This window comes from Panicum virgatum, chromosome 6K (assembly GCF_016808335.1).
Source record: "Panicum virgatum strain AP13 chromosome 6K, P.virgatum_v5, whole genome shotgun sequence".
In the NCBI taxonomy this organism is placed as follows: Eukaryota; Viridiplantae; Streptophyta; class Magnoliopsida; order Poales; family Poaceae; genus Panicum; species Panicum virgatum.
This window is the reverse complement of record NC_053141.1, coordinates 44351194-44487947: the sequence shown is the minus strand read 5'-3', so window position 1 is coordinate 44487947 and position 136754 is coordinate 44351194. Positions and strand designations below refer to the sequence as shown.

Genomic DNA, 136754 nt, shown 5'->3' with positions numbered 1-136754 from the left:
TTTTGGGCAAAATGCCCTTCTTTTTCCTCCCTCCCGTGGAAAGCAGAGGAAGGGGCGGGGGGCGTATGGCGGTGCCGATTCCCGGCGCCCTGGGGTACGGCGGCGAGCGGGGCTAGGGGGAAAACAATGAGGGGAGCGAGGGCATTCTATTGCCCCTCTCACCTTGGGCTGGGATGGAGCGAGGAGGCACACCCACGGGGGCCTGCGGCGGCGGGCGGAGGCTTGCGTGGCGGCGGCGCTGCAGGCTAGGGGAGGAGGCGAGCGGTGGTGGGCGAGTTCGTAGTGGCCGAGGGCTGCGCGAGGAGCCTATTTATAGGAAGGGTAAGGTGGTGGAAGAGGGAGGCGCGGTGGTGGCCGGCTGGCGAGCTCGGCGAGGCGCCTTTAATGGCGTGGGGGCAGCTCCGGCTGCTTGCGAGCGTCACGGAGTGGCGTGAGCGTCGGCGCGCAGGGATGGTCAATGGAGCGTAGCTGGAGGACGGTTCGGGCAGGGCGAGCGGCGCTGTGTTGAACGACGGGCGGCGCGGCGAGCATCCGGGCACATGGAGCGTGTGGGGGCGGCCGGGAGCAGGGGCGTGCGCGTGCGCGTGACCAGGGAGCAGGAGGAAAGAAGAAAGGAGAAGGAAAGGAGGAGGGAGAAAAGAAAAGAAGAAAAAGAAAAAGGGAAAAAAGAGAAGAAAAAGAAGAGAGAGAGGAAAAAGAGAGAGAGTGGCGGTCGGCGAGATTCATGGCGACGGTCGGGAGCATGCGACGGCTTCGGCTGAACGCGACGCACGCGGAACGAGGAGAATAGAGAGATGAGACGGTGACTGGTGCGGGTGTCGGGACGGCGGATCGCCGGGGAGGATTTTGGGAGATTAGGAGCTCGGACGGGAAGGGGGTTTAGAATAATTGAGCTCAACGATGAAAATTATTTTGAAAATTATTTTTAGCGCGTGATTTATCTTGGTGAATTTTTTTGGGATGTTACAATCTGCCATGGACAAGCCAGCCAAAGAAAGGGCGAGAGGAAGAAAAATTGAGAATGAGATCGGGCGGAGCCCCGCTGCCGCCTTTCTTGCGGCCATGTGGGCTTCCGGCAGCCACTCGGGCGGCGGCGAGACGGGGAGCAAGCATGGGAGGTGGCGGCAGCGCTCGGGAGGGGGTTCCACCCGTGCCGCCCTTGGGGAGCGACGCATATATCGTTTCGATACACGGCCTATTGTGCGCTTGTTTGAAGAAGTGTCATTTGTAGTAATGCCCTGAGTGATCTACGGCGGACAGTACCCTGAGTAACTTGTACGCCTCTTACTAATTAAGTACTAGCTGGACGTGCATCACTTTTTGCAGCTTGTTAGGCTAATCACAATCGTTATTAGTATCATGTACTATGTCAATTAATTAGATGCCACTTACGATTTTTTTATGCAGATGCAGCAAAGAGTTAAATATGTCATGTCATGAATCTGGGTTTGTGTTTGCTGTGCTACTATAAACTACCTATCTGTAACATTAATCTATATGGATGCTATCCGACCTATTCAAGCACGTAGCATGGTTAAAGTACTCTTGTTATCGCACCGATTCTATGCCATTTGCAGAGTCTCCTTGATCTTCTATTCGAAACCTCTGGCAAGTGGCAACTGAATCCATCGATCATGCATGGTACCCTTGACTTTGGTTTGGTCCTTGATCTGCTAATTTGCAAGGCAACTTCATAAGCCTCTTTTTGTATTATGTTTCCATAATTCCATATCTGGGAATTGTTAACTTGCTTTGTGGCAGGAATTTCTTGATAACCAGCGTAGTAGGTGAAAAGGTTATCTGAATTCAGAATGGAGGCTATATTGTTTTTCAGAGAATCCCCCCCTCCCCACTCTTCGCTGCCGGCTTTTGGGCACAACAAAAACGAAAACATTATTCGTCTTATTAAATTATTGTTACTTTGGTTTGGAGAGGGAGCAAAACCTGATGATAGGCAAACTGATGATAGCTCTAAGCTCCTGCGTCTGCTTACCACAAACTACCATTCGAATTTGCCTAGAGATTTTTCAGCAGCCAGTGCCTGCGCGCTCCCACCACACCAAGGCGGATTCAAGTTGCAGACTAGTACCTGGGCCTCCATTTCGGCCCGTCTACTCAAGGCCCACATTGGATGCCGCCCAGCGGCGGCTTTTTTATTTTTATATTTTTTAAAAACATTTTTTTACAAAAATATATTTTCGGTTTCACATTTTACAGTTTTATACCCCTACCGCCCGGCGGGGGTGGTAGAGACCTACATGTAAATAAATATAATTTTTTTGTGTGGAGGCCCCTGGCGGGAGCCTGCCGGGCGGCAGGCACCTGCCGGGCGGCAGGCACCTGCCGCCCGGTGGAGGGGCGGCAGGCAGCCCGGTAGGGGGCGGCAGGCTCCCCCCCCAAATATAGAAGCTGAGTCCCTTTCCTCGCACCCTCATTTTCTGTCCACGAGATCCAGAGAGGGGAGAGGGAGAGAGGAGGGGTGAGGGAGGTAATTCCACCGGTGAAGCCCTGTCGGATTTTGAATCCGAACCGCAGGTAACCAATATTTCTCAACTATTATAGACTTGTTTCTAAAATAATTATGAATTAGAATAGATTTAGTTTTTGGATAGTGAAATATAAAATAGTAAACTTAGAATGACAGTACATTATTGCTATTGCAGCATAAGGCAATGGCTGCCTCCAATTCTGTTGGATTTTTATGGACCGAAGAAAAATCTAGTATAATTCTTGAGATCATGACACATCTTGTAATCAGTAAGAAGTTGGATCCATTAGCGGATGGTACGATAGAGATGGTGTTGTCCAAATTAGTAGAGTTTAAAGATTTCACATTGTTTCGAGGTATTACAACGCAAGATGTAAAGAGACACCTGCTAGAACGCCATAAGATGTATATGAGGGTATGTAAACTAGCTAATCATCCTAATGTTATTGGTTTCGTACAAAGTACTTCTACGATATGGATGCGGTTAGAGGTGTATGAGATGCACATTAAGGTAACTATCATTCGGATCTAATATCTATAGTCATTTGTAATCCATATTCCGTAAATTTCAAAATTATTGTGTAATTATATGCAAGGATTACCCCGAGGACACAGAGGTGATTAACAAATCAATACCAATTTTTCATAAATTGGTATGTATGTTCGGTGGACTCATGCCGCAAACAAGATGAAGGAGGCGTGGAAGATCTTCGGGTGATAGTACTTGGCCTCCGCAATCACATAGAACCGGAGGTTCGTCAAGTCAAACTGCACCACCTCCAGCACCAAGTTCTGTTAACTAGGATGACGACCTAGATGACTTCATGCCCCCAAACCATGGCCTCCAAGACCTGATGTTCCTCCCCTGTACATGAAAGTAGAACCATAAAAGAGAGAAAGGGAAAGTCAAGAGGTTCATCAAGTCAAGCTGCACCCCCTCCAGCACCAAGTTCTGTTAACTGGGATGACGACCTAGATGACTTCATGCCCCCCGAACTATGGCCTCCAAGAAATGACATGATGTGTATCATATGGTGTTATGGTGTTGATCGATCTAGATTGTGAAGTAAATTATGACGGGGCGGCAGGCCTCCTCTACCTTTAATTGCAATACTTATATGTTTGCTATGTTTGATTGCAATGATTATATTTTTTTGGAACCATGAACCTCGTGTGGCTCCATGACTCGGTCAAGTAGAGCTGGCGTTCAGTATTGTTTGATTTGTTTAATTGGTGCTTGTGCTAAAGGTAGCCACAAACCATGTGTCCAAGCATTTGGGGCTGACCAATTTGATACAATGAACGAAATTTAAATTGAACGTTAAACAAGATAACACATAAGATATTACATTGAAGGTTTCACTCATTACAACCAAATTCTTCACACAAGCTTCAAACATACGAGGTATGTTGTCATATGATGCTTCATAAGAATCAAATCTCATATCAAATATTTTTTGTTTAGCCCGCCAAACCTTTGCATAGCTGATCACATACTGGAAATTCTGTTCAATGTCCCTAATTATCAATGCATGCTCGTAATCCATTTTGTCAAGAATCACCCATACATCTTCTTAGCCACGAAAGTTGATGTGATATTACGATGATGTCCCACAACACCTGTCAATCTACAAATATGTGGTGTAACAATTGAACATTCCAAGTGTGTCTTGAACTTTCCCTTGTAGGCATGCACTCACCATGTACAGTCTCTATCTGCACACCTCACCTCGTATTCTTTGCTGCTAGACTTCGGTACTCTGAATTCCTTCATCAGAGATACAGCCCAGAGCTTCACAGCATCATTCACATCCTCAATGGTACGATACTTTGCCCCTTGTACAACCTCATTCACTCTGTATTCAAACTCCGAACTCCTAATATCTTGTACCACTAGATTCCCAAAACCCTCTTCACGCCATTCACCTAGCACTAGGAAGCGCTCATCGTCCTCATCGTCCGATGAGTCCCCACATTGCTTCATTATTCGCGCATCCTGGTCTTCTTTCTCCATGTCCTCCACAATTCCAGGTATCTGCTCGCCTTCATCTGCTAAACCTTGTGGTTCTGGTTCTGGAGCTTGCAAGTTGTCTTCTTCTTTATACTCTTCCATCTCTTCATTCCAGTCAGATGTGTGTGTTGAACCTTCACCTAAATCACCGGCCTTCTGGTGAATCTGAATTACCATTGCGAGAGGCCACCCACATTCAAGAGCTGCGTGCATGTAATGTTGCCATTCTTCCGTACTACTTATATGCGTCAACTCCCAGAAATCCCCATTAATTTCCCAGGAAGTCAAGGTATGAACCGTAATCAAATGAGTCTTTGGATTCACATTGAACTTCTTGTGAAGACATTTCTGTATGGACTCAAAACTCCTCTCTAGGGTTTTATCTAGACTGCACTGTCTTCTTTCCAATGCTGATAGATTTACTCCATAGGAATCATGAGTAATTCCATAGAAGTCACCGTAATGAACTTGAAACGCCACCTTGCTCGACATATCTGGCCATCCAAAGACTTTATTTTAATTAATCCAGAAACATGGTATGGCTTCAATTATAGCCACTAATCCGAACCCTAAGTGCTTGCAATAATAAAAAATACTAATCATAGAATTAAAACATACAAAAAAATTTCAATGAAAAAGTTGAGAAATATTGGTTATCTGCGGTTCGTATCCAAAATCCGGCAGGGCTTCGCCGGTGGAATTACCTCCCTCACCCCTCCTCTCCCCCTCTCTGGATTTCGTGGGCAGAAAATGAGAGTGCGAGGGAAGGGGCTCAGCTTTTATATTTAGGGGGGAGCCTGCCGCCCCCCTGAAGGGCGGGCAGGCGGGCTGCCTGCCGCCCCTCCACCGGGAGTGCATCCGCGCCGAAAAAAATACTGTAGCGACGGGAGTATAGTCCCAGACTGTAAGTTGAGAGAGGGATGAGCCAGCTTAAATACCAGGCCCAGGGTAGTTGAATAACTCCGGTTGCAACTTTTTGCGCGAAGCGAGGACGAAAGCACAAGAGAGTTATTTAGCAGGTGTGATTTACTCAACGTGCAGAGTAGATCTTAGCCGTTACCCGGGTCGGGTCGTTACAGTGGTATCAGAGCCGACTCTCGCGGTTTCACGCCACATACGGGCATAAGTACGCGGGCATGAGCACGGGCGCGTGGTCGCAGATGCCACCGGCATGTGGGCGGGCACGTGTGGGCACAGATGCGCGGGCATCGGGATGCGCCGGCACTGGACGCACGGACGTGGCACAGGGACCGTTGGCACTGGACGCACGGACGTGGTACATGGGACCGTTAGCACTAGACGTATGGGACGTGGCCAAGACAGGAGATCCTGGTGGTATTTAAGTTGGTTCGATGATTCGACGGCGTCGAATCCTAAAGGGTGGGTGATTGTAACAGAACGGGCCAGATGGGCCGGGGCGAATCCCCGGTACTGTAGCTCGGCTACTGTAGCGCCGAAAAAATACTGTAGCGACAGGAGTATAGTCCCAGACTGGAAGTTGAGAGAGGGACAAGCCAGCTTAAATACCAGGCCCAGGGTAGTTGAATAACTCCGGTTGCAACTTTTTGCGCGAAGCGATGACGAAAGCGCAAGAGAGTTATTTAGCAGGTGTGATTTACTCAACGTGCAGAGTAGATCTTAGCCGTTACCCGAGTCGGGTCGTTACAGATCTCCTTCAGCATGTCTTCACTCATGCAGTATTGACAAGGTTCAGTAAGCAGAACCCTCAGTCTCCCAATCACTCTTGACAAAAGCTGGGCCACATCATGCATCCAACCCTCAAAACCAATCAGTGCCGTAAGACAGAAATGCAGTCAACATCTTCAAATCCAACTCTTCTCTTTTCTTTTTCTTTTTTTATGTAAATAGTTCCTTCGCCAAATTCAACATGCAAATCAACTTTCACCTGTATATTGAATGGATATGCAACTAACTATGGCTTTCAATTTAGCCATATTATAATTTCCTTTTTACACCTAGAAAAACATATAATGGCCAAGGATGCTTATTAGGTTCCTCTTGATACAAAGATACGCAGCTCTCCCGCGTGTTCGAGAAAAAAAAAGGATGCTTATTAGGAGACCATTTCGACATCCAGAATGACAAGCAAAAGAACGGAAGAAATAATTCAAACTAATTATACACTACTAGTAGGCCTTTTGGCACGGAGAAAATATGAAAAGGCACAACAAATTTGTCCAAAAAGGACAAACTTGGCCACGCTACATGTAAAAGAAACAGATTACCTGTGTTCCCCTCCACAGTAGATATAATCCTCCTTGTAAGTTCTGACAGAGTTACCTTCATCAATTCATTCCAAATAAAAGCTGCTGCTCCTAGCCAGCGTCTGCTTTATTTGTTGATTGTTCAGCGACAGTTTGAGCTCCTATACGATTTTTTCATGGCAATGTGTTTCACATGCCTTAAAGAGCAACATGAAGTGGTAATGCAGTTTGAGTTCAGATGTTGGCCGGGAGAGAGAGAGGGAGAGAGACTAGAGAGGAAAAATGAAAATGCCATGCCTGTACGGCTGTACCTGGTGATGGGCCACATGTCGCGCCCGCGCTTTTCTGGGCTGCTCTCCCCCGGCCCGACGAATGATGGGCCACAGCACGTGCGACGGAGCACACACACACTCGGAGTCGGAGCTTGCTTACGTCACTAGGCCGCGGCGGACGGCGGCCAACGTCTCCCTCTTCAGAACCAAAACCGCGAGCGCGAAACGTGCCCTAGGCGAGAACGCCGAGGCGGCGATCGGCGGCGGGGGCGGGCGGAGGCAGAGGCTTGCCGCGCGGATTTCCGGGGGACTTCACGAGGAGCCATCAGCTCACCCAGGCGACGGCCGGCTAAGGGAGACGGCACGGCAGGCTGGCTGGAGCAACCTCCGAGCCCTAACCATCTCCGCACCACCACCACCACCACCTCTTTTGGGATTATGAGTATGCTCTTGTGCTTTTCTTCCGGCATTTTCTTAGGATTAGGGTTTTCTTAGCTTGTGAATCCTTTTAGATGGATGTTTGCTTTGCTTGCAAATCGGTGTTCATTCGTGGAAAATCGTTCTAGGTGCAATTAGCGTTCCAAGATGCTGGGCCCTGGTTTTCTCGAGTTCAAACTTGACTATTCGGAAAAGAAGAACCTCCCCATCGGGCAATACGTCAGCTCCGAGAGCTTCCGTGCCGGGGGGCACCTCTGGAAGATTATATGCTACCCGCGCGGGGACACAAGCGAGTACAAATTGTACAATGGCCGGTTCGTTTCGATCCTTGTCAAGCTCGTCTCCAGATCTGAAAATGTCAAGGCAATCTTTGATGGGTTCCTGCTAAACAGAGATGGCACGCCATCTTGGAACGTAGCAAAGAGGATTCTTCATGCTTTCCAGCCGGAAGGCGTATTGGGGTCGTCTTGGCTTGTTAAGGGAAGCGATCTTCAGTACTACATGACTGATGGTTTGGCCAGATTTATCTGCGGGGTCATCGTTGTTGCAGAGGATCCCACGCCCATATCCATGCCGCCGCCACCCGACATAGGGATCCACCTCGGCCGCTTGCTGGATTGCGCCATTGGTTCAGATGTCTCGTTCATTGTGGATGGCGAGCAGTTCCCTGCTCACCGTGCGGTGCTCGCTGCCCGCTCACCGGTCTTCGCAGCAGAGCTATTCGGCTCAATGGCAGACGCCACAATGCCGTCTATCACGGTGCAAGACATCGAGCCTGCAGCATTCAAAGCTATGCTTCGGTTCATGTACACCGATTCCTTTCCTGCAGACAGTGAGCTCGGAGACTCTCCCATTGATATGCTGCAGCATCTACTTGCAGCGGCTGACCGGTTTGCTCTGGACCGGCTGAAGCTCATTTTGTTCTCTGAAATTATTGGAAAGTATCTCGGTGGACACAGTTGGATCTATTCTAGTTTGCGCCGAGACATACAACTGTCCAGAGCTAAAGAGCAAGTGCCTGGATTTCTTTGCTGTGGGGAAAAATTTCAACGAGGCGGCATTCACAGATGGTTTTGTGATTTTGCTACAGAAATTTCCATCCCTTGCTGCTGAGCTGAGGAAGAGGGTTGTGATATAACATGCAAAAAGTAAACATCAACCTTTAGAGTTCAAGTGTGCGACCATAGATTTAGTGTGGTGTCCCTTTCAAGCATGCTGGAGCTGGACTAGTAGTTGTTAGATTTTGAAGTACTTAATTGGTGATGAACAGAGCACCTGTTCTTGCAGTGCCTGATGAAGTTGCTGCCAAGTGCATCTGTCACACAACTCATGTAAATATAGAGAGGTTTGAGGTTATGTTATATTAGTATTCTAAGCGTCTTTAGTTATGGTGTAACATAATCTAACTTTTATCCTTTGGGCATGGATATATCCAGTCCTGAAGTAGGGTGTCCGTGAAGGTAGCTTTCAAGTTTACCTTTTTGCAGTAATGATATTTTTTGAACTATATGCCGGATAAAACTTCTCTTATTAGTTATTACCATGGATATAATTAGTGGCACCTAGATGTAGATAAAACTTCTTACCCATGGAAATCTGCTTATTCTTTGTGCTATGCTGCTCTCCATGTGCCTCTTGGATCCACACATTGTGGATTAATTTCCACACATGGTGGAAATTAACTTTAAAATAAAGAGCAGAATAATCTATACGGGGTTCTGGCAACCGTGCACAGTTTTTCCCCATTTGTTCTAAACGAATGTAGGCGAGCAGATTGGGTAGCCATCGTGTAATAAAGCTTCAGTAACTTTCTTGATACCATACAACCATGAGACTTGTATAATTAGATATATTTATCTCATCAAACATGTTGGCGTGTTGGGAATGGTAGGATGCAAAGGGTGCATGAATTAGCTAATTATGAAATTTACTTCAGAGATGTTCCTGGTTACGGCTTTTTCTGTCCTGATGAAATCAACTCGTGGAACTTTTCTTCGATGGTCTTTGATTCGTGCACATTAGAAAGTACAGATCCATGTCAACAATGTGTATTTCCGTTGCAGCTCTGTAGTTAGAATCAGCAGTGCAAGATGTGCCATGCTAGAACAGGAGAGCAGTGTGTTTTGAAATTATGGTGAACTCGTGATGGCTACCTGACGAACTTCATTCCTGCCAATTTAACTGAAAGAGCAGCTTGTGATTTGCTCTTCGATCCATACGTCATGATGTAGCTGTGCATTGAGTTTAGGACTTGTGCGATGCGATATCCAAGCATCCTCTGTTCTCCACTGTGGAAATGAAAGCTCGTGCGAACAGAGGACTGCTCGTTTCTTTTCAGCAGTTCGGAAGTCAGTCAGAACTTTTCATTTAAAAAAAAAAGAAGTCAGTCAGAACAAGCGAAATTTGGCTCAGATATGTCTGCATTTTGCTTATTGGCATACCATAGTACCGTATCGTCTAGAATTTCTAGACTTACACATTGAATTTTACTTCTTGATTCACTCGAGAACAGAAATTTCAAATTGCTAAATCCTAGGACTTCGTGTGTGTGTGTGTGTTTCTGAGAAGTTTTTATCTGTAGCTGAAAGAATATCATTATCCTTTATGGGCCACAAGCTACCCAGGCCCACGAGTGAGGCGGGTTGGATCTATCCTCGGTAGGCCGTGGTGGCCGTGGCCCGGCACCAAATCTCTATCTCTAAAACAACATTCCGGTGTCATTCCCCAGCCTCTCATCGCGCCACGTCACCCGAAAAAAATCGGCCGTCCGATCGGGCCATCGAACGGCCACCATGCGCCGCCGCGCCTCCTGCCGGCCGCCATGCGCCGGCCGCCGCCGCGGCGCCGCGCGCAGCCCTCGCCCGTGCCTAGAGAGAGCGGCGAGGGACGGAGGGAGGGGAGGGCCGTAGGGCAGCACGGCGCCGCGCGCAGCCCTCGCCTTGGCGCCGCCGCGCCTCCGCCTCTGAATACGGTCGGCTACCCCCCGTCGCGGCTCCGCCTCCACGCCCGCACCTCGCCTCGACGCCGCCAGGCCGCGCCTCCGCCTCCACGCCAGGGAGCTCGATCCGCACAGGGCCCCTGCTCCTCCGCCGCCGCAAGGCCCCGCGCTGGATCGAGCTCGAGCATGAACGCGCTCTGTTGGGCCGGATTGGAGGCGACGACGACGTGGAGGAGGCCGGATATGCTGGACGGCGCGGAGGAGGTCGGATGTGCAGAGGCCATGGCCGAGGGCGCGGAGTGCCACGACCACCTCCGCCTCCGGCCTCGCGGCTCCGCATCCCAGCGCGGGCAGCCCCGCCACGACCCCGACCCTCCGCCTCCACCTCCGAGCTGAAGAAGAAGAGAGAGAGAGAAGCCAAGCAAACAGGGAGGACTGGAGGGAAACGGCAAGTCACCCGTCGCCCCCGTCCCCCCACCTCGGCCCCCGCCTCCCATGCTCTCTACCCTCGCCGCCGCCGGAGCTGTCCGCCGGAAGCCCGGCGAGCAGCGAGGAGGGCGGCGGCGGGGCCATCAGATCGACCCCTCCCTCCTCCAATTCCTTTCCTCCTTCCCCTCCTCTCTCCTTGTTTCTGCACCGTGAGCACGGCCGGCGGCGAGATCCACGTCGGAGTTCACCGGATCCGCTCGGATGGCGACCGGATCTGCGTACTCCCGATGTTTCCCGGCCGTTCCCGCTCGTCGGCTTCCTCTGCCGCGGTCGGCGCGACTGCGGCGGTCTGGGTGCGGCCACGGCGCCTGTTGCGGCCGGGGCGCCGGCGGGACGCGGCTTCGGCGGCCTGGGCGTGACAATGGCGACTGCTGCGGCCTGGCCGCGGGTGGGGCGTGGCGGCGGCGCCTACTGCGGCCTGGCCGCGGGCCTGGCCCCCCTCCCTCTCTCGGTGGTTGGTCCGCCCATGGCGGCGGCGGCGGCGGCTGCCCTCCGCGCATTGCGGTCGGATCCACCTCGCGGGCGGTGATCCGCGCCCTCGATGGCTAGATCCGCGCCCTCAACGGCCGGAGCTGCTCTCCCAGTGCCTCGGCGCGGTGGGATGCGGTGTCAGCGGCAGCATGGGCGCGGAGGGTCGCGACAGCGGCGGTCTAGGCGCGGCCGCGGCACCTGCTGCGGTCGGGGTGCCGGCGGGACGCGGCTTCGGCGGCCTGGGCGCGGCGGCGACCTGTCGGCGGCGTCGGCAGCGTCCCCCGCGACTACGGGCACCTGGGCTGTGGCGGCTGCGGCCGGGGCGGCCGGTGGGGTGCGGCTTCGGAGGCTACCTTTCACCGGCCTCGCGAAACTGGATCCTCACTGTGACGCCTCCGGTTGCCGACCGCGGCAGCCGGATCCGGCGTCCCCTTCACCGGATCGGGCTTCCCCCGGGCCGGATCTGGGCTCCCTCGACGGATTTGTCCGAGGGGACGACCCTCCACTCGCTGGGCTCCTCCCTCGTCGGGTTTGCGGCGGCCGGCGGTGCCCCCCTGCCGGGCGCGGCCCTCCCTCGCTGGGGCTCGCGGCTACCGGTGGCGGCCGTCGCCTGCCCCTCGCTGTGTGACGGCCGTCGGCTCTAGGTTGGAAAGGGGTGGTGGCGAAAGCCTTTGATCCGCTTGCGGACCGATGACGACGACGCCCTCGGGCACCGTTTACCTTCTTGAAGGCGTTATCTTTCCGCCCTTTTCCTCCCTCTCCAGCTTGCCTTCCAGGTGAAAACCTAGACCATGTTGGTTGGACGACGACGACGCTTGTGGCGTCGTTTTCTTCCTGGAGGCGTTGTCTTGGAAGCTTTGCTGGTGGCGGTCATCTGCTCTCCTCGGAGAGTTTCTTCTTCTGCGCCTGCCTTCACTTCATTTCATCTGCATCGTTCGGGTCGCACTTGGTCGTCGGATTCTCTTCGCAGGCGGATGCTTTGCCGCCGTTCCGGTCTGGCGGATGCTTTGCCGCCGTCGTCACGTTGGTTTAAGTTTGCTTCGGGCGGATGCTTTGCCGTCGTGGTTGGTTGATAGGGTGGATGCTTTGCCACCTTTGTTAGGTCGTAGACCTTGGCACCCTGGACGTTGTGGTTTTTGCTTGCAGGTTAGAGGAGTGGGTCGTGCCTTTTGTTTTCTCTGTGTTGTTTTGCTGCTGTTCGTGTTGTCGTTGTGTTTCTTGGTTTGTGTGTACGTTTTTTCAGTGTTTTTTTTTTATTTTTAGTTCTTTGTGCTCTTGTGCTGGTCAAGCTCTGTTTGGTCATATCAAAATTTATGTCTGTAATTACTTTTTTTTAATGAAAAATATGCTCAGTCATGGTCGCGAAAGAGAGACCGATCGAGAGAGACGGGGAGACAGTGAGAGACAGAGGAGAGAGAGACAGAGAGACGAGAGACAGACCGAGAGGGAAAGGATAAGGATCGAGGGTTTTTTTTGGCCTGTCCTCTCATAATTGCAGTCGCGACTGGAAACCTCTAGAAATTAAGCAGCAGCCTTCGCTGACGCAAATACATTTTATTTCCTATGTGACCACTTGTATTTTCACAGTACTATCTATCTTGTCTCCATGTGAAGCCTACATATTTAAATTTTCACGACAACTCTTAAATTTGATACTTAGTAGATAATTAGTATTTCCAATCGTTCAAATACATACATTGACAAGTTATTCACTGGCTAACCCAATCTGGAGCGGTGAACCTTTGATAATTGCTCAAGAATCCCAGGTTAAAGAATTTGTCAAACTCGTTATGCTTTACAGTTGACCTGACTGTAGAGAGAACCTTTGATAGTTGGCGCAGGAGTCCCGTCGCCGCCTGCTGCTCGCCGCCGCGCCCCTCCACCACCGGCCTCGTGCGCCGCCAGGAGAGCGCAGGGGAGTGGGGAGCGCCCCCACGAGTCGGCCGCCGCCGCGCGCCACCTGGGCGGGCCGCTGCCGCCCGGGTGCCGCGAGCCCTCGCCCGCCACCGGCCCGAGCTCCTGCCGCCTGGTTCCGGCCAGGGTTAACCGAACCGTCGGTAACCGGTCCGGTTTGACCGGTTCCGGTTCGGTCCGGTATGAAACCGGTCAAAATTCAAAATTTAAATTTGAATTCAAAAAAATGAAAAAATCCCAAAAAATTCCTAAAAATATTTCAAGGTGCAAAGAATCTAATGGTGTCAAATTTTCTCAAAAATTCATTCATTTAGTATGGTTTGCGGAATTTATAAGTTAAATAAAAAAGCGTGCATATGAAAGTATACAAATACAATGTAAAAGTAGTATAAAAAGGGTTGGAGGGTTCATTTAGACTAAAATATGTTATACAAATATTTATTTAGTATACTTTGTGGGCATTTGAATTTAAACCAAAAAAAGAAAAAAAAATTGAATTTGACCGGTTACCAGTCAAACCGGCCGGTTACCATCTAACCGACCGGTATACCGGTCGGAACCGGTTGAACGTGGAAGTTTGAATTCAAATTTGAATTCCACCTATTCCGACCGGTAACCGGCCAAACCGGACCGGTATACCGGAACCGGAGGCCGGCGGTTACCGGTCACCGGTCGGGATTAAAAACCCTAGTTCCGGCTCGCTGGCGCCGGATCCGACCGCCACAGGAGAGAGATGGAGGAGAGGAGTCCGCCGACAGAGAGAGAATAGAGAGCTGCTGCTGCCTGGAACGAGATCCGCTGCAGTTGAGTGCCCTGCAGTGGTGTCCCTGACACGTGGGCCCCACACATGCAGGCCCACCTGTCAGTGGCCCAACTGCAGGCTGCCGAACTGCAGCGGATCCCTTTCCCTGCTGCCTCGTGGCCTTTTGTCCACGACAGAGAGGGAGTGAGTGAGAGACGTGAGACAGAGAGAGAAAGGTGAATTAATGCTGCACACACCGACAGAGACAGAAAATGGGAGAGGTGCCGTGTGCATGCATGTGTGTTTGCTGTGTCCACCGAGAGAGAACTGATACTCTGCTTGTTGGCTTGCTTAGGAAATGGATTAGCACAAGGTTCGCGGTGCAAGGAAGCACAAGAAAGCACAAGTCCGGCTGAGGTGCACTTCTTTATCCTTGCTTGGTTTGGTAGCCCGTGTTAACTAGCCTGTGCCTTGCTTGGTTTGGTAGCCCGTGTTAACTAGCCTGTGCCTCTGATGGTGCACTGACTCAATATCCACGAATCATGGACTTGGCAGATAGTGCTCGGCGTAGGAGTCCCGCCGTCGCCTGCTGCTCGCCGCCACGCCCCTCCGCCGCCCGCCTCGTGCGCCGCCGGCCGTTCTCAGCTCCACCGCCAGGATGGCGTAGGGGAGTGGGGACTGGGGAGTGCCGGGAGGGAGAAGAATCGAGCCGTGGGGGGAGAGAGAAAATGGGAGGGAGGGAGGAGGATGTCGGTGGGGGTAGCGAGTAAAAAAAACAGATCCGATATCCGATGGCCAAAAAAGTGATTAGCCTACGACACACGTTTAAAAATCTCATGCATGTATAGAATAAAAACACAAATCTTATATGTTAATGCTATACAGTTGTTTCACTACATAAGTTATTCAACCTACTAACAGTAATTACAGCAATAACCTGCGGCAAAAAAAAGATAACAAATTGACCAATTAGTCTCACATACATTACAATCTTAAAAAATATATTTTATCAATCTAATTATATTATTCTTCTCTGTATCAAATAAAATTTCATATAATACAAATAAAAGATAAAATCAGGCCACGCGCAGAAGGCTGCGCGGCCTTCCTAGTGGAGGAACGAGCCGCAGGCGACGAGCGGCGGCGAGCCGGCGGCGCCGGTGCGAAGAGGCGACGAACGGCGGCCGGTGGTGAGGGCGAGCAGGAGGAGTCTTTGGTGCGCTCAGCGGAGGCACGGGGCGAAGAGGCTCCTCCGCTCACCGCCGCCTCCACCGCCATTCCGGTAATGTGAGTAACCCCGTGCGCGCTTCTTCAGCTTCCTTGAGATTCGCGGTCGTTCTAGCTCGCGAATCGGGGTGTAAAGTTTACATCAATCGTAGCAGGAAGCAGTTGGAGGCCAAGATGTCGGGCGCTGGTTTTCTCGAGTTGAAGCTTCACTATGCAGATCCGAAGACGATAGATCTCGTCGTCGGGGATGCCGTCAGCTCGGAGGTTATCTCCGCCGGGGGCTACCTCTGGAAGATTAACTGCTACCCGCGTGGATACCGGGAGGAGGACAGGGGCCAGTACGTCTCTATGTACCTCGAGCTCATCAGCGATTCCATAGCCGTCAAGACCATCTGTCAAGTTTTTCTGCAGGGGAGGGGTGGTGAACCATCCTTCTCCCATGAAAAGAAGCTAGTGAAGGTTTACTCTGACTCTGAAGACTCCAACTGCTGGGGTTGGAATCAGTTCCTGAAGCGAAGCGTTCTGGAGTCAACCTACCTCTCCAACGGATGGGTCACGTTTCTGTGTAGTATCATAGTTCTTGGTGATGAAACCATTATCGTGCCACCTTCCAACATAGGGAGTGATCTGAGCCTCCTGCTTGACAGAAAAGTCGGTACCGATGTTTCGTTCATCGTTAAAGGGGAGACAATCCAGGCTCACCGTGCTATTCTCGCTGCTCGCTCACAAGTGTTTCAAGCCGAGCTCTTTGGTTCCATGGCAGATTCCAAATCGGCGTCCATCACGCTGCAAGACATTGAGCCTGCAACCTTTAAAGCTATGCTTGGGTTCATGTACACAGATGAGTTGCCTGAAGATGATGAGTTTGGGGACGCGTTCATTGAGATCATGCAGCATCTGCTTGCTGCGGCTGATCGATATGCAATTGATCGACTGAAGTTTATCTGTGCTCGTAAGCTGTGGGATAACATCTCTGAAGATACATTTGCTCAAATTTTAGTTTGCGCTGAGACTTACAACTGCCCAGTGTTGAAGAGCAGGTGTTTTGACTACTTTGCAACGGACAACAACCTGAAAAATATAATTTTCACGGATGGTTTCCTGTGGCTGTTACAGGAATTTCGACCGCTTGCTGCTGAGCTGAAGGCGAGGGTTGGGATGTAACATCCTTAAAGAATCATGTAGTGGCGTTGAACCATAGTGTCAGTGTGTAATATTGGAAAGCTGGCGAGTGTTATCTAGTAGCCGTATTATGCTCGACTGTGGCTTAAGCTTCCAAGATGTTGACTTCTGCCATTATTATAGACTGACTAATGCAGCCTTAGGTTCCTCAATGCTGTAGGATATATATTAAGTATGTTAGAATATCAACTGCTTATGGTATCAAATTTCTGCATCTTTACACTCCATATAACCTTCTGTAGTTTCGTTACTTTATTCTTTCAATGAAACCTGAAGCCGAACAGTACTTCATCTGAAAATAAGGTTCCTTGGTCTGAATTCTGAAAAGATTCTTCAGACTCAAACTCTAAGGACCTTGTTTGTTTCAGCATCTCTGAATGGGTGAAATTCGGCTGTGGTACGTTTGCTGTGCTCATTGGCAAAATTTGCTAGCTACTTGTGGTAATATAATCGTGGGTCCGTAATGTGTTTCTTGGGAAAAAGGATGCAGATGAAGCTTTGCTTGCTTAAGGAAACAGCCTATTCCTAATTCCTTTCTTCTGCTTTATGTGCCTCTTCCTTTCATACATCGTGATGCATGTGATTTCTAGTAGAAGAGGCCTCTGTGTATTACTTTTTTTACGCCTCCATATGAATGTACTTTTTGGGTGAACAAAATTACATCAAGACTAATAAAGAGGACATGTTTTCCTTATTCTAAAAAAGGAAAAGGGAAGTTCCTTCGTATCAAGGGCTATGGGTTTTTTTACTGCGACCCGCGCAATGTCAGCCTTACTACATGGCTGTTTGTCAGGCCTCCGGCTCCTCCAAAAACAGCTCCAGCTCCAGCTTCTCTGTTGGAGTGGCTTTTTTGGTGGAGCTGAAGCCATTTTGGAAAACGTTTGGCAAAACAGCTTCACCTGTTGAATTGATGTCGCAAAATATCAAAATTACCCTTATATATGTTCTTTTTACTTTTTTTCTTCTTTTTTCCTTCTTATTTTTTCTCTCCTCTCCTCCTTATCCATTCCCGCGAGCTCCCCCCGCCCGACCCGTCTCCTCCTCGCCGCCCTCTCCGCCGCGCCGGCCGCCTCGGGCCCCGCCGGCGCGAGCTCCCTCCGCCGCCGCCCCTCTCCACCGCGCCGCTCTTCTCCACGCCGCCGGCCGCCTCGAGCCCCGTCGCCGCGAGCTCCTTCCGCCGGCGCCGCATCTCCCGGGCCTCCTCCCTCCGCCGCCGCCGCGCCTCTCCCGGGCCTCCTCCCTCCTCCGCCGCCGCCGGGCCTCTTCCTCCCCGCGGTCCGCAGCCGGGCCTCCTCCTCCTCCGCCGCCACCGGGCCTCTTCCTCCCCGCGGTCCGCAGCCGGGCCTCCTCCTCCTCCCCACGGTCCGCCGGCGGCCGGCCACCTGCTCCTCGCGCTGCCCCTGCGACCGCCGCCGGCAGGCCACCCGGGGGCAGGGCTGGGAAACAGAGGAGCCGCGCGGAGCGCGATGCTGAGTTTACAGTTGCCCGTAAGTTTCCTTCCTCCCGGTCGATTTTTTCCATCGCAGCACATGGTGGGCCCCACTGTGCTAACATATCTTCTCTCCCCTGCAGCGCATATCCCACTCCGTGATCCCCCCTCCTTCTCACCCGCTCCCTTCCTCCTCTCTCTCATTTTCTCTTTCTCCTTCTGGATCCAGGGGAGGCGAGCGCTCACTGCTGGGGAGCGCTGCACCCCCAGGCGAGCGGCGCGGCGGCGGCGGCGGCGCCAGGGAGCGAGCGGCGCGGCGAGCTCCGCGCCCCAGGGTGAGCGGTGCAGCGGCGGTGGCCCGACGGCGGCGCTGGGGAGGCGGCGGGGAAGCACGGCGGGGCGGGGCGGGTCGGCGGCGGCGGTTAGGCGCGGCGTGGCGGCTCCGGCGGCGGGGAGGCGGCGGGGCGGGCCGGCGGCGGCGGGGAGGCGCGGCGTGGCGGCTCCGGCGGCGGGGAGGTGGCGGGGCGGGCCGGCTGCAGCGGGGAGGCGCGGCGCGGCGGCTCCCGTGGCGGGGAGGTGGCGGGGCGGGCCGGCAGCGGCGGGGAGGCGCCCAGATCCACTTTTTTTTCTTTGCATACAATTTTTTTTGATGTACATTTTTTTGTTTCTTCCATTTGATAAATTTCTCTCTGTCAAAAATTTTCTCGTAAAATTTTTTCTCACCAATTTGTTTCTTGAAATTTTTTCTACCCATCAAAATTTCACTTGAAAAATTATTTGACTCATAAAAAAATGTCTGAATTTATTTTTCTCAGAAAACGACAAAAAAATTTCTAAAAACAAAAAAAAAGCTGTCGGAAAATCGACCGTACGGGAGCCTCCCATACGGTTGACCGTAAATTAGCGGTGCCCCGCGCGGAGCCACATTTTTGTGGATCCGTCTCCCCCAAAGCGCTCCAGAGAGCGCGTTTTTCGGGGCTGTAGAGCCGGAGCTGCCAGTGACGCCCCCGTTTGGCAGGGCTCCGGCCGGAGCCGGTTTCGGAGCTGCCCATGGAGCCCTGGCAAACGGGGCTCATAGTCCAGGTCCACGAGATGAGTGATATCACCCCACTAGGCCGTGGCGGCCTAAAACCGACCAGTGGGCAGCGGCGAGTCCGGCGACTGCGCGAGTAGGCGGGCGCCGGGCGGTGCGTGGCGGCAGGCGGGGGGCGGAAGCTTGTCGCGGTGGCGCGGCTTGCGGCAGAGTTCCAGAGGAGCCATCAGTTCGCTGCGGCGCCGGCCTGGCTCCGACAACGGAGGCCGGAATGTGAGTATCCTCGTGCGCTGTTCTTCAGTTAAATCGTTGTTCAAGTTCGCCCAAATCGTAAATTATGGACACGATCATTGCTCGAAATTAAAACTCCCAAGAGAAAGAAATCCTAACTCAACTCAATGCACATCCAATGCTTATGGTGGAACGAATATAGCTTTTGGATGATAGGATTTTTACTCTCGACTTGTCAAGAACTTGATCAACCTTATGTTTGTAGGGGTTTTATTATTTTTATGAAATTAAAGTCCTCCAAATCATGCCTTACTCGCAAGCGTAATCAAAACCAAGTGCTAGATCAAAGCTCAAGTGTGGGTATTAACATGGACGAATAATTTACTAAGCTCCACAAATAAGAATTAATTTTCATGACAACGCTCGTGAACAATTGCTTTAAAGAAAATAAAGTAAAACTGAATGCATAAATAAAATTGCACGACCCAACAAAAAACAAAGACTCTTTTTATTTTATTTTTATGACTCAACACTAATTTAAGACTCACTCTCACATATGCGAAAAATAAACCACACAACGCTAGACTATGACTCTCACACATGCGGAATTAAAGACACGTACACGACGAACTTTCGACTAAACAAAGACTAACAAAATTCAATCTACGAGCCGTCACACCTTTCCCCCATGCTTAGATTATGCGGCGTCCTCGTCGCAATGATATAAAAGACGAGTGTGACGCTCGTCGGTGTTCTCAACGGCACCTAGGGCAATTGCATCTAGGGCGCCCTCCTCCTTGCTTTTGTAGATCTCCGACCATCCCGAATAACTTCCTTATGTTGCGGACAAGGAAGTTGTAGTCTCTCTCAACCAAGCTCTCGATGTCGTCCATCCTTCGATCCATTGCCACGAGTTGATCGTGACACCTATCAATGGTGGCGCAGAGATCCGCGATTTCATTGCGTCACTTGAAACAGCACCCGGAGTGATGCCCGCTGCGGTTGGGGCTGTCGTCCTCAGGCTCGTCGTCGTCCTTCTTCTTCTTCTTGCCGCTGTCACCTTCGGAGGGGTCGTCTTCCTCCCTTCTCTCCTCTTCGGCCCACCCCGGCCAATCATCATCGTAGTCACGACCGGTGGCGCCCCATGAACTAGGGCTCATGTAGCTCTCCCAGTTGTTGTCCCCCGCATAATCCTTCGGCTCCGGGGTGTGCTCGACGTAGTTTTTCCTTTTAACTCCGAGAAGGCGCAAGGAACGTCAAGGTGCGGGTGGCTTTTTGTCTTGTCGCTTCTCGCCTTCGTCTTCGTCGCTGCTGATGACGATGACCACCCTTTGGGCTTGAGCTAACTTCTCATTGCACCATGGAAGGCCCTTCCCTCCGACGCTCATCCGTGCTTGGGTATTGAATTTCTTTGGAGGGGCCTTCGCTTCACATCGCTTTGCTTCGACAAGAAGAGGTGTCGCACCAGTTGCCAAGATGGGGCTAGGCGTCTTTGCCGTGGGGGTGTCGGGCGCCATGCCCCTCTCCTTGATCTCCATTGCTGCAATCATGGCTTTTGCGCTCGCTGGAACGGCCATTGTCGACGTCTCTCACAAGGTGGTGGTGTAGATTGAAAAGTATGAGAGAATAGATCTAACCCGCGCCTCTATTTAAGTCCCGAAAAGACTTGGAGGAGAAGTCCAATATCTCTTCGATTTTGGCATGCGAAATCTATAAGGCACAAGTTTAAAATTTCCTTATCTCGTACCTATCAAAAATCGAGACCGAATCGCACACGAGGAGCCTCAGGCCGGCCAGCCTAGGGGTATTGGGCTGGCTGGCCCAGGGAATTTTTCGGCCCCCTGGGCTCCAAATTTTTCTGAGGTGCCCACCAACAAATTATGAGCCTATGTTTTACTCGAAGTTTGTTCAAAATAAAAATAAAACTATGAAAATAAAATCTAAAAGAGAATATTTACAAACTTACCTTGCTTAACGTCGTTAGGCTTGACGTTCCAGTTCCTCCTCCATGGTGTATATGTTGATGTAATGAAGGGGCACGACGTCGGGCTCCAAGAATACCTTTAGTCGCTGTCCGTTCACCACATATTGGTCACCTTTCACATCCATGATTGTCACCGCTCCCGTGGGTGAAACCGAGTGTATGACGTATGGTCCATCCCATTTGCTTTGTAATTTTCCTTTGCCAAAAAGTTTGAATCTTGAATTGTAGAGTAGGACCTTGTCTCCTTCTTTGAATTCCTTGTTTTGTAATCGCTTGTCGTACCACCTCTTCATCCTTTCTTTGTAAATTGGAGCACTATTGTACGCTTTCAATCTTAACTCCTCCAATTCGCTTATTTGGATTCTCCTTTTAATTCCAGCGGCTTCCGCATCAAAGTTCATTTCCTTCATCGCCCAATACGCCTTATGTTCTAGCTCAACCGGCAAGTGGCATGTTTTTCCATAAACAAATTGATAAGGAGTCATACCAATCAGGGTTTTGTGTGCCGTACGATATGCCCATGGTGCATCATCTAGTCTCTTCGACCAATCTTTTCCTCCTTTTACCACGGTCTTCTTTAAAATGTCCTTCAATTGCTTGTTCGAAGTTTCCGCTTGTCCGTTTGTTTGGGGGTGATAAGTCGTGGACACTCTATGTTCAATTTCCAATTTCTTCAAGCATTTACCAAAGTCTTTGCCCGTGAACTGTGTTCCACCGTCGCTTATCAAGATTCTCGGGGCGCCATATCGAGGGAAGATTACCGATTTAATCATGTGCGTGGACTCCTCCGTTGATGCCTTCCGACATGGCATAGCTTCAACCCACTTTGAAATATAGTCCACCATCACCAATATATGCTCAAATCCATGTGAGTTCACAAATGGTCCCATAAAATCGATTCCCCAGACATCAAATAGATCTATTTGCAAGTTGCAGTTCAATGGCATGGCATTCCTTTGCGAGATATTCCCCGTCCTTTGGCATTCCGGACAAGTCGAAACAAATCTTTCCGCGTCTTCATGCATCTCGGGCCAATAGAATCCACTAGCCCATACCTTAACTTGAGTTCTAAAGTGCCCATAATGTCCTCCATATCCCGACGAGTGACACTTTCTTAAAACTTCTTCACGTTCCTCCCTCGGTATGCATCTTCTTAGGACTCCATCTTCTCCATATCTATATAAGTATGGTGGATCCCAATAGTATTTTCTTCTTTCTGCGATCACTCTTTTCTTTGCATTCTTGTCCAAGTGATCCAAGGGCATCCCTTTCATTGCCCTTATTATTTCATTCATCCAACTATCTTTGTCGAGAATTCTATATAGGTGATCATCTCTCATTTGATCCTCGATAGGTTCTTTTCCAACATCTCCATAGTTCATCCTTGATAGGTGGTCGGCCACAACGTTCTCAGCCCCTTTCTTGTACCTTATCTCCACATTGAATTCTTGTAGCAATAGGATCCATCGAATCAAGCGTGGTTTAGCATCTTTCTTGGACAAGAGATACTTGATTGTCGCATGGTCGGTATAAGCTATCACCTTTGAATTTACTATGTATGATCTGAATTTTTCGAAGGCGAATACCACGGCAAGCAATTCTTTCTTCGTTGTTGCCTAATTAAATTGGGCTTCATTGAGAGTCTTGCTTGCGTAGTAGATAGCATTTACCTTCCCCTCTTTTCTTTGTCCAAGAACGGCTCCTACGGCGTAGTCGCTTGCATCACACATGATTTCAAAAGGTAGATTCCAATCCGGAGGTTGCATGATATGAGAACTTATGAGGGATTGCTTGAGTGTTCGAAATGCGTGAAGACAATCACTATCGAAGATGTATTCCACATCTTTTTGGAGAAGTTGTGTCAATGGCTTGGTGATTTTTGAAAAATCCTTTATGAACCTCCTATAGAATCCAGCATGATCGAGGAAGCTCCTCAAAGATTTGATATCCGTAGGTGGTGGCAATTTTTCCACGGTTTCTATCTTTGCTTTGCCCACCTCTATCCCTCTCTCGGAGATAACATGACCGAGGACAATTCCTTCTTTCACCATGAAATGACACTTCTCCCAATTGAGCACAAGATCAACCTCTCCACATCTTTTAAGAACTTTTTCCAAATTTGCCAAGCAATTATCAAAGCTAGTACCATGCACCGAGAAATCATTCATGAATACCTCCATAATCTCTTCTATGAAATATGAAAATATAGCCATCGTGCACCTTTGGAAAGAAGCGGGTGCATTTCACATTCCAAAAGGCATCCTCCGATATGTAAAAGTTCCATACGGGCAAGTAAATGTGGTCTTATGTTGATCATCTGGATGAATAGGTATTTGGAAGAATCCCGAGTATCCATCAAGGTAACAAAAGTGTGAATGCTTTGCCAACCTTTCTAGCATCTCGTCAATGAATGGTAGTGGAAAATGATCCTTTCTCGTTGTCTTATTCAATTTTCTATAATCGATGCACATCCTCCATCCCGTGATGGTTCTTTGCGGTATCAATTGCTCCTTCTCATTTTTCACAACCGTGAGTCCTCCTTTCTTTGGAATACAATGAACGGGGCTTACCCATTCACTATGTGGCACGGGGTATATTATTCCGGCATTCAACAATTTGATAACATCCTTCTTCACCACATCACGCATAGCATGGCTCAACCTTCTTTGATGCTCTACGACCGGCTTATATTGCTCCTCGAGTTGTATACGATGTGTGCAAAAAGCGGGGCTAATACCTTTCAAGTCGTTAATCAAGTAGTCGATCACCTTTTTGTGCTTCTTCAATAAATTCAGCAACTTCTCCGTCTCTTCCCGGCTCAATTCGTCGCTAATAATCACCGGAAAAGTCTTGCCATCTCCCAAAAATTCATATTTCAATCCCTTGGGGAGTGGCTTCATCTCAACATCGGGCGCACCATCCTCTTCTTGATCTAACTCTCCAATGTCTTCAAATTTTTCTTCCTCCAAATTCCCGTGTTGCGGCTTCAACTCTTCCATTGTTTCCACTAGTTCTCCGTCTTGATCATCTTGAGCGTCTCCATTCTCCAAAGTGCGTTGGAGAGGATCCCTAAAAGAATCAATGGAACAAATGCTCTCTACCTCTTCGTTATCAAGAGGTAGAGGTGAAGCAAAAGACGGTTTCGAATGAAATTCGAATGTGCGCTTTTCTCCATCTAGATCAAAAGTGACAATCATTTTCCAACATATAGAACAACATTTACTAATTTGAGAAAGGGTTTTCCAAGGATTATGCCCTCATGCTCATCACCACTAGCATTAATCACAAAAAAGTCGGTAGGAATTTTTTTACCCGCTATAGCAACATTTAGATTTCTAAGCACTCCTAGCGGTTTGATTAATCTACCATCTCTCATGATCAATTTAATGATTGTAGCATATAGGTTTGGTGTTTCGTTACAAAGCTCAACATAAACCTTGGAACTCATCACAGTAACATGGGCGCCAACGTCACATCGAACATTGCAACATTTTGTTCCGTCTATCATGCAATCAACACGAGGTGTGGGTGATGGATTACCTTCGCCTTGATCGCTTCCAATCGCATATACTTGGGCTATGTGCACGTAGGGTGATGATTTCGATTTTACTCCCATGATCCTTTTGACCTCCAGCACTTCGTCCAAGTCAATCTCTTCCTCTTTTTCTTCAAAAAGTTTCCGAATAATATCACCGGCCGATTCCTTGCCAAATGTATATCCCGTGTGATTATCCGGCGGGAAGTTTTCCACTATCACCTTCGCCATTCCTCGCTGATTTGGATGCGGTCTTGCTTTGTCGAACAATCTTCCGAAGTCAATTGGTATCCAATCCATTTACTCGAATTCCCTTAGCGATTTGGCGGTGCCCATGGTTCTTCCTTTCTTTTCCGGGTTGTCTTTCATTGCACTCCGGATCGATGCTTCTTCATCGTGGTTTGTCTCTATGACTTTCCCATGCTTCCGTTGTTCTTCCCTCACTTCCGATGTCTCTTTTCTGAAAATTCCAGCAAGCACCCGCAGTTGAGATTCTTCCTCGGAGCTTGCCGAACATCGTTTTTCCCAATCTCTTCGCATGGCCGCACCCTTGCTGATTTTTTGTAGGAGTTGGGCGGCTTCCGTGAGTGTTTTCTCCATGAGATCTCCTCCTGCACACATTTGAACAAACTGCATGCACTCGGGGGTTAGGGAAAAGTAAAAGGTATGCAAGAGTACTTCACCGGAAAATCCGAGCTTTGGTCCATGTTCGATCAATCCATTGAATCTATCCCATGCTTGATCTATCCCTTCTTCTTCTCCTTGCGCGAAGTTGATCACTTGCTTCCGAATATGTTGAACCTTGCTTAACGGAAAGAACCGCTCGCAAAATTTCTTCATCAAGTCATCCCAATTTCCTTTTACCTCGAAGGATACAAGTGCAAACCATCTTCTCGCTTCTTCCGCAAGTGAGTATGGGAAAAGATTCCATCTAAAGCAAGTGAGTATGGGAAAAGATTCCATCTAAACCAAGCTAGCGGAACTCCGTCTTGTTGTACCGTGTTGCATAGCATTGTGAACCACTTGATATGTCTATATGGGTTGTCTGTCTCATCTCCTCTAAAGGGGTTTGCCGCCGCCATCTTGATGATTTGAGGCTTGATCTCGTACTCGGTGGCTTGCAACACCGAATCTGATTTTTGCATGTCGAAGTCCTCCGATCGCGGGCTTGCATAATCCCTTAGTGATTTTTCACCTTCCTCCACGTGTTGAATGAGATGGGCCATCTAGACAATCAAAACAAAAACAAGAAAACAAAAATTTTCTAGGGAAAAGGTTAAGTGTTAGTAACCAACAAAATTAATACAAAGTTAAACGTAGCAAAATCGTTTGTTCCTCGGCAACGGCGCCAGAAAAGCTTGTTGACGCTCCTTAGAGCGCCAATTTACGTACCGCAAGGGCACGGATCGTGTAGCTTTTCCCTTAGAGTATTCCCCTAAGGTTTATCAATCCACGGAACAAGTGTATTACTATGCTTAACTAAGCACTAATGATGTTGGTAAAAGATCTATATTGAGTGATTGAGTGTGTAATAGATCTAATCTAATCCAATCAAGACTAGTGAGCAATGATAGGTTTGTGCACAAGATATGAAGAGCATTTATCCATAGGGTCTAGGATCACTAGAGATGTAATCGCCAAGCAATGAAGAACGAATCTAATGTACCAAAGGTGTGTTCCAAGATCAAAACCTTTCCCTCCCGCATACTGTCACTACACGAGGATAATCGGTAACGAATCAACAAGAACACGATAGTTGATGTAATCTAAGTAAACCATGCAAGAGCAAAGCAAACTTAAAGCCAAGTCACGAACTATTAGGCATCAAAACATCATCAACAAGAATCGTGATAGATCAATCTCATAAAGGATTCGGCAATTACAACTCAAGATCTCCTTACAACCCCATGAACAGACGAGGACTTCACCCCATGAAGCTAAGCGAAGCGTAGTCGATCATGGTGACGAAATCTCCGGCAAGGGATGGATCCCTTGCTGTCCTCCAACTTGCAGCGGTGCCGAGGGACGATGAGGCCTCCAGCGTCGCCTTTCTCTTGTGTCTAACTCAAATGGATCTCTGAAACTCGTCTCTGGATGCTCTCTTTCGAATCTCTCTGCGATTTTTCGATTCTCTGTCCCCCCTCCCTTTGACGGCAGCTTCGGGGTATATATAGGCAGTTCTGGTCGGTGGTTTTGGTAAAACACATATTAGGGTTGACGCATACTTCGTGCTGAAGAAAATTGAGGCCGATTGGGCCCCGGAATGGGCTAGGCCGGCCGGCTCAAAGGGGCCCCAGGCCGGCCGGCCTGGGCCCTTTCTGGCCCCTTTCGGTCCCATCTTTCGCGTGCGGCCTCTTCTCCTTATTTATCATCTTAGCCCAGTTGTGAACATGCGTCAAAACATCTCCGAAAATGTCCAATTTCCTGCCAAAACACAACATGCTCCAAAATCTAGGACAAAATAAAAAATGGTCAAGTTCGGGTGCCATGTGGCGGGTTAGTACATGAATCATCCTGAAGAAATTACCAAAACCTCTCCTAATTGTATAATAAAATGGGTACTTAAGGAGCGCAAACAGTCGTCAAGCCCAGAGCCTCGCACAACGCCCCGCCATCGCCGCCGGCCGCACGCGCACGCTCTGCTCCCAGCCGCCCCACGCGCTCCGCGTGCCCGGAAAGCTCGCTGCGCCGCTCGCCCCTGCACAGCACCGCCTCCTCGCTGCCTGACCTGTCCCGTCACACTGTGGCCGCCTCGCTGCCCGCGCCACCGCTCCACGACGCCGTGCTAAGCTCCAAAACGCCATCAATGGCCGCCGGGATGCCCGCCGGCCGACCGGCCATCGTGCCCCCTCCTCCACCGCCTTTCCTCACCTATAAGTAGGCCCTCCGTGATGCCCCCGAGCTCCGCAAGCCGCTCAGCCATCACACGCCCCCTCCCCGGCCCTGCATCGCTGCCGCCGCTAGCGCCTCTGCCCGGCCCTGCTTTCCGTGGCCAGCCCGCCCTTCCACATCCCCGCTCGAGCCAAGGACCGAGGTAGGCGCCCTGGCCCTCCCTCTTCCTTTTCCCCCACAGGCGCTCACCCCTGGCCGCACCTGCCACGCCACCCACGGCCACCGCCTGCCCGCCACGGCCATGGCCGTCGCGCCCCTCCCTGCGGGCCCCCTCCTTTGAAATTGAGGAGGGGAATCGAATCCCGGCATCGCCCTGCCCCTTTCCCCCCTATCCCTGGCCGCCGCCATGCCCCAGGGTCGCGTGCCCATGGCCGCCGGCGCCCCATGGCCCCTCCTCTGTTTTGCCCCGTCGGGAGGTAGAAGAAGGAGGGGCAAAATTGCCCAAAGGCCCCTCCCCTTCCCACAAATCTTTAAAGAGCCCCTCCCCCTTTATGTTTTTCTTTCAAATGAACCCCCCATGTTCTCCCTAATTAAGAATTAGTCCCTCGGCCATATAGAAATAATTATGAATAGATCCTTACCCTTTCCGAGAGTAACCCTGATATTTCCAAATATTATCAAGTCCTTTCCTTTCAAAAACTATTTACAAATAGGCCCTTGGATCCTTGTTTAGACCCTAAACACCCCGTTAACTTATCATTTCATGCGCCTAACATCCTCCGTTTGCCCCGAAACTTTACCACACCATTCCTGACATAATTTCGGCCGTTCCATTATAAAACCGCCCAAAAACATTACTCCTGTCTCCATATCTTAATTATTTCCGATTCGAGCTCAACGATAAAATCTTTATGTCTTTTTCTTGATTGTGTGCTTGCTTGTGTGCGTCATAAATCACGGTGTGAACGAGGGAGAATCCGTCGACGAGCAGTACCGTGAGCAAGTGTGCGACCCCGAACCCGAAGGACAGTACCTCGATCAGGACTTCCCGGAAGGCTTTGAGAACGGCAAGTTCAATCTCATCCTTTGATGCATATTTTGTCCCAGTTTTATAAACACAACCTATTGGCATGTTTTACAAAAATGCATATGTTTTGACTGCTGAAAACATGGTTGGATAGCCACCCCTTGATTTGTTATAACCATTCCTTGACCACCTAGATTAATGTCTGAATATGATTTATTCTGTTTGGATGTTAACCGCTGCTAGAGCGCTTAGGACCTCGAACACGATACAACTTGTTTTATATAAAAGGAAAATGTGTGAGTGTGTGGGAAGGGAAAATGTGAAATTTTCGAAAGATGAATTTAGACGGGATGGATGGCACTTCTGTGTGAATTGCTGAATGGTGTGCTCGTACCTGTGTGGTTGAGCAAGGGTGGGAGATATCCATCTTGTCACAACTAAGGACCAAGTTGATGTGTCATCTTGCCTAGCTCAACTATCATGCAAACCACTCGACCGTTGGATGGGCAACGGCTTAGCATAAACCCCACTAGTTAGTCTGATAGCCATCAAGAGAGCTGAGAGCAACGGATGACTAAGGAAAAGGGATAAGCTCTGTGTGACTTATGCCCCGGTTAAAGCTCGGAGATAGGTTAATGGCCCCTTGGTGGATCCCATGGTGGCTAGTCAGGTCTAGCTAAGGTGGGTAATAGCTTTGTTGGGATCTGCACCAACACTAAAGTGATCGTGTTGTGGTACCCCGCTTGTGGGTAAAATTGCACACCTCTGCAGAGTTAAAATCTATTTGAATAGCCATGCCCACGGTACTGGGCGAGTTATGGTTTGGTCACACAACTAGTGTTTCTTCTGGGAATGGATGGGTTGGCGTGAGTTGTTTTGGAAAAGTGTCCGGCAGTTGTGCCGTGTGCTACAGTGGATGAGGAGTCCGGTAGCAATTTAAAACTCGAATCCTGTGTGGATCAACCCTACGTATTACTCAGTGCAAGATACTGGATTTTGGAAAATCCCTTTCTTTCAAATAAACCCCTGCATAAAAATTAGCTTTCCGCAAATTAAACCCTAGCCTTATCCTTGATTTACCCTGTGCATTATATTCTGTTTATACCCCCTCCGTGGGTGTGGTTGGACTTGCTGAGTACGTTTGTACTCACCCTTACTTAATTTTTACAGAGGAAGATCCAGACTTCGTTCCCAAAGACGTTGAGTAGGGGTTCCGTCCTGCACCCAACCTTGCCTGTGGATAGGGTCACCCGCAGGAGCTCCGTATGGCGCAAGACTCTGATGACCTCTTCGTAGTTAATATTGTTGTGTGGGTTTTAGTTGTTGTCCTCGCGATAGTGGCGCTTCACTGCCCATTACCGCGTAGAGTTGTACGGTGATGTACCATCTGATGTAATAAATGTGTTATCAGCCTCCTGGGACTGATATTTGTATCACATTTAAGTCTTCTCTTATGAGGGGACACTTCAGGTGCACTGTGCATGAACTTGCTTCGGCTTCAACGATGCACATGTGCGAGGCTGTCTTATATTGGTGATCTTTCACAGGCCAGTGCCCCTAACAATACGTGCCCAAACACCCCAAAGGTATCTCTGCTTGCAGAGCACATCGTAGCGTAGACTCTTGTCCGAATGAACCACATTAAATGGTCGGTGGTGACGCACTGCAAAGTCAGCCAAGAAAAACTGCAACTCTGGAAGGGAATTGAACTTCATGCCCTTGCGAATCTCTGGACTGTCACTATCAATTACACACTCACTTTCAAAAATAGTTGAGTCACAAATGGCTCTATCGATCCTGCTAAGGTCCTTAGCATTTGATACCGCAGGGACTTCAACGTGGGCTAACTTCAGCATGCACAACTCTTCAGCGGTATAACTAAATCGTTGATCATCATTATTAACAGCCGTACCCATTGACCCATCCCTAGACTCATCATGTCCACCTCTTTCCTCATCAATTGTGTTGGCTCCATCGCCGGCATCATTTTCCTACTATACTTGCGCCTCAACACCATTACCCTCCCGTTCTTCTTCCCCGGTGTCTTCATCATCGTCGTCTTGATCACTACTATCGCATTCACTATCCTCCGAACCTAAAGAAATATCATCATCATCTGCAGCATCCGTGTCTTCTTTTGCCTCGAATGTATCTGGCCCCAAATGATCGGAAGTGACTGTCATATCGTAATCCGAAGCACAAGTGGGATTTGGGACATCTTCTACAAAGGTTGACTCTTGAGTCATATTGTCAATACGAAATGGAATTTCATCTACTCTCACAACTGGTTCTTCTAATCTTGTTCTACGAGTTATTTCAACAACCACCTCCAAACAAACCACATTTGCACGAGCTACTATATCCTTGTACTTTCTATAATGCATCTTCGATTCCAATGTCAACAAAACATAATGTGCTCTAGCTTTAGCACAATCAAATCTGCCCCTCAGAGATATTTCATCAATTCCACAAGAATGTTTTGAAATCACCCGGTCTACCAAATCCTTTAACAACGGAGGACTATCAAACAGTTCGACATCCTCTGTCATATTCTCAAACTCTCCATTTTCCGTAACAGTACCACCGTGAAAAACCTGAACTAATTCGTCCATCTACAACAAAAACAAATCTTTGTACCTTCATCACTTATACAAAGTAATCAACTACACAAAGATTTTTTCGTGGTGCCTATTATCCATGAGTGAAACCCATATTAACATCCCCACTAGTCAATCCTAGAAATCATATTAATCGATGCATGCACATACTACCTCACGTCCAAATCGACAGCAGAGTACCATCTACGTATCATCTAAAGCCCTAATCATGAGAAAATTATCAACTACAACATTATTTCTTAAATCAAGAACCTAACCCTAATCACCAAGAATCACCAAAAATTACCAATGTACATGGTTAAAGAAGGAGAAAATAGAGGCAATACCTTCGAGGCCCCCCCCCCCCCCCGCCCAAAACGCCGGATTTGGGGGGATCTGGGGGGCCGGCGGCGAGCGGCTAGGCGGCGCTGGCTTCGGGGGTCTGAGGGAAAGAGTGGAGGAGAGGGGGAGAAGGGGGCCGGCGCGGGCCCAAGTAAATGGGCTTGTCGCGCCAGCCAGCCTCGCGCATCAGGCTCTTGTCGTGCCACTGCATGTGGCGCGACAGGTAAGCCACATCAGCGCCACCATGGCGCACCTCGCCACCGTGGCCCTCTTGTCGCGCCACCGCATGCGGCGCGACAGAGGCTAATTGTCGCGCCGTTGCGCGTGGCGCGACTAAACAGGCTATGGGGGTGAAAATAAAATTCCATACGGGTTAAAATTAAAATATTATTAAAAAAAGTAAAAAAAATCGAGCTGAGCTGAGCACACGGGTATAATGTCCGCGCCGTGCCCCAAGGGGCAAGGGGGGCACAGGGTCGTGCGCCGCGCGCGGGCAGCGTCAAAGCCCAGAGCAGGCGACACGCCGCGACACCCCCCGTGCATCGTCCAACGGCCCGTGACGACGGCGAGGGAGTGAGGGACCTGGCGGCCAGTGGGTCGTGCGCGCGGGCGGCGCCGATCGGTCCGGAGCCAGCACGGCGGAGGAAGACGACGGACGGGCGCCGAGCCGTTCGTCTACGTTGGCGCCAACTCGTGCCGGCGTCGTGACGCGCGCGGGTCAGCTGGTGACCCTATGGGGTCTGTCTGCCGTGGCGGTTCGTGCAGACATTTTGTTTTGCTGCAGGCTGCAGGGAGAGGATCCGATCAGGTGGGTTTAGGAAGCTTGTTCCGACGGCAGCGCCGGTCGCGTCAGACTGTCAGAGAAGGTAACAGAGCCCGTGCAGATTGTCTCCTACTGTCGGTGGATCCGATCCACCCAAAGAAAGAAAGCACTGCAGATCACTGATCCCCGGACGCCGTAACTACTGGCCTCCCACGATCGATCGAATTCTGATCGCCGTGGGGGCGAGATACGCAGTAACGGCCGGCGGCCCGTAATCCTTTCTCGCCGCCGTAACATTCAACAGGGATCCCGTGACCGTAGTAACATCTCCTCTGCTGTACTGCTGATGCCGGTCCATCTCCTACCGTTCCGGCCTCGACCATAGATCAAGATGGCCCGCTCTGCTCTGCTGCTCTTCCCTCGTTGCTGTAAACCTGCACCAGGTACCTTGCTTTGCATGGAGCTCCACTGCTCCAGTACCAACCAGATCAACCAACTCAATTAATCCCCCCCCCCCTCCCCCCTCCCTTTTTAAGCATCCAATGTCACCTTTGATCTCTCTCTCTCTCTCTCTCTCTCTCTCTCTCTCTCTCTCTCTCTCCTCTCTCTCTCTCTCTCTCTCTCTCTCTCTCTCTCTCTCTCTCTCTCTCTATGCGTAATGATGATGGGTCTCTCCCCTGAATTAAACGCGTATTTGTACGTATGCCGCGCGTATAGGATGATCTTTTTCATGGACCGTGTAGGCGTGTACACGCATAGGGCCGCTTCTGTTTCTGGCTCTGCTTTCTGGACCCTGGGGCGCGCGGCGCTTGGCCTTTCTTGCCACTCCGAACTAAGCACGGACGTGTACGGTGTGCCCCCCGGTATCTTTCGCCGTACGGGTTTGCTCGCCAGCTGCTTCCTTCCTATGAGCATCCTATGCAGCCGGCCTCCTACTCTTGTGATCTTGTCGAGCGCTACCTGTACGGCCCAGATCCATGCGGCTGCATCCGTGTTTGGCATGGCCGGGGTTGGGAGCTTGGCCGTCTGCTGATCGAAGCTTGGACAGAATAGATGATCCAGGCAAGGCTTGTGCTAACTGCTAACTGTTTTACCCGCCACACGGAGCTATAGTAGTAGCCCATTGGCGGCTTAAGCGGTTAAGCTTGCTCGATGCTTTGCGTGGATTTCGAGGCGAGCACCTTTTCCTCATGCATCGCAGAAGGTATCCATCTTTTATTCTTGTTTTCTCAGGCCTTCTCCAACAAGGGGCGATGTCGCCGGCTGAAGTAATTTTTTATTTGATCAACAGTGTGAAAAGGTTCTCGCTACCGATGAAGTTAGGTACCACGAGGTCGCGAGTTCGAATTCCAGGTGTGACGAATTTCTACCCGTGGTAAAAAAATCCTCTCGCTATGCTCACCGCAAGGCTTGGCCCTCTCGGGCATGGGCCAGGGTTCAGAGGTTTTTCCGCGGCTGGGAGAAGCCGTATTGCTTCCTCTTAATAAAAAATGGTGGGGTCCTTCCCCGGCCGCGTTTTTTTACCGATGAAGTTATCGTCTATCTCATAGACCTTTCTCTCTCACACACGCTTCACGATGCTCTGCCGTGCCAGTATCTCTTCCCTCTCTCCTCCACGTACACCAGCGACATCGCCACCCCTTTGGAGGAGGCCTCAGAAGCAGAGATGGATGGGGATTTGCACTACTAAGGCCGTGTTTAGTTTCCATTTTTGAAATTTTGAAAGGAAATATTTTCATATTTGAAGTACTAAACATAAATTAATTACAAAACTAATTACAGAACTCGTCTGTAAACTACGAGACAAATCTAATGAGTCTAATTAATCTATCACTAGAGCATACTCCCTCCTTCCCTGTTTATAAGGCATACACGTATATCAAGATTCAAACCTTGTCATCTTTGACCAATAATTTGACTATTAAATTTTTATTTTTATAATGCAAATTTCATATGATTGGATTCATAATCAAATATATTTTACAATGATTATAAGTTTATAATCAAAAGTGATATAATATATGATAAATAAATGGTCAAAGTGTTGTTTAGAAGACCGTGTCATGTTCCACCATGCCTTATAAACGGGGAAGGAGGGAGTATTACTGTAGCTTTACTGTAGCAATTTAGTATCTAATCACGCCTAATTAGATTCGCCTCGCGATTTACATTCTGTTTGTGTAATGCGATTTTTTCCGACTACATTTAATACACCATACAAGCGATTTATAAAAATTTTAGAATTTTAAAGTTTGGAACTAAACACACCCTAAATTTGCCTGCTCTGCCTCTGGTCCACATGATGATGATGCCGCAGCATACGCGCCCCAGCAGCTTTGGAGGGACAGAAACAATATCAAACACCGGGTGGTGGGGGAATGGATGGGTGATGGATGGATCGTCGGAGGAGAAGCATCACCTCGCCGTGTGCCTTTCCAGCTGCAGGCTTTTGGCTCAGCTTCTTTCGCCTCACTGCCGGCACACACTACAGAGTGTGGGAGAGGTAGATCATCCTAGAAGGGAGTGACCTGATGGCATTGGATCCCATGCAGCAGTGTTCTGTGTGCCCCAGCCTATCCATCAAAAGGCTTGGGGTGGTCAAAAGGCTAAAAAGAGATGGGGATGGCAAGGGCAGAGGGAACATGGCCTTCGCTTGAGAATCAAGATTTGGACTTGTGCCACTCTCAGCTGCCTGTCTGCCTGGCCTGACAGACTAACTGGGGCCAGGCCATCCACTCACTCTCACAGTCTCACTGGCCCTCATCAGTGTTGCTTCAGTTGCAAGATGTGAGGAAAGAAAGCTGTTTGCTGAAAGCATGCCTGATGGAGCGAGGACGCGGTAGAGGCAGCTGCTTTGTCCTTTGAGGGTGTAAAACACATTTCTTTCACAGAAAAGAAATAGTGATCCTCTCTCTCTCTCACGGTCTTCCATCTTTCTTTTTTGTTACAATGCATTGGTAACAAGCAGGGGTAATTCAACTAACAACGTGCCAGCATGCATTGTGCTTTAGCTGCTAGTACTGCTACTACTTGCTAGTAGAGTGATGTGGCGGCCTCACTTTCCAACCAAACTGTACTGCATGGCTCAAAAGCACCATCACAGATTCACAGTCCTAGAACAGTGATGCTCAAAAGCATGCCTGCAGGAGGACGACGCGGTACGGTAGAGGCAGCTGCTTTGGCCTTTGGGGGTGTAAAACACATTTCTTTCACAGAAAAGAAATAGTAAATCCTCTTTCTCACGGCCTTCCATCTTTCTTTTTTAATGCATTGGTAATAAGCAGGGGGGTAATTCAACTAGTAACAATGTAGCAGTATGTATTGTGCTTTTGCTACTACTAGTACTGCAGGCTATAGAGTGATGTGACGGCCTCACTTTCCAACCAAACTGTCCTGGAACAAAAGGACCATCACACAGTCGGTCAGTCTTCAAGAAAGAAAGAGAGTATCTACCACAGTCCCGGAACAGTGATGCCCTCTCTCCGCTGTGTTTTGTTTTTCTATATGCAAAGAAATGCAGCTATAAAACAGAGGTGGGTGGGTCCCTTTGAGCAGCGGCCAAGTTGCTGCTGTTACAGAGACACCCCGGCCGGATGCATGTTCCTTTCCTTCTCGATCTGCCAATGCCATGCATGCATGATGATCAGTCCATATGCAGGCAACTCGCCCCTGATCCTGATGCGGATCTCATCCATCTACTCATGTCAGCTCGTTGCGCCCTGACAAAGGCAGATGCAGGAATGCAGGATCCGATGGCCGCCTCCCTCCCTCCCTCATCTGGATCTCTGTTCTGTTGCCACTTTGCATCCAGCTTGAATATAGAACGTAAAAAGAAAAGCATGAACCTGCAGTAACCAAATTCCACCATCTACCACTTTGTTCAAAAGAAAAGAAATCACCTGGCACTCACTCACACTAAACGAATTTCCAGTGAAATTCTGCGCGGGAACACGCGCACGCCGCGTTCGCCCTCGGGGCGAACATTTATCGCCGAATTCATAAAATCGTTGCCAGTACTTCTAGTACACTTGAGCAAGCAATTCATGTTGTCCTAGCGGTATTTCACGGCGTATCTGGATCTTCCGGCAATGAAAATGGCCATAGGATATTCCGGGCCGGCGCGACGAAGAATGGACACGACGAAGAATGGACGCGCGTCGCGTGTACACAAACACAAGATCTTGTAGTAGAGTAGCATGCATTGCTACGTCGCACACATGGCTTCCGTACATCTATCTACATACTACCTTTGTTGCCGGACGCAGTCAGGGGACTAGGGGGGGGACGTGCAAAGATACCTTGTCCGGCCACTAGCAATGTGCCCGGCCTGTCTTGCAAGGGAAGCTGGCTGGAAGGGAGATCAGGAGTGGCTGGTAGTGGTTGGGTAAAGTGGCCGCAGCTGGATCTACACTATTTCTCTCTCACAAACCTCCGGCACTAACTTCCAGCCACCAGGCAGGTAACAGTATTTTTCTCTCACACCACTCCAGCTCCAGCCTGCCGAACACGGTAAGTGTCAGCCTGAGTTTTTTTTTCTTCTTTTGGTTTGCTGAGATTTTTTATTGGGGAAGGAATCATCTGGATGGGGGGGTGTTGATCCCTTTGTTATTACAATATGTAATGCTGATGCATTGGATGCAAAAGCAAGGATAAAGGTTAAAGGTATGTACCCACAGTCCACCTCAGCTCAGCTACTCTCTCTCTCACACGCACACACAGATCCCAGATTGATTAGATTAGGTTACTGCTATTCTCTTTACCCCAAAGAAACTACAAGTAGAAAAGAAAGAATTAGTGGCAGCTGGTTAATTCTCAGGTGCGTGGAATGCAAAGCCAGATCGATCCGGAAAAATTAACAAATAAAGATGTGACTCCAACATGTGCAAGCTAAGGCAGGGAATAAACAGATGGATCTACCACCAAGTGCAAATTCAGATCCAGAAGCAACATAGTACTAGTATACACAAGTGTGCTACACACACACACACACACACACACACACACACACACCACTTTAGCCTTTAGTATATACTACGTGTATGTGCTAAAGTGTGTCGGTGGTGGTGACGTGCAAACAATGCAATGCACCGCACCTCTTTTTTTTTTCCTTCCCTCTGGCTGGATTCTTTACCATAACCTGTATTACAAGTGCTCCACCTGCTGCTGACCTGGCCGGTTAGAGCGGTTGATGAGGCAGTTATTGGAGTAGTAACAGTCGCGAGTACCCTGGCATTTCTGGCATGGCGACACGCCACGCCGCTGTCTTTACGCCGGGGCCGACACCGACAGGCCCGGCTACGGCGAGCTGGTAACGTGCGCTCGCTGCTGCCCCCTGTCCGGGACGGACGGACGGGCACGGACGCCATGCCAACGAGCGCGGCAGGCAGCAGGGGGTGATCACTGATCAGATCGCCCCCTGTCAGACGGCAGCACGGCGCACGCGTAGAGAATGTGAGGGACGCGACAGCGGCGAGCGCAGCCGAAGCCGAAGCATCGTGGTCTGGTGAAAAATTTCGTCTCCGGAATTTCTGGCCTCGCCTCGCCAGGGTACCGCACGCCTTGACGCCTTGTCGTTTTTACTGTCCGAGCTCACCCACTACACCTTGCAGCAGCGGCAGCCGTGGTGCGATCAGGATCAACGGAAGGAGCGGTTAAAACTTTTTTTTACTGCTGCTGGCCGTGGTAACGTTGCGCGTCCGTGCATGGGCGGGGGTGAAAGGTCAGTGCGGCATTATCTCGTGGCCAAGGATCCGAGGTTGCTGCAATACTTGCCCGGGTTGACTCGGGAGCCCTGACATTGATCGCCTCCTTTTCATGGCGGCCAGTGGAGCGGAGAGGCCGAGCCAATCAGCCAACCGGATCGTCCCGGACATGCCCCGGCTGCTGGTTCGTTAATACTCGTAGTAGGAGGTTAGTAGCTAGGGCAGGTTGTTAAGGAAGGTTGGTGAAAAAGGTACGGTTGTTTTATTATTTATTAATTTTATTTTATCTTACTTTGAGGAGGAGTTCTCTTCTCATGTTCTGCTCACCTACTCTTGAATCTTGGAGTATTTTTTTTCAGCTCCTGCGCGTTGCAGGATCTTAATGCTGATTTGGCAACGCTTTTGCCAAACCGAAAGGGAGTGCAAGAAAACCAAGAGCCTCTACTAAAAAAGAAAATCGGATGGCGAATGCGTTTACAAAAAAAAAATTATACTTTTTTTAGTGCGAGCTGCATAGGAAAGATGCAGGGCTCGGCCTTCTTCACTTCGTCCCGCCTATGCCGCCCGTCATGTCGCCAAATTTAGCGCCTCAAGAATTCAGCGGCATGTGTGCTAGAGCACACGCAGGCAGTCTCATGATTGCACGAGCCAGGAGCCGAGGAGCGCGTCCATGGCCGTCCCCTTTTGCGCCTCTCGCGCCCGTCGCCAACCTCTCACGGCCGCTACGCGTGTCCCTCCGTCGCGCAACCACCGCACATGCCCGCTGCCCCTACAGGAATCTAGCCACCCCCTGCCCATCTCATCCCTTGGCCACAACACAACAGCGCCGCACCGCCACCACCCCGCTCGGCTCTACACACAAGGCAACAAGATGCTCTCCCCCTCTCATGATGGCTTTCCTAAAACAACCAGAGGCCCCTCTAACTGTAGACGCAACAGCCCATGTGAAGGCGAGGGGAGGAAGAAAAGAAAAGAAAGTTTCTTTTCTGCAGCTCCTTCCCCTTGTTCCTCTCCCTCCCCCACTTGACCAGGGAGAGCGAACCAGTCACACTCACCCTGCCTGCACAACACAACCTTCCACTCCAACAAACCCAACCTCCCTCCCACCGCTCGCCCAATCACCATGGGGCTGTTTGGTGTCCTGCACGGGGGTTGAGCCAGGCCCACCGCATGCAAATCCATCAGTTTGGTTGGCTGCTCCACTCTCCGAGCCAAGCTGTGCGCGTGCAGAAGAGCCCTCGCGGCCAGGCTCCAGCGAAACGCCGGAATCTACCGTATCCAGGGAGCCAGGCTCGCACCGTGCAGGATTAGCATTGGTAATGATGTCATTAGTATATAATTAGTGAATATTAATGATTTTAAAATAAATTAAGACTATATGAGGTAAATTAACTTTTATTATGACATAATATTAGCAATAATTAACATTTTAGTATTTATTTGTACACATTCTTGTGACATGGTTTACGCTCATTCGGGCAACCAAACAATGTCTCTTCCGAACCAGTCTACCTACATACAGAGAACCAAACAAAAGAGCATGCATCTGCTCAGCCTGGCTCGTGTGAGCCAGGCCAATGGATACAGACCAGGCTAGATACGTGCAAGCAACCAAACAGGCCCCATATGGATGGATCCACCCAGGCTTCTCCTCATCTCACCCCTGCCCTGACATCGAGCAGTGACCTGAAGAGCAAACTCTTGTTACAAAATTGCAACTTGGGGCTTCTTAGTTTCTTTTTTTTTTACCGTGCCGGCAAGCAGCAGGAGGAATGTGCCATGATCAGCAGGCATGTAGCCATGTAGGTAGCACAGGAAATTTACAGAGATAAATAAGGACCTGGCCTGGCCAGGCCAGGCCTGGAGAGGGGAGGTGAAACGTGAAGGGGAAAATAGAACATGCCATTGGCCACCATTGGCAAGGCAGGCATGCATGCTGCTCTCATGAATGGAAGATTCTCTCCCCTGCAGCAGCCTGTTTATCTCTTCTCACCAGTGCCGGGACAAAAGAGCAGAAAAGTACACCCACAGCCTGCCCACGTTTCTTCGCCTTCCTTCCACCTCACTCCACGCCTCCATCCATGATCCATGGATCCATCCGCAACAAGCTCAACCAACCAACTACTCTGAAGATCCGGCAGAATGGCTTCTCTGCACATCCGGGTCACGGAACTTGGCCTGCCAGATCGAATTCAGTTAGAACTGGAAAGATCCTTGCTTGCCTCGTCATGTGCAGAACAACAGAATGGCTTCTCCCATCTAGTACTGTCAGCCGCGAGCCCACAATTCTTGTTGAGCTTTCGTTCATGATACCGGGCCTTTTCCCCTGCAATCGACACAAGAACCAAGGCCATACTAAAGCAACACAAGTACACAGCAACAGAGCTGAGACCCATGATCTCTTTTTGAAGCAAAAGCTCGCAATTTTGATAAGGTTTGAGCTATATTTTGATAAATAATGAACAGATATCTGGGAATTCTCTTACAAACTCTCCACTTTCCCATTCATGATCCCTATAAATATCCCAACTCTACAGTTTCTACTCCACACAACCCCCATAAGAAAAAAACAGAGGAAAAAATAATAAACCAAAGCATTATTTGTACGAGAGCTTTGTACCATGCCATGGCCGTGCAAACCAAGAACAGAAGAAGAAGAGGGCGAGGAGAAAAGCCAGCCACGGCGTGCAAGAACTCCAAGGACCCACGGGTACCATCCGACGACCGCGGCACCGTCGAGCCCGTAATTGGCGACCCAATTGAGCTGCGGCGGAGCGGATCGCCGGTCCCCCGGCATGGCAGCCGGCCGGGCGTCACCCCGCCCGGATACGCTTCTTGGGCGGCAGGGCCCGGAACACGGTGGTGAGGTCGCGCGCGACGGGGAAGAAGGCCCGGCGCGCCGACGGCGCCGCGGACGACGGGAACTTGCGCATGGCGGCGGGCGGCGTAGCCGGCGGCGCCCACGAGGGCTTCCGCGGCGCCGGCGGGCACTCGGCCGGCGCCCGCAGCCTGCTCCCCTCCGACGTCGGCGTCGTGGGCTCCGCCGCCGCCTGATCCTGTCCTCCCGACGCTGGCGAGGCCGCCGAGTCCGCGCCCGGCGCCCGCGGCCTGCTCCCCTCCGGCGTCGGCGTCGTGGGCTCCGCCGCCGCCTGATCCTGGCCTCCCGCCGCGGGCGAGGGCGCCGCCTCCGCGCCCGGCGCCGGCAGCCTGGTCGCCTCCGACGTCGGCGTCGAGGGCTCCAGCGCCTGGTCTTGGTCCCCCGCCGCCCCCACCAGCCGCGGCGCGGGAAAGGCGACCGACTCGGCGTCCGGCGCCGGCACCGTGGACGACGAGGCCGCCGAAGAGCAGGCGGGCTGTGCCGGCGCCTGCGACGCCGCGGTCCTGATCGGCGGCAGCGCCGGGAGGACGTCCCCCGCGGCCGTGGAGCTCATCCGTCCGGCGCGCGTAATTCCGGCCGTCGTGGGGGAGCACGGGCCGCCGGCGCAGGCGTTGGGCGCGAGGGAGGAGGGAGGAGGTGAAACGAGGGAGGGGAGAAGGAAGCCAGGCGGAAGCGCCAGGCCGCCGAGGCTGTTAAATAGTCCGCCGTCTAGAGAGAGATACTGTAAACCGCTTTGATCGACTTGCGTGGGCCCCGCTTTATTACTCCCATCGCCAAGGCCTCGCAGTAATGCACGATGGAAAAAATAAAATAAAAGTAACGGAACCCGTCCAACAGTAACCCTGGATTTAATGCATCCAATCCCAAAAATATCATGGAATCTGTAATCTGTTCATTGTTCCTCAAAAGTAATGTTTTTTAGCAGAGGAGAATTAACAGCCATTGTTAGCGTGATTTATAACTCGCCTTTTAAGTTGTTTTCCCCTGAGGTAAAATTGCCATGTCTCAACAGACTTTTTTTTTAATAATTATTGAAAGAACCAACCAACGTGTGTGGATGTGGATACGGGATCTCGCAACCTTCTCGTGCAATGCAAGCCGGGGCAGCGCGCGGCGCGAACGACGCCAACCCTCACGCATGCGGGGTGGGTGCGGCGCGCGCGCACGAACAGCGACGCGGCGCGGCGCCCCCTCGCACGCCCCGCGCGTGCCGGCGGCTGTAGCGAACGGGCCGGGCAGTCCCAGCCCCCGCCCCGCGTGAGAGCAACACGAAGGCATGGTAGGCAGGCAGGCGGGCAATGATCGTGTGAGCGGAGGTGTCGTCGCCGGCACAAAAGGGGCGGCGAGGACGAGGAGGGAGGCCGCGGAAGGAAAGCGCCGCGCGCCGGTAGACTGGCTTGGACGTAGCCGCGCGCGGCCGTCGTGGTGATCTGGCGCCGCCGGCCGCGGAACGCGCACAGCTCAGCCGGTTGGTTGGTTGCCGCGGGCCCCCGCCACCGCTTGTCGGGCAGGTAGGGCCCTGTTTGGTTTATGTGCAGTACTACTAGCACACATTTCCCGAGAAAAGAATCTTCAATGCATGGAGTACTAAACAAAGTTTATTTGCAAAACCTTTTCACGGATGGGTGTAACTTTTCACGACGAATCTAATGATAGTAATTAATCGATGATTGGCTACAGTGATGCTACAGTAACCATCCTCGAATCGTACGGTCAAAGGCCTCATTAGGTTCGTCTCGCGAAGTAGAACACGGCTGTGGAGTTAGTTTTGTAAATTACCTTTATTTAGCACCCTTAATTATTGATCAAAATTTTTATACTATTTGTGCTAACCTAAACCAAACAGGGCCTAGAGTAGCTTGGGCGTCGGTAAAGCAGAGCAGCCGACAGAAAAAGAAGCACCGGTGCAATGCAGTGCCCGGTGCAATGCCAGCAGCAGCACACGAGAGCCTCGAGCTGAGGTGACCTCGCACTCGTGCAGCCAGAGGGCCCGGCCCCCCCGCCCCCCGGCCTGATCCGGACGGTGCAGTGCCGCCGTGCAGGCACCAGATGGGTGGATTTCTTTTCGAGCTCACCCGCTGTGCTCTTCCGAGGAAAACGACGGCGGGGCTGGTTGAGAAGGGATCGAGAATGCCCTCCAATTGTAGGGGAATTGCGAGGACTGCCACTGGCTTGGATGAGAAGGTGGAGGGAGATCATCGCGATCAGCTCAAGAAGGGGGCCGCAGGTGGGCCAGATCTCGGTTCCCCACCCCGGGCCAGGGCCGGCCCACCTGTGGGCCGAGTTAGTTGGCAGCAACAAAAAAGGCTGATGATGATGGGGCCCGCTGGCCCCCGCCCGGATGGGTTTGTTAATTCAAGCAATTTTTCCCCTCCAAGGAAGGAAAAAGAATTCGCCCTACCGGCTTCTCTATTGACTATTGCGGTACCATTTAATAGTCGCCGTTACTCTCGACACCGCACACTTTTTTCATTTATGTTTCAAAATTAATCCTATTTATTGAAATTTATAAATTACACACAGACATGAAAATATGGTTGCACAACTGGCCGCTGTTCGTAGCACATCACTGGCCTCTGTCGGTCGGGATTAATCCGCCAAAAAAATAAAAGTTTGTTAGTTGCTTCATACTCTATCGAAGGAAAAATCTTTTAATTATTACTTAGCACCCGCCAGTTGATGTCTTTCCTCTCTTTTTTTTCTTCTTCTTCTTCTTGATGAGGAGCCACGCCGTGCAACTAGCTTGACATTATGGAAGGCCACTGCACTATTAGCTGTCTTTCCTTACGATTGCTTGCCTTCAGTTTTCTACACGATTCTCAGTTTGGAAAACCGACTTATGTGATGGACTTTTATTTTATTTTATTGGAAACCCAATCTGGATCGGCGCTCTTTTGGTGCAAAATAAAGGCCCCTATACATAGTTGTACGTGCTGCGTGCGCTGCAACAATGATAGGCCTTTTTTGGGTTTGTTTGTGTCCTATAATAATAAAGCCCTCACATATATGTAACATATACATAGTAGTACTAACACGCATGCAGGGGCGGAGGTAGAGAGAAATTGAGGGGGGTGCGGCACTTCATAGGATTAGAAAATATGCTTGATTTTCAAGCAAATATGATCAAATACGGATCCTATGTCCACTTTTGCAAAACATGCTCGCTTATGTATATTGGTCCTGTCCGGATCCAAGTGCTAAACTTTAGCTGGTTCATCCAAACAGAAGTGTTAAGAATCTAATAATGCGGTGAGCTAAGATTTGAAAACTTTAGCATGTGTACGAATGCTAATATGTATTAAAAAAAGTTTAACACGTAACTTTAGATCATCCGAACAGACATATAGTCATATATGACTAATGATAACAGGGACCGTCAGAACTTCGAAACTAGCTAGGCGCGCGGCGCGATATGTTATTGGATTGGACACTCGGTCACGCCGCAAGGGGGTCCCAGGCCACGTGCATGTGCGGATTATAGATTGGTGTCGTTGTCATGGCTGATGCATATGGTCGTGGCCGGACGCTTCTTGATTTGTCTTTCGATGCAAGCAAAGGCAGCAAAGACTAGCAGCGGTGGAGGAGGATCCAATGCTCGCTCGCGGCGCGTAAGCTAGCTGCATGATGCATGCTTTCTTCTTTTACAAAATCTGAATGGATTAGGTGGACCAAACGAAAGCTTAATTAATCACTAGAGCGCTACCTTTTTCTTCTTGCTTTTCTTCTGTCTTGTTTTTATTTTTTTTAGCTAGGCACGTTGTGACGATCGATGGGATGTGCACTAGACGCAGATCGAAAAAGGACTTGGAGCGCGTATTCATTCTGCACATCTACAGTAGCTAGCGATCGTCAGGGCAACAAGTGAAAGCTACACGCCCGCTGTACACGACGGCAGGCACGCGTACGTGGATCTCGCACCATTATATTATCTGTACGTACGTGTGGGTGCGGTCGGAGGGAGCAGGCCACAGCTAGCTTCCGATCGATCGGTCTCGTTCAATTCCTACCCACCGGCCGGCCGTTTGAGATGGCAAACCAATGCCGTGTACCACGCGCGCAGCACCGGATCGGATCGGAACCAATGCTGCGCACATGCATGCGTGCTGCTGCCTGCAGCCTGCTGTGCAGGTACATCCATGGCTTAGTAGCTAGTACTCCTTTGTAGACGATTGATGCGTGCGTGCGTGCGTGGCATAGGCACGGGCATGCATGCTGTACAGGCACAGCCATGCTTGCATCGTCTTTCCATTGTGCACACCATGCATGGGCACAGCCTTTGGATCGGACCACCCAGGCAAATAAACCTGGGGAAAAGGCGAAGCATGGGAATCGGGAGATGGACGTTGTGCGTACACGGTACACCGCGCGCTTTCCAGCAGATCACAGCACGTACGAATGGGGGCCGCTGCTGGCTTGCTGGGCCTGGGGGGGGGGGACCTTGCTCCTTGAGCAATTGTTCCGTTTCGGTGCGACGACAGCGCGGGCCGCGGCCCACGGTTGAAGTGCGCGGGCTTCCTAACTGAGCGGGGGCCCGGTTGCTCAAAAAAAAAAAACTGAGCGGGGGCCCGTCACAAGGGAGATAGATGATACATCCGGCCTGCTTAAACTTGGGTTCCAACGTGGGCGGCCCACACTAACCGAGACGACGACGAGAAGAGAGCATTCCGGTTGCCATTCGGCTCGGGCGTCCCTTTTACTTTCTAGCGGCAGCACATGGCAGTCGCAGCCACCTCGCCGCCAAATCCAGTCTGACCAGGCGAGCCACATCCTTCCTCGTTGCCGGCCGGCCAGCGGTGAGCAGCCACGTCAAACAAACCTCGAAAGCTAAGGGAAACAGTGGCTGGCTGTCGTGCCGCTGCTGCTGCCCCGGCGGCGACCGGCGGCTGAATCATTGAGCTGGGCCTTGCTAGCTAGCTACCTGATCCCCGCGTGTCTCGTCTCGTGTCACTGGATCGATCGATCACCCTCTCGATCTGTCTCCCTCACCCTCTCGATCGCTGGTCGCATGTAGGCCTAGGAATCTCATGCATGCCCCCTGATCTTCCAGGCAAAATCCAGCTCGCTCTCTCCCTCCACGCCAGTCTCCTCCTCGCCGCGTGTGCGGTGCCCGCCGCCCGCCCAACCAACCAAATTCTTCCGTTCCGGGCAACCCTTCGCTCCCGCCAAACAACCAAACACAAATTCTTCGGGTGCTCTAGTGTAAAAGGAGCAGGGAGTAAATTAGACACTCTTAAAACCTTAACATATGGTTCCAACTAATTTACACAAAATGTAAACTAAAACAAGCTATCAAGATGTGCAACTACGGTTCACCTTAGTGTGAAACCTTCATCCCAAAAGAGTTTTGCAACATATAGCCGAACCTACCAAGATACTACTCTATGAAAGTAAAGGCACACAAGTTGCAATATGAAATGCGGAAGTTAAAGGAAAGGAATGAGAGAAAGCGAACTCTCGACACGATGATATATCCCGTGGTTCGGTTTGCCACAAAAGCGCCCCTACGTCTACGTTGTTGAAGCACTCACGAAGAGTATCGCTTCTCGGCAATTAAGTCTCTTCCGTGAACACAATCACGGTCACCTTAATCCCGATCTTCACTAAAGGAGATTGCCCACGAAGGAGGGGTCTCCGTCCCCCGCACAATGTTGTCGACGCCGCTCCACACCAAGCCGGAGGGTCGTTGACTTGCCGGCGAGCCACCAATTGCTCCAAGGGGCCGGCGCACCGTAATACAAGTGTGGTTCACTCTAGAACCAGCCACAAAGATCTCAACCTTGCTTATTCACTCACTCAAGAGCTAATCTAGCACTCACACTTTACAAAGCTAGTGCTAAAACCTAAGTATATGATCAATGAGCTCTTGTATGGCTTGGAGGTGTTCTTGGGTGTGTATGAGATGTCTTTGGGTTCCAGCAAACTTCAAATGGCCGGAACAGTTCATATATATAGGCCTCCAAGTCGAACTAGCCATTTGTAGCCGTTAGCAGCTTTCTGCGTAGGCATCGGAACATCTGGTGCATAATGCATCGATTCTTCCGGTCACTCTGCGCTCTGAACTAGTCGTTGGCTTCTTTGACACGGCCGCAGCACCTTCAGGGACCATCGGTTGATCCGATGCTTAGGTGTCGATTCTTCCGGTCACACTTGATCTGCAGAGAGCCGTTGCTCTTGCTGACGTCATTGCACCGACGCCTTGCTCTGACGCACCACCGGTTCAACCGGTGCTGAAGGCTTGACTGCTGCACGCTTGACAATGTCTCTGGAATATAGTACGTTGAATGCACCGACGCTTCTCTTGACATCATCAGTTCAACCGGTGCTTCATTCTTTCTTCACTTGATCTTCAGATGCGCTCAGTCTTGCACCAAAGCGAGGCCATCGGTTCTTCCGACAACCATCGGATGCACCGATGCTGTAGGCATCGGTTCTTCCGGTGCTACTGATTTCAGTAGACCTCGTCCAATTCAGCGTTTCTTTGAGTTCTTTCTTCGTGTTTTGCTTTGCATGACCTTTTTACTTCATCCCTGGGATCTAGAAATATTCACTTAACAAAACCATTAGTCCCATTGATTGTGTTGTCATACGATCACCAAAATCACTCGAAATGGCATAAATAGTGTAAAATCACTCGAAATGACATAAATGGTGTATGTAAGTTACACCAAACCCTCAAAGGAGACCAACCGCAGTCAAGAAGGCCACCGTACCTTTCGTTCGTGGATCAGTTCAATCGAGAGGCCGAGCGAGAATATCCGGCCGGCCGGCCGGCGAGATCCCCTGCATCTGCTCGACGGCGACGGCGACCCACCCACCCGGGCGCGCGGCATGTGACAGCAAGGGGACAAACGGCACCAGTTCCCCCTCCCGTCTGGCCACGATTCTTCTTCATTCAGGCAGCTCCGATCCGTTTTAGGGGGCACGGTCTTCTTTTCTTTCTCTGGTGGGCAAGATTGGTGGCGCAGGATTCATTCTTCTCCCTGCCGATGCCGATTGCCTGCTCGTGCTCTCGGCATCTTTGACCATCCAACACATGCACGAGTCCTACGGATTTTCTAGGGTTGCAATATTTTGGGCCAAAAGTCGGGGGCAAAAAAGGTCGACCGTCAGTGACTGATCTCGGCACGTCCGCTCAGCCCCAGCCGCACGTTCGGTTCAACTCCGACGGGATACTTCTTGCTGCATTGTTCCGACCGACTAGGTGTTGTTGCAGTGTCACAACGTGCCGTGCCGTGCCGCTTGAAGAATATCCGGATCTTAATTCCTCAGGCAAGAAGATAGGCATTTATTATTTTAGGCTGTGTTTAGATGATGAAAAAGTTTGGATTTTGGTACTGCAACACGTTTTGTTGTTATTTAACAATTAATATCTAATCATGAACTAATTAGTCTCAAAAGATCCGTCTCATCTAAATTGGTTACACTGTCTAATTAGTTATTTTTTGAAGTGCATTTAATGTTCCATGTATGTGTTTGAAGATTTGATGTGATGGGTATTATAGAAACTTTTTTTTGACTGTTTTGACAAAAGAGGCCCTTAGGCAGTGCCGACGAATCGAACAAGCAAAGCATATATGTAGTGCCCATCTGTAGCAGGTTTGCTTAGCAAGACAAAGCCAGAGCGGCTGGTAGTTACAAGGATGGACCAACTGTTACAAAAAAGATAGACAAGACTGCAACGGTTAACAGCGACTAGCCGCTGGCCCTGCGTTTGTTTTTGTTGGCTGCGTGCAGCATACTTGCACCGAACCGAAGGCCATTTTTTTTTAAGGGGAACCGAAGGCCAATTACAAGGCAGGATCGCCCAAGATCTCACATGGGGCCGTCCATCTAGATGGCTGTGTTGGGGATAAGTGGGGGACAAATTAAGCAAAACCATGGGGCGCATGCATTCATGCATCTAATGTGGCGGAGCTTGAACACTAAATTAGGAGGCCAGACATAGTAATTAGCTGCTAATCTGATGAACAGTGCCAAAATTACTATTTACCTAGTGTAAAATTTGCAAAGCCAGGGGGCCATGGCCCCCTTTGCCCACAACTAAGCTTCGCCTATTCCATGGGCTATTTTTTTTTTTGAAAACACCCAGGAGTACTGGGGAATCATGTAAGAACTCAATTTAGGTACCCGTGTGGACCGCACGCTCACACACGGATGGGCTACCGAAAAGTCCGAAAACGCGCCACCGAACACCTCACACACATACACGCGCGCGCACACACACTCACACAGGCGCTCAATCCCCTCAAGGAAAAATCCCCGTGCGACACCCGAAACTCGAGCCAGACAGATCTCGAGCTCGGGCGGGCGGCGCTCCACCGAGCGTGCCTACCACGGAGCCACAGGCTCGTTCGCTATTCCATGGGCCATTACCTTGCTCCCAAAACAGCTGCATGCTTCTCCACAAAACCTCAAGCTCTGAAAAGATAAATACCACGCTGGCCACCTACTGGTAGACAAGATAGAAAAAGGTTAGTTGCACAACACAGGCTGCAGCTCTGAGTGTTGCACGCACTCGAGAAGCAGCTGGGATCTGAATTATGGGGGCCAAAAGTAATCGCCTCTGGAGGTCGACCGCATTCACTGCAACAACCACAGGATTGGCGATGATTGGCGATCGGATAACAATTCGTCGGTTGTGTTGTGTCCTTTTCTGTGCACAAGTAGTGTGCTGCGTTGGCACCACTCTCTCTCTCACTCCCTGTTGAAGCAACAGACACCACGCACGAACATGCAAACACATTCCTTGCCCACAGCACATATCTGTGACAATTATGTTTGTTTTTGTTTGCCTTGGCTAGGCGATGAAGAATTTTGAAACACAACTCGCACGCTATAACTTTTGAATATGGATTGTGAAGGTCCAGACGAAGGCGATGGCTCTGTTTGCGGGACCTACAGTGGTTTTTTAGCTTACTAGACTATGGCCTAATGGCTTCTTCACAGCTCAACTTGACCCTTTAATCTTTTAGTTCAAAATTGTATGAAATTAGAGTCTGGTCCTTTTAAAGTTCGGCCTTTAAATTATTTAGGCCAAATTTGACGGACTTTGCACCCCTAACTATGCCACAACAGCACACATGCAGCATGCTAGGTTTGAATCTGCGCGCGAAAATTTTGCAAAAACTAGTGGGGAGTGGAATTATTTGTAGTAGTGAAAGATAGTAAAAGCTAAGGAAGAAGAAGATGAAAAAAAAAGATGCAGAGTACTCCTTTGTTTGTTTCCATTTCCTAACAAGCATCATTATCGACACCCAACTATCGAAGATCATCGACGCCTTTGTTAATTGTGGTTGTTCGCGAATCATGATCCATCATCGATCTATCCGTGACCAGAACCTAGCTAGCCCCACAGGGAAAATTAAAGGGATTCCTTTCTCTCGACAGCTCCACTACGGGGCTCAGCATCGACGATGATGATAGATTACTCAAACACGAGATGCCTAGAATATCTCTTGGGCCAATACAGCCAGGTTAAGTTTACGACCACGCTTAACTTTGCTTTGCCCATCTCGTAGTAGCGTTTGACTTTTTATAATGCGCCGCACCATGCCCACGTAGCGTACCGACCTCGTCCATCCGTCGAGGGGGCGGAGCCAGGAACAACTTAAGCTTTTTTTTGTTATTATACAGTATAACTTAGATACTCATAAGACACCCACACTTAGCTCTATAAACATAAGTACGGAAATCCTATTTTTATGAGAATCTTTAAAGACTGAGCCGGTAAATCATTGAGATTGACGAAGTCACCAAAGACATCTTGTTGTCGACGGGAACGTTACCTACCACTAAAAGCACAAAACCGTTAAATTCTGAAATCTTCACTCCCACGAGGAGTCGAATCTAGGACCTAAGGTGATCCAAGTTCTGGACTTAAAATCACGAATTTATTGCTTAGCTTTATCTTTTATCTGATTTACCACCCTAGCTCCGCCACTCACGATCTTGCCCTGCAATCAGGACTAAAGAGTCATCATTTAGTCTGGGTTGGTGTTACCAATGCAACCGAAACGTAGTAGAGATGAAAACGGACGGAAACAGCCGAAAAAATCCCTCAATCATTTCTGTTTCAGTATTTTATTCCGGGAAACGAGAGCAGGAGCGGAATGGCTGGGAAACGGGAGTGGAAAAGGGATATGCAGGTTGTGGAAACGGGCGGGACCGGAACAGAAATACATTATTATTTAATCACCATTCAACTTGCATGAATATAACACTATACACTCCTTTTCACAAGCTATTCTTTTAAAAATATAATCAATGTTTCACGTTCCCTGTGATTAAACCGCGAAGTGCACCGATGGATGTTGAGGAACAAGAGAGAATATATGGTGTGCCTATTTTTCTAAATTTTATAAATACAGGATCATCCCAGCTAAAAACGGGATCCCGCAAATACGAGCAGGATACACCCCTTCCCAGTTCCCACTTTCCGTTCCATTTCCGTAAATACGGAAATGGACGGAATAAATATAGAAATACGAATGTGATAGGGCGGAATTTTTCCATTTGTTTTCATCCTCAACCAGAACTAAAGAACAACTAAAGGTTTGGGCTCTTTAGTCCTGGTTAGAGCCGCCAACCCGAATTAAATATAGACTTTTAGTTTTGGTTGGTGGCTCCAACCGGGACTAAAGATAGACTTTTAGTTTCAGTTGGTGGCTTCGATCCAACCGAAACTAAAGATCCCTTCCGTCCCTAGCCGTTAGACTCGGGACTAATCTAGCAATAGTCCCGGTTTCAACTATGCTCGGGATAAATGTGAAGGATCAAAATCTATTTTTGTAGTAGTAGATGTTAGCAAAATTGTTGATGACCCTTTCTAAGCGCCGGTTTGTATTATATTTGATGAACAAAATTTCGCACTGATACCTTTTTGATGTAACAGCGTCATTACGTTATTTGAGTACTACATTCTACATAAGCATATTGCACTGTCCATGCCTAATAACTTGTAAATTGTCGGCCACTTTACTTTGTCCTAATAAGTTAAATCCCTCTGATTTGATTGGGTTTATAGTAGACAAAATACCAACGCCTACAATATAAATTAGTCCACTGCAAATGCACAACTATCTCATTTTCCAAAATATTCAGAAACATGCACCGATATTAATTTGATTACAGGTAAAAATAAGAATTCTCTTCCAGATACTGTCTCGCTCGACGGGATTCTCTTCCAGATCTCTCCGTACGTGCCAAAAGCATTAGGCGCGGCGCCCCACCTACTCGCTGCAGCATTTTACCAGCTACGATATGCAAAAGGGCTACGTCAATTTTGATTGGGAGAGCTTAATTAATTATTAGACGACCAAGACCTAAGCACTCTCGCAGAGATAATAATAATTAATAATGGCAAGCACCAGCTCGATCTGGTCAAACATAGGCAACACATACATGGTGCATGGAGATGCGAGGATTAGGCGCTCATCGATCGGCCCTTATCGCTAACGATCCATGTCGATCCATCGATTAGATCTCCTAGTCATGGCTACAGTAGTCATACTATAAAATTGCAGTTTTCTGGAAACCACGCACCGTGCCGGGTAATTGGCTGGGCTGGGTGTTTCTTAATAATCTGGCTGCTAGTTGGTGTACTGCTTAGTATTTGTTTATTGGTATGTAGATAGCTCTGCCAAAGTTTACTTTGAACTTTGATTAGATTTCTGTTAGGGCGGGCGGAGGTTTACTTTGAGTCTCATCACGCAGAGTCAGGCTTTATCACGTCAGGCTCATTGGCACGCGTGTGTTAAGGTGGCAGCTTGATTGCGCCGAAACATGTGGCGTGACTCTTCAGGAAGTCGCGCCACGGGACTAGGAGCAATTAAAAAGGCTAGTTCCTGAAATTTTAGATATGGACAGAATATTATTAAAATATTAAATTAAAAAGAATTAAAATAAAAAAATTCCGCAGAGACCATTGGAGAAGAAAGGAAACGAGCTAGCCAAACGGGTCTTTGAATCCTTTTTCCTCCTCGGTCGGAGTATAAAACTTGATCCGCGTCGTTCTCCGTTACCGGTAGTACCGCGTTTACCATTTGTCCGTACAAAGCCACGTGCTCTCTGTTCACAAGTTGCAGTGCATACGAGGTGCTATTTGGTGTACTTTTTTGAAAAGCTCTATTTGGTGTACCCCATGAAAAGAAAATAGGCTTACAGTTTGTTTGTTTTTTTGCACTAGGCCAACGTATCAATGGTTCGGAACTTCAGATGGCTCCGTGTATCATTGACCCGTGCGCTATCATGAAATCACACACATTGACATTATTATTTACAAGAAAAGAGGACGAATTTATCAAGTACCAGAACTCTTTATATTTGTTCTACAAATATAGCATAAATCTCATCCTGAAATGGAAGGAGGAGCCACCACACCTGCCGAGACAAAAACCGGAAACCACCTTGCCTCTTGTAGTAGCCAGCGATACCGGGGATCACCGCCGTGGCTGAAGCCGCCGCTCATCCCCCGCCGGCGGAGCAAACGACGGCGATGGATGGAAGCCGCGGAATCCAAGCGGCGCCGGCCGCGTCCGGAAACCTACTCCCGCCGGCGCCGTCGCTGTCTCCTCCCTCCCTCGTCAGGACGCACGCCGCCGCACACGTCTTCCCGTCCGGGGTCGCCACAGCCACCAACACAGCGGACCAGCCACGTCACGCGTGGTGTACGCGCACCACGTACAGATACAGCGCGGCCCGTATTGTACACCGTATTCCTACGCGTCGTACGCGGGCGGGTGGGCCACACCATATACTACCATATACGGAGCATGTGCCACAAGTAGAAAACTTTCGAATTAAATGCTGGATCGGGCTCCACCTGGCGGACAGGTCCATCCCGGCTTTCCCCTGGACCGAGCCCACGGGGCCGTGCCGGGCCGGGCCGGCTCGCCCCGCCCGCCACCGGGGCGCGGGGCCCGCGCGGCAGCGGCGGCGGGGCCGACAGGGACGCGCCACCTCATCCCCCACCGCACGCGGCCGCGCCACCGCCTGGACCTGGTGCACTGCACCTCGCCGCCGCTCTCTCTCTCTCTCATCCGGCGAGTATACAATTCACCTCGGTGGTCAGGTCCAGCTCCTTATCCTGTCCCCTTTCCCTTCCCTCCCCATCTCTCTCTCGCTCGCTCGCGCACCGAGATTTCTTGTCCTGTGCGACCAGCCTGGTTCCGCGCGGCGTCGCTTCCTCCTGCCGCCGATCGATCCGGGGGCGCCGGAGCCCAAGATTCGCCGGAGCCTTGGCGGGCGGGCTGGGTGGCTGGTTGGTTGGTTGATTGATTGATTATTGTGTTGGTTGGTTGCGGTTATGTCCACGGCGGTGGCGGCGGGGATCCCGCCGGCGCACGGCGGCTTCCGGGGGTCGGAGAAGGGGAAGCCGGATCCGGAGGACGCGGACAGCCGGAGGAGGAGGAATACTAATGGATTCTTTGCGGAGGATGAGGATGAAGATGAGGAGGAGGAGCAGGGGGTTGGTGAGGCGGCGGTGAGGAGGGAGGAAGAAGAGGAGGAGGAGGTGGCGCTGTCGGAGAGCTCGTCGATCGGGGCGGCGTCATTGGACAGCTCGTCCATCGGGGAGAACTCGGCGTCGGACAAGGAGGACGACGGGGACGAGGAGGTGGAGAGCAAGGTGGAGGGGCTCGGCATGATGGGCCTCGGCACGCTCGAGTCCTTGGAGGATGCCCTGCCCATCAAGTAAGCTGCTAATCCCCTTCCTCTTTCGTCTTGATCTACTCCGTGATTGTTCTGTTCCCTTCAGTAGTAGAGAAAGCTAGAAATGGCTCCTGCTGCAGCTGCTGCCGGATAAAATCGATTTTTTTAAAATAATCTATTTTTGAGCGGTTAGTGTTCTTCTGGTGGAATTATCAAGGTTTAGATCCCAGTAATGATATAGCGTCAGCCTGAAAAAAGGTGTTTTTCCCCATCCTAGGTTGTACCATCCGTGGTCAAACTTAGCATCTTGTTGCTATGTTCATACTGATAAAGCTTATGGATTTGGTGTGTCAGCTACAAATCCAATACTCCTTTTGTATTAGTAAGCAATGCATCGATCGACCGAATTCGTTTTGCTCGAGCTCTGAACTGACCAGACTGAATCTGCGTGTGAACCCGCAGGCGCGGCCTCTCCAACTTCTACGCGGGCAAGTCCAAGTCGTTCACGAGCCTGGCGGAGGCCGCTGCGACGGCGGCGGCCAAGGAGATCGCCAAGCCGGAGAACCCGTTCAACAAGCGCCGCCGCGTGCTGGCGGCGTGGAACCGGCGGCGCGCGTCCTGCAGCGCGCTGGCCACGGCGTACCTCCCGCCGCTCCTCGCCCCCGACCACGCCGTCGTGGAGGAGGACGACGAGGAGGGCGCGGACGACGACGACGACGAGGGTCAGCAGCCGGGCGGCGGCTCCGGCACCGGGCTCAGGAGCAGGAGGCCGCCGACGTTCCCGTCCCCGCGGCTGAGCGTGCACACCACCGGCGGCCAGATGGGGAGGAACCCGCACGCGAGCTCGTTCAGGTCCCCGAGGTCCTTCTCCATGACCGACCTCCAGAAGGCGGGCAACAACTAGCAGCTAAGATTGGAGCAGCTTCTTCTTCCTCCTCTCTTGATCTTTAGGCGTGAGAGATGTTACTGCTACTGGTGCCACTGCCACTACTACTATATAATCAAGATATATATAAGAAGAAACTCATTCCTTGTGCTAGTTGCCAGTCCGGCAGTTGAATGCCGATGAGTCCTCGTTGCTGATCGAATCTCGCATGAACATTAATCTGAACCAGTACCAAGATTCTGTAGAACAAGCGGCATGATGTGTGCTTGCTTGTCGTTAGGAGTGAGCAATCATGCTTGCTGAGAAAAAAGAGAATATTTCAAGGGATGATGGCGATGAGTGATTTGTTCCTCTCCTGTAGCAGAGCAGCTGATGATGCTGTTGGTGGTGTGTGTGGGTTGTGTGGCCTTGTAGGAGCAGACAGAAACGGTTGGTGAAGAGTCCTATAGGCCTAATCTGATGATCTGATGTGGTCTGATCAGCCATCCGTCTTAGTAGCACCATCCATCCAGTTGTTGGGAGGGGAAAAACTTCTTTTTGGTTCCCTTTACACCATAATTTAGCTAATCAGATGAACTTAAACAAATGAAATGCACGAGGCAGCGACAAATCCAAGCATGGAGCACAAGAAAAGGGTTCTTTTCTCAGGAGGTAGCTTTCGCTCGAAAAGGAGGCCCAAGCTGCCAAGCATACACAGGTACGTAGTACCAATCAAACAAGCAAGCTTCATAAATGGAACATGGAAGGTAGCTTCATTTCCACAAAAACAGAAGGTAGAAAAAGGAAAGAAAAGCAAGCAAACGGATCTACCTCGCAACAGCGAGTCGCCACGTAAAGGAGTTGCTTTTTCCCCCCACACAATGCGTGAGCGAAGGAAAGCCGAGAGGATGGATCGATCCCCCAGATCGCGGCCGCCGGCCTCGCTTTCGTTTCCCGCGGCGTCGGCGCCGTCCCCGGAAGAGCGCCGGCGGCGGCGGCGAGGTGTCGCGCGAGCGCCTCCGTTTGTTTAATTGGAGGGATTAGTACGATAATGCCGGTGTTGTTTGAGGTTTCCAAGGGGCGGGCTCGGCGATGCTGCTGGGACCGTGATGGAGGAGGCATGGAGCATCCTATATTCCTATGACTGTACGCCAAACTGTTTCTTTTTTTTGCTAATGGCGAGCGCTAATCTGGTGGGTTTGGTGTGTGGGCAAGTGTGTGTGGAACTGTGGATTAGATAAGAAATTTCTGTACAAAAGTACGTGGTGTGCATTTATTAGGGAGAGAGATGGGGATAAGGTGTGGGCCAGGAGAGAGAGTGAGAGGAAAGCAGGACTTTATAATCTTATCTGTTTCGCTAAAATTATTCGGCATCTGTACGGCAGCGAGCTAAGTGAGGGGTCGGTCGCTCCGGACTCGCAGCCTGGCTCGGAGGCCCACCTGCCAAGCTATCTTTCCAGCCACGGCAAGGCAAAAATGGGGAAAATATGCAAGCAAGATGGGATTAGGCCAACTTTAAAGGACAGTTTTATTTTGTTGTTTCTAAAAGTACCATATCAATAAAACATAAATGGAATATAGAAGAAACTCACTTCGCAATGGATTGTTTCATATTTGTTATTTTATATACTCTATCATATTTATTTCTAAAATTCATCGAAACTCGGTAACCGTGCATACATGATTTCAATTTCATCTAGATGAAATTTATTTTCATCTCTTTTCTCATTAATCTGCTACATCAGTTTAAAATGGTAACATAATATGGCATTGTTTAGTTTCTTCAAAATTCCAAAACTTTACAAGATTCCCCATCACATCAAATGTTTCAACGCATGCATGAAGTATTAAATATAGCTAAATAAAATAATTAATGACACAGTTTGTCTATAATTTGCGAGACAAATCTTTTGAGCCTAATTATCCCATGATGGAATAATAATTATCAAATACAAACAAAAGTGCTACAGTATTTTACACCCAAAAGTTTACACATCTAAACAGGGCCTATATGTCTATGAAATTCTTAAAAAAATCTCCACTGAAAATGGTCGTAGTAAAAAAAAAGAAGATTCTTGTTTCTTGTATTTGCATGTTTGTGACGCATTTCTGATCCGTCCATGCAATTTTCGAGTGAAGAAAAAAGCTCAACGAAATTTCTGACCCGAGGCCCAACCAAGCTTTCAGGCCCATAAACGGAGAGTCGTTTCGGTTTTCGAAGAGTTGCTGTTGAGCTAATGAGCTTTCCCATTTGAGGCCCCTCCTGAATTGGCAGCACGCATAACCGTTGAGCTTGGGGCAGGCTAGTTAGCGCGCGCGCCCTAGGAAGAGAAGTAACAAACGCTTTCCGACAGCTCAAATGCTTTCCATTTTGGGAATCCGTATCCATTCTCTTTCGGGTTTTGTGATCACATGCGTCCAACAGCGGGCCGAACAAGCGAGCCTCCTGGCGAGTGATTTCCGACAGCGGGTCTGCAGGTATGTTTCCTCTCTTGGAAAATGTTTTTTTCTTCTTAATTTTATTTTTTTGGAAACTTATAATTTCTAAGTATAATTTTTATGCATAACTTTTTACACAGGCCTTCTGAGAGATAAATTTGCATCACAATTTTTACGATGTGTATAACTTTTATGTATAATTCTTTCTTAACAACCTTTTAAAAATATTTTTTAGCACAACTTTTACGATTTATATAATTTTACTCCATAGTTTTTTTCAAAATAATTTTGGAGGATAACTTTTTAGCACAACTTGTATGATGTTATTTTTATTGGAAGATTTCTCATACAATCTTTCTACGCACAAATTTATCACACAACTTTTAAGTACAAATTTTTAGTATATTTTTTAGTATAATTTTCATATAAAAGTTGTCAAGAGAACTTCAATACATAATAGAACGTACAAAGGAAAAAATCTGGAAACTTCAATACATAAAAAGAAGTAAAAATTTATTGAAATACAAAATTATATATAAAACTTTTTTCTATTAAAATATTGGATATATAACTCATGCAGAATAAAGCAAAACTTATCAAAGAAAGAAAAACTTGTATATATAACTTTTCCTATATATAAGTTACATATATAAATATATGTATAACTTATGAAAAAATTAAGAGTTATAAACGAAAAGATAAGTTATACATATAACCTATATATATATAACGTCTTCGATGAATTCAGGAAAAAAAGAAAAAGAAAAATGATGAAAGATAAGACAGGAAAATGGAAATTAGAAATAAAAAGGGGAGGGGAGAAACGTTTGAAAAGAAAATCCGAATCAAGATCGATTGCTGGAATGGCTGCTAGCGGTCGACCGCTGAATTGGATTCGCGTAGCTAATCCGCGCGCACGCCAGCAGGCCTCCCGACGCGCGATCTCCGGCAGCCCGCTAGGCCGCTACCTTCTTTTTTTTGGAAAGTTTTTTTTCCACCGCAACTTTCTATATTTAGACAGTGATAACTTGTAAATATAATTTTATACATAACTTTTTGCATATAACTTTTGAGAGGATAAATTCTCATCATAATTTTTACGCTACATATAACTTTCATTTATAACTCTTTCCTAACAACTTTTTAACGAATAACTTTTTGGTACAACTTTTACGATACATAAGATTTGGATGCATATATTTTTAAAAAAACTTATAGTGATAAATTTTTAATACAATTCTATGGAGGTATTATCAAGAAGACTTATCGCGAAATCTTTTACATACAAGTTTAGTATACAACTTCTAAGCACATCCTCTGATATATTTTTTTTAGTTCAATTTTCATAAAATAATTGTCAAGAGAACTTCTCTAGAGAAAAACATAATAGAAGGTAAAGGAAAAACGTGAAAAGTAACAAAAATGATAACAGTTGCCTCTACGGAATGTAAAGGAAAGAGAAAAAAAAGGAGAAACCAAAATACCTGGGACGTTGTGCGGGTGGGTCGTGGGCGCGGACCGGCAGACAGCTGCATCTTTGGCTGTAACGTCGGCACTCGGCACGTCGCGCGCCAGCAAGCGCGCTAGCGCGCGATCGCTGTACTGGATTCTCGGTTGAGCTTCCCATTCCCAGCAGCGACGACCCGGCTGGCGGCGAGCATATATAGCCGCGAGATCGCCCGTATCTCCTCCAAATCTTCGCGTAGATTCGCGGAAATCTTAGCAACACCTCATGGCGAGATCTTTGCGATCTGCGCAAGATTCTCATGTCCTCCTCTGCCGGCGGCAATATGGAAGAAGTAGTGGAGCAGCAGCAGCAGCTAGACTGTGGCGGCGGCGGTGGCGGGAGCAGCAACCCGCGGAGGGTGCGCCGCGTGCAAGTACCTACGGCGGCGGTGTGCCTCCGACTGCGTGCTCGCGCCCTACTTCGCGGCGACGCAGCCCCGGCGGTACGCCGACGTGCACGCCGTCTTCGGCACCAGCAACGTCACCAGGCGGCTCCAGGTAGTTATCACTAGCTAGCTGCTAGTTGATGATATCATCGTGTGCAACGAAGTTTTTAGTTCGTGCAGAGCTCTCAAGAGAGCTTAATTAGCGGGATGTTTTTGCTGATGATGTGTGTGGGGGCGCCATTTCTGCGTGCTGCTCTGATGTGCTTGTGGTGCAGGGACTGCCGGTGCAGGAGCGGCGGCGGGCGGCGAACACGATGGCGACGGAGGTGGGGTGGCCGATGCAGGACCTGGTGTACGGCTGCACGGGGGTCATCGACCGCCTGCAGCAGAAGATCCGCGCAGTGCAGCACGAGCTCGCCACGACATGAGCGCAGCTCGTCGTGCACGCGCGCCCCACGCCGCTGGTGCAAGGAACGCAGCTGATGATGATGATGATGCCGTCTCTTCCTCCTCCTCCTCCTCCGCCTTTGCTTGTACCAGCTGCTGCAGCGGCGGTGCGCGCCGCCGCTCATGGTGCCGCCGTGCACGACGATGACGACGCGCCATTGATGGACCCCGACGAGTTCCTCGTCCTCGACGGCCGGCTCTGATGTGAGGATGATCGATCAGGAGTGCGCTAGCTTGTAGGAGTAGCTTCCTTCGATCGGGTCGTAGTTTTTTTTTTTCTAATCGAACTGAAATACGTGACAGTAATTTGTCTGGAGGTGCATACAGCCATGCATGTCCATGTATGGCATGGCACTGAATTTGAATGGCTTGACATATCAGAGTCAAGCATTCTATGCACTATGCAGGGATCAAAATTTAAAAGTGGTCGTTGACGGTTTCTACTTGATCAGGTAAAATTTGCACACATAAAAAAGACAGCAGGCATCTCTTTCAGTATTTATAGAATAAAACTGCTCTTTCCTTTTTTTTCATTAATTTTCATTCACAAAACTGCAAGAACACATGTCATGATCCTAAGAATCCATGTTGCAGAATAGGCAAAAAAAATTCTGCTGAAACCACGATCAAACTTAATTATTGTCATCTACAAATGTGGATCGACACAGTCAAGTGAGCTTAATGGCCGCAATAATTTACACTTCCCTAAGGATGGCCTTACTAAAACATGCTGATGAATAATTTCTTCTAATCCATACTTCTTGGGAGGGATTTTCATTATTCACTCTAATCCACATGGACTAGAGAGGGAATGTGTTTATCCAGACAAGCCCCAGGTTGACCTGTTTTTAAGTCACAAGTAGGTCAGTCCGCCAAGCTCATCAAAGGATGACCCAGGTGGACCTATTAGCCAAGAATAAAAGGTGTAAATTAATTTTTTTATGAGCACAAGAAATTTTTTTGGAGCAAATAAAAATATTCCATGATAAAATGGTTCCAAAAATAGGAATGTACCATAGAAAATATAAATTAGAACAAAACAAAATATTCGTTCAAAAAATAGGAATTATTATAGAAGAAATAAAAATATTTCGAGAAAATGGTTTGGATCAAATATAGAAATCATTCTTACAATCAAAGAAAAAAGTTGGGAGCAAAAAAGTCCCAATTCTCTATTTCTAAATTAAAAGGTGTTGATTTTTTTTATAAAAAAATAAAATATGCATTCTTGTTTAATATTCTTTTGTTGCAATGATTGCAAATAATATCACGGAGAAAATGGTCTTAATAAAGCAATAACGGGTCAAGAGAAAGATAGGATTAACATTTACACGCACGTTACTAATGCTTTTCTCTATCACCAACTGGTGTCGGCCTCGTGGACCAATCACACCCACCCAAGCCTTCTCGCTGCTGCCAACTGTATTTCTTTTAAAGTTGCCAGGGCCACTGGAATGTGTATTTTTTTTAAAAAAGTTGCCCGGGCCACTGGCCAAGCATCACTATGTTTTTCTGGCAACCAGTAGTAGTACTTTTCTCTCGCACCAAATCAGCATCAATCACCAATCACTAGTCAGCCAGCAATACTTTTCTCTCACGGCAAATCAGCATTAGCCACCAGCAATACTTTTCTCTCACGGCAAATCAGCACTAGCCACCAGTCAAAGCCAGCAGAACAGAGCACATGTAATTTACATGTAAGAACTTAATTGGTACCTACGCCGACCAATGCAGATGGACTGCAGAGAAATCTGAGAACGCACCTACCATAGCTCAAACACGCACTCACACACTCACCCACACGCACACCCGAGCTCTGGTACCCCTCCGGGGTAAATCCCCCGTGAACTGTTGCAACCCCGGCAGCAACGCCATAGGGTTTCACACCAACGTTCCTAGCCCTCGCCATGCATCTTCTTCCTCACCCTCGCCGGCTCCCCAGCTGCGCGTTTTCCAGCTTTCATGAACATGTTCTTCAACGTGAACTTTAGAAACGCTAATCTCAATTCAGCCAGCTGTCAGGGTGTGTGTTTGGTCCCAATCTTTCGAGTTCAGACTTGTCATTGTCCAAAGTTTTTTCTAGTGAGGGAATCACGTGTCTGTGTGTGGGTGTGGGTGGGTGGGGGGGGGGGGGGGGGGGGGGGTCTCTCCCAGAGCTCAGAGCTCAGGGTTCTCTGGTTCCTTAACATTCTGGCGTTGGCGCCGGTGCCAAACTGACTTGCACAAACACCAGCATGATAACTCTACCACTACCAGATTGCCAATTGCCATAGCGTCAAACCAAACACTACAGTACAAGCAGGCCACAGGCAGATTAGCTCCTTTTGAACCTGTTCTTTTGACTTTATTTTCGTAAGGTGCATAACTACAGACGGATGGAAAACAATAGTATCTAGTAGCAGATAAGCATTTACAAATTTACAGTCAGGTTGCCAGAAAAAAAGGTTAGATCGCAAGCTAGAGCTGTTTTAGGTTATACCGTCGCACGTCCATACAAAACTAGTAGCTCCGATTGTGCTCGCGCTTTCGCTGCCGCATAGCATAGCACATCACCTGGTAGGCTAGTAGCCTAGAACAGGAGTCTGGCTGCTGTACAGTTTACCACTGCATTTCCTGTCAAAGAAACTAGGAAACCTACCGGGCCAGCTTTGTTGGCAGCTTATACATTCTCCAAGCGGCAGTTCCCGTGGAACCAGTAGAATTTATCTTTTCTTCTTAAGGCATGGCTATTTACACCGGCTACTCGTTGCGCCCTATGTCTGTCCGCCTTCCTCCTCATCTGCATTAATGATCAATTGAATTCCTGAGCTTTTTGGATCAGAATAAACGCAGAGAAAGGTCAGGAGCTCATTCATGGAGACTCACCACGGCGTGCTTTCCGGCAACAACGGGGTTTGAAATAGTCCTGGAGTGGTCTTACGGGCACCGGAATGAATTTTCCGAGATATGCTAGGGGCCAACTGGAAGCATCACATAGAAATAATCACACCAAAATTATTCACCACGGAATTAGCTCAACATTTAATGTCACAACAAAACTACTGTAGGTAATATGGAAACAGTGGATTTGATGTCATGCTTCTCAATGCTCATAAATGCATTTCAGGATCGTAGGTTCAAACTACTATGTGGCGCATTACACATTTAAAGGCTTGATGAACTTTGCAAAACCAAGAAGTTGTTATTTTTTCAAGCGCATACCTTACAACACCAATAGCAACTGAAACCAGCCATAGTCTCCAATCAAGTCTCACCGTTTTGAAGAACTTCCCCAGGAACTGAATTATCAGTATCTGCCAAAGGAGAGCAACTTCATAACTGCCTCATGGACAAGGGTGTTTGGGAATACAGAGAATAGGTTCTACATCGCCTGTACCTGAAATACTGTCGTTATACCAATTATTCCCATGAATAGGTGGTTCTTTGTTACACCTTTGAAGACATTCCTCTCCTCGGGCTTGCGTGCATTGAACTCATTGAAAATCTATAGTTGAAAGCACATCCAAGTTAGCAAAAACATTTTTTGCAGATGTACATAAGAGTCAATTCCGAAAGTAAATGATCAAAATGATGTAAAATATTCATGGTAACTTCACTCGGGTTAGTCTGACTATACAGGCAAATGCATTGTCGGTCAAGGGCCTAAAGTCCAGGAGTTTCTAATCGGTCTCGTTAAATTACTGGCACAGAGAGAAACACAAAGAAGGATAGCAACTCGTTGAAAATTGATAAAAGAAAAACATTCCAGACTTATCAGATCCTGATCCATTTTTGTCCTGGTATCAGGTCAAGATACGTAGTTCAGAAACGATTTTCTTATGCCATACATGAAACTTGACTATGATCAAGCATAAATAGCCTATTAGAAGAGCTAATATGAAGTACAACATCCATGGAAATATCTTACCAGTTCCTTTTGTGGTTTAACTATTGACTAATAAACTTAGTCAAGTTCAAATTGATTTCTTTTTTCTTTTGAAAATAGCTCACCATTAGTAAACATTTGTCTAAAAGGCGAAACACGACCTGTCTCCAGCTATGTTCTGCTATGATTCTTAAATGAACAATCAAACTAATAACCCACCTGGCAAAACACAAATGTATTAAAGATGAAGGTGTTCTTTTTCCTCTCAGCATTATATCGGCTTTCATTCTGCAGCCGCAGAATTCTTACTCCAGCAAAATCGAAGATAAGAAGAACTGCTATTTGGTAAAGGGCCTGCATGAAATTCCAAACATATTAGAAAAAAAAAATGATTCAGCAGAATCCAATTGTATAACACAGGAATACTAACCTGGACAAACAAGTTTCTCCACATGATATTTGTAACAAGAGGTTCCCTGCAGTAGAATATTTTAAACTCATAATGCATAGTAATATGCACCGGAACACATTACACCCAATGTTGTCAACAATAAATTATGATACTTTTACTTGCCTTCGACCAACAGGATTTCTCTTCATAAGGTTGTCAGTTGGTGGCTCGGTGGCTAATGCAAGGGCTCCCAATGTGTCCATGATAAGGTTCACCCAGAGAAGCTGAAAAGTGAAAGAAAGAATGAAGCCTGGATGCACAAGGGTCTCAGGGAAACTGGTGCATCACTGTTAAGCTATGTCTTGAACTGTATATTAAGGGCCAGTTTGGCAGAGCTCCACTATCTGTTTCTTCAGCTTTAGCTCCCAAATTCTCTGATAGAGTGATTCCAGTGGGGAACAGATGAGAAGCGATTCTAGAGTGATTCTGGTGTAAATGGGGAGCAGGGGGATTTTTTTTTTTAGTTCCCAGCTCGTAGGGCAAATGGAGAAGCGATTCTTGTTAGCTCCCCACCAGAATCAAGTTGTGTCTTAACCATTTGGTACAGCTTCATAGAATATGCTCCGAAGAAGCTGGGAGCGGAGCTCTACCAAAGAAGCCCTCATTGTTTACCAGGAAGGTTCAAATTTGGGACATTATAGTAAAATTTTCTGCACATCTTTCATGCAACATGACAAGTACCTAATTTAATAGAAGCAGCAATGGCTGTAGTAGAGCAAATTGCACAAAACAAGGAAAACTGTCCCAACCTCAACAGCATTTAGGGGCACATCACCAGAGGACACAGCAGCAACCACATTAATCACAAGTGCAGCAACATTAACAGTAAGCTGGAACTGAATGAATTTCTGTATATTTGCATAGACAGACCGTCCCCAACGAACAACCTGAAAGAGAAAGAACTGTTAGGTTTCATGCACCAACTAGATGAACCCAAAAGCTTAAGCAGTTGGGAAGAGGTGGGCAATCCACTAATACTTCACAACACTCTCACTCACATGAAGCCGGAACAAGGCGCAAATGTGAAAATAAAGAAGGGAGCAGAGGACTTAAAAGATGCCTCTACCAAGACTCGAACTCGAGACCTCTGGCTTTGATACCATGTTAGGTTTCATGCACCAACCAGATGAACCCAAAAGCTTAAGCAGTTGGGAAGAGGTGGGCAATCCATTAATACTTCACAACAAGAACGAGGTTGAAATCCATAAATTCTAACATAAATCTCACCAAAAACAGTGGTTATGCAACCAGAATTATAGCGTAGAAAATGCACTTTCGACCAAGGACTATACATGTGTCCATACTGCCATGTTCTAGACTTGATTGTCAACTGTGGTAATTTAGTAAGAAGCACAACATAACATCCTTAAAGGTACATTTATCAACGCAGCTGGCTAGCTGTAAGTAGAAAAAAAAAATCACTGTTGATAACAGTAAGCCAGTTAAGTTCTCTCTACTGGCTCTCTTGCGTATTCGAGAAAAGAAGTTCTCACTTCTATAATTCTATCTAGTAAACAAACCTTGACAACTGATGTGAAGTCATCATCCAGGATTATAATGTCAGAGCTTTCTTTAGCAACTTCTGTCCCCGAAATGCCCATTGAAAGACCTATATCGGCCTAGATGAAAAATCAAGCAGCAATTAGGAACAATGAACTCATCAATGTCAAAAGAAGTGACAATATGTAATGACTCAATGTCTTGAGATAAACATGTCACCTCGTGCAATGCAGGGGCGTCATTTGTGCCATCACCAGTAACAGCTACAACATGTCCCTTTCTTTTTAAAGCTTGGACAAGCAAAAATTTATCATTTGGAGACGATCTTCCCATCACCTGGAACAAGGTAATTAGATATACAACATCAAAAAAATTGAAAGAACTTAAAAACTGCTCCTGAGGACAAAAGTCTATAATCACAATGCATTGGAGGGAGGGAGGGAGGGAGGGAGGGAGTTACAATTATCTTGTCAGCGGCATCTGCTCTCGCATTTTCAGACATCTCACGGAACACTTTTCCCTCAATTACAACTGGCTCCGAAATAAGACCATTTGCATCTAGTATTCCACACTCCAAAGCTATAGCCTTAGCAGTTTCGATATTATCTCCTGTAACCATGCGCACCTGAATTGCATGCACAGCCGCTTATCTATCAGATAATAAGAGTGATATCATTTCCCAGGGGGAAAACAGAAAGACTATCCACCTAGCAATAAAACAAGAAGGATGGATGACTGGAAAGATGAGTGTAATCTAGCGCACAATATTTGGTTAATGAGCAGTTACAATGTCTAATAAGGTGCAAGTCACGTAGGAGAGGGCAATGACTTTTATGAAGGGATTGCCATAACTAATCACAGGGCAAAGGCCGGTATTTTTTTTTCTTCATGCTCAAACATGGGTAGACATTACTATAACAAAAATGGCTAGACAACATTTGTAATCCTTCTTATTTTGTTTTTTTTGCCCATTTATATATTATTATTATTATATAATTATAGTACGATCATTTCCTCCTGTTAATATTAGTTCCAATTCATTCCATTTTATTTTTTCATTGAGCACTGAAAAACAAACAAAAAACCTTAAGTGGTCCTAATAATGAAAGGTGAATGATACAGAAGAATAAAAAACAATATAAGCTTTTTTTTCCGAAAGCGCAAGAGAGCTGCGCATCAATATATTAAGAAGAAAGAAGGGGTAAGAAGCCCAAGTGGTACAGACAGCCAGACAGGGCTTGCACCAAGCCCAAATAAAAAAAACAATATAAGTAAAACAAACCTTTACACCAGCAGTAGTGCACAGTCGTACAGCAGCCCTTACTCCTGGGCGACAGGGGTCCTACAGAACAATTAACTCTTTATAAACAAGTTACTGTTGAATGCTACTACTAATTATGCATTTATGCTTAAAAACAGTTGCATGGAGTGACTGAAGAGGGGGTATTATTATGCAAGCTCATGGATACAGGAAGAAAATCATTTGAAGAATGACCTGGTGAATAATGATATCAGATTGAAGTATGGGATTGTGCTGAGTTGGAGAACTATGCATATTGTTTTTCTCTCTTTGTTAAAACAAGACTAAGCCACGTTCATGACACAAGCAAGTACGAAACAGAAGAACTCAGACTGTACTATACTCTTTTTTTTAGAGTACTGTCTTGCACTATGTATTTGAACATAGGGCTTGACTCCCTCATATCTGTCAAACATAGACACAGTTGATCTTAAAATGAGTCAACATAATAACAGTAACCAACCTTTATTCCCACTATGCCAAGCAGAGTCAGGTCATCCTCAGGCAACTTCCAGTTTTCTATATCTTCCTTTGGAATCATTTCAATGTCAGAAACACAATATGCAAAAGCAACACAGCGTAATGAATTCGCTGCCATGTGTTCAATCGATTTCTTGTATTCATCATGCTGCAAATACTTAAAAGTCCAAGTGAGTCTCACAGAAACCAGTACTTCAAAATTCAGGTGGGTTTCAGAGTAACAAACAAGTTAGGAGAGGATATTACCGTCTCAGCACTCATTGGCTGAACTGAACCGTCCACAGAAAGCCAGCTTTTGCAAGAAGATAACACTATTTCAGCTGCACCTTTCCAGTGCACATGAACACCTTCATCCGACTGCAATTCAAGGAATCAGACAGCACCACGATAACACAAACAATATCAGAAATAAGAAACAATGCGGCATAGAAGATGTTGTCAATACAAGTCATGAACAAACATGTTATAGATCTTTGCACAAAGATAAGGTTAAGAAAAAACTATCCTGATGCAAAGATGACAAGGAAATGGGCAATGAAACCTAATGATTAAAACCTTGGAGGCAATTGACTGGTAAGCAGTCACCCACGCGAGGAGAGTGGTGTCTCCAGAACTGGGTGATTTAGAAATATATTACAATCCAAAATATGCTCGAAACACATCCTGAGGCAGTTCACAACTAGTAACAAGGTGGCTGGCAGTAACAATTTGGCAAGTTTTTTCTAGTTTCAGCAGCAATCCACCCGGAAAACAATATCAGCCCGCTGAAAAATATGAAATGTTACCTACAAATGCTAAAATTTTCTGATCAACTGTCACCAGCAGTGGTATTAAGCATTAACTAAAGATTACTTGAAACATACATATATTGCAAAAAAAATGTAAATTCAATAGGAAAACTCAGGTGCACAATGTCAAATTATTTGATGCCCCCATGAACAAGTGCTAAATGTACTAAGATAAAGCCGTGGAAAAGGCGAGTCAAAGACTTAACACAAATATTCATAGGAACATTCGTTTTTTTTCTTGAACAATGCAGGAGAAACTGCGTTCCATTTCATTAAGAGATATAGACACATTCTTCACGTTAAGGTCTGATATACACAACTTGCATACTACCTGTACTGCAACAGCACCACGTTTTTTCTCCGAGTTAAATGGGAAAACATGAATAACTGCAGATTTTGACCTCATGTCATGGAAATCCATCCCTATCTGTGCAAGGTGGAAGGTCAAGTCAACAAAAAAGGGGGATGAAGAAATACTGAAGAGTGAAGCAGACTAAATAATCTTTCAAAAAAAAAAAGCAGACCAAATAATACCTTAAGACCCCAAGAAAGAATGGCCTTTTCAGTTGGTGAACCCGTAATTTCTGCCTCACCCCCATCCTGTACAAAGGAAAAGCATAGATGTAATTGTGTCAAACATGGCAGATTGGTAATTGCTATAGACAAGTGCTATGGATGATACTTTAACAGTATCCCCAGACTGCCTCCAGGAGGCTGCCTCCCAGTTCAAGTTTCCAACATTTTAAGGGCAAGAACCAGTAATATTAGACAACCTGATTGTTTCAGATCTTAAACTAGTGATGAACTTGTTGCCTCCCAGCTTCACACCTTAAAAAACAGTGCTTGAAACTCATGCAATTTTCATTGAACTTGTCTAATTTACAAATCATTAACCGCTGATAGTTCTGAACCTGTTATTTTCTGAACTATCAACGATGCAGACAGCCAGGCATGACTCATGAATTCCATAAGTGATCTCAATAAATAGGAGTTTTCTATACCTCTGGCAAAAATACAGTTCCTGTTGTGTTCTGTGCGATTCCTTCAATAATAAGTGCCACTGAATCCTCTGATATCTGGCTAATATCATCACAGGGATCCAACTTTGTTCCCGCAAAAAATGCTTCCACAACTGTCATCTGCACGATCAATTTCATACAAGTTACCAAACAAATTGTGGTGCCATCGATTATGAAATTTCACAAGTAAACACTTCAGAGCATATGAGCATTGTTATAGATGACAGTGAACATATGCATGTTCAAGCATTTTAATTAAATGAAAAGTCTTGAACAAGCATTATGTCAGCACAGCATCTTGGGAAAATTGAATGGACAATGGACTGGTACATGACTTCACAGACCTTATTCAGGGTAAGAGTTCCTGTCTTATCACTGCATATTGTAGTAGCTGATCCCATCGTTTCACATGATGAGAGTCGCCTCACCTATTTAGACAAAAGTGAGAAATCAAGATCATCCTCTTGTCAAACTATTTCATGAATATAGGCATAAAAGTTTTTTTATCTACCAGTGCTTTGTCTCGCATCATCTTTTTCATTGAATATGCAAGCCTGAAAAAATTGCAGATAGTCAAAGGTCTGAAAAAGTGAAAAATCAATGCAATTCACACAAGGGATTCATACGTCAGAGTTACTGCCAATGGGAGCCCCTCAGGCACAGCAACGACTACAATAGTCACCTGTGGATAAAAAAGAGAAAAGAATCAGTGAAGTCTCTAAAAACTGTTGATGGTACTAGGTTTACACTAATGAGATTAAGAATTTAAGATTACATACAGCAATGGTCAAAATTCTAATTGCCCCCATAAATCCTTGTTTCACACCAGTAGTCCCAGCAACAAATTGAGTAGTCCCATCAGGATTCTCGGTATGGCCAGTAAAATATCTGTAGTACAATTTAAAGTCAGTAAAAGCAAGAGACATTTGTGATAGTCGCAGTATGAAGTAAAATAAAATACCTTATCCAAAGCACAACAAGTACTGCACCAGCTACAGACAAGCCTACCAAACCAATAAAAGTTGCAACGCCATTCAGGCGAACCTAATAAGTACGAAAGCGTGAATCAGAAAAGGCTGTCAGTATTAGTTCATTCAAGAATATGGACCATCATTAAAGACAATAACCTGTAATGGTGTTTCTTCACCATTATCTTCAGAAAGGTTAGCCATCAACTGACCCCATTCAGTATTGATGCCCACGCCTGTTACCTTTTTATTGATAAGCAAAGTTACAGTTAGTTTAGCCATGACGAATTGGCAATATTAAAATGAATAATAAATAAGAAAAATTCCAGTGCACAGTGACATGGAAAATAGACATGCTCAATTCTAGATGTTGTCAAAATCCTTGAGCTTGCCGGACTCACCAGCATTGAACCATAGCCATCTGCAACCTTGCAACCAGACATCAAAAATGGTGCCTTTTGATCCTTGTGAACCTAAAATAACACTGCATCATGAAAATCCCAACAGAGGCAGATTTGAAAAAAAAAAAGCCACTGGCTCTTCCAATAGACTTACAGTTTTTGACTCTCCAGTCATACTCGATTCATCTATTGCAAGAGAATGGCCAGATATCAGGACACCATCAGCAGGTACCTGGAGGTGAAAAAACTGATAAGCAGATTCTACACAAAAAATAAAAAAAACAGATGAAAAAATAATATACCATCTTACTTGGTCACCGATTTTGAGTGGAACCACATCACCAACAACAAGGTCAAATATTGAAGTTGTAGATCTTTTACCACCTCTAACAACCTAACCAAAAGGGGTAGAAAAAACAGAAATACAGTCAATGAATTGTTCACACTTGGTACCTAGAGCTACAAACGAAAATGGTCAGATGTGGTGTGGCCATACTTACCTCCACTTGTATGTTCTGTTTCTCCTCATTAAGATGCCGAAACTGAAGAGATTGTCTATAATCACTGATTGCTGGAGAAATGACAATGATAAACATTAGAAAATAGCATAAAACTATGCTACTAAAAAAGATTAACTTGCAATCTAAGTCAATTACCAGTAACAAGTATCACAAGGAAGACAGCTAAAAAGATACTTCCACCATCATACCATCCTTCATCAACACCCTAAATGAATAATGTTAAAGAAAAGCAAGTAAGGTAATATGTACAATAAAGGACAGCAATTTTTTTTTAGTTCAAAACTGCCAGGAGAGTGAGGAAAAATGAAAATTTAGTCTTATAGATGGTATAATATAATACCTCTGTCGTCATACCCAATGTCAGTGATATGGCAGCAGCTACCATTAGAATGACAAGAGTTAAATCTTGGCATGCTTCAAATACAAAACGCTGTGAAGGAACATGATAGGATTAAAATTTGAAACTGCAAACATTGGAGCTAAGAGTTTTGGTAGGACCCATATCTAGTTTAATTTTACTATAAAAAAACGTCTACCTTGATTTAAGGATCAAGTTCCCCTCTACCATTGCTTTCAAAATACATCTCCTTTCCAAAAAAAAAAACCTCCTTTTTGCCACTGAGCGTCCCACGAAATGTGGTCCCAAACCCCCTCCAGTGGCAAATAGGAGACATGTTTTCAATCAAACTAGATCAAAGTTTAAGCAGAGAAACTATATTCAATATATGTAGGATAAAAGGCTAAAAAAGAAAATGAAAGAACAAAGGCAAAATATGTAAAAGTAGGGACTTGCAAACACGTGTTAATGGCAGGACATTTTAACTGTATAAGATCATTTAAAATGCTTGAAATAATATACGAATTTCACATGATTTACTTATGGCATACCAGTATGTTTTTCCTTTTCTTGCGTGGATATGTATTTGCTCCATAGATATTCCTCCTTTGTAACAATTCATCCTCATTTGGACTAGCTCCCTTGTCTAAATCACTCTTCAATAAATCTGACAGGCCCTTGACCTGAACAGATTTTAGTGACACAAATTGAGTTTAAAATGAGAAGATGTTAACCAAAAAAAATTGATAATCTAGCTCAGTATTAACTTACTCCCCCAACTTCTTGAAGAAGAACACTATCATGATCCCTGTTTAATGTGGTAAGCTTTTCCAGTTCAATTGGAAAACTGCGAGAGGCCGTTGCAAGATTTATACCACTATAAGCTTCTGCTTCGTGCAAAGGACATTAAAAATAACACAAGAATATAAATAAATTGTATGTAAAACAAGCATATAAAGGAGCATACAAGCATTAAGCACAAGTATAAACAAACAGAGGAGCAATAAACTTGAGATAGTGTGAGTGAACTGTCGAAGCAGATATATCATGAGGAAAATACTATACAGCTGGAGGGAGGGAGGGAACCTTAATTTTATGTACAAATTGGATGGATTTTAATGAGCTAATGGATAGATTAAATAACAAAATGATTTGAGGAAAAAATATTGAAATGGTAGAATTAGTGAAATGAATTACTATGGTTGTTATTGCAATGCGAGGGCATTATTACATCTTAATTGATTAAATAGAATTGAACCTTGGCTACATTGCCACCAGAAAACTGCTATGGTATTTAAGAAGGAAGCAGGAAAACGTAGGTCACCCCTTTTTATCACTAATGTTCAGTACAAGGATGGAATGAGGAATGATGACATGTTAACATGAAACATCCGTCATGAATTTCACCAACAAGGCCCGACATATTAAAAGAATTAAAGTTACTCAACTTTAGACTGATGTAATCATCCATGTTGGGTAAACATGAGCAGTAAAACAGAGTTTAACATAACAATATGAAGTAGTATCCATACCTCTAATCTCCTTTTGGCCAGCTTCTTTGAAAAGAAATGCTGCCTGGAGAATACAAATTTAGAATACAAAAAATGAAACAGGAAAAAGAGAGCATACAATATCTCAGCGGGCAAACGACACTGTACCCGTATAACTTGTGCATGGGACCGGATCTTCCTTCTTATAATCTCTTTCTCTTCCTCCTTTTTAAGGTCTAGAGTATATCGAAAGCGGCGCGAAGCATTGAGCACAAGAGCAGCTTGCTGAAATGTAGAGAATAACCATGTTTGTTAGAACTCGATACTAGGAGCTTGTGTTGATCCACAATACATGATTTACTTCTATCCCAAATGCCTCATCATTCATCTTCACCTTTACCATGACTAGTTCCCACACGAGCAACTTACCCTATTAAGTAAAACTAGTGTAGTCCCATTGTTGTGAAACAAATTGACGTTTCTTTTCATAATTTCCCAAGTGTATTGACATGGCAAACCAGTCAAACTACAGACAATACCCTTGCTTGAATATGGGCATCAATAAATGAACAAATGTAAGGCAAACCTCTAGTATCAGCACTCCACTTTCAGTCAAACAGACTACAATGCCTTTGTAGGAATCCAGAAAGAAAAAATATACAATACGCAAAACCCTTTCAGGATCAGCAATGCATGAAGGCATTTCACTGAAGTATAATTCTTCAATGAAATGCTAGACAAAAAAGATCTTCCATGGCAAACTTGTTCACCACAAATGACATTCCCCTTGTCTCCATGTGGGGCAGAGGTTGAGGTAAAATGCCCACGCCTCGAACCTCGGAATAACAGCTCCACACTCCACTCCACACTCCAGTCACGAGCATCCAGGCATTGCTTGTCCCATTCTCCGTGCACACGCAGACAATCAGCGAGCGGCCCGCACGCGAACCATTTCCAAATCCAAGGAGACAAGGCGCGCATCACACAATCCAGATCCCCGACCTGCCCGGCCCGCCGAAGATCCAAATTCGAAGGGGAGAACAATCGGAGAAGGGCGAGTCGATCGCGCACGTACCCTCCACCGGCGCAGCCGGTCGTGCGGGGCGTTCTTATGCGGTATGTCGAAGGCGTCGTCGAAGACCTCCTCCTCCGCCTCCGCCTCCGCCTCCGCCTCCGCCCCATCCTCCGCGGCGTCCGGCGAGCGGATCTCCGGCGGCGGCGACCTCCCCAGCGCCATCCCGCCCGGTGACAGCAGCGGCCAGACACCTCCGCCGCGGGCTTCGCAGGAGAGACGGCACCGGCGCTCGCAGCCGCAGCCCCTGCGTGCCACACAGACGAGACGAGAGCGCGCCCGTGTCATCCCGAGATCGCCGTGGAGGCGGGAAAGCCACGGGAGGAGGGGCTGCGGGGGAGAACCAATCGACTCACTCACCTCGGTGTAGCGAAGCTTCCAGAAGGTTCCGCGGGCCTGCTCAACCCCCAGCTCGCCTCGCCTCGCCCCGCCCCGCCCCTCTCCCTCCCGTGCTCTGCTCTCTCTCTGGGAAAGCGTTTTGTTCTCTTCCTCCTCTGCCCAGTTTTGCGGTCGGGAATGGGGACTCGTTCTCGAGACGGTTGCGGGGGCGGCATGAAGCTTCCACGAAGCTTCTTGCGTGGCGCTACGCTGCCACGCGGGCCCGAGGACAGAACCGGGAGCTCGCCCCCGCGTGACGTGGGGGCGGCCCACACGTCAGCGGGGGGTGCCGTACCTACCGGGAAGCAACGACCGGATCGGGTGGACTACGCAGTTGAGCTTGGCGCGGCGGGTTTGGCTGCCGGGTTTGAAATGGATGTGGAAAAAAAAATAAGGCCCTTATCGGATGGCCTAAAAGCCCTGGCTGGGCTGATTTTGGCTGGGCTGATAAGCCCACCCGTTCGGCTGGGACGGACAAGCCGAACGGCTTATTCCCACGCCCGCTGGACTCGAACCGCACGGCCTCCGCCCTCCCATCCGCACGGACACCGCTAGGGTTGGGGGCAGCTGCGTCTCCGCCGTCGGGGCTGCCCCGATCCGCCGCCGCTCGCCTCGTCGGCCCCTCCCCCGCCGCATCCGCGTCCGGCCCGCCGCCCACTCGCGCTCGCCCCCACCCGCGCCTCCGCGCCGCGTCCACCACGCCGCGTCCCGGACCACCGCCGCGCCGCCTTCAGCTTAAAATTCCGCCGAGCCGGCCGCTCGCCACCGCCGCCCGCCATGGCCGCTGGGTGAGTTCGCCTCAACGCGCCGCTCCGCCCGGCCACAACTCCGAGCTGCTGGCCCCTCGGACGCGCTGTCCCGTTCCAGTCCGGATCGCACGGATCTGAACCTGACCGGCGGCAGGCGCTCGTCCCGCCTTCTCATTCCAAGTTCTCCTTCAGGTCCTGCGCTCCGCCGGCGCCGGAAGCGCGCATCCACCCGGATTCGCACTGGTTCCTCCGTTGGTCTGGTAAGGAAGCCCTAGCTTGCATTGATGGGTTCCCATTTCCGCCCGTTCTGACAGCTCCTCGTTCTGCTCTGTTCTTCGGTCTTCCATTTCGTTGATGGGAGCAGTCAAATCCGGATAGTTTTTTTTTTGGCCCAACCCGTTCATTTTCTGTGATTTGCTTGCCACCCATTGCGCTGCGCCCTTCTAGCAACCGCTACGGAGTTGCATTGCGCTCCCATTTCCATGGACTCGTCGACTGGTTCGGCATAGAGAGAATAGAGGAGGTCTGGAGGACGAAATAGTTTCGAACGGTCTTCTATCAGTCTTCTAGTAGTGGTTAAAAATTTTCGTCCTGATTTATGATCAGGTCTGTTGATTGTTGAAGGAGATATCAAACTGAACTCTGATCTCTCCACTGTGATAGCTTGCTAGCTCTGTTCTTAGAACCTGATCCCAGACTTTAGTCCACTGATCGCTCAATTTCTAATACTTGAACATGGCTATGCATTCTGTAAATTCTAAAGGTATAGCCAGATGCTATGACTTGAGAGAGGGTGGTGGGACCGTGGGAGTTAGGGTATCCAGCGAGTTGTGTGACCTACTGTTGAAACTTGAGCATTTGCGTTTGCTGGATTTCAAGAAAGTGAAACAGCAGGTTAGCAATGTCGTTTATCCTATCAAGATTTAGTTGCTGTTGCAAGCAAGCAAGCAATAGTTTCATGAATTAGATGCATGAACACCATGGAATGCTTTGGCTGACATGTTTTTGCATTGTCTAGTCTGTATACCTGCTCTTTCTGTTTCTTGATTTCCCTGGGAGATATTGTTCTGTTTAAAAAAATATCACACAAAACTATGAATACGACATGTTCATATGCTTAAAAAAGTTTAGCGGTTCTTTCTGTCTCAGGCTAGTTTCTATTTTGTAGCTACTGACACTGCAAGTATTTTGAAGTTATGCTACCCTTTTTTTGCTGACTGTTCATCTCAGATGACCTTTGTTCCTTTCAGATTTGATCTACTTCGAGTTTAGGCAGCGCCTGGCCAACGTTGACCATACTGGCAGCGTCATCTACTTCCTCGTGCTCCCCCACTCCAGCCAGGCAGTACAACCTCCATTCAAGACGCGCGAAGCCTACTGAGCAGGCAAGTGTCACGTCCATTACGTACATATGTCGTCTGCTTACATTCATTTCCATAAGATCCATGTAGATAAAACAAACAAATGGCAAACCTTGGTACAGATGTCTCGTGATCGTGCTAACTGGGATGACCGTAAGTTGTCCCTGATGCTTGACCTTGTGGCTAAGCAGAAACAACTATGCCATTGGGGAGAGAAAGGCCCTACCTCCATCGGCTGGACTAATATTTATCGTTCCTTCAACAATTCCACTAAATTGGGATACAGCAAGAAACAGATCCAAAACAAGTTCAACGAACTCAAAAGATTGTACTTCAACTGGCGCGACGGGTGCAAACACACTGGCCTAGGCCGTGACCCGGAGACCGGTGAGGTGGCAGTTGACCCCGTTTGGTATGCGGCTGTCCATGGGGTACTAGCTTGGACCTTATCCTTCAATCCACGATAATATGAGCCTGTTTCCATTAACTGCTTACTAACATGTCGAACCATGCCGCACGTGCAGGAAAGTTATGAACCAGCTGGTGATAAGTACAAACGTCCGCCATTCTGTGAACAATTGTTCTCGCTTTTCGGACACACCCCCCGTGATAGGGGCGAGTTGTATTCAGCTGGTGGACATGGTATGGACCAAACCTCTAGTGGTGACAGCCCTCGGACTCCTCAGGATTTGTCCAATGAGCCTGTAAGATCCCGAAGTGATGGTCAGTGCTCCAAACGATCCACCAGGGAGCATTCAGTTTGCAGCCCAATTAAAAAGAAGAGTAGCCAGACGCCCTCCCTTGATGACTGCCTTGAAGACCTCGACAATATCATCAAGGACGCGAAGGAGCGCAAGTCCCGTCATATCACTGAAGCCGAGGAGATAGCCCAAGTCAATCAGATTTTGAAAGAGGATGGGTACAACGAGAGCGATATATTTTTTGCCCAGGCCTTGAGTCTTTGCACCCACAGGCTGCATCGTAGGGCTTTCCTGGGTTTGGTGACCAAAGAAGGGCGGTACAACTATGTCAAGGTTACTTTGGACATGATGAGCATGAAGTCCAAGTGATCCAAACAAACAATGCTGTTGCGTGGCCGTCGTGTGTATCTGTTTTCGTAATTCCAGTGTTGCGTACTTCCAGTCATGGTTGTTGTACTACAGACCGTTTTATGAACTTTGGTTGCTGCTCAATGTTTGTGTTGTGTTATAAACTTTGGTTCATAATCAATGTTTGTGTGCTGAACAGACTATGTGAGCTGCACTACCTGGCTATGTGTTATAAATTATTCCTTCACAATGTTGTTATAAATTATTCCTTCACTATGTTGTTAACTGTTTTCTTGCCATTTTGAGTTGCAGATGGACAGCAGCGAGCAATCGTCGCCTAGTGGGTCTTCTACCGACAGCCACGACGTTAAGAACTTGGCTGCAGCAGCTGAGGTGTTGAGAAGGATTAAAGCAATCCTCAGGATGCAGCCACCTTTGGTAAATCCTCCTTGTCCCATAACCAAGCTGACTGGAGCTCAATGGATGAAATTGAGTCTTGATGACCCTACTAAATGCATAGATAATTTACGTATGTCTCGTGATGCTTTTCTGAACTTGCATGACCGCTTACTTTCATATGGGCTGAAAAGTACAAAAGATTGTGGTTCCATGGAAGCTTTAGGTTTATATATCTGGACTTGTGCACACGGGGCTGGTGTTAGAGAATGCAGGGATAGATTCGAAAGGTCTTTAGATACAATTAGTAGGAAGACTTCTAAGCTGGCAGAGATTATGTTTAGGTGGGCACAGACTGTACTAGTTCCAGCCGATAGGCACTATACACAAGTGAGCAGCGAACTTGCGGAATATGCACCATGGTTTGATGGATGCATAGGTGCTATAGATGGCACTCACATACCGGTGGAAGTGAATCAAGAAGCCAGAGTTGACTTCATTAATAGGGACGGAGAAGTTTCGATTAATGTTTGCGCCATAGTGGACATGCATGGCCGATTCACCTATGTGGGAGCCGGGAAGGCGGGTGCATGTCATGATATGGCGGTTCTCCAAGATTGTCAGGCGGATCAAAGATTCCCGCATCCACCACCAGGTTTGTGCTTATTTTTCAAGCTTATGTTGCAACAGTAGTGTACCCAGTTTGTTGCAACAAGTGACCATAGTGAGAAGACTTCAAATTGTACAATTTTTGTAGGCCGGTACTACCTGGCGGACTCGGGTTATATGGAGCAGCAAGGGTACATGACTCCTTTCCGGGATACTAGGTACCATAGGTCACATTTTAGGGGTGTTGATGTTCGCACATTAGATCGTCACGAGAAATTTAACTACATTCACTCCAAGCTGCGCAATATCATTGAAAGGAGGTTTGGGCATTTGAAAGAGCGGTGGCATATCCTGGAAGGGGTTCCATTCTTCAGGAGGGAAAAACAAGCATGGATTATCATATCATGCTTTGCAATGGAGAATTATCTGTGGCTGCGTCAATATGGAGATGGTTCAACTTACGATCCGTCGGAGTGGGTGGCGATGAATACTGCAACTAATACCTCAGAATTGAGGGAGTTAGTTTCTGCTGCTGTGTGGCCGGCATGATTTATGATTTGTTGCTGGTGACTGGACTCTGAATGTGGTATTATTATGTGAACAACCAGAACGGACTTGTGGTTTGGCGCCATGTATGAAACTGATGTTGATTGAGGATTTTTTTAATTCTTAATGTTGATCAGTTAATTGTTAATGTTGAATGGTCGAATTAGTAGTTTGTTGGTCCGAATGTTATGTGTAAATAACTGTTATTTGAATGTCACTGTCAGGTCTTTGGCGCCAAAAATGTAATTGGATATGCACGAATGGTACCATTTTGTTCATGTAATGTGTTGCATTGGCACAAAAATTTGAATTTGAATGTCCAGTGGGCTTTGGCGCCAAAAACCAGCCGAACCAGCCATTTCCAGCCGAACCAGCCAAAACCAGCAGTGACTGTTCATCCAGCCATCCTATTCATCCAGCCAGCCAAAATAAGGCCATCCGAACGGGCTGTAAGTTGTGGATTTTACTGTCAGAGTGTCAGTAGGGGGAATTTTGGTCGGCGCCTCGTAGAGTTTTGTATACACGGGGGCAATGGGAATCTGACGTGGGATCGTCGTGTGGTAAATATAGTGTTCCTCTCCTCGTGTGTTGAAAGTATTTTTAACCTGATATTATCCTCTTTTTGCTACGGTATTGAGCAACATCAAGGTAGTCCTTTTGTTGTGAGGTAAGTGGACTGTGTTTGGCGGGTAACATGTCACGCTTCACATTCATTAGTGAAGTCGACATGCCAACGTGCAAAGGGTTTCTTGGAAACTTAACAATTGGTCTACGCGTTTTTAGATTGGCCTAAATACTTAGGGTCTGTTTAGTTCATTTTGTAAAAAATTTTTGCAAAGGAATCTGGGTCATTTGAAGTATTAAATAAAGTCTATTTGCAAAAAATTGTATAGATGGGTTGTAAATCGCGAGACGAATCTAATGATACTAATTAATCCATGTTTAATCAATAATTAGCGGATAGTTACTGTAGCATCACTGTTGCAAATCATGGATTAAGTAGACTCATTAGATTCGTCTCGCGATTTACAGCCCAACCATGCAAAAAATTTTATAAATAGACTTTATTTAGTACTTCAAATTAACAAGATTCTTTTTCACTTTAATGCATTTACGGTTTTTTTGCGTTTATATGTAAAAAACTAAACAGGGCCTTAGTGGCATTATTCCAGACCTGAATTCGTACTCTTGGGAGACCATCGGACTATCAGAGTCAGAGTGAACTCGTGTGAACACAATTAAGTCACACCCACCTGCCGTCAAGCGCACAGACTAGGTACAGTAAAGTTCATATCAACACCAGCTTCTTCACCGAGGTTGTGTTCACTTCTGAAATTTCTCTCTCCAAACATCACTATTTACTTATCACATCAAATCTTTTACCTCATGCATGGAGCTTTAAATGTAGATAAATAAAAAAACTAATTGCATAGTTTTGATATATACGACGAGACGAATCTTTTGAGCCTAGTTAGGTCATGGTAGGACGACAATTACCACAAACAAACGAAAAGTGCTACAGTGTGCCACAGTGTCCGATGTGACCCTTTTACCACTATTTTACGGATCTAAACACAGCCCAAGTAGCACCAGAAAAAATGTTATCATCATTGAACTAAGACCGTGCCGTTTTAGAATGGCTGTGTTTAGATCCGTAAAATGGTGGTAAAAAGAGTCATATCGGACACTGTAGCACACTGTAGCAATTTTCGTTTGTTTATGCTAATTATTGTCCTACCATGACCTAACTAGGCTCAAAAGATTCGTCTCGTCGTGTACGTCAAAACTATGCAATTAGTTTTTTTATTTACTTATATTTAATGCTCCATGCATAAAACAAAAGATTTGATGTGATAGGTGAATAGTGAAATTTGGAGAGAGAAATTTTGGAACTAAACACAGCCAATAGTGTTAATCAACATCATGGACGGAGCTAGTAATGTACCACTAGTGTGGTAACAAATTATGCCCCTAGTGATTTCTTCACAATCCAAATTGATTTTTATATATTTTAAACTTAAAATTGTATAAGATTAGAGTCCGAGATCCTTAAATTATCTAAGTTAAATTTTAAAGTCATTTACCAAGCCTTGTAATGTGTTACGACTTTTTATTTTAAAAAAACATAACCTGTACGTATCATGAGGCCATCACCATCACCAAGAAGGCAAGAAACCACCCGGGAAAAAAAAGAAGGCAAGAAACCGGCAGCAACCACACATCTACGGTTGCCCAGGCGCGGCGACACAAGGAATGCTGACGGCGCAGCATCGCATCGCATCGCATCGCATCGATCCAGTTTGAATCCGCCCAGGATAGTATCCCGCTGCAGTAGTCAGTCCACGTTGCGTGCCTCCCACTTCGCCGCGAACCCGGGCTCAGCTCACACGTGCTCCCACTGTAGTCCCACAGCTCCCCGCTACCATATCTCTCTCGCCTCCCTTTCGGGCCGGTCCACCTCACCGCTTGCTTGCGCGCCGGGCAGGAGAGCGAGAGCTCCGGCGACGCGGCGGGTCGCCGACAGCGACCGCCGCCGCTAGCCGCCGGCAAGCGTGCCGCGCCTCCCGTCCGTTCACCGAATCACATTCACACACAACACTCAGCTGCGTGCAGGGGCGGAGACAGCACAAAAAATCATGGAGTCCCCCTTGATTTTTTTAGAAGAAAGGAGGAGAAAAAAAAGAGAAAGAAGAAATCAGCATCCTTTAATTATTTCTGGATCCGCCACTGCTGCGTGGTTAGTTTAGATCCCAGGATTTTGCCCATGGCCCCAGCCCCCATGAGATCACAGTCAACACTGCTGAGTTAGTCAGCAGTGCATTAGTTCCACATGGTTTCCAGATCCGGTCAGCAGATGCAAACAGACTGGACGGGATCTCGGGGTCCAGCAGGGGACTAGGCTTTCCGAACAGCTTCCATCCACGAGCTGGACCAGCACCAGCATCAGTATCTGCCCACTAGCTAAGACCAACATGCTTGCCAGCTCCGGCAGATCACAGAGAAAAGAATTCTGGAAACAGCTTCAGGCACTGATAAGCTGCAACCACAGGCCACTTGCCATTTGCCCATTTCCATGTGCAGGTGAGTACTATGGCGTACATACAGGGCATACAGAGTGACCAACAGACCATGTACATACATGGCTTGGTACCTGAGGGCTGGCAGGGATATCAACGGTAAACATACCTGTACCTAAGAGAACATAAAATGAAAATCTTTCTTTTTTGACGAAATGAAAATCTTTCACATTGTACAAAGTTACAGGTAGCACTTGAGTGATGTGGTGGTTCCTTGTTTCACGGCGAACGCGAATGCACAAATGTACTTCCCGTGTTCCATTTTACAGACACTGAGAAGAGACGCCTCGGGAGTCAGGACACAAATGCCTACTGGGGTTCCTCCACAGTAATTCTAGATGGCGAGGTGTTCCCCACTGTAATGTTACCTACAAGTATCAAAAGGCACATGGAGCAGATAAGTCCTACAAGCTTCGGTAGTCCATGACAGTCACTTCGTCTTCAGGAGCATCAAGGTCTTGGTAGCTGCAATCAGGGTAAGATGAAAACTGGTGAAAAGGTTTACCAAAAAGCTGAATAGAAAGTGCATGGGAAAAACATTTCTGAAATATCTAATGGTAGTATCATCAATAGATATTTCAGAAATGTTAGCATTGTTAGCATGCACAAGGGAAGAACAATATCTGGAAAGACATCTCCTAGACAAGCATACATATCATAATATCTGGAAAGGGATAATAATGTCAAAGAAAAGTTGGCAACAAATAATCAAGAAATTCTTTTTTCCCTACTGTTCAGGATCTTCAGTTGCTGTTGAACGCAATTCAGAATGTTGGAACTTGGAAATGAATTGTTTACACTGAATAGTGATGACTTCAGGGAACACGAGTGCAAACTGCAACAAATTTGAGAAACAAAGTACTAACCTTCGTATTCTTCGAGGATCATGCATATGAGGAGGTGGCGGAGCACTGAACATCGGGGATGGACCACGCATCGGGGGGCCACCACCCCTTCCTGCTTTCCTAGGATGTGGACCTCCAGCTGGCTCAAAAGGTGGTGGCCCACCCTGATCCCTAAACATATGCATGGCAACTTCCGGGGGTGCAGGAATAAATGGTCCTAGGGGACTGCAATGGAGATGAACTGGCAATGAGTAAACCAGTCAAATTTCAAAACAAGCAAGCTGAAGTTGCAGACTTACCCAGCACCAGGCACGGGCATTAGAATTGGGGGAGCAGGAATATCTGGAGGGAAGGCACCATGCATAATTGGATCACCAAATGAATCATAAATAGCATCATCAGGGTTTTCACCAGACCCATCATGTGGTGGTGAATCAACATTTGCGTCAAACCTACGATTCCCACGCTCATCTCTCAGCCGACTCTCTATTGGTGGCCTTTGCCTGCCTTTCCCCCTCTGAACATGGATCAATACAAAGAATTACACAAGAAAGCCACCAATTTGTAAGTGAGTAAAAACTTTGTGATGAGGCTTACCGGAGCAGGTTGCTGCATGATAGGTGTTCCACCAGGCGCCTTTGGATCACTGCATTCAAAATAAATGCCTCATAATCATCTTGCAATTTTAAAAACTAGGTTAATCAAAAGGATGAGAGTGCAGAAACATACTTCATATAGTTCTCAAAGTAAATATCCTCTCTCACTTTTGAAGTTAGCTCAACTACCACATCAGCATGCTTGAGTTTAAGATGCTTCTGGACAAACTCAGCAGCATGGAAAAGCTTAGTGCAACCCTTGGCTCCACACCCATACTTCCACCCATACTTCTCATCCCTTATTTTCCTCACATATGGATCCAATACTTCAGTAGCAGCTGCATCAATCTTCTCCTTTGCTTTCAGTATTTCTAATGGATCCTGACCTTGAATCCTGTCTTGCCAGAATGAATCAAGTTTATTCTCCCATTCAGTTGCATTTGAGCTAGCCCCATTATATGTCCTCGCATCAGCTTTCACATGCCTAAGGCCTTTAGGTTCGTTTGTCTCAGACATACCATAATAATCCACACCATGAATACGCCATAAATAAGTAACAAGAGTGTCCAGCAACTCAGCACCTTCAAGACCCTTCACAGTAGATGATCCCCGTATTATAACAATTGGCCCCATTGAACCATGTGACTTATCCCTGTCTGGCTTGTCATGGTCACTACTTGAGAGAACATTGTTCTCAATACCCTTCTCAGAATCAAGTTTACAAATGAGAGTTTGAGCTTGCTCAATGTCAATTCGGATTCGCCGAGCCTCCGAACTAACTGGGTGAGCCTTCGGAGCAGAATAGTATAAATCCTCAGGGCCAGTTCCATGTTTCCCTTTTTTACCATCTGACGAGTCCACAAGATTTTTATTACTATTATTCCCCGATTTGCTAGATGCCGAACCTGTTAACCCTGGGCCACTGCACAGTAGCAAAAACGAATAACGATTAATACAAACTCTTGATGTGTGTGTGTGTGCGCGTGCGCACTAGGTAAGTCATGTGTACTGCAAATTACAAAAAAAAATGTGTGTGAGAGAGAGGGAGAGAGTGCCTCACGTGTCCAGACTTCCACTCTGCAAATCTTGGAAGAATTCATTTGCAGTAGTTCTTGCCAGTTCATTCCTTCTGTTTTGTAATAAAAGATAATTACAGCTCAGATGGGCAAGAACATTAAAGAAACAATATTGCAAAAAATGCAGAACATTAGCACAAGGGAGACTAGAGTATGGCTGAAATAGACTAAGAAAGTAGCAAACCTTTCTATGACAACTTCAAGGTTTGTAGGATGGTACTTGTTTCTTAACCTAAAAGAACAGGAGCAAAATTAATAAGATATTAAAGAGAATAAGATAGTAAATCACAATGTTTTCATATAAAGAACCGTTACCAATCCTCATCCTTATGGAGGTCAAAGTATGCTTTCTTCTGAGTTGTGATGTACTCCGACTTGTACTCCTCGTATCTATAAATATAATGAACTAAAATGTCAAACTGTTTCCACATCAAAAATACAGAAAGTGTAACGCACACAGCATACATAAAGTGTACCACACACATAGCAGAAATGATTCTTTAGATGAAAAGGGACAAAGTCTGGTTTTAGTTGAAATATATGCCTGCCAGAAATTTGCACTAAAAAAAGGAGGAAGTCTAGCACAACGCACCTGCTTTGAGCTTCAACTGGTGAAACATCATCCTCGAGTTCCTGAATGAACTGCTTGTATGACATCAGACCTTCCCTGTAGAAACATCAGATGTTGAAGCTTTTACTATCTGAACTCAGCTCCGTCATTCTGGAAGCTTTTACTATCTGGGAGCACAGGAATATATGTGTTTTTGGGGGGTGCAACATCAGATGTTGAAGCAGCAATGTGCAAAGCATACTCCTTGGTGCACAGTAGGTACTAAGGGATTATCAAAGCTAATGCTCTGATCCTGCTGTTGATTTTTTTCCCTTTTCTGTTGTGTGTTTGTGTTCTGGCATGCTTTCCTTATTAGTGTGTGTTTTTGTTCTTCTCTTCTCCTTTCCTTTTTTTGTAGCAGCTGTTCTCACCCTTATACTAGAAACTTACATTCCTTCTATTACTGTGTGTTTGAGGAAAAGATATAAAATACATGGGTAGCACTTAAACTTGTCATACTGTGAACTCTAGCTCCAAGATTCCCAAAATGCATTTTTGCTCCTCTAGTTGTGTCAAGTGATGCACCGAGCTCCATACCTTCCATGTAGGCTTCTCAGCATTTTCTTGCTTGTGTGGCACCGACCTGGCATGCATTCCTCCTCTACTCCCTCACGTTGTGGCAAAGTGGGAGGCCACTCATTCTTTCACTCCTTTCCTTTTCGCTCTCCCATCTCTAGCCACCCAGTGGTGGCAGCAGCCATGGAATCAGCCAGCATGGGTGCAAGGGCCAAAGATCAGATCTGTCCATTGCTGCCCGGCGTGAATCAAATGTGGCAACACGCGGCAAATGGCCACGTAGAGGCTCGTGGGGCTGGACCTAGGGAACAAGCTCTGTGGCACGGGTGCTCCTCACAGAGGCTGATGGAGCGATTCGGCGTATTTGGAATTGCTTTCCTTCATACTTTTCCGCACCGTAGGGGCGTAGGGAACAAGTGCATGCCACAAGCAAGAAGATGGTAGATGTGCCTATGCAGAGGGGTATGGAGCTATAGTTCATCACTTCACAAGATTGTGGGAGGTGGGGGGTAAAAATGTACTTTCCGATTTCATGGACCTAGATGGCATAGTATGACAGGTTTAAGGCCCATCCATGCATTTTACTCAGAAGATAATATTATGCAGCTGCAAACCATGCACAATCCTGACAGGAGTTGCTCCTCAGAGGGTATATTTTCTCAGCAAAGAAAGGAAATAATAGAAGTACATGAAGCCAGTCCAGATTAATATATGTACCTACGACCGTTCCCAGGGCCTTCATTCCACCCACCACGTCCAGAACCAGACCAATCTATACAAATAAGATTACAATCAAAGGAACATCACAACCAAGAAATTCTGTCCGTACATACTAAGTAGCTTGAACTAACAAGATACTTAGTAGCACATATGCTTTAATCAATGCCAAATTGTGTTTCTAATACCACATACATTTCAGGATTTTCTTCGAAACAAACATATGGTATGAGTTATGATCCAGCCCAAAGTGTATATATTGTGTTGTATGCTTGACAGGCTTGGCGAAGATCACGAGAAATCATATCAATTACAGGTACAATGAACTAGATCAATGCTACTTTTTCAATCTCCTGTCGAGCTTACAACTTAGTATCTGTATTAACTATGACAGCTAGCTGATAATGGTAAACCCAGCTCATTAATTCATACCTGGTGCACGATTCGCATATCGACCATCACCACCTCTTCCTCCTACGCCACCATGACCGTTTCCATACCTAGGAGACAAAAGGCAGCAACTTCAAAAATAGCCGCAAAACTCAAATCAATGTGCAATACAAAATATTGAGACTAAGATTTTTTTTTAAAAAAAAAGTCGTCACATGATTTCCTTCCTTTCTGCACATACCCAAATGGGAACAACCTGGGCAGAGAAAACTGTAAAGAGCTACCGAAAATCTACAACTGTTGCAAAAATCAAGAAATATAGTTGTTTCACATGAAAAAAAGGAGCACCATAAGCATTTGAATACAGAATTATTATTAATAGCACATTCAGTTGACTAGAAAGCATTGTCATTGCAGGAAGCTTCAGCAATTGATGGAACTGTAGCCATTCAGTATAGAAACCATATAACAGTCTCCTAATGTAATGAAGCAAGGGCCTTAGCCAAATAGCCTAGAATTCGTAAAACTGTAACGGTCATTTTCTCTTACTTTACTCTAATTCTAACACCACTGTTACAACAAATAGCACGCACGGAAACCTCATGTCACAGTATCGTGCCGCTGCGTCCAATCAGCATAGCTGAACCAAACAAAAACTGCAATACCAGTGCACACCAACCGATTCCAAGTGACAACGACATGCAATGCACCTAGAAAGCTCTGATCTGCTCATGTCAAACTATCAAGCTAAACTCCCCATCCGCCCACTCTCTTCCTATGCCACCATGATCATTTCCATACCTAGGAGAGAAATCTCAACAACTACAAAAACTGCCACAGTTCTCAAATCAATGTGCGGGGGGGGGGGGGGGGGGGGGGGGGGGGGTTGAGAGAGACCATCAGACAACAAAAACGTCAAATATTTTACTTCCTTTTTGCTTATATCTACAGACCACCTAGAGTTCTCAAATGGGGAAAACAAACCCATGCAGATAAGGTTGTGAAAAGCTATTACAGTTGCCACGCATCAACAAATATGCTACTTCACGTAAAAAAAAAAGGGAAGGGGGGCATCATAAGACTTTGAATATACAAATTATCGATAGCACATTCACTTCAACAGAAAGCAATCACTGCAGGAAGCTCAGGTCACTGATAGTGTTAAAGGGACACAGGAGCTAAACAGAGGCACTAAGAATCCCTAATGTGATGGAACTTTCACATCCCAAACTGCGAAGCCGCAACCTCTAATCAGCACAGCTAAACCAAGCTCAAACAGCGATTGCAAATAAGAACCGACCAACAACGAGCGACCGCAACAAGCAGAGCACCTAGCAAGCTCCGATCTGCTCGTTCTCAGCTACCAGCTAAAACTCCCGAATCCGCCCACTCACCTCCTGTCGTCCTGCTCGTGCCCTCCTCCGCCGACTGGCCCGAGCCGGCGCCGGTCGAACCCGCCGCCACCGCCCTCCTCCCTCCGATGCCTCTTGTGCGGCCCCGGCGGCGGCGGCCCGGGGGGCGGCGGCGGGAGCACGGGCGAGGCGTGGCGGCGCTTGCGGTCGCCGCCGGTGGGGGGAGGAGGGGACGCGTCCGCGTCCTCGGCCATGGCCGCGCGAAGGCGGGATCCTAGCTAGGGCAGCCTCGCCTGCCTCGATCTGGAGGGCCTCCCGGTCTGGTCGGCTCGGGAAGGGGAAGGGGGGAACCCAACCGGAAGCGGAAACGAAGAGCCCGGAAGAGAGGGTGGTGGGTGGGGGATCTGGGGACGCGTAGTGAAATGTTCCCCTGACGTGTCCGCGCGTGGGTCCGGATTGACTTGTCCTGTGAGGCCTGCCGCTGCCAGTGGGCCCGTTCGTGTACTGGGTCCCAGTTGGCAGAGGGATGCGACTTGGTCTCACTCTACTTGATTCTTGTGTCCTTCATGGTTTTGTTTGAGAGAAAACATGGACGGCATGAAGATCTTTCGCATAAAGTATGGAAATTTGATGCCTTTATCTTCATCTCACTCTGAAGTGTTTATAAACTTTAAAGTGTATTTACGACCAGCTATGTGGGAGTAAAAGGCTTTGCAAAGGTAGATGATTCTGGACCTAAAAAGTCCCATTTCAACTTGATTCGTTTGGAACATGTGAATTTCATGACATTCTTGCAAGTTTCAAAAAATTGTTATTGTTGCTGCAAAAATTCATGGTCATTTTACAAATGTTATTATCTAAATCTAAAATATTCGTGCATTCCAAACAGCAAAACCTCAGCCGACTTTTTGGCGGACTACGACTCATGAGCCGTTTGTGGCATTAGCAAGCACATTCAATCACCCCAAACAGGCAAACGGTGCACATTCTGGACATGCGGTACGGCAGACACGGCGATCTGGTAGCACTCGTACAAGGCAAGTTTCCAAATGCAGCGGTTCCATGGGTCATTGCAGGTGGGCAGCACCAACATGGCAACACTATCGTTCCCACGGAGAAGAGACAGCGTCACCGGTGAACGAACTTGTTGCATACAGAGCTCACGGACAGTGTGCTTTGATGATGCTACCGTCCTGTTCAAAGATGCCCACAGTTTGCATTATTGCGAGCTGGGTCCATTTCAGAAAGTACACATGCAACAGTACTGCAAACTTGCCAAAAAATTAGACATACGGAAATTGAAAATTATTGCCGAATTCACTAGGCATCAGAACAAAAGAGCATAATGATAACATCAAACATCTTTTCTTAAGGTTAAAAAATCTATACTGATAACCAGCCAGAAAGCCAGAAATCGATTATTTCCTCTACGCCAACAACAAGATTGTCCAATTTACTGAGCAGCAACTGAATAATCATCATTATTGATATAGCAACACGGGCACACATACAAACTTTGCCACATGTGGAGAGAGATTATCATCTCATTATTAGCAACACAGCCACCGTTTTCACTCTTCACCAATGCCTGCTTCTTGCTACATTACATAATTCCCAGTCCTTATCCGTTTGCAATGAAACCTGACAGCATTTAAAAAATGAGTGAAACCTTCTTCACTCTATTTGCTGTTCGTCTTGATTATATTGTGGAGTGCTCTCTTGGCTTCCTCTAGAGTCAGAACCTTGTCAGGTACATCAAATGCCAGCCTCTGAATATTGAACTGCACAGAAGAACAAATTTTAAAAATTTCAAGAAAAAAAGAAATGTCTTTAATTGGGAAACAACAGCCTCATGGTTGGCAGTAAGCAACTTTAGAATATATTTTACCTGAGCACCCTGGCGAACCCGTATATCTATGCCTTTGCTATCTACTGATATAACAGCAGCGTCATCAACCTCCCCTTCTGATGAGAAGAATTCTCTAAGTGGTTTAGAGAAAATCGCATTCAACTCCTACATAAAAGTAATGCATCAGAATCACTTGAGATTTTACTGTAGTAACCTATGCGTGGCATGTAGCTAGCCAATGAACAGGATAACTTCCAGGGATCATTATAATACCATAGACAAGGTACCTTTAAACTTTGCTCGGCCCCATTAACTGCTACCTTGTCAGGTTGAGTAGTTTCGTACTCCTTAACATCTACCCATGCAACAGTTCCAAAGCCTCCAATGAAGTATATATCACTGTAATTAGTGAGTATAGTTTGTCAAAAATACTAACTTAAACATGGCCAATGACATGAAAAAAAAAAACTTTTTGATGAACAGGGAAGCACATCTCAAGATGTGTGTTATACAAACTACAGCGCTGAACTCAAATGGGAAATGGATAGGAAAACATGCAACAATAGATAACATAACCAGTCAGAAGTCCAGACCTTATGTTCTGCATCCTGTAATAGTAAAAATTTCCCCACTGTTGTGATGCCCACTGCTGATGTTTTGCTACATATTGCTTATGGGCCCATTCCTAATGATTGTGAATAATCAGTCAGTTCACCAAAGTTCTAAAAAAAGAATGGAAGAACAAAATATGACACATCGTACATTCCGAATTCAATCTGTCTCAAGAGCATGAAAAAAGCAACTACTCCCCTTATGTCCATCAGAAAGTGTTACAGAGACCAAATAATAGTAACTCAAAAGGAGTTACCACTTAGGGGCATTCAACGTTGGAAAATCTCAGTCCAGTTGCCTTCACAGCAGGACTCAGAAGTCAGAAACCACTACCATATGACTAGAAATGCCAGTAATCAATGGAAAAGTAATACCTAGCTGATTGCAATATCAAACGATAGAAGTCAGTTAAATAGAAACCTGTTGGTCAGCTGGCAAAGGGTAAACATCACCAAATATTGTGACTCGTGCATTCGACAGTCCACTCCATCCAGGCACCTGTGAAGAAGGTGCACATGGTGTTACAAAGATGGAAATTATACTCCACCGCTCCAATAGGAAACGTTGAGAAACTTCATACCTGGACAACAAGCGTGCATCTTGGATCTGAGAGCAAGTTCCTCGTATGGATCGCTAAGGGTGACAGCGAAAATATTGGGTCTGCAAAATACACCAAAAAGTTACCTACAGGGATCTAACAGAGTGTATCATTATATCCAAAAGTCAACAAGGAGCTAACTCACGGCCCATTGAATCATTAGCAAAGTCGACAAGTGAGCCAAATGGATATCCAGTGCGGCGGTGATGCATGCCAGACATGACAGAGCACAGGTGAGCAAAGCGTGCCTGGTACACAAAAGTCAAGTCGATAAAGAGAAACATGAGACTCCATACCGCGTACAGGAAAGCTCAAGAGGTTTACTAGCAGCAGCTACCTGTTCCATCAAATTGCGAACAGCCAAAGCTGGCGGAGGCAAGCCATGCGCAAAAGTTGCGCTCTGCACACCACCTGATATTGGTGTTCTAAACAAGCCTGCTCTGGATCCACTCGAGTCAGTACTGGTATTGGTTGATGAAGCCTTATGCGACTTGTCAGACGCGATCGGTATAACTCCATTTTGACTTGAATCACTCTTCAGCTGTCAAGCACCAGCTATTATAGTCAGCAATGCATGGCAGAACAAAAGGTAAATCGTGTTGAAGCGCAACTGTCTACGCGACGTTCCCGTGCTGCATGCGGACTCGACGCGACGTCCTCGCCACGGCGCCTCGCCACGGCGCGTTCTGCGGATCACGTAACTGACGCGGCCTCCACGTCCTCGCCTCGGCGCGTTCTGCGGATCCCCTAGACTCGGGCGCACACGCCCACGGCTCCGGTCTTCCTGGAAGGCCAGTGCGCCTTGTAATCTAGGATAGCTATGATCTCTCCATTGAGTTGGATGTATATATAGGCTATGCCGGTGATCAATACAACCCACGGTTGATCCAGTTCCATTCTTCATGGTATCAGTTAGCGCCTGATCCTACTTACCCGCTTCCGCTTTCCTCCAGCGCGCGCCATGGCACACTCGCCGGCGCGCTCCTCCTCCTCCTCTGATGCTTCCGACCTCCTCGACGTTCCCCAACCTGCCTCCCTCGCTGTGGTTCAGACGGTGAACATCCGCAACCACGTCCCTGTTCTCCTCGATCTCCTTGACTCCAACTACAGTCAATGGCGCTGCCTCCTGGAGTCTGTTCTTGGCAAGTTCGGTCTCCTCGGCCACGTTCATTCTCCGCCGCCCCTTGCCGATCGTGACGCAGAATGGCGTCAGGTCGACTACTCCATCGTCAACTGGCTCTACACAACCGTCAACCAGGGCGTCTTCGACCTCATCTACAAGCCCGATGCCTCCGCGTTCACCATCTGGTCGGACATCGAAGGTCTCTTCCGCGACAACGAGCTGCACCGTGCCGTCATCCTTGAGGCTGACTTCCGCAGCGTCGTCCAAGGCGATCTCAGCATCGACGCCTACTGCACCAAGCTGAAGAAGCTCTCCGACAAACTGCGCGACGTTGGTCATCCCGTCTCCGAGCCCAGCCAGGTGTTGAATCTCCTCCGCGGTTTGAACCCCAAGTACCGCTACGTCAAGCCGGTGCTCACCTCCAAGCCTCACACCTTCATGAGTGCCCGTTCCTACCTCCTCCTCGAGGAGATCCAACTTCAGCACGACGACAACACGGCCGCCGGTCAGGCGTTCCTCGCCAACCACGGTGGCTCCACGGGATCTGCCGCCCCCGCCGCTCACGGCGGGTCCTTCGCCTCTGGCGGCTCTTCTTCAGGTGCGTCCGGCTCCTCCAACCCCGACGCCGGTGGCAACCGCGGCTCCAAGCCCAAGAACAAGCGCCGCGGTCGTGCACCGAGCGCCGGCTCGTCCTCCTCCGGCAACACGAGCGTCGCACCCCAGCGGCCACAGGTGCCGTGGACGGCCAACTACAACCCGTGGACCGGGCTTGTTCAAGCCTGGCCCATGCCATTCCGTGCGCCTGGATCCGGGCTTCTGGGTCCTCGTCCTCCGGCTCAACAGGCCATGGTGGCACAGCATCCGGCTTCTCCAACGCCTACTGCTGCACACAATGGGGCGTCTGCATGGGACAACAGCGCCCTCTACGCCGCCCTGAACACTGCTGGCGTCGCCACTCAGCCACCCAGCTCCGCTGATTGGTACTTCGACACCGGCGCTTCCTCCCACATGTCCAGTGGTTCCGGTATCTCTCCTTCCTCCCTGACTCCCTTCCACTCCTTCGTTACTGTTGGGAACGGCGCTCGGCTTCCCGTTACCCATACGGCTGCCGGCACTATCCCAACCTCCTCTACCCCTCTTCATCTGCATAACGTTCTTGTCACTCCCTCTCTAGTTAAAAATCTTGTTTCTGTTCGTCAACTAACTCGTGACAACAACATTTCAATTGAATTTGATCCTGCCGGTTTTTCCATCAAGGATATTCCAACCCAAACGGTGACGCTCCGATGTGACAGTCCAGGCGATCTCTACCCTCTACGGCTGCCTCTCCACCAAGCTCTCTCTGCGTCTTCTTCGGCGTCGATCGAGCTTTGGCACAACCGTCTTGGGCACCCTGGCACCACCACTTTGCATCAGGTCCTTCATACTTTGGATTTCCACTGTAATAAATCGGCAGCACATTCTTGTCACCATTGTAGCGTTGGCAAGCATACTCGCCTTCCTTTCCAGCATTCAGACACTCCTGCATATTTCCCTTTTCAACTTGTGCATTCTGATGTGTGGACATCGCCTGTTTACAGTCATTCCGGTTACAAATACTATGTTGTGTTCATTGATGCTTACACTCATTATATTTGGACATACCCGGTTCGACAAAAGTCCGATGTTCCCCACGTCATCCGGGCCTTCTTTGCGTATGTAGCTACACAATTCCGGCTTCCCATCGTAGCTTTTCAGTCTGACAACGGCACTGAATTTGACAACGTTGCCCTGCGCTCCTTCTTCTCGGTTCAGGGCACGGCGTTCCGCCTCTCCTGTCCATACACTTCCCAGCAAAACGGCAAGGCCGAGAGGATTTTGCGCACCATTAACAACTGTGTACGTACTTTGCTTCTTCATAGTGCAGCTCCCCTCTCCTTTTGGGCTGAAGCTCTGAACACGGCGACGTACCTCATCAACCGGCGTCCCTGTCGCGCCACCGGGCAGATCACGCCGCACCATCTGCTTCTTGGCGTTCCACCGCGCTATGATGAACTCCGCGTTTTCGGCTGTCTCTGCTACCCCAACACCACAGCTACGTCGACTCACAAGTTCAGTCCCCGCTCGGTGGCTTGCGTCTTCCTCGGCTACCCCAGCGATCACCGCGGCTATCGCTGCTACGACGTCGTCACCGGTCGCGTCTACACATCTCGGCACGTCACGTTCGTGGAACACGTCTTCCCGTTCCGTGTTTCTCCTACGCGGCCACGATCGCCCTCGCCCTCTCCGACCTCTGCCGACGACGACACACTCCTCCCAGTTCACGACACGCCGGGCCGTGTCGCGCCACGCCACCAGCCATCCACGCCACCGCCGCCGTCGTCGCCTGCTGCTGCACCAAGCTCTCCGGCCGTCACGTCGGCTCCTCCACCTCCTCGCCAGCACACCATGGTGACACGCGCGCGCGATGGCATCTTCAAGCCCAATCCCAAGTACGCGCTCACCGGCACGTCACCAGTATCTGCTGTTCCTCAGTCGGTTCGTGCGGCTCTTCGTGACCCGCACTGGCGCGACGCCATGCAACAGGAGTTCGACGCTCTTATACGCAACAAAACGTGGACTCTTGTTCCGCGTCCTCCTGATGCCCGCGTCCTCTCTGGCAAGTGGGTTTGGAAGATCAAGACGGGGTCCGACGGCGCGTTCGAGCGTTGCAAAGCCCGTTGGGTCGTGCGTGGTGATCGTCAACAACCGGGGATCGACTTCGGCGATACTTTCTCCCCAGTTGTGAAACCGGCCACCATTCGCACCGTCCTCACCATCATTGCCTCCAAGAACTGGCCGGCACACCAGCTCGACGTATCAAATGCGTTCCTTCACGGCAACATTCAAGAGCGCGTCTACTGCCAGCAGCCGCCTGGCTTCGCCGATCCCGCGCGCCCTAACGATGTCTGCCTGCTCTCCCGCTCGCTCTACGGCCTTCGCCAAGCACCTCGAGCATGGTTCCAACGCTTCGTCGAGCATGCGCTGTCAATCGGCTTCAGGCAAACACGCACTGACAGCTCCTTGTTCGTCTACAAACGCGGGAACGCCATGGCGTACCTTCTCCTCTACGTCGACGACATGATCCTGTCGGCGTCATCACAGGACCTCCTTCAGCACATCGTGCGTAGCTTGCAGACCGCCTTCGCCGTCAAGGACATGGGGCCCGTGAGCTACTTCCTCGGCATCGACGTTCAGCGCAATCGCGCGGGCTTCTTGCTCTCTCAGTCCTCCTACGCCCTCGACGTCCTCGATCGGGCGGGGATGTCCAACTGCAAGCCCGTCGCGACGCCGGTCGAGACTTCTTCCAAGGCCTCGAGCTCTGATGGTGTGCCGCTAAGCAAGACCGACGCATCCTGGTACCGCAGCATGGCAGGGGCGCTCCAGTACCTCACTCTGACGCGACCGGACATTGCGTATGCTGTGCAGCAAGCTTGCTTGCATATGCATGCTCCCACCGTGTTGCACTCCGCACTTCTCAAGCGCATCCTTCGCTACATCAAGGGGACTTCATCGTTCGGCCTCCAGCTCCTGGCGTCATCCTCGCCAACAATCACCGCGTACACCGACGCGGACTGGGCCGGGTGTCCGGACACGCGACGTTCCACGTCGGGCTTCGCCATCTTCCTCGGCAACTCGTTGGTCTCATGGTCCTCAAAACGCCAGACGACTGTGTCCCGCTCGAGCGCGGAGGCGGAGTATCGCGGGGTGGCGAACGCTGTGTCCGAGTGCACATGGCTTCGGCAACTGCTACGGGAGCTCTACTGCAACGCTACCCAAGCTACCATAGCCTACTGCGACAACATCTCCAGCGTGTACATGTCGCGCAATCCAGTACATCACCGGCGCACGAAACACATCGAAATCGACATCCACTTCGTTCGGGAGAAGGTGGCGATCGGTGAGCTTCGTGTTCTTCAGATTCCCAGCGCCAGACAGTTTGCGGATATCTTTACAAAGGGTCTGCCGACGACACTCTTCGAGGATTTTCGTTCCAGTCTCTGCGTCGGATCGACAAGCTGAGACTGCAGGGGGGTGTTGAAGCGCAACTGTCTACGCGACGTTCCCGTGCTGCATGCGGACTCGACGCGACGTCCTCGCCACGGCGCCTCGCCACGGCGCGTTCTGCGGATCACGTAACTGACGCGGCCTCCACGTCCTCGCCTCGGCGCGTTCTGCGGATCCCCTAGACTCGGGCGCACACGCCCACGGCTCCGGTCTTCCTGGAAGGCCAGTGCGCCTTGTAATCTAGGATAGCTATGATCTCTCCATTGAGTTGGATGTATATATAGGCTATGCCGGTGATCAATACAACCCACGGTTGATCCAGTTCCATTCTTCAAATCGAACTAGATATTGACTTTGTTGCATATCCTGCTCTTTTCGCGTCAGGACAAATATTTCTTGTAAAAGGAACTCCCCCCGGGTCATCTCATAAACCCTCACGAACCAGTTCCATTCACACCGAGCTATCCAGCATCTAACAAAACAGCCCAAACACAAGCTAATTTCTTCGAGATCCGTGTCAGAGGCTCATGGCCTCAGGGGAGACAACCATTCACAGGCTCGGAGCAGCTGTTACCTTGAGGACGGGTGATCCGTTGGCGGCGGCGGCGGCCTGGGCTTCGTCCTTGCCGCCGCCGCCGCCGGCGGCGGCCGCGGCACGGAGAGGAGCGCAGCGGGTAGGGCGGAGCGCGAGGGACTGCGGCGCCAGGCGGGCAGGCTGGTGGCGGACCGGGAGAATGGAGGAGGAGGCGGTGCCCGCGAGAGCCTCCATTGGGGGTTAGGTGGGAGGAGGAGAGAGAACGAGGAACCAGAAAGGCGGCGAGCGACGGAGGAGAGCGAGAGTTCGGCGAGGCGGCTGGAGGACGGGGAAAGGGGTTTTGGCTTTGGGATTTTTGGAGGTCGAGGTCGCGACGGAAAGGGTGACGTGTCCACTCTGGGAGCGTTGGATCGGATGGCCGGATTCTTCTTTTTTTCTTTTTTTTTTGGAGTGTTCTTCTTCTTTTATAGTTTCAACTCTCATCGTCTAGGGATTCAGGATTCTCACGTGACACCCGTTCATCACGTTGGCGAATCTCATCTCTGAAAAAGAATGGCATACAGAAATCGTCTAGGGACTCTCACGTGACACCCATTCATCACGTTGGTGAACTGGGACGTCCACTGCCCATTTACATATTCGAACAGGCTCTTAATTCTTCTATAAAAAAATTCATACAGTAGACTGTAAACTTGCAGGGATTCCGCCCATAGAGATAGCATAGGCGATACAGCCGGGAAATATTCCATTTCCAAGGTGAGCAGCAGAGACTACCCACACAGTTGACAGCAAGGAAATCGCCGCATCTGTTCCCGGAAGGGATTCGATGGGTGCACAACACTACAACAGGAGCGATGCTAAAAAAAAAACACTACAACAGGAGCAATGAAACATCTGGTAAAGCTAATCTACAACTTCACTGAACGTGAAGTGGGTTCTCAGCAAGCAACAGCAATTAGAGGTAGTACAACACCTGTTCTACATTATTCGCTACACTAGTTATGCACGCCGGTTTGGAGGGTTATTGGTGAAATCAGTTGGCAGCTTCTCCAGCTTTAGTATCCGCCCTTGCAGCATCGTTGCCCTGAGACCATTCATCCGTCAGCAAATACGGACGAATTAAACGGAATTACGAAGAGTTTAGGAGATGAATTTGGAACATTCTGGGAAGATAATTGGAGGCTAACCTTTACACAGACATAGATGTAGTGAACATCAGGTTTCGGACCGAGAAGCGCAACTAACGATGTGCTATCATCGTCTAAGGGCAATGGTTTTGTCAGTTCCCATTTATTCTGATTCGAACTTTTCTCCCATCTTTCTGCAATAATCCCAATGTACTTAAACACAAGAATTTTATAACAACTAAATGGAAACAGAGCAGCAAGGTTGAAGTACTTGGAAATGACAAGAAATGCATTCATGAGTCGGAGTCTAAAAACTACTTTGTATATGAAGAAGATTGGTGTACAGTTAAGTTGATCTGGTGGAGTATGTAAGTAAAACCTACCTATGACATGGAGCTTTATTGTCCAATTTTCCATGTCCTTCAGGAGACGCAATCGGTAACTTGGATCCCCATAAGTGATCTATGGCATTATGGGATTCAGAAGGTTACATATACCAGAGTATGAAATAGTTGCATATTTCAGAATCAAATAGCTCATGTTACCAGCATGTAGACGCCCTTTTCCTTGAGGATTCTGCATATCGGAGGAATAAACAGAAGCTATAGTCAATTAAGAAATATGTATCACAAATAAATAGATTACTCTTCACCTGTTGACCTCCTCTAGCATTTTCGTTGCATTCTCTTGTGAATTTTGGCCGCACTGAAATACAAGACACGCTGTTGAGTATCACACTGGGAGAATATCAAAGTGTCCTGGCAAAATCTCGACTCACCATAATAGAATCTAGGGTTCCTGCAAATAACAAACGGGGTTAGAACCCAATGCCATGTTGCCTATGCATGTGCAGATGTTAACAATTGCTTCCATAATGCTGTCAAGTACTGCAATGACAATGGTACCTTTGTCAATAACAGCATCAAATGAACCGGACTCAAAATCTGACATGTCCTTTACATCCATCTTCATGTCTGTGCCAATCAAGGGAAATAAATGATATCAGATCATGTGGGACATACTGTAGAGGCATTCAAGAACAGAAGGCTGCGAACAAAAATTATACATTTAAGTCGAGGCATATCATGATATTTCTTCTTCATTTGCTCAATAACCACTGAAGATATATCGATGTTGACAACATCTTGATAGCCATCATCAACCATATTTTCACCAAAGACTGCAACAATCAAAAGAAGCTAAACCATATGAGTAATGTCCATTGGACAGTGAAGTAATGTAGTAGTCTAGTAGACATCATGTGGTTAGTATTTGTGGTTAAATTAATACTAAATAATAATAAATGGTAGCAAATCTATTTTTGCAACTACCAACCATTTGTAATCTGATGGCAAAGCAAGAAATGATACACATATGATCATGCATTGCAGCTTCAAAAGGAGAAAGGCGGCATTTATTTTTATTTGAATCGCCTATGGTCAACCAAAAAACACTACAGAATTCAATCATTTCAATAACTAAGAAGGTGGGTTTGGAGAAAAAATGGAGATCACAGTGGCTGAACATGAATGATTCTCAGATGATTTGAGTCAACAGATCAATCGAAGATCTCTAGCTCTAAGTCCAATGATATGATTTAAATACTAGTGCGGTTTTGGTTGTTCAGAACTCAACTGTAGCTCTACAACAGCACCACTTTATAGTCGAAAAGTTCAGTTTTCAGTTACAAGTGCACTAAAAGGTTCAAACAAATATAATTAATTAATGTTTTCAATGGACGTATAAAATTATAGGCAAATCTTGCAACAACATGTGGGGTGAAAACTGTAAGTACATAACTTCTTTAACACGTACACACTAGCTGCCTCTCCAGTTTGCTAAATTTACCAGAAACACCAGACATTGCCAAATTTCATAACCTTCATGGCGGAGGATTGCTATCTGACTCGCTGAAACATGAGGGCATTCATTGATTCCTCAATTACAGAATTGCCGTGGTGCATGATCCTTATCGCAGTATCGCACAGCCCAGCTATTTTGCTGTTTACTCTTTGGTTGCCGCAGAACATTGGCATGCTTGAACACAAGCCACGCTGAACCAGCTCCTTAAAAGGTCCAGGGAGGCTCTTCTGTGGTGCAATCGGAAGGATTATGCAGGTCGTACGAGAGAATTAAGCAGCTCATTGTATTGCTTGGATTAAGACATATATAGTGGTGGTCAAGGACGACCCTTTCGATAAAATTGATTGAAGCGCTACGTTCCAAAATCTATTATCCAGGAACGGCCGCATTGCGCGGCACGCTGGTCTAACCAGCAGCCTCCAGCCTCGAATCGCGACAGGAACAATGGATGAGCAAGCGCTCGCTGACCGCCCCGCCCCGGGCACGGGCAGCGGGCAGCCAAGCCAGCGACTCCCCCCTCCCCCTCGGGAGAATCCAATCCATCCCAGCCCCCGCCCACTCGCCAATAAAGGCGCCCGACTCACCGGAGTTGCCGCACCCGACGAGGAGGAGGCGGTGGTGCGGCGCGAGGTAGAGGCGGAGCAGCGGCGCGAGGGCCGGGTACTTCTGGTACCAGTCGAAGGGCCCGGCCTCCTTGCGGTAGCGCTCGTCCCAGTACCACGCCTCCCCGTACGCCTGCGACGCCGCCGCGCCCCCCGTCATCTCGCCGCCGCCGCCCTCTCGTCGGATCTGAGCCGGGGATGGCGGGCCTCGGTGGCGCTCGGAGAGAGAGAGAGGTGAGGAGAGCGAGGACTAGAGGATTCCGGATCGCGGCGGGGTTGCTGGCTCGGCTCGCGATTCGTGCGGGTGCGACGCCACGTGGGGGGGGGGGGGTGAGGGGGGCTTGCTTTGCTTCCCGTGGCGCGCGGAGCTTGCGCTTCGCGTCGGGCCGCAGCTCGCGCGCCACGCGCGCCTCCCGGTCGGTCGGGTCGAGCCGGCCGCTCCCACCCACTCGGACGGGTTGCAAAGTGATGGCAGCTCCGGCTGACGTGCAGAATTTAAAAAGGACAATGCTTTTTTTAAAAAAAATAAAAAAGACAATGCTTGGAAGAGGTTGAAAAGTCGAAGGTCCAAGGCCATGCATGGCGCTCTTCACGCTTCTTCCACGGCCATGGCCCGTTTCATGCATGTGGTGCCATGCGTTCGGCTGCCAAGCTAGCTGCCTTGCAGCTACCGATCGGCGGCGGCGGCAGCAGCTACAACGCAGCCTGCAAACCGCGGACAAGTTGAATTGATAGTGTTTTGTGAAAGAGAATAATAAGCTGAATTATATCGAGACAAGCTGAAAGTAGACAAGCAGACAGTAAGCGACGATCCAACCATTGTCTTCCACTTCAGGCTGTGTTTACATCCCAAAAAATTTTCAACCTTACAAACTTCGAACATTTGACTCCTAATTATAAATATTAAATGTGGATAACTGACAAACCCTATGTCATAACTCCAAGTGTAATTATGAGATTTTAAACCTAATCGAACTATAATTAGACAATGTCGTGCTACATTAAACAACCTCTAATAATGAATTAATTAGGCTTAATAGATTTGTCTCACGATTTCCCGTCCATCCGTGTAATTAATTTTATAATTAGATCATGTTTTAGTATTTCTAATCTTCAGTTAAAAATTGTTACAGTTAATTTCGTTCAATTTTTTACTGGATGCGTCTCTCGCCGTTTCCTTCTCGCACCTGCAGGCCGCTGCCTAAGGTCAGTCTTGGAAGTTTCATGAGCATAGTTACCTAGATTGAGAACTAGATCACTGTGTCAGATGAATTTTATGGTAATGAAACTCTCCTCACATTCCATAAAACTCCATCATTCTCTCTCCTAGCCATGTCAGCAAAAGTGGTGATATTTAATGTCACGAAATCCTCCATAAAACTCCTATTGAAACTGGCCTAAAACATGTGCTACTGGATGCAGCGATGCAACTCGCAAAGACTTCGAGCCAACATTAATTCCGCTATTACTTCTGTTTGCTGTCAAAACAAAAGCAAACAGCAGTTTCCCGCAGAGGCACATCTATCATATCCGTCTACCAGGTATTCTAAATTTGGCGGTTTGGAGCCTACACTTCTGCCTCACAAGTCAAGGACTGACTCCAGTTAACATAACCTTCAGAACCGAAGCCTTCAGTAGCGGAAAAAGCATTATCAGACGAAAGCACCAATCAAACACTATACTAGAGATACTCATAACTTTCGTGTGAGTGGTTCAGTACTGCTGTAATTTGCCTATCTGTGGCGCATTCTGCACAATATCTAGAGTTGCATGTGCACGTTTCTATATATACAGTCCAAAACACAAATTACAAAGATGAATTACACCTCTTCTATGTAACCTTACAAAATGATGCTAAACATTCAGCCAAGTATAACAAAACAATCTAATTGTTTCCATGCTCCAGTATAACACAGCACACTTCGATTTGCAGTTTCAGAACAATCCAAACCATTTTGATTCTTCCTGTTTCTCCTCCAATGTTTCATAGTAAGTTGACTCCTCCCTTTCATGGTTTGTATAACTATCTATGTATTCCGAACCATCTTCTGAAGCATATGACGATTCGTTCTGAGGTTGGATAGATTGAAACATAAATTTCAGGCCATTTATGATATCATAAATCATCAGTCCAATTCTTCCCCCACCCCAGCTTCCTAGTTGGCTTCCCACGAGGTATCCTAGTTTTCCAAACGTCTCCTCACCGTGGAAACCACCCGCATAAGTTCCGAACAAGGTGCCACTGCCCCGGAGAAAACCTTCTGTCATGCTTCCACCAAAGTACATTGCTTCAAAGAAGTCCCAACCAGAAGAAATTATTGGTCCCAATATCCGTTTGGCTTGACGAGCAGCCACTTTTGCCGCTTTTGTACTGACCTTCTGAGCTTGCTTGGCTGCTTCCGCAGGTGTTAGGCCTTCTGTTATGGCATCGGCTAATGCTCTCTCCATGGCATGTTGCCGCACCCTTTCCAGGTGTGCAGTTCGAAGGTTATTGACATACAACTTGACACCCTCCTTCACTGAGCATGCAAGGCTGCCAGAACCCATGTCAAAGCAGTTCATGAATGTGAACTGACCACTCTTTGATGCAGCCTCGTTTCCAACAAGTTCCCTGAACTTCTCAGCTGTAAATAAGAAGTGAATGTCATTATGGGAGATAACTTTGCTTTTTATTTGCGTCAATGAATATCTACAAGTTAAGTTTAGAGAATTAAAAAGGAATCAATAGCTTGCAATATTGGACTATCAAACTGTCATATTCAACTGTGGCTATGGAACATGGGAGTGTTGCTTGCAGAACATCAATATGATTACTTAGCAAGAATTATCTTTAAATAGACCTGTTGGACCGGTAATGGGAGTGTGGCGAAACTTGAGATTACATAAAACAGATTGGTAAACTTGTGCAACTAACCACTCAGTCATATCCAATATTTACAATCGAGCCAATTACCAGTCATTAATGACTCAGTTAAAACACAATGTATTGTCACTCATAGTTCTTCAGGAAAGTGTAGGCATGCTACCACCAATACTTAGTCTGTTCTGCTGGTTGTGGCTGGTGGTTGGTGCTGATTTACTGTGAGAGAAAAATACTGCTGGTTGGCTGGTGGCTGGTGCTAATTTAGTGTGAGAGAAAAGCACTGCTACTGGCAACTAGCAGAACAGTACTTTTTGTTTTGTTTTGTTTGGCATATGCTATAAAATGAGTGCCTGTGGGTTCATTAGCTAATGCTAGTCAATGAGCACACACCGCTCAGTAAGCAGCTGATATCAGGCAAACTTGTAAAACTGAAAGCTCATCGGTTCTCTTATTATTGATTCACTTGAAAACCTATTTGAACAGGTAGAAGTTCTGGGTTTCGCCCTGTAGAATATATGGAACTCCGACGCCCTGGCTTGTCTGAATCAAAAGCAGAGCTAGTGGAGTGTTTCATACAGCTATGGCTATACAACTTCTGCACTTCTACAGTTTCCGTTGTTCCAATTTTACTCCACATCAATCTAAACCAGCCAAATAAATGCATAATAACTCCGTGAAAGCGGAAATTACCACCCCTAAGGTATAAACTACAGTTCGACGAATGTAAACGCGTCACTACTCAAAATTGAAAAACAGGTAAATTCACGTTTCCTCGCCCAAAAAATCAACTACTTCACAACAATCGACGAAGCTAACAGGAAACCAGTGCCCGCAGATCTTCGCCTCGGAAACTAACCGGTGAAATTGCACAGGAAAGAAAAGATTCTACCACCGGAAAACTAACCAGTCATGCTGAGAGCAAGGACGCCTATGATGAAGAGCATCAGCCGCACGCGCCGCTTCTGTATGTCCAACATCTTCGTCCGCCACCGTTCGGATCGAACACCGTGAGGATGTCACCCTGCCTACGGATAGCCCTGGGCATTCGGGTAATTTCGGAAAATCGGGTTAGGTAATTCGGGTAGCAAAAAATTCGGGTAATGAAAAAAAAGGAATACCCGAAAATTCCCCTTTACCCGATGTTGCCGCGGGGGCAAGAGCGGCTGGCCGGACTGGGAACCTGGGACGCGGCCGGCTAGGCGAGGGACGAGGATCGCCGGCGAGCTGCACCGCCGCTTGCCGCGCTGGGCGAGGAGCCGAGGGGCGCTGGCCGCGCTCTGCGCTGCCGCCTCCCGCGTTGGGCGAGCCGACGAGGAGCCGAGGCGTGAGGCCGCGAGGGGCGCGGCCGCGCTGGGCAAGGGCGGCGAGGACGAGCAGCCGGCGGGCGGCGGGCGGCGGCGCGCTAGGTGCTGGATCGAGCGGGTCAGCGAGGGGTGGGTGTGCGATACGGACGGGACGCGACGCGGATTCGGTGCAGTAACTGCACGTGCAGTTGTGCCGCTGACGTGTGGACCCATGCGCCGTGGGGCCCACATGTCAGCGGCACAGCTGCACGTGCAGTTACTGCACCGGATCCTTCTCCGGACGGGACACGAGACGCGATGATTATGGGCCTGTTTGGCAGGGCTCCAGCTCTTTTAAAAACAGCTCCAGCTCCTCAGATGGAGCGGCTTCTCTGGTGGAGTTGGAGCCGTTTTAGAAAATGTTTGGCAAAACAGCTTCACTTGTTAGATTGATGTGTAAGCCGCGTGAAGCCACGATTTCATGGTTTCACCTTGCCTGTGTAAGCCGCCGATGACTTCAGGACCGGCTTCACACGTGAAGCCGGTTACAAAACAAACGTTTGGGAGGGCTTCACCTGGAGCCGCTCGTGAAGCCGCTCCAGAAGCCCTCCCAAACGGGGCCTATGGCTGTGTTTGACTGGGCTTCACCCGGCTCCGGCTCCAGCTCCAGCACTGTATACTACTGTAGCGGAGCCGGAAGAAGCTCCACCAACCCATCTCCACCGGCTCCTACTGTGTGTTAGGGCCTGTTTGACAGAGCTTCAACTCCTCAAAAAACGGCTCCGGCTTTTCTGGTGGAGCTAGAACGATTTTGGAAAACGTTTGGTAAAATGGCTTTACCTATTGGACTGAAGTTGTGAAATGTCTAAGTTGCATTTGCCTATATTTTTCTTTTATCTTTTCTTCTTTTTTTTCTTTTCTTTTTATTTTTCTTTCTTTTCCTTTTTGCTCTCCTTTTCTTTATTTTTCCTCCTCTCCTTGTCCAATCGGCCCCCTTTCTCGCCTCCGCCCCGCGTCCCGATCTTCGCCTGCACCGCCGCCTCTCGCCCTCCGCCCGAGCCGCCGTCCCCCCGCGGCCCCTCCCTGCGGCCGCCGCCGGCATCCTCCTCCCCGCTGCCGCCGCCGGTCTCCTCCTCCCCGCGGACTTTGCCGGCCCCCTGCTACCCGTGGCCGCCGTCGAACCCCTTCTACCCGCGGCTGCCACCGGCGTCCTCCATTCTGGCTCCGAAGGCCACGTCCCTGCTACTGCCGCCGGCTGGCCACCTCCCCGCGAGCCGCGCCCCAGCAGCCGCCGCCGGCCACTGGCTCCTGCGCGCCCCTGCGACGATTGCTGTCGGCCACCTTCTCCCCACACCTGGGGGCAGGGCTGGGAAAGGGCAAGAAGGAGCGCCGCGGAGCCGACCGGAGCCATGATTTTCTAGCTCCACCTCGTCCAATCCGCTCCAGTGAGTGCAATTTCAGGAGCTCCATGGAGCTCCATGGTTGGAGCCGTCGTCGAAAATATCGTTTTGGAGCTCCATGGCTGGAGCCCTCCCAAACAGTAGGCAAAGCTGAGTGGAGTCGGAACTGTTTTTCTTAGTGCTACAGAGGAAAACAGTACATAACAGTAATTTTGGAGCCGGAGCCGGCGAGGGAGAAGCCTTTGCATAGAGGCCTTGCCGAAGCGATGAAATCGCTTCCCATCACCTGAAGAGGTATAGACGGGCAGGACCGGGCCGACGTAAGATTATTTGGCTCAACTAATAAATATTTAACAACCCACTAATCTCATGTCGTGCGCGCTATTGGATCCGCTTGCCAAATGCTGGTGTCGTTGAAATTCTAAAGTAGCGTAAGCTTGGCCCGCATGCATGGGCACATGCAAATTGAATCCAAAGTTGCAAAGAGAGTCGCACCTTATTTCTTATTCTTTCTTTTATGTTTCTATTCAATATTTCAATTCCATCTTTTTTTGCATTTTTATTTCCAGTCCTCCTTGATAATTTTTCGTAATATGTTTTTTTTATTTTTCTTCTCTTTTTAATTTATTTACTTTCTGTATTCTTTTTTCTTTGCTTTTCTCCCATCTATTCTTTCTTATATTCATTTCCATTCATTGTTCTTTGCTTTTTTCTCCGCTGTGAATTAATAATTTGTAGTCATATCGTACTATGAATAGATCTAGTTGCATATGGTTGCATGCAAAGCTGTTTGAGTGGGTATCTGCACGCTACAAGCGCACGCATGCAAACCGACGTACCTTTTCTTTCTTTTTGTTTGTTTCTTTTTCCTTGATTTTTCTTTTGTACTAATTTTCTTCCTATCCATTTTTTACTATTTATTTGCAATGCTCCAGTTGATATTTCTTTTTCATTTCATTTTGTATGTTGCTTATTTATTATTCCTTCTAATATTTTCATTCATTTTTCTCTATTTTATTTTTCTATAGACTAAGTCTATGAGTACTATAGTCTATAAATATAGTGATGCTTCATGTAAAATTATCTATCCGTGTGTAACTAATTTACTTTCCATACTGACTCATTTGGTATGCATATATGCTTGTAATTCTTCATGCAAAATTATCTATCCTCGAGTAACTAATTTGTTCCCAGTGTCAAATTATTTGTTTGGTTTGTAAATTAAATTGTTCCGTGACATTGATCCATTTTTTCGCAATATTCATTTTCCATTATTTATCGTATACAATCAAATGTTCACGATGTTTAATGTTTTGTTCGTAGTACATTATTATTTGTTCGTAATGTTTAATTTTTTGTTTGTAGAAAATAATTATTTGTTCGTGGTATTAAAGTATTTGTTCTCAATAGTTGAAAGTAATTATTTAGTACTAAAAAGTACTTTTAAAAAATATTGTGCAAACATAGGGAAGTATGGTATTGTTTCGAAGATCTTATCATAAAAAAAGATAATAGTGTGATTGAAATTTAATTTGGATACAGAGTTTAATATTCATAGATTTTTAAATGTGAACTACCTTTGCATGTGGGTGATATCATGGATTTGTCTTCACCTGCATGTGCGTGGAACAGTCCAAGAGGAAAGCAATATGCTTCAAAATCGGACTACTGGTTGATGAGTCAAAATCGGAATCACTAATGTGCGTGGAACAAATCACGGTAATGGGCCTAAGATTCGGCCCAACAGCACTTGCACTCTCTCGGGTCTGTCGGGGGAAATTAATCCTGCCTCACGCGACGGTTGGGGCTAATGTCACTACAGAAATTAATTTTGCCTCAGGCGACCGTTGGGGCTACTGTCGCCTGTAGCGACACCTAAGGCTATCTCCAACAGCGTTACTCAAACCTAAATTTGGGTCTTGAATAGTGTTTTGGGTACTTAAAAATGCTCTCCAATGGAGCACCCAAATAGGCTAGGCATTTTGGGTCCAAGGTGAGAGGAGAGGCAAATATAGGTCTCTCTCTCCTCAACCCAAATGGGCACAGGTACTGCAGACGACGGGTAAGGTGGGCCCATGACAAGATGACGGGCGACGCTTGCAGGGAGGCGGGATTTGGGGCTGGGTTGTTGGAGATGACGAGTTTTGGGTTTTTGTGTGCGTGACCTATACCTGAGAATGGGTCTCGCATTTGCCTTCTGACTGTAGGAGACAGTCTAACCGCACCCAACACAAAGAGGTCTGGGTCTAGGTGGGCTGTGCCTGTGCGGGTGGCTGTGGCTGTGTTGGGCTGTTGAATGTACGATATCTCGAGTTATGGGCTGGCTGGCTGGGCCTAGGAATTTTTATGGGCTTTTGAGCTTGGACCTCTTAAGGATTTTTTTTTGAATGAGCCTCTTAAGGAATTTCGGGTATTTTGGATTTTTTAAGTATCGGAAGTACTATACAGATCCTAATTTTCGGAACTAAATTTAGGTTTTTGATCATAGACCTGAGAGCAAGATCGGCTATTTCAAGTTCGGATATTTTGGATGCGGATTCGGAAATTTTTTACTCAAGTATACCCTGCGGACCAATCTCCCGCTCCCTTTCACCACATCCACATCAATCTACTAACCAAATAAATGCATAATTACTCCACGAAGGCAACATGGCTCACTACTCAAACTTAAAATCAGGTAAATTCGCATTTCCTCACGATGATCAACTAGCAACAATCGATGAAGTGTCCACATATCTTCGCTTCGGAAACTAACCAGTGAAATTGCACATGAAAGAAGAGATTCTGCTACCGGAAAACTAACCAGTCATGTTAAGAGCGAGGAAGTCCATTATGAAGAGCATCAGCCGCATGCGCCGCTACTGGATGTCTATCATCTTTGCCCGCCGCCGTCTAGATAGCACGCCGCGAGGCTCTCGCCTTGCCTACGAACCAATCTCTCGCTCCTTCTCACGACCACAGAGGAAGAGGGAAAGGAGAGAAAGCAAGGAAGGAGAATGGCCGCAATGTCCTCTTCGCTACCGCTACGTGTTAGAAGCTAATCCGTGTTGCCTTCCTAAGCATAGCTTTATTGCTAATAGTAACTGACAGGCGGAGCCACAGTGGCAGTGGACCTTACTAATCGGTGGGGTCACTCAAGTGGAAGACACCATCTGATGCCGCGTGCTTTTCAGCCACAGATCATGAGTTTCCTATGACCACTTGACCAGCTGGACATATGCACATCTTCTATGGATTCTATTTCTTCCTGTATATTCATCTAATTCATCAACTACACTAGATTAGATCACGTGAAAACCTAGAACAATGATAGCCACTCAACTGGAGTGGCACATGCAAGCAACCAAAAACATTAAATAGTTGTAGTTTTTAAACCATCCATCAATTTCTAATTCTGGTTGTACACATGTATCTCTTTTGAAGAGATCTTCAAAACAAGACCCCACTTGCATATATTTCAATAATATTTTTTGAAGACACATAAATTAATTGATGCATAATAGAAAAATGTCAAAATTGATTATTTAAAATGCTCAACTATTCTGCTAAAGTTGCCTATTATTAATCATGCAATGAACGTTCACATACTCCAACAAAATTGTTTACCCTGGTCCAATAATCACACCAAACAATCTATCTTCGAAGTATGAATACACCCAGGTGTATGAAGCAACATTTTGTAAGGCCATAAGCAATTTTTGCAAAAATTATAAGCAAATTAGAATACACTTAAAATTATTTTCTCTCACCAAAAAATATCATTAAAATATAGTGATGTGAGATTTTATTTTGAATCTTTTATTGAAAGAAACACAACAGTGTAATCGGATTTTAATTTCAATACTTGATTTTGAAAACTACAGTCTTTTTGTTTTGAAACTATGTGCATGTGTATGGCTACCCATTTTTTCCTCCCCTCACATATGCATGCATGCGATTACATCATTTTTTTCTTTCTCTCCTTGCCCTTTCACGTACATGCTATATACAAACACCCTGGTGTATTGCTAAGGATAATTTTTTCCTATCAAAATGAGGAGACTAATACGACCGGCTGTGAATTAGCCGTGTCTACTTTTCTTGCCTAGGACACAATGCGTCGGGATCCGCTTGTCATAGGTACTCTTCGGGCTTGTTTGGTTGCTGCCTGCCAGGCAGCACCATCCGACCCCAGGCCGACCAAATCGGACGCTTGGGATTGCTGCCTGGGCCAGACAGCTTTGTCAGGGTCTGAACCAAACAAGCCCTTCTTGCCTGGGATTCGCGGGGCAAGACGAACGTGGGGCGGCAGTTTTCCTTCCAGGCCGAGATCGCCACAAGGCGCACAGTTTGGGTTGACCAGGTAGGATAATGACAAACCGACCGATGCTTGCGGGGTGTACGGTCTGGGGCCCGGCCCAAGAGTCATATACGTACCACCGTAGACCGGGCGAGGCCCATAGTATGGCTTGTTGGGCCGGTATTGTGGAGGCTATACATGCGGCCTCTTTAGTATGGGCCCGTATAGCAGGAGAGCCGTGTAGTATGGGCCCACATATAGTATGGCTAATCTTTGTTCAAGACCCCGCAGCTCTCCTGCTGGTTCCGTTTCAAAACAAAATCTACTTTTTTTTACGCCAAAGCGCAAAGCAGCCGAGGTTGTCAACAAGATTCTGCTTCAAGCGAAGGCGGCAGCAGCTTTTGTAGGAAATCCTCAGGCCAATCCGAAACGATCACGCCACGAGAATCTCAAACTGATCCGATGCCTTCTGAAGATCAGGCCGCTGGCGCGAAAGCGCTCGGCGATCCTGTAGTGAGGTTCTGTTTGGACAAAGCAAGCACTATAGCACTAGCCACAGCCTCATGGCGCCAAGTGCTCCCCAGCCACGCTTCCCCGGTAGTTGCTTGGCGGTTTTCCTTGCGCGTCGTAGCTAGGTTAGTTAATTAACCCCCCGCGCCGGAAGCGACCTGATGCGCCGGCCGCGGCGTGCCGTGGCTTGGAACCCAACCCGATCGGTCGCCGTCGGCGCCCCCGCGACGTCCTCCCTTCCCTTGGCGTTCTGGTGTAGCGTGGCCGCCGCGCGCCCGCCGCCGCCACCGCCGCGGCGCTGTCAAATCGTCGAACGCTTCTTCCTTGCGGCTCCCGCGCGCTACGGCGACGGGCAGGGGCAAGCGGCGACGCAAAGGCAAGCAGCGGAAGAAACGCGCGCGCCCCGCCCGCGCGTGCACGGCTTCGTTCGCTGCGGGCATGGCGCCTCTCCTCGATCTGCTCTCCGGCCGGCAGCGAGCGAGCTATATGTGCGTGCACGGGATCAGACTGTACGACTTGTCGGACTTGACACGGGCGGTTCCATGTTACGGTAATTTTCAGAGGCACTGCTAGTGCGTGTATGTTGTCAGTAATGACAGGTCGGTAGTAGTGTTTACTAACCACACAGCCTCGGGCCGTGTTTAGATGCCGTAAAGTTAAAATGTAAAATTTTTGTAAATCGTTTGCATGGTATACTAAATATAGTCAAAAAATAAATCACATTATAAAAATAGACTGTAAATCACGAGACAAATCTAATGAGCCTAATTAGGACGTGATTGAACACTAAATTGCTACAGTAAACATGCTCTAATGATAGATTAATTAGGCTCATTAGATTCGTCTCGTAGTTTACAGACGAGATCTGTAATTAATTTTGTGATTAGTCTACATTTAATATTTCAAATATTGAAAATTCACTGACAAAAACGCAAAATAGATCTAAACACACCGTCATTTTGCAAGTTGGACTGACGGAGCGGCGGCCATTTGCCCATTTCATCCGCGCCGCAAAAAAAAACATTGAAGATTGTGGGCAACCTAGTTAGCTCCGTTGACAGGCACCAATCATTAATTATTCCAACACCTCCCATCCGTCAAGTAAGTGTACTTTAATTGAGTTTGATCTCAGTCAAAATGGCTATCTGGCTGCTGGTGCCACCAGAACTTAGGGCAGTCCCAACCCAGCTTTCTACCATGGAGTCTAAACCTGTTATTTATTGTGTTTTGCTGATGTGGCAATATATTTATGAAAAAGAGAGGGAGGGAAATCAAGACTCCAAGTCTTATTTAGACTCTAAGTCTTCACGCAAATCAAGAATGAATATGAGAGAGACAAGTAGGCCATACAAACCAAAGTAACACACTTTGCATTGGGAAGTATAGTTTCTTATGATGGAGTCTTTGAGGCTTAGACTCTATGAGTGAAGTCTGTATTGGGACTGACTTTATATTTTTCGAAACAGATATTTAAAATCTTTTTTGAAACGGACAGTCCGCCAGCCCTTGTATGTGTACTCCAAAGTTTAGGAAAGAAAACAAAAGAGGAGATATTCACTTAAAAAAGGGGGGAATAATTCCATCCATACCAAAAAAACATACGACTCCCTCCGTTCCAAATTAGTATAAGTCATTCCAAAAATCTTGGAGAGTCAAAGTTTTTTGAGTTTGACCAAATTTATATGACAAGATAAGAATATTTATGATACCAATTAAATATAATTAGATTTTTTGTTAGCTATATTTTCATAGTGCACATATTTGATGTCATAAATCTTTATATTTCTCTCTATAATTTTGGTCAAACTTTGAGACGGTTTGACTCTCCAAAATTCTTGAAATGACTTATAATTTGAAGCCGAAGGAGTAGTATGGAATTTATAGATTTGATGGGGAACGTGTCGGGGTCAGCAGATGTTGTTGACTTTAAAAATAAAAGCCAGCAAGAAAATAAGAAAGGTCCGCTTTACATGTGGGAAAGAATCCAAGGAGCACCGAGAACAGCCGACCTGCCGCCGGCGACGATGGGCAGGTGGAGGGAGGGAGCGAGGCTTCCATATGGATCGACGACGTGAGGTCCATCGCCGCGCTTTCGGCCGGCCTCGAGCGAGCTGAGATAGTATCCAGGAGTATGTGTGTGTCCATGCTTTTTTCTGGACAAACAAAAATAAATAGGCCCCAGAGAGAGAGAGAGAGAGGGGCGGGGGCGTGGTGGATATAAATAGGCGCGCGGCCGGGGGCCATGGACGCAGCTGCCTGCCAAAGAAAGAAGGCGAAGGGGGATCGGTCGGCGGGGAGGGTCAGAGGAGCAGAACATCTTCGTCGCACCGTCGCGGGCAGCGCGGCTTATTCCTAGCTGCAGCGCGGCACGCGCAGAATTGAAAGAGCGAGAGAGGGATCGGTCGGCGGTCGTCATCCGCGCCGGCAGCTTGCTCTTGCTCCTCCGTCGAATTAATCGGATCATCCTCCTCGCCCGCGCGCCCAAATGGTACGCCTCGCCCGCCTCTCCTGCCCCTCCGGGTCCGTCGATTCTCTCGAGCAAGCGCGCATGTCGCGCGCGGTCTGATCGAGACGGGGAACCTCCGGCCGCGTGCGCCCACCCCGGCGCCGGCCACCCGCCACCGCGCGCCGGGCGTTCCGGTGGAAGATTATTCTTCCCGACCTGGGCACCTGGCGAGCTGCCGCCTCTCCCTCTCGATCCGCTAGCTTTCCGAGTTGCGTTAAAGAAAAGAGAAAGAGAAAGCAGGTTCCGTCCACACAACTGCTAATGCGCGCCTAGCATGCTTGTGCTTCTCCTTTTTGCCCGTCCCAGAGGCTCCACCTTTCCGCCGCCGCCGCGCGCGCGCTCTCCGCCGGCTGACCCGCTCGGTTTGGAGCGCGGCGCCGGCCGGGGCGGTCGCTTTCCATGCGGAGCCAGCCAAGGGAGGCTCTTTCCGGACCGGACAGTCACCTCTCTCATTTCTTAGCCGCGTTAGCAATAACAACATCCAACAAACAATCTTTCAAAAAAAAAAAAACATCCAACAAACTAGAGCCCCCGCTGACATTGGCGCGGCCGCTCGCTTCGTGTGGCCCGTCCGTTGACACGCCGCGGCCTCGTCCTACCGCCGGCGCTGACGTGCAGACAGACGCGCATCTGCCGACGACGACGCAGGGACTGGCCACCGGCCGGCCACGGCGATCACGGCACAATCTTTAATCTTTCATCGGCGATCCCTGCTCCATGTCATGTCGCCCTTTTCTTTTCCTTTCTGACGGATGCATGTTGCCCTTTTCTTCTCGCAAGAGACGGACGGCGTTCTCCGTCTCCGCGCAAACCTACACGCTCCTTGCTTGTACCTACTGCTGCTGCTGCAAGCGTACAGCGCACTCCACGCATGGCGATTTCTCGGTCAGCACGCCGCCGGCGGGATCACGGGGCGGTGGCGTTCCTAGGACTAGCGGCCGCCCCTTCCCCGAGCCGTTTCCTGGATCCTGATGACCCTGAGCAGCGCCTCGAGAGCAACGGACGCATGCAGGAGCAGCCATTTCTTTACGGCGCCATTTGGAACCTTCGCGCGCCCGGCCAAATTTCTGGCTCGCTGGTCCTGTTCAGTTTTTGTTTTGTTCCTTTCCGAATTCTGATGGTGATGAGCTCGGCAGCGTCAGCCGTCTGCTAGCGCAGCGCCTCGACCGGCGGCGCGCCGGCATGCCTGCAGGATCTCGCGGAGCGTGTGCCGGCCTCGTGCTCTCCGCTGCCACCGTTTTGGCTTTGCCCTCCGACAAATCCTGGCCGTCCGTTTCTAGTTCAGCCGATACACTAATGACCAAGATTACGATAGCATCATACTAGTGGTAGCTGATCCTCTGAACAGAGCCCAACGGTAACACGACAAGTCAGCCCGGTCACCTGTGACGCTACCATCCAGTCGACAAGTCGAGCGCGGCGAGGCACGCAAGTTCACTGGGCTGGTCACCGGCGGCGGCTGGTCGCCGGCCGGCAGCCCGTGAACAACGCGCGCCAGGCCGTGCTTCCCGATTTCTATGGCGGCTAACCGCGTCTTGATTGGTTACGAACCGGTGCAGGTGGAGTCGGAGGGCGAGCTCCAGGCGGCGGCCGTGCTGACGCCGCCGCTGTCGCTGGAGGGCGGCCTCGCGGCGGAGCTCCGCCCGGCAAACCTCGCCCAGCGGGTGCTCAGCCTCTTCCGCAACGTCAGCCCGGGATCCGACCTCTCGCACTTTCAGGTACGGTTACTTTTTTTTTTTTGAGGGAGTTACTGTTTATTTTCAGATGCCCAGTGAACCCAACTTTGAACTTATAACACACACAGACGCAATGCAATGCAACCAGTAAACTGGATTAGTAGTTGGTCTTGTTGGATTACTTCTGGTGGTTGTGATCGAAAGTCATGGTTTACGCGTGTCCGTTGTTAATGCACATATAGTTGAATTAGAAAAGTCGCAAAACTAATCACACGATTGGCGCCATACACGTCTTAACGCATTTTTTTTATTGCTGAAAGTGTTGCTCTAATTAGATAGGTCTTGATGCCCCATCCATCTGGTCTATTAAGCTAAAATGTAATCTTGGTGAGACAAATTCTAAACACTAGGTAGGGCACCTATTTTAGGTGTTGTTTGTTTTCAGAGGCTAAAGTTTAGCCACTATCACGAAAAAAGAGAATTTTACTATTTAAGAGTTTTAAATAAAATATATTTATATTTTTTTGATAAATGAGTGCTAATTTGCGAGACGAATCTAATGAGCCTAATTAATATGTGATTTGCTACAGTAACCATACTCTAATCATAGATTAATGTATCTCATTAGATTCATCTCTCACTTTAGTCCCGAGGTTTTGCAATTAGTTTTATAATTAGACTTCATTTAATATTTCTAAATATTAAGATTCTTTTTGATGTGATAGAGACTTAAAGTTTAGTCTCTGAATCCAAACAACCCCTTAAAATGGAGGTCTACCTGACCCATTTGTTTGGAGTACATATTCTCAGTAGTTGCCAATTAATCACAAGATTGGCATCATGTACTTTTCCGTACACTATTTTTTTTTTGTACGTGTTGCTAGGCCACCTTTTTTTTCGAAACTTGCTAGGCCCTACCTAGTTGGTCTAAGGTCGCAGAGGCCAGAACTATTACTTTTTCTTAAAAAAAAAGACACACGGAGTAGTTGGTCTTGAAGCTAAAAAAACTATGGTCAATTGTGGAGTATAAATTTTGAACACCAGGAACATATCTATTTATTTTGGAACAAATGGAGGAGTATTTAATCCAGTTGCTTGGAGTAATTAGGAGCACTAAGCTGTGACGTGCTGACGGCACCCTGAACAACAGCACATAATTTGGGGGCTGACAGACAGTGATGGAGTAGCCGATGGCATTTTGCTTGCGAGAGAATGTGAGTAGGTACTCTTGGCGCCTGGTCAACTAGGCGCCAAAATGAGTTTCAAAATGGCAGTAGGATGCGCATCCCGCTGACTTTGAATCGGGACGTGATCATTTTGTTTCGTCTCTTTAAAAGAGATAGTTTCTTCAACGGGAATGTCCTGCAAGAACGACGATCACAATCACTATAGCCGCTTCAATCAGCAATGTTGAATTGAATCCGTTTATTTCAAAAATGATGTCGAATCGAATCCATAACGACGGAATGCTGCTGTTCTTCTCTGCGAAAATCTCCAGCTGCCGGCGACGTTCAACCTGCCCAAGTCGCAGCTCCAGATGTACGGCGAGGGCGTGTACTGCGCCGGCGAGGACCTCCTCGGGCGGTGCGCCCGGGGCAAGGACAGCCTGGAGCGCCTCACGGCGGTGGTGGCCTGGAGCATCTCCACGACGCGGCCCCCCATCTTCGGGTTCGCGCCCTACAACCCGGTGCTCGGGGAGACGCACCACGTCTCCCGCGGGGCCCTCAACGTCCTCCTCGAGCAGGTCTCCCACCGCCCGCCCGTCTCGGCGCTCCACGCCACCGACGCCGCCGGCGACGTGCGGCTCGTCTGGTGCCAGAGCCCCGTCCCCAGGTTCCACGGCGCCAGCATCGAGGCCGCCGTGCGCGGCCGCCGGGAGGTGCGCCTCCTCCGCCACGCCGAGCGCTACGAGGTCGACTGCCCCAACCTGCTCATCCGGCTCCTCCCGTCGCCCTCCGTCGAGTGGGCCGGCGACGTCCGGGTCGTCTGCGCCGACTCCGGGCTCGAGGCCGAGCTCAGCTACTGCCGGACCCGCTCCTTCCTCGGCTTCGGCGGCGACGCCAGGTGCGTCAGGGGCAGGGTCTTCCGCTCGGCGGCGCGGGAGGAGACCATCTACGAGGTCGACGGGTTCTGGGACAGGACCGTCTCGCTCAAGGACGTCGCCACCGGCGAGGTCTCCGTGCTCTACGACGCCCAGCGAGCCATCGGTAACCTCACCACGCCGGCCGTTCAAGACCACAAGGTAATTGAAAAAAAAAAATGTAGCCTGAATCGTTTCAGTCTGAACTCTGATGAAGAAATTAATTTGACATGGTTTCAATCAATTCCTGTTCTGATCAATGATCATGTTCGTCTCAGGGCGTGGCGCCGTCGGAATCCGCCGTGGTGTGGGGCGAGATCAGCGACGCGCTCCTGAAGAAGGACTGGGAGAAAGCCCAGCAGGCGAAGCGGCGGGTGGAGGACGAAGCGAGGAAGCTCGCCAAGGAGAGGAACGACAAGGGGGAGGTCTGGACGCCCAAGCACTTCTCCCTGTCGCAGAACAAGAACGGCGAGTGGGAGTGCTGGCCCTTGGAGGACTCGGTGCCGCCGGCTCCCATTGTCGTCCCTTCTTCATGACAGTAGAGAGGAGGACCTGACATGTAACAAGAGTTATGCGATCAACTTGAATTTCTTGTAAATTTGTCACTAGTTCATTATCTTGATTCTTCTTCGTGTTGATGAATTATGATCGTAGTAATGATTTCTTCAGAAAAAAAAACTGCGGGTGAACACGAACAACTGAACATCCGTTGAAGGTCACAGCTAGGCTCTGAAACCTGAAAATCGATGCTAAACAGAGGAACTGAATCCCAGTTTTTTATAAGAAAAAGAAAAGGAACTGAATTCATGGATAAACGAACAATGCATTTTATTGTCCATATTCTATTTCTGCATAATTCAATCTGTACATGTTTCCATCTCGATTGGCTATGATGGATTTTATCACTGCTAGTGCTACACATGCGGAGTCCAGGGAACTACTGTCAGTGAATCCTACAAGAGCTGTGCCTGACAATGTTCATGGCGAGAATGACCAGAGGAACAACAAGAGCACTGCAGGCAGCAGGAGCCACAGCTGGTCGTGTAGCGTGCTGGCTGACGACAGCGTCATCCACGGCGGCTGATAGGTGCTTCCCGCACCGTAGCTGGCGGCCGGAGGCGGCTGATCTGTGCATCCAACGCCATTGTTGTCAGTGCTAGGAGTAGGAAGCGGCGGGTTGGTGCTCCCGACGCCATTGTTGTCAGTGCTAGGTGGCGGCGGGTTGGTGCTCCCGACGCCATTGTCGTCAGTAGCAGGAGGCGGCGGCGTGCCGCTGGTCCCGCCACTAGTGCTCTGCCCGTAGGCCGGCGGCGATCCTAGGGGAACGGCGCCGGGACTCTGCAACCTGTACAAACGGATAAGGATATGAAGTCTGAACTTTTTGGCAGGTTTCAGAGTATACGATCTATAACACATGGATTCTGAATTCAGATCAGTGAGTTACTGGGAACGTTCAGTGAAGACGAATGGTGAGGCGTGAGCGTGACTACCCGGAGGGAGGGAGGCAGAAGGCGACGGTGTAGTCGGCGGCGTTGCCGCAGGTGAAGGTGCTCGAGCCGTCGTCGTAGGCGTAGCTGTACGCGCGCGGGCACGCCGTCTTGAAGACGGACGAGTACGCCGTCGGCCGGCACGTCGTCGGCGTCGCGTAGGCGCCGCTGCAGCAGTACTGGTCCTGCCCGAACGCCTCGCACGCGCTCCGGCACGCCACCGTGCCGCCGCCGCGGTCCACCTGCAGCTCCTTGGGGCACGCTGCCGCACACGTGTCAGACATATAATTTCACGTGTCAGACGGTGCAACAAAAACTTTAGTAGTTAGGACACGCCATGGACGCACGTACAGCGGTTGAGGTCGGCCATGCAGCCGGTGGCGTTGCAGCCGCCGGCGGCGGCGCCCTGCCGCGGCCGCGGGACGGCAACGACGGGCAGGTTGTACCCATCGACGAGGCTCACGTCGTAGTAGTCGAGGTCGCCGGCGCCCTTCCCCAGCGTGACCTCGAACAGCGTCGCCGGCGGCGTGGCGCCGGTGCCCGCGCACTCCATGCGCCCGCCACAGTCGCCGGTCTGGCACGCGCCCTTGCCGCCAGCGTCGAACGCGCAGCCCGTGCGCGCCCATAACCGGCCGGACCACCCCGCCGGCGCCGGGACCTGCGCGGTCTGCCCCGGGTCGAGCCTGAACCCCGTCGTGGGCAGCTGCGGCGTGCCCGCGCCGGCGAGCGTCGCCGGCCAGATGGGCTGGGAGCAGTAGTTGGATATGGTGAAGCTGCAGCTCGCCATGGCGGTGCTGCACCAACGGGCCAGTACGAGCACAACGATCAGCAAGCGTGGTGAACTGCAACTTCTTGGCGTTTCCATGGTGTTCAGGTCCTGCAGTACTTCTGACTTGGGTTTCACTTGTCACAACTTCACTATGATCTTGATAGGATTGGAGGGAGTTGAGAAGAGATTTTGGACGTGGTTGCAGGCTTTAAAATGTTTTGGGTCTCAGATGTGGAAGAAAAAGGTTACTTGGTGAGATTGCTTTAGCATTTTGCGTGCATGGGGTGGCCTCAGCGAGAAGAAATACCTTATGTAACAATGCAAGGGATAAAAGTGAAACTGGTACTAGGGCGAGTAGCTAGTCTACTAGTAACACTTGCTAGAATGTATACCTTAATTCCTGACTAGATATACGTGCTGTGTTGTATAAATCTTAAACAACCTTCGTTGTTCACAACTCATCCTGCTAGTGGTGTGGGGAACCGGCCCAAAACTGAACCAAACAGATTTAGTGATATATATTTTAAACCCCAAACCACCCCAGCCCACCAACTTCTAGAACCAATTTAATCTAGACTGATGCATGTAAGAACTAAATATAGTGTTGTTTGACGCCTCGAACAAGGAATCATCTTGCACGCAACAGATAACTTTGAGGGTCACTGAAAAACTAACACTGGACAGGGAACCTAAGTGTTTAAGCTTTGGATCAATGTGACCATGTGAGCCATCAGGATCAAGTGAAGTAGAAAAAACAAAGATAATACATGAAACTTGAGATCTGAATATAAAATGACTTCTACATTGAGTTCATATTGCACAAAGGCTGATCACAATACTTAGTTCATATTGCAAATTGCAGAACCAATGCCACATATTTCAAGTTGAGATGATGGACCGGAGGTTAGCTTCCTTGATAAATAAAACTGAGGAAACAAGGATGATCTTCTAAACTGAGAGCACCACTTGAGTGCCTTGTACTGGGTGGAACAAGTACCTGTACCAATGCATGTTGGTTTAATCATCTTCCAATGTTGCTTGGACTTCAAGGGATAAACGAATTCATGTATATGTTGCCCTAAAGTCTAGATAAATGTATATGTTGCACATTTCCATGCCAGCAGAAAACAGTGCTCTGGATGCACAAGTTTGAGTAAATATTAATCTAAAGAATGTATATGTTGAATGCAGAGAATAAGATTTTATTTTAAACCTGAAGAACTGCAATGCTTAGCAGGGCTCCAAACAGAACAGCCCAAACCCCACAAAGTAGAAGACCTGCAAGACGAAAACATTCACAGCTTGTAATATCTGAAAGTTACTTCAAAAAACATCTGAAAGAGCTGTGAGCAAAAGGTAATGTTCAGCTTACCCCAATTATGATATGCTTAGATTCACTAGGGACTTCATTGAGGTGATACTTTTACTCTTGCTCAAAACCTGCAAACAATAAAACAATAAACATTGATTAGGCAAAAAAATAAGTAGGTAACCAACAACTCTAAATTGTAGTGACAATAGGGAGTTACAAAAACAGATGCAGCGATGCCATACCTTCACCATCAAAACAGAATTTAGGATCTTTGGTCTTATATAGCCAATCTTTCACGCAGACAAGGGCCTCAAGCATTTCCGGAGTTAGTGAGCTTCTATGATCTCCAAGAATCCTTCCCCCTAAACTGAAAGCAGATTCGGATGACACCGTGCTAAGAGGAATTGCAAGGAAATCCCGAGCCATAGCTGAAAGAACTAGAAACTTTGCAGCTTTGCTTCTCCACCAAGATAGAACATCAAAATCTTCTATGTTATTTTCAGGCTCTTCTTCCAAGTAGACATCAATCTCAGATTTTTGGGACTATGAAAGCATCACTTCAAACTTGTACTGAGCAAACTCGGCATCAATTTTTCTTTTCCCTAGAGCCGGTGAGCCCATGATATTGCTACTGCTCATACTATGTGAAGTACTTGTATTTGTGCAGCTTGTCCTTGTATTCTTTTGCTCATACAATGTGAAATACTTTCTCATCCACACCAAGTCAAATTCCACACGAGTACCAATCTGATCTACATTTTTGCACACCTTCTTGAAAAAGAAATCCAAATAGAATTTTTTTCTTTCTTGGATCTAATAAAGTGGCAATGACTAGTGCAAGGTTAAATGCAATTTCCTTATTCTTTCTAAGGGGGTTGTGATCTTTACTTCGAGGGTTAGCTTCATCTAGCTCCAAGTACTTCTCAAATTTAGAACACATGGATGATGCCAACTCCTTCAGCAAGTCAGTTGACTGCAAGGCTGGGTCTACCTTTAGTGCATGTTGGATGCAAATGACTAAGGGCAGAAACATGCATGTGTGCCGTTGGTTTCATGTCGGCTAAAACAGCAAGAGTGAGATCTTCAAAATCTTTGAGAAACTCACAAATTGCTTCCTCTTTCATCCATTCTTCTTCACTAGGACAAACTTCCAAATATTTTGAAGCATAAGCATTTAGAACAGCCTTGTAATCCGATGCTTCTCTAATCATTTTGTAGGTAGAGTTCCATCTGGTTGGAACATCAAGATAGATACCAGCTTTTGAGGCTGCACCCTTTCCATTTGCAATTGAATTGAATGCTTGGAGTCTTGATGGCGATGAGTCAATGTGCTTTAATAGCTCACGTATCATTTTGATCGCTGAATGTATTGTCCTCATCCCATCTTGAACCAAGATGTTAAGTATGTGGGCACAACATCTAACATGTAGATGATCTCCGCCAAACATTAGGTCATACTTGCAATCTGTTACTAATAGCTCACATGCAGTCGTGTTGTTGCTAGCATTGTCTAATGTCAAGGTAAAGATCTTCTCTCTTATTTCCCGGAGTCCGCGGCGGCATGGAGGGACGGCGGCCGTGGCGGCGTGGAGGGCGGCGACTGCTGCAGACCTCCCGTTGATGGCAGAGCAGGCCCTCGGGAGACCGGATCTGGCCATAGAGGACAGCACGGGGGGAGGTCCGCCGCGGATCTGGGCGCCGCAGCAGCAACGGACCGGAGTTCGTCGAGGCAAGGGGGGATTGTGGCAGCCCCGCCTAAATTAATCCGTCTTAAGTGTGCTAACCAATATCGAAATAGTAACTAGGGTTAACACGCACTTAAAACGGAGTAATCCGGCAGTGCTGTCGGGTAAAATCCCGATTAAACCACTTGAAACAGGATCGACAAAACAGTCCAGAGAATATAACATTCCACAAATTTTACAGTACAGAGTATAACTTATAGCAGGATTTTGCAGAGAAGAGAGGATCTAAGTCCTGGAAGAATCAATTTCTCAATCTGGTGGTGAATCTAGATGGAAAAGATATCAGGGTGAGTTTTTGATTAAGGACATTCTTGCTCAAACTGTTGATTAAATTAAACAGTATGATGCGAGATGCATATGCTCGATGACCATGAGAATGATGCACCCTCGAGATGTATGATTGCAATGCTAGTGCAATGCAATAACGAAATGTTTTATGCGCAATTAAAATGGTGCTTATGGCACGATGCAATTGCCACAATGCTGACTCAATTTTACATACACTATGATGCAACGATGATGATGCTCTTGATAGATGCATGTATGAGATGCATAAGCATGATGCACATATGAATAAGTTGATGATGCACATAACGCAATGCGCATACCGTACCCATTTTCCCGTGACTAAAACTCGTTAGCCCTATACCCTTGAGTAAAGATAAGAAGTTAGGACACTAATAAGGTTGCATAGAAAGGGATTGCAGTGAGTTACGTCACACATACCTAGACACCTGCGCGCTCCTAGTAGCTCAATCATGTGGCTGCAGCGCACACGAGAGTTTAGGTTCCATCGCGGCATCAAGGTCACATGACTAAACACCACCACAGAAGAAATCAAGAGTGGCAACCCAATATCGCCAGCAACGACAAGATAGGAACCGAAGACAACCCACGAAGTGATACTCAAACGCATACCCATTAGTCAGTCTACAGATTCCCGATCATGATGCAACACCATGCACTGACAAATGACATGAAATGATGTGATGCATGATTGTTGCATCAAGGACTGTATTTCAAAAGTTATTATCATCATGAATCTTTTTAATTTATCCAAAATTAACTGAGCAAGAATGAAAATACAAATTTTTTTAAAATGTTGGAATCAAGGTAGCCAGCAATATAGATTACAACATCAAGAAAAGATAAACTGGTTATTGAACGATGAATCGAAGGACTTTGTTGACAAAAATCAAGACTTAGTCACGAAAGGAAAAGCAACAAGGATTTTGTTGGAATAGATTCAAGGCATGGATCAAGGGTTAGTTTGATTGACAGGTTAAGATCAACGGTAAGGTTCACGCAAGACCCAAAGCCACTAACTTACAAAAGGACCTTCTCAACTCAAGGTTGAACTAGCATATTACGTCGGTCACATTACTACAACAGAAAACCTAGGAGGACATTCAGGTAAGAGCATCACATTTTAGTAAAACAACATAACAAGAAAGGCGATCAACCAAACCAAGATATGCCATGATGCATGCACGTCCTATACGTCCTCACAAAACAAAACAACTGCCAAATAGCTTTGGACTTACGGGGTTAGCGCCGGTGGCTTGGCACAAATTACGTCTCTCCCTATATATAACTAGCCGAATGCTATTTGTTCTTAACCTATCGCAATCATGGTTAGCGTACCTGTAGAAATTTGACAGCATATATATATAAATATTCACAACTGGACCCTTCGTGCCAGCACTCACGAACGGCCCCCATGTGTCCTACGCCACATGGGTAATGCATATGCAGTTGCCCACATATTCACCCATACATTGCCGTTCACTATAGAAACGACATCCATATAATTTTCTGCCGTATGGCCAACGTTAACATACGCCACCGAGATAGCGTATTCACGAGTTCCTTTACTCCCAATATAATCGACTGATGGTCGGTATATTGGCACCAGCTCAAGAAGGCCACTGCTTGAGCACAGCGTTCGGTTCGCATCACCGACTGGAAGGTCAGACTCCCTCAGCTGACTGAGTATACTTTACTCCCAATATAGTCAACCGATAGTTGGTATATCGGTAGCACCTCAAGTAAGCCACTGCTTGAGGGCAGCGTTCGGCTCGCATCACCGACGAGAAGGTCAGACTCTCTCAGCTGACTGAGGATCCTTACCTTCTTACCTTAGCGTAGGTGCGTCGTTACAGAATTTAAGGGTTGGTTTTGCACAAAAGTAAGATTTGACAGAAATGTAAAGTGTTGGAAGTCAGATATAAATAAACCATAAGTAAATAGCCACCTAACAAAACTCCCATAATTTTTCCCTAGGGCTTTAAGATCTAGGCACAATCCTTAACGGACCAACGCATTTGCAAACACGATTTTTGTGGTCAAGTTTTAAGAAAACAGATTTTTAAGGTTTGTTACACTCTCTGAAGTATGCTTTGCAGCTCTGATACCAGCTGTGGTAGCCCTGCCTAAATTAATCCGTCTTAAGTGTGCTAACCAACACCGAAACAGTAACTAGGGTTAACGCGCACTTAAAACGGAGTAATCCGGCAGTGCTGTCGGGTAAAATCCTGATTAAACCACTTGAAACAGGATCAACAAAGCAGTCCAGAGAATATAACATTCCACAAATTTTACAGTACATAGTATAAAACTGAATTATTATTATTACAAACCGAGTTTGAATTCATATAAGTATAACAGAGTTCAAGAGTGACGGAAAACGAACGATATTCTAGCGACGAAACAAGACGTCATGATGAAGCCCGTACATCATGTTAGCCACATCCTCAGATGTACCACCTGAAAAACAAAGCCACAAGCAAGCCTGAGTATACTAATACTCAGCAAGGCTTACCCGACTAAGGGTATACTTAGCCCTTTATCTAGACATGCAAGGCTTTTGGCTTGAGGGGTTTGTTTTGCCGAAAAGCAGTAAATAGTAGATCCTTAATTTCAGGTTTTAGCTTCCAAATTCTAGTTCAATTAACCATTCTAGGTGAGCATCTATCCAATAGCATACATGGTGGGAAACAATTATCTTTCATCATCCAACCAACCATATTCATCATCATCATCATCATCATCATCATCTTTCACTTCTTACTCTATGTGGCAAAAGAGTTAAGCAGTCCCAAACCGTGGGAAGCTGACGATTCGAATCGAATTTGTTAACTTGGCCAGGCAGACCTAACACACACGCATGGGGATCGACATCTCGCTTCGCCCACGTGACTTTTCCCCTTTCTTTCCGGGTTGTGGATCAGGGTCACCCACTTCGACTACAAGAATCCACACCACAGTACGTCGGGTCGTGAGCCTTCTTGCACCCGCATGTGACCGCATGAGAACAACGTTCAAAGAGGGTGAGGGAGAAGTCCACTCGCCGGGCTGATCAGGTACTTAAGCTTACCGATTACCATATTTCTCGGCATGTGGTTAGTACGTTCAAAAGATTAACCACCACTACCACACACTGCGGCCTTATCATTTTTCACTAAACAAACGGGGCATCACAAGTACCATAGCCCCGCCCGTGAGCCTTATATTTGCAGCATGTAATAAACATTCAATTCCTATAATTCTCGCTAGTGACAGGAAATCACTCGACTTCTACCGAACCATTAGCCTAGCCAACTAGCGACCTACACATACTAGTGTTCAAGCATAGGTACCTAGGATCATGCAGCTAAGGTTCCAAGCAACTCCTGTAAACTTAAATGCGCAAGTAGATAAGAATAATAATAAGTTGCATAAATTTAAAATATATAGAACATGCTCCGAGGCTTGCCTGGGATTAACACTAGGTTAGTGTTAGTTCAAGGATAATTGCTCGGTGAGCATCTTCCTTCGGTCGTGCACATCGGGATCCATCCGTCCATCTTTTAGACGTGTCCACATTCACCGTCTTCTGGCTTGACTCCATCATCACTTCATTCCCGCGGTTCTTCTATCGTACCTAAATGAAATGCGACAATGCATATGTATGAATGCACAGTTTCGAGTTACTCAACAATGTAGATGTTATTATTTTTCCTTCACGATAAAGTTGTAGTCCAACATGATGTGAGTTTGGATGTGAAACTTCTTAATTAACATCTCCTGAGCAGTCATTTATAGAGTAGGAATTTTATCTATACTAACTCATAAAAGAGCTGGGTGTGTTACTTTTCTTTTATATTAGAACTGAAAAAGCATTTCTACTCAACAAAATAATTCTCCAGACTAGGGAATGTAAGTGCTAGCAACGATCTTTTAACTGAAGATTGGATTCCTTAAGATGAGCTTGTGGTAAATTTTTCAGGATTAAAAGAGCTACACAGCAAGCATAGGAATTTAGATTCCTTTCCTAGGCATTTATCTAACTAAAAATCTACATAGCAAACTACTTAGTTTCAGTGACTAAAATTTTACAGACATGTTCATGTACTGAAAACCAAGGTCTAGTAAAAATATGAGATTTTTCTAATGAAGGAAACTAGGGCTTTTGATTTACAAAATTTATTCATGAATAAATCAAAAAGACTAGTTATACATTACTAAAAATACCCAAAATTTTTCCATAGGATCTAAAAACAAATCTAAGGCTGTCTTAAAAATTTGAGCTCGAGAAAACTAGTATAGAACCCTGTGGATTTAATTCTCTTTAACACAAGCATAAAACAAGATCTAATGAAACCTATAGCTAGATTTGTCAAAATGTCCTCAAATTTTTACAGTAAGCTATCCATCTATGGTATACCACTGTCCAAAAATAAACTAAATATCATGGATATAACTTGAGATACATACAAATGTGGATAAAAATAATATTTAATATAGAGATAAAACTATTGGTCAAATGCAAAAGTGGATGTAACAAAAGTTGTAGGTTTTGATCTAAGGATTCCAAAACATTTTAGTTTGCATTTTTCTTATTTTTATACAATTTTATACCAATTTTTAAAGTTCACTGATTTGGATTCAATAATGTTCATGTCATTTTTCACTCTAACCCCTAAACTTTCATTTCTTTTAACCCGAGGTCCCTGGACGAACCGAGAATAGGGGAGGGTCTAACGGCGCCGTTTCCAACGGTGTTCGGCCCCGGCGGCGAGGGGGAAGTTGGGGAAAAGGGTGAGGGGGCTCGTGCGCACCTGCCGGTGGTCTCAGTTGGGGCCGAGGTGGTCTGTGGCGGCCTGTCCACGGAAGCAGGCGGCCGGCGGTGATGGCTGCTCGGTGCGGCGGCACTCCGGTGGCTTGGGGCGGCGGTGGAGGGGTCGGGGAGGACCAGTGTAAGGTGGAGAAGCTTGCTGCGTAGTTGATTTGGTTCGGGGTGGGGCGGAGGAGGGGGCTCCGCGTTGTCGCAGAGACGGCGGCGGCGCTATGCCATGGCGGCGGCTCGCCGGTGAGGCAGGGAGGGGATGGCCGGCTGGGGAGCTTCTCTGAGGCGAGAGGGTTCCGTTCCCTGGGTCAATTGGAGCCGGGGAAGGGCGGAGGTGGGAGCTCGACGGTGCAGGGACGGCCGGCGGCCATGGCGGGCGGCTCTGGACGCCGTGGAAAGCTCGACCTGGCGCTTGGAGCAGGGAGGAGAGTAGAGGGGGAGGTAGGAGGCTCGATTGCGAAGCAAATGGAAGGGAGGAGAGCCGGGCAGAGGGCGCAAGCGAGCGGAGAAGTGGCGCACGGCCCGGCTCGGCGCGTTCGTCGCCGTGGCGCGTCGACGGCCGTCCTCAGCGTGCGCGCAGGGAGGTGGCGCCATGTGGAGGGGCCGAGATACTTCGGGAGGAACCAGGGACTGGGAAAGGCTGGGGCACGGCAACGGCACGGCGCGTGACCGGCGGCGAACGGCGTCGGCACGGCGTCACGGTGAAAACAGAGAGGGAGGAGAGAGAGAGATGGAGTGAGGGCAAACTCGTAAGTAACTCGAAGTTCTAAAACGCAGTTTGTAATTTCAGTTTTTCTCCTTCTTCCTGGCCTCAAACGAAAAACTCTTGAATACCAAAGTTGTTTAAAATTTCGAGATCTACAACTTTTGTTTCAGGAAAAAGTTCATTTGAGGTTTCGTTTGAAAAATAAAATTTAAAACTTGAGTGTATTTGAAAATATCGTATACACTTCGGAAATCAACTTTTCCTCCCATTTTTGTGTGGCGACTCAAAAAACTTTGAACACAAAAGTTGTTCGTCTTTTGAAAACCTACAACTTTGGTTTTGGACAAAAATTCATTTGACCTATATTTTAGAAATTATTTTCAAAGTATATTTGTTCAAATTTTGAAAGATTGTTTAAAACCTCGAATACTATGGTTCATTTGACCTGTCATTTTATGTACAAAAATTCATATACACATAAACACACATACACATAAACATTCATGCATACACATGCAATAATTCAAGGTTTCCTATTTAATGATGCATGATTTGGTGCTAATTACCCTGAATTGGCTATTTAAAAACCTGGGCCGTCACAGGGATGGACTGAGGGGGAGACGAGGGGAAGGCGGAGAGGCCCCGCCGCCGCCGTCCTGCACCGGCGAGGTGCTCCGGCGGCGGCGTGGGGGAGGGACGGGAGGCGGGGGGGGGGGGGGGGGGGGGGGGGGTTGAGCGCCGGCGGCGCGGTTTCTGCCCGAGTCGCCCCTCGCCCCTCGGGACGACGCGGGGGCCTGTCACTATTACAATATCTTTATGAATAATTGGAGTAGCTGAGAAACTTTCAATCTTGGTCAATAAAGTTAATTGCAGTATTGCAACCTAGATGGGGAGCAAGATCCAGAGCAATTACGATTAGCCCAATGCTGAATCAAGCAATCAAACCGCAAGCAACAAAATTGCAGCAATACTCGAATCTAATCCAGATAAGCAATTCAAGGTAAATTGTGCTAAAATCCCCCCAGCGTGGACCTGATCGGAAACTCAAACCCAAAAGTAACCACTAGAAAATCAATTCACCTTGCAGCAAAAAAAGATCTGGATAAAAGGAACTCCGCAGTTGCGAGTGCAAAGAGCGTGGACCTCGACGAAGTTGGTGAACTTGGGGTCCCGGTTGACCACGAGCCGATGCACCTGGATTCACATCAACCAAGAACCAAGAAAAACCCACCACGGGATCAGCAACGCCCAATTCAAAGCTGGACTACTGGAGCCCAGCACCAAGATCAAATCTTTCTTGCCCAGCAGGCTCACCGCTCACCTCGTACTCGACCTTGTGCTTCTCCGAGTCCTCGAGCGGGACGTAGTACTTGGCCAGCCGCGTCTTCCCCTGCCGGTTTTGCAGCAAAACAAGATCCGGATACTACTCTGCAGTTGCAGCAAAACAAGAGGGATACCCTGGCGGCGCACGAGCCCTTCGGCCGCAGCGACGGGAGGCGCAACCCCGGCGGCCCCGGAGGCGCACGAGCCCCCCGGCCGCAGCCCGCAGCCCGCAGCGACGGAAGGCGCAACCCCGGCGGCGGGGAAGCGGCGGCCCCGGCGGCGCACGAGCCCCCCGGCCGCAGCCCGCAGCGACGGAAGGCGCAACCCCGGCGGTGGGGAAGCGGCGGCCCCGGCGGCGCACGAGCCCCCCTGCCGCAGCCCGCAGCGACGGAAGGATTAGGTTTGAGACTGAAACGGACCGAATCGAACCAGTAAAGAGAAAAAACCGAACCAAACCAGCCCACTATAGATGTTTTGATCCACTAGACACCAAACCAATTGAGACCAAATAGTAAAACCGGCCCACTAAAACCGGGCTCAGCCCAGACCACTACCAGGTTGATTCACAACTCAAGAGCCATGGTTTCATGCGCTATGTTCTTCATGGATAGTTTTGCAAGTCACTAAGAGCATAAGACCACTCCAATGAACACATACAGATCCAAAATTCGAGCACTGAATTGAATTAATTAAAACTGACACTGCAATGTTTTCTACTCATGGACTAGAAAAAAGAAATATCCTATTTGGGCCATAACATATGACTCTGAACATTGCCTCCAGGTAGGTAAACTTGTCTTGCAGCAGTAAGACGAGTACAAGGAAGGCATCAATCCCACACACACTGTCATGACACTATGTACTTGGTTCTACTTCAAATAACTGTACCATTTCATCTGTATAAACAAACAGCGTAGGTATCTAAACAGACGCCAGCTGCTTTCTTTGCAAGTCCAGAAAGTATATATCACCATTGCTTCTGATTGGGTATGACAAAAAAGAATAACCATCCTTAGGCAACCAACTTTATGCTTCAAAAAATTGATCATGATGAGAAGCCAAGCAGGTACCAAGTATCTACCAGGGTTAACCAAACCGGTGGGAACCGGTTCGGTTTGACCGGTTACCGGTCAAACCGGTCCGGCCCGATTTCGGTTCGGGCCGGTACCAAACCGGCCCAAATTTAAAATTCAAATTTAAATTAAAAAAATGAAAAATTCCCAAAAAATTCCTAAAATACTTCAAGGTGCGACGAATCTAATGATGTCAAAGTTTCTCAAAAATTCGTTCATTTAGTATAGTTTGCGGGCATATAAAGTTAAATCAAAAAAGAAAAAGAAAAAATGGGCCAGCCCATTAAGGCCCACCGCATATGGCGACCGGTAAACCAGTCAAACCGGGAAACCACTTTTAAACCGTCGGATTTTTGGGTTAAAACACCGATAACCGGTCAGACCAGACCGGTAAACCGGTCAAACCGGTCGGAACCGGTTACACATATGCTTTTGAATTTGGATTTGAATTCAACCGGTTTCCACCGGTTTCCGGTCAAACCGGTCTGGTAAACCGCTAGCGGAGGGCGGCGGTTTGACCGGACCGGTCGGTTTGGTTAACCCTGGTATCTACCTCACAACGAAAGTAGAGGTCTCAAAATTATCAACTAATCATACTCAGCATTAGCCTGGCTTAGCCCTCACTCTATCCTCAAAGAGGCCAATAGCAAGCTCATGACAATAATACAAAAAGCATACATCTTTCAAAATTCCACACGCAGTCTATTAATAAATACTAGTGAACAAAGATAAGTCTGCAGTATCAGGTCCACATTCCACAGAGGTATGGTGAAGAATATTCAAGAAAAAGCAAAATAGAAGCTTTTTCAGAACTAAACTTCAGATGCATAAAGTAATTATTGTTCAGAAGTCACTTGGCAAAAAGTTCTCACATTGTGCAACAGTAACAAGCTACCAAACCAATCTACAGGGCATAAATGCTAAAACAACTCATATCTAGCATAGTTATACTAAAGCAGAATATTATCATGCCCATTCAAGCCGTCTTCTCAATAGATGCTCCATTTTCACCATCCGGAGCATTAGGATCATCAACAATTGAGAGACCTTCAATGTCCAAAGGGTGTCCAGTCATCGGATCGATAAGCTGTCTGTCCCGAGGCCCGCCCTTGTGTGCCATAGCTAACATTGGAGGTGGAGGTAGAATTCCTGCACGAAAGAGTATGCGCTCGACAGGATCTGATGGCTGTGCCCCAACCGACAACCAATACCTGCAGCAAGACGGTAGTCACCCGAGAGTGAGTCTGTGAGTGACAACCTAATATCACGTCAAGTACAATCTTTCAGCTTCATTCCATTTTCTAAAACAAATACATGTTTTGTAGACGATCACTGTCCCTTCACTCTAACTTGTCAAAGGCAGCATAACAGATATTGACCAAAATAAATAATGAACTCAACAGCTGGAAAACATCAAGAGAAGCCACAAAACTGGCTACCTCCAGAGCAGTTACTGAAACTTTGAAAAAAAAAATCTACTGTAACTCTTAAAAGTCGGTCATACAGATATAATTTTTCCCCATGCCATGCCTATTATGCCTATGCATAGTCAAACAATTTCAATGGGCAGTTCCCATCATGCTATCATACTCCAGAAATTATTTGACCATGGTATCATACTCCAGTTTCGGTATTTAGGATCGGTGCTACAAAAGGATGGCGACATTGATGAAGATGTTAAGCATAGAATTTCAGCTGGCTGGTTGAAATGGCGTCAAGCTTCTGGCATCCTTTGTGACAAAAGGGTGCCACAAAAGCTAAAAGACAAGTTCTATAGGACAGCAATTCGCCCGGCGATGTTATACGGTGCTGAATGTTGACCTACAAAAAAGCGACATGTCCAGCAACTGAGTGTAGCAGAGATGCGGATGTTGCGTTGGTTTTGCAAGCACACAAGGAGGGATAGAGTCCGAAACGAAGCTATTCGGGATAGGGTCGGAGTGGCACCAATTGTGGAGAAACTTACCCAACATCGGCTGAGATGGTTTGGACATGTCCAACGGAGGCTTCCTGAGGCGCCGGTGCGTAGTGGGGTTCTTGAGCGGGTCGATAATATAAAGAGGGGTAGAGGTAGACCTAAACTGACTTGGGATGAGTCGGTTAAGAGAGACCTTAATGATTGGAATATCTAAGAGATAGCTTTGGATAGGAGCGCTTGGAGACTAGCTATCAATGTGGCTGAACCATGACCTTTATTTCTTTTGGGTTTCATCTCTAGCCTACCCCAACTTGATTGGGAAAAAAGACTGTGTTGTTGTTGTTGCAGATGTGAAAGGCTGAAATACTAGAATGAAGATAACATTTTCTAGTCAGCTTCTATCGACTGATCTCAAATTGATAGGGTTCAAAAAAGGTATATCATTGCACCGCTTAAAATAATTACTTCCTGCAAATAGGCATTCCAAAAGGGCATGTAAAATCCCAAGCAATAAGTAATGCGCTGGAAAACATGAACACTACGATCTAGCAGTTAGCATCAGCCCTGGATTTGGAACTTTTGAAAAACACTATGGACAGGATAACAAGTTACAATTTGACCTTCTCTTCACCTCAAAGGAATAAAAGAGTAACGACTAGTCATGTAACTAGCTTCTGAGTAAAATAAAAACTTTGAGGGAAAGCCAAATAGCTAGTTCAATAGCAAAGCAGAAAAGGGAGGAGAGGTAATTCCAGGAGCCCTCTCGCATTCCGCAATGCCAAGTTCTTGGACAGTTTGATAACCAGAACACGACCACAAACTAGTTCAAAAACCATCTATTAATGCAACGAGAGGACAACGAGTGCCGGTATAGTACTCACTTGACTCGGTCAAATTTTAACCCCATCCTCTTGCCACCATCCTTCCCTGCAAAGCAGCACACACGTCACTGCTCATCCTCACCCAATCGCAAGGCTAGGTTATTCGTCCTTAAGGAATCAAAGCAATTTGATGGCGGGATTAGGATTGGACACGATACCGGGGAGCGGGTCGTAGTATCCGAGCACCTCGAGGTGCTTGCCGTCGCGCCGGGAGCGGCTGTCGGCGGCCATCAGCCGGTAGAAGGGCCTGTTCCGGCATCCGAACCGGGCCAGCCGGATCCGCACGACCATCCCCGCTCCCTTCTCGTCCTTTGCCTTTTCGGAGCTGTTGATGCGGTGGCCGGTGGGGGAAGAAGGTTTTGGGAGAGGGATGGAAATGCGCTCTCTCTCTCTCTCTCTTTATTGAAATGGAATGGAGGAAGAGGAAACGCGGAGGTGGTGTGGCAGAGCTAGACGAAGGGACTACGTCCATGGGCCGGTCAATTGCATGGGCTTTTATTTTTTTCCAGCAACTTAATGGGCTTTCACGAGCCCAGCACATAGTTAATATTTTATTTTCCTCACAAAAAAGTTAATATTCTATCTTTTATTTCTTTTCCTCGCTTTTTTTTTCCTCGTGGTGCTCCGCGCAGGCAGATGCAGCGGCAGCGTGGCGTGCTCGCCGGCGTGGCCAGCGGACGGCTAGCTGCTGCAAGTCAGTAGCATTAACAAACACCTCCCCTCACATGATTTAGCAGGTCTGGTGTCTGCTGAAAGACATGGTTGACATTTTACATGTTTTTTTTTTGAACTGAGGACACGCCCCATTTCCATTACGTAACGGAAATACCGATCATTCGTACAACGAGAGAAGACGAGCGAAAGAGAACAGTTTGGATGGGGGGAGGGCTAAAAGTTCAAACAGGGAGGAGAGAGCCCAGGCAGAGCTGACATTCAGCCTGCAAAGGGGAACCCCCTGCCTTTGACCCGCCCTGAACCTAGGATTCCTAGGCTAAGTCCTCATAAGACGAAATACAGTTTTACCACATAAGAAAGGATGACAATAGGCAAAAACACTAGCATCATCTTCGACAGAAGGTTGAGTATCACTCCTCATCATCAGAAGTGTCTTCTCCCGGCGCCTGGGCTTGAGTTGTACTGGGAAGCAGTCTGGGAAGGGAACGTCTTGGCGGAGCCGACGCCCAATGAACACAGGATAGTAGAGTCTTCACACCCTCCAAGATCTTGCCATGCATCTCCGGACCGTATAGACCTGCCCAATAAGACATAAGCGCACAAGCATATATAATAATATCAGTTGGATGTTTCAAGGCCTTATTCTCGAAGCAAGCCTCGTTTCTTCGTTTCCAGATCGCCCAGCAAATGGCCGAGAGACCAAAAACATGAATCGAATTACCGTCGGGTAACCACCGACGTATCCAGCTTTTGTATTGTGTTAGTGAACTGGGAATGTTGGTTGCACCGAAGCAAGTGCCAATCACACCCCATACTACTTTAGCAGTAGGGCAGGTAAGGAACAAATGTTCAATAGTTTCATCGGCCGAGCAGAAATAACAGGAAGGGCTCCCTGGCCAGTTCCTTTTGATCATATTGTCTTTAGTCAAGATAGCACCATTCTCTACCAGCCACATGAACACCCTGATTCTATGAGGAACCTTAGCAGACCATATATATGAGAAGGTCTGCCCAGAGTCTGAGGAAGATAGAGAGTCATATGCAGATCTAGCAGAAAAGATTCCTTTATGGCCATTTTCCAAGTTATCTCATCAAAAGAGTTGTTGTATGGGTATGCAAAGACTTCATCAATAACAGAACACCAGGAATCGAAAAGTATTGTGGGAAGCCATCTGGAGAAATTTAGATGAGCCCCTAATTAGCACAGAGTGTATAGATATCTTTTTGTCCAGGCAGAGGTCATAGAGCACAGGGTGAAGGATGCATAGAGGTTTCTCTTTCATCCATGGTTCCTCCCAGAAAAGAGTTGATTGCCCATTATTCACTTTCACTTTTCTGTTTCTCATGTAGAAATATTTGATCTTGAGTAGGTCAGTCCATATCGGAGAATCATCAGGCCTGTGTGTGATAGCACCAATGGGGGCCCCTTTTATGTATTTGGCTTTGACAATATTTTGCCATAAACCCTCCTCATTGTCCAATCTCCACCACCATTTACACAACAGGCTAATGTTTATTTTCCTGATGTCTTTAATCCCCAAGCCACCTTTTTTCTTGCTTTTACAGACAATTTCCCATCTAACTAGGTGGTACTTCTTCCTCGTGTTGTTCCCTCGCCAAAGAAAGTTTCTTCTTTGTTTGTCAAGGGACTGGGAGGTTGTTTTAGGTAAGAGATACATCGACATATGGTAGATAAATGTACTTGACAAGCTCGAGTTAATGAGCACAATCCTGCCAGCAATGGAGAGGGAGTTTCCCTTCCATGAGGACAGTTTCTTTGCATTTTTATTCACCAGAGGGGTCCAGTCTTTAACATGGAGCCTGCTTGGGCTGACTGGGACACCAAGATATTTGATTGAGAATACACCAAGCTGACAATTGAAGATATCAGCATACATCTTGTGTTTAGATTCATCCCCATGAATCATGATGATCTCACTTTTACCAAAGTTTATCTTTAAACCAGACATTAGCTCATAAAGATAAAGAAGTAGTTTCATGTTTCTAGCCATGTCCACATCATCTTTAAGGCAGATGATGGTATCATCAGCATATTGTAGTATAGCAACACCATTGGTGATTAGATTATCAGCTAGTCCGCACAGAATATTGTTTGATTGAGCTTGTCTGACCATTCTTGCAAGGTAGTCAGCAACAAAATTAAAGAGAATTGGGGATAAAGGATCACCTTGTCTCACACCTTTGTGACTCACAAAGTATGGCCCTTCAATATTATTGAGTTTCACACAGACAGTCCCCCCAGTGACCACCTTCTTAATCCATCCACACCAAGTGGCACAGAACCCCCAGTGGGAAAGGCACTCAAA

General features: G+C 47.7%; 14 protein-coding genes, 2 long non-coding RNA genes and 1 pseudogene across 23 annotated transcripts; 7 read left to right on the top strand and 10 right to left on the bottom strand.

Annotated features, from left to right (window-relative positions):
* The first annotated feature begins 7577 nt into the window (after nt 1–7577).
* Nucleotides 7578–8929, top strand: LOC120639260 (annotated as a pseudogene).
* A 1326-nt stretch (nt 8930–10255) lies between these two features.
* LOC120713538 lies at nt 10256–10768 on the top strand. Its single transcript, XM_039999476.1, has one exon. The coding sequence runs from the start codon at nt 10256–10258 to the stop codon at nt 10766–10768; it is 513 nt and encodes a 170-aa protein (XP_039855410.1).
* A 4291-nt stretch (nt 10769–15059) lies between these two features.
* On the top strand, nt 15060–16622 carry LOC120712906 (BTB/POZ and MATH domain-containing protein 1-like). Of its 3 annotated transcripts, none has more exons than XM_039998837.1 (2): nt 15060–15275; nt 15368–16622. In XM_039998837.1, the coding sequence occupies exon 2, from the start codon at nt 15390–15392 to the stop codon at nt 16377–16379; it is 990 nt and encodes a 329-aa protein (XP_039854771.1). In that variant the 5' UTR covers nt 15060–15275; nt 15368–15389; the 3' UTR covers nt 16380–16622. The 3 variants fall into 3 exon arrangements, with proteins under 3 accessions (XP_039854771.1, XP_039854769.1, XP_039854770.1); XM_039998835.1 differs by having other exon boundaries at nt 15064–15275; nt 15371–16622; XM_039998836.1 differs by having other exon boundaries at nt 15068–15270; nt 15371–16622.
* Nucleotides 16623–40296: 23674 nt separating this feature from the next.
* On the bottom strand, nt 40297–41422 carry LOC120712905 (predicted GPI-anchored protein 58). Its single transcript, XM_039998834.1, has one exon. The coding sequence runs from the start codon at nt 41301–41303 to the stop codon at nt 40686–40688; it is 618 nt and encodes a 205-aa protein (XP_039854768.1). The 5' UTR covers nt 41304–41422; the 3' UTR covers nt 40297–40685.
* A 12361-nt stretch (nt 41423–53783) lies between these two features.
* On the top strand, nt 53784–55622 carry LOC120712904. The gene is made up of 2 exons (XM_039998833.1): nt 53784–54439; nt 54860–55622. The coding sequence occupies exons 1-2, from the start codon at nt 54054–54056 to the stop codon at nt 55299–55301; spliced, it is 828 nt and encodes a 275-aa protein (XP_039854767.1). The 5' UTR covers nt 53784–54053; the 3' UTR covers nt 55302–55622.
* Nucleotides 55623–59491: 3869 nt separating this feature from the next.
* On the top strand, nt 59492–60021 carry LOC120713537 (LOB domain-containing protein 4-like). Its single transcript, XM_039999475.1, has 3 exons — nt 59492–59581; nt 59643–59705; nt 59869–60021. Exons 1-3 carry the CDS (start codon nt 59492–59494, stop codon nt 60019–60021), a joined length of 306 nt encoding a protein of 101 aa, XP_039855409.1.
* A 2333-nt stretch (nt 60022–62354) lies between these two features.
* LOC120712901 (calcium-transporting ATPase 5, plasma membrane-type-like) lies at nt 62355–74801 on the bottom strand. Of its 3 annotated transcripts, XM_039998826.1 has the most exons (35): nt 74593–74801; nt 74236–74479; nt 73329–73445; nt 73203–73245; nt 72442–72557; nt 72222–72353; nt 71674–71763; nt 71469–71538; nt 71313–71383; nt 71123–71206; nt 70967–71044; nt 70813–70884; nt 70571–70654; nt 70405–70487; nt 70223–70331; nt 70070–70125; nt 69955–69997; nt 69788–69871; nt 69426–69563; nt 68959–69024; nt 68756–68851; nt 67883–67993; nt 67620–67784; nt 67139–67198; nt 66317–66481; nt 66076–66192; nt 65877–65975; nt 65106–65243; nt 64480–64580; nt 64336–64381; nt 64125–64259; nt 63417–63524; nt 63242–63333; nt 62906–63000; nt 62355–62819 (listed from the first exon to the last, which is right to left on the bottom strand). In XM_039998826.1, exons 1-35 carry the CDS (start codon nt 74784–74786, stop codon nt 62794–62796), a joined length of 3528 nt encoding a protein of 1175 aa, XP_039854760.1. In that variant the 5' UTR covers nt 74787–74801; the 3' UTR covers nt 62355–62793. The 3 variants fall into 3 exon arrangements, with proteins under 3 accessions (XP_039854760.1, XP_039854762.1, XP_039854761.1); XM_039998828.1 differs by lacking the exons at nt 74236–74479; nt 74593–74801 and having other exon boundaries at nt 72442–72517; nt 73203–73241; XM_039998827.1 differs by lacking the exons at nt 74236–74479; nt 74593–74801 and having other exon boundaries at nt 72442–72517; nt 73329–73428.
* A 2032-nt stretch (nt 74802–76833) lies between these two features.
* On the top strand, nt 76834–79500 carry LOC120712903 (putative nuclease HARBI1). Of its 2 annotated transcripts, none has more exons than XM_039998832.1 (3): nt 76834–77151; nt 77245–78820; nt 78923–79500. In XM_039998832.1, exons 1-2 carry the CDS (start codon nt 76843–76845, stop codon nt 77788–77790), a joined length of 855 nt encoding a protein of 284 aa, XP_039854766.1. In that variant the 5' UTR covers nt 76834–76842; the 3' UTR covers nt 77791–78820; nt 78923–79500. The 2 variants fall into 2 exon arrangements, with proteins under 2 accessions (XP_039854766.1, XP_039854765.1); XM_039998831.1 differs by having other exon boundaries at nt 76990–77151.
* Nucleotides 79501–82523: 3023 nt separating this feature from the next.
* Nucleotides 82524–88934, bottom strand: LOC120712902 (serrate RNA effector molecule-like). The gene is made up of 12 exons (XM_039998829.1): nt 88542–88934; nt 87190–87257; nt 86758–86812; nt 85507–85581; nt 85230–85304; nt 85099–85146; nt 84899–84967; nt 83972–84760; nt 83840–83888; nt 83542–83759; nt 83264–83467; nt 82524–82862 (listed from the first exon to the last, which is right to left on the bottom strand). Exons 1-12 carry the CDS (start codon nt 88751–88753, stop codon nt 82802–82804), a joined length of 1923 nt encoding a protein of 640 aa, XP_039854763.1. The 5' UTR covers nt 88754–88934; the 3' UTR covers nt 82524–82801.
* An 894-nt stretch (nt 88935–89828) lies between these two features.
* On the bottom strand, nt 89829–97585 carry LOC120712898. Of its 2 annotated transcripts, XM_039998824.1 has the most exons (10): nt 97363–97585; nt 97282–97311; nt 91896–92099; nt 91704–91806; nt 91541–91620; nt 91381–91458; nt 90942–91033; nt 90636–90747; nt 90388–90513; nt 89829–90280 (listed from the first exon to the last, which is right to left on the bottom strand). In XM_039998824.1, the coding sequence occupies exons 1-10, from the start codon at nt 97474–97476 to the stop codon at nt 90179–90181; spliced, it is 1041 nt and encodes a 346-aa protein (XP_039854758.1). In that variant the 5' UTR covers nt 97477–97585; the 3' UTR covers nt 89829–90178. The 2 variants fall into 2 exon arrangements, with proteins under 2 accessions (XP_039854758.1, XP_039854757.1); XM_039998823.1 differs by having other exon boundaries at nt 97282–97585.
* A 293-nt stretch (nt 97586–97878) lies between these two features.
* On the bottom strand, nt 97879–101143 carry LOC120712899 (EEF1A lysine methyltransferase 4-like). The gene is made up of 9 exons (XM_039998825.1): nt 100817–101143; nt 99436–99549; nt 99275–99343; nt 99148–99167; nt 99022–99074; nt 98915–98945; nt 98753–98831; nt 98430–98563; nt 97879–98326 (listed from the first exon to the last, which is right to left on the bottom strand). Exons 1-9 carry the CDS (start codon nt 100992–100994, stop codon nt 98276–98278), a joined length of 729 nt encoding a protein of 242 aa, XP_039854759.1. The 5' UTR covers nt 100995–101143; the 3' UTR covers nt 97879–98275.
* Nucleotides 101144–102503: 1360 nt separating this feature from the next.
* On the bottom strand, nt 102504–105152 carry LOC120712897. The gene is made up of 3 exons (XM_039998822.1): nt 104834–105152; nt 104602–104734; nt 102504–103458 (listed from the first exon to the last, which is right to left on the bottom strand). The coding sequence occupies exons 2-3, from the start codon at nt 104672–104674 to the stop codon at nt 102770–102772; spliced, it is 762 nt and encodes a 253-aa protein (XP_039854756.1). The 5' UTR covers nt 104675–104734; nt 104834–105152; the 3' UTR covers nt 102504–102769.
* Nucleotides 105153–113413: 8261 nt separating this feature from the next.
* Nucleotides 113414–118088, top strand: LOC120712893 (oxysterol-binding protein-related protein 4C-like). The gene is made up of 4 exons (XM_039998818.1): nt 113414–113657; nt 115235–115393; nt 116850–117593; nt 117710–118088. Exons 1-4 carry the CDS (start codon nt 113655–113657, stop codon nt 117965–117967), a joined length of 1164 nt encoding a protein of 387 aa, XP_039854752.1. The 5' UTR covers nt 113414–113654; the 3' UTR covers nt 117968–118088.
* An 829-nt stretch (nt 118089–118917) lies between these two features.
* Nucleotides 118918–124618, bottom strand: LOC120712894 (pathogenesis-related thaumatin-like protein 3.5). Of its 2 annotated transcripts, XM_039998820.1 has the most exons (3): nt 123479–124618; nt 119270–119697; nt 118918–119180 (listed from the first exon to the last, which is right to left on the bottom strand). In XM_039998820.1, the coding sequence occupies exons 1-3, from the start codon at nt 123664–123666 to the stop codon at nt 118918–118920; spliced, it is 879 nt and encodes a 292-aa protein (XP_039854754.1). In that variant the 5' UTR covers nt 123667–124618. The 2 variants fall into 2 exon arrangements, with proteins under 2 accessions (XP_039854754.1, XP_039854755.1); XM_039998821.1 differs by lacking the exon at nt 123479–124618 and having other exon boundaries at nt 119270–119831.
* LOC120712895 lies at nt 120321–122754 on the bottom strand. The gene is made up of 4 exons (XR_005691086.1): nt 121242–122754; nt 121060–121127; nt 120901–120965; nt 120321–120684 (listed from the first exon to the last, which is right to left on the bottom strand). It is a non-coding gene; the product is annotated as an uncharacterized LOC120712895 (long non-coding RNA).
* Nucleotides 124619–126147: 1529 nt separating the features above from the next.
* LOC120712896 lies at nt 126148–130104 on the bottom strand. Its single transcript, XR_005691087.1, has 3 exons — nt 129879–130104; nt 129638–129751; nt 126148–126666 (listed from the first exon to the last, which is right to left on the bottom strand). It is a non-coding gene; the product is annotated as an uncharacterized LOC120712896 (long non-coding RNA).
* Nucleotides 130105–131682: 1578 nt separating this feature from the next.
* LOC120712892 (30S ribosomal protein S16-2, chloroplastic/mitochondrial-like) lies at nt 131683–134167 on the bottom strand. Its single transcript, XM_039998817.1, has 3 exons — nt 133911–134167; nt 133753–133798; nt 131683–132164 (listed from the first exon to the last, which is right to left on the bottom strand). Exons 1-3 carry the CDS (start codon nt 134041–134043, stop codon nt 131930–131932), a joined length of 414 nt encoding a protein of 137 aa, XP_039854751.1. The 5' UTR covers nt 134044–134167; the 3' UTR covers nt 131683–131929.
* Between the last annotated feature and the right edge of the window lie 2587 nt (nt 134168–136754).

Excerpts from the sequence above, each read along its gene's own strand:
- LOC120712897 (XM_039998822.1), bottom strand. The coding sequence starts at position 104,674 with ATGTTGGACATACAGAAGCGGCGCGTGCGGCTGATGCTCTTCATCATA. Across the intron at positions 103,459-104,601 it reads CCTTGCTCTCAGCATGACTG|CTGAGAAGTTCAGGGAACTT; the intron begins GTTAGTTTTCCG and ends TCTTATTTACAG.
- LOC120712905 (XM_039998834.1), bottom strand. The coding sequence starts at position 41,303 with ATGAGCTCCACGGCCGCGGGGGACGTCCTCCCGGCGCTGCCGCCGATC.
- LOC120712893 (XM_039998818.1), top strand. Across the intron at positions 115,394-116,849 it reads CCGACCTCTCGCACTTTCAG|CTGCCGGCGACGTTCAACCT; the intron begins GTACGGTTACTT and ends GAAAATCTCCAG. Across the intron at positions 117,594-117,709 it reads CGGCCGTTCAAGACCACAAG|GGCGTGGCGCCGTCGGAATC; the intron begins GTAATTGAAAAA and ends TGTTCGTCTCAG.
- LOC120712904 (XM_039998833.1), top strand. The coding sequence starts at position 54,054 with ATGTCCACGGCGGTGGCGGCGGGGATCCCGCCGGCGCACGGCGGCTTC. Across the intron at positions 54,440-54,859 it reads GAGGATGCCCTGCCCATCAA|GCGCGGCCTCTCCAACTTCT; the intron begins GTAAGCTGCTAA and ends GTGAACCCGCAG.
- LOC120712898 (XM_039998823.1), bottom strand. The coding sequence starts at position 97,476 with ATGGAGGCTCTCGCGGGCACCGCCTCCTCCTCCATTCTCCCGGTCCGC. Across the intron at positions 91,459-91,540 it reads GATGCACGCTTGTTGTCCAG|GTGCCTGGATGGAGTGGACT; the intron begins GTATGAAGTTTC and ends CCTTCTTCACAG. Across the intron at positions 90,281-90,387 it reads GGGTTCGCCAGGGTGCTCAG|TTCAATATTCAGAGGCTGGC; the intron begins GTAAAATATATT and ends TCTTCTGTGCAG.
- LOC120712901 (XM_039998826.1), bottom strand. The coding sequence starts at position 74,786 with ATGCCGCCCCCGCAACCGTCTCGAGAACGAGTCCCCATTCCCGACCGC. Across the intron at positions 73,246-73,328 it reads CCCATGCACAAGTTATACGG|GCAGCATTTCTTTTCAAAGA; the intron begins GTACAGTGTCGT and ends TGTATTCTCCAG. Across the intron at positions 65,244-65,876 it reads ACTTCACATCAGTTGTCAAG|GTTGTTCGTTGGGGACGGTC; the intron begins GTTTGTTTACTA and ends TTTCTCTTTCAG.
- LOC120713538 (XM_039999476.1), top strand. The coding sequence starts at position 10,256 with ATGCGCCGGCCGCCGCCGCGGCGCCGCGCGCAGCCCTCGCCCGTGCCT.
- LOC120712902 (XM_039998829.1), bottom strand. The coding sequence starts at position 88,753 with ATGGCCGAGGACGCGGACGCGTCCCCTCCTCCCCCCACCGGCGGCGAC. Across the intron at positions 83,468-83,541 it reads ATGCCCGTGCCTGGTGCTGG|TCCCCTAGGACCATTTATTC; the intron begins GTAAGTCTGCAA and ends TCTCCATTGCAG. Across the intron at positions 82,863-83,263 it reads GATCCTCGAAGAATACGAAG|CTACCAAGACCTTGATGCTC; the intron begins GTTAGTACTTTG and ends CCCTGATTGCAG.
- LOC120712892 (XM_039998817.1), bottom strand. The coding sequence starts at position 134,043 with ATGGTCGTGCGGATCCGGCTGGCCCGGTTCGGATGCCGGAACAGGCCC. Across the intron at positions 133,799-133,910 it reads ATACTACGACCCGCTCCCCG|GGAAGGATGGTGGCAAGAGG; the intron begins GTATCGTGTCCA and ends GCTGCTTTGCAG. Across the intron at positions 132,165-133,752 it reads TTAAAATTTGACCGAGTCAA|GTATTGGTTGTCGGTTGGGG; the intron begins GTGAGTACTATA and ends GTCTTGCTGCAG.
- LOC120712894 (XM_039998820.1), bottom strand. The coding sequence starts at position 123,666 with ATGGGTATGCGTTTGAGTATCACTTCGTGGGTTGTCTTCGGTTCCTAT. Across the intron at positions 119,698-123,478 it reads GAGCTACTAGGAGCGCGCAG|CTGCAGCTTCACCATATCCA; the intron begins GTGTCTAGGTAT and ends CGCCATGGCGAG. Across the intron at positions 119,181-119,269 it reads CATGGCCGACCTCAACCGCT|CGTGCCCCAAGGAGCTGCAG; the intron begins GTACGTGCGTCC and ends CGTGTGCGGCAG.
- LOC120712903 (XM_039998831.1), top strand. The coding sequence starts at position 78,082 with ATGGACAGCAGCGAGCAATCGTCGCCTAGTGGGTCTTCTACCGACAGC. Across the intron at positions 78,821-78,922 it reads ATTCCCGCATCCACCACCAG|GCCGGTACTACCTGGCGGAC; the intron begins GTTTGTGCTTAT and ends CAATTTTTGTAG.
- LOC120712899 (XM_039998825.1), bottom strand. The coding sequence starts at position 100,994 with ATGACGGGGGGCGCGGCGGCGTCGCAGGCGTACGGGGAGGCGTGGTAC. Across the intron at positions 99,550-100,816 it reads CGTCGGGTGCGGCAACTCCG|TCTTTGGTGAAAATATGGTT; the intron begins GTGAGTCGGGCG and ends TGATTGTTGCAG. Across the intron at positions 98,832-98,914 it reads AAAAGGGCGTCTACATGCTG|ATCACTTATGGGGATCCAAG; the intron begins GTAACATGAGCT and ends ATAATGCCATAG.
- LOC120713537 (XM_039999475.1), top strand. The coding sequence starts at position 59,492 with ATGGAAGAAGTAGTGGAGCAGCAGCAGCAGCTAGACTGTGGCGGCGGC. Across the intron at positions 59,582-59,642 it reads GGAGGGTGCGCCGCGTGCAA|CCCCGGCGGTACGCCGACGT; the intron begins GTACCTACGGCG and ends GCGGCGACGCAG. Across the intron at positions 59,706-59,868 it reads ACGTCACCAGGCGGCTCCAG|GGACTGCCGGTGCAGGAGCG; the intron begins GTAGTTATCACT and ends CTTGTGGTGCAG.